Here is a 144,179-nt window from a genome sequence, read left to right on the forward strand (position 1 = left end):
AATAGTCAATATTAATTCCTCATTACACTCCAGACAGGACGCTGAGCCGTGGAAATGAAAGCAAGCAAGTTGGGCGTTTTTGGGGCTTGGGAAGGTGGAAATTTCAGAAAAATTGCCATTTGGAAACCTCAGAGTCGAATAATATAACTGGTAGGACACAAAAATATCGACGTAATTGTTAATTACACACATTAGCACCAAATCTTTTCAATCATTATTAATGTTTTTATTATTATTATTATCATTATTATTATTATTATTATTATTATTATTATTATTATTATTATTATTATTATTATTATTATTATTATTACTATTATCATCATTATAATTATCATTGTACTGTGGAAAAAGACAAATAAAAAAATTGTAGTGACAGAAATCACTGCTGCTTTTGTTGATAAAAAATGAAAGTCAATCTTCAGTATTTACATGAACAAAAGTGCTGCTGTATAGTCCATTATAACACATATGTGTCATTATCCTTCTTATAACGGCGACCAACTGTCATCATCTCACACTATAGACAATGCGTATTCCACCATTTGGATAATAAAGGCCATCTGATTACAAATGTGACCTCCATCTGGTATTATGGACCAGATGCCAACCAGTGTTGAATTAATCATAATTTATACAACTACATTCATTTTCCTTGAACATACCTACAGTTTATCTATCTTAAATTTAGCTATCAAATTCAATTTTCAACAGCTGCTTCAGCCCACCAGATAAATGATAAGTTTGATGGCGCTTGCTAAAATTATAGAGCATGTCAACGCCTAAGGAAAAAAAGACGGTACAAAATACAAAAAGAGAGATGATTTAGAGATCCGTGTCTGCATCATTCTAAGAGCACAAATGCCTGAGAAAAAGAGAAAATGGAATGTTGACCTATGCAGTGATATATCCCTTTGCCAGCCCTGAGCTACCCAATATCTCACACTGACAATGGCATAGATTCCTCACCAAAATCAAAACACTCAGATGATGTCTAATACAAGTACATAGCCACTCAGAGAGATAATCTACAAGGAATTAAATATAGTCTCTCACAGAAAAACACATTCACTCATATCTATTTCTCTCACAGGAACTGGAAAATCCAAGTCACCTCATTCCTGGATAAGGACAGAGAGAAATAGAAAAGAAAACAAATAAGAGGCATACAAGATTGAGGCAGTGGTTCATAGATCTCATCTGATGACTATAAGTTTATAAAATTAACAAATTAATTTATCACATACGACATCTAATCATAAAAGTTAAAAGTGGAGTTCAAATCATAATGTAATCCTTTCGAGCTATCTATGACCAAATACTCTTTTTGAAATATGGACCAAATTTTATCTCAATCAGTCTTAAATACATTCCCTGTAATGCATACTGTTACACAATCACAAAACATACCACTTTACATTCCAAAACAGTCACAGCAAAGTAACATTAAAATAATATGCACATTTATATGGCAAAGTTCCAAAGTTTACTCCTTACTCATTTCGTTTCATTATGATCAAACAAAACAATTTTATAATCTCCATAATTTTGAGTGAAATGTTATCATAAAAATGAAATATGAATACAATGTTATAATGAGATTAATTTTAGTATTAATTCATTTCTACCAATATCATATAAATTTCAAACTTGTTTTGAAAGAATATTCCATAATTTATACATTGTAAGCTCATCTTTGTGTTTACTGTCAAGAACAGACAGTCTTTGATGAGATAAGCCCATACTTTCAAACAGGCCATGCAATTGGATTCAATAGTCTGATGTCACGGGCCCGGCAACGGCGGCCATCTTGGTTCTAAACAAAGAAAATCATTACTTTTTATTCTTCATGCTGGCTAGAACTTTTCATTCCCTTTTCATATGCCTTGTGATCAGAATGTGTAAAAGTCAATACATGATCAAATTGATGAGGTTTTTTACCTCTGGATACGCGTTTAAGCTCGCCGGGGAAATATTTCATACGGCGTCAGCCATTGTTCCGATAGTTTATAGCCAGTGTTACTAAGTTACCATACGTCATTAGGAAGGAAGTGACAGTATGACTGTTGAAGACTATTGCTTGATTATTTGGTTGTAATCGATTCATATATATCATGTATCACATAATGTATTAACTCATTATCTATATGAAACACATCATATTTGTGAAACAATCAATCCCTTCCTTTGACCTCTTCAAATCATATCAATAACAACACTCTTGGCGGCTTTGTAGTCTTGTGGTACGACACTTGTCTTCTGACTTGATTTGAGCCCCACTGTGGGTGGTGCAAAGTCCAGTCCTTTTCTCACAATCTTTTATTGGACTCGGGTAAAATTAATATGTACCTGGCCAGTGAGAAAATTGTCTATGCTACCCCCCTCCCCCCCACCAAAAAATAAAATTGTAATAAAGTCTTAATCATATCTTGTCCCACATGTTCAATGATACTGTTAGCTGATGTCCCTTGTGAAATACATTTATAGTGGATATTGCATTTTACATGTAACAGCTCAAGTTAAAATAAACCCCCAAAAAAAACAACATTTATCCACCATCTCATAAACATCACAGGTCACTTTACTGATATGGCACCAGTATGTTTAGATATACACATCATATGAGGACAACCTTCGTAGGGTGAATTATAATTGAGAGTTGTAAATCACATGTATGAATGACTATGATATTAAATTACACAAGACAATTTCCAAACGACCTATTTTAGGATTCATTTTGGTATGGGAATGGGGAAGGGGATGAAGTAGTCCTTCTGAGCCATTAGGCTCATGGAGCCAGAGTTAATCCAAGTATATATAATAAACTATTAGATGGACAATAGCATTTGCCTGCTAACCTTTGGATAAGAAAATACTTTCCACCAGATCTAAGAGACCCAGCTACCCAATCTCTGCTGGGTAGACAGGTGGGTCTGAAAACAATCTCGACTGCATTCAGGATTGATAAAGGTCAATTTACATGTGAACTAAGTGATCCATCAACTGAGTTAGTGGGACGCTTGATGGGGATGAAGAGTAAACTCAGTGTTCCAAAGCCAAGTGCACTATACTATTTAAAAGTGGACTTACATTTTTTCACCTAACCTGACATCAATTCTCGCCATTTTCACCAAGAGAACAGTAACACCAGTGTCATTCAAGCTAAAATTGAAGGCCAGGTTATACCCCTGATATTGTTGTCTTAGAGGACATGTGATCAACTGTCTCCAAAAACATTTTTAAGCAAAACTTTTCAAATTTGAGTTTAAATAAATGTTACTTCTTAAAATTAAAAACAAAAATAATCAAAATTTCAAAATTCCCATAATTTTGACTCATATTTCTTCCCTTAGTTCATTCTGACATAAAACCTGAACAATACCCTGGGTCACAAATGACTAGGTGTGCAGTTTAAACCAGAATTTATGATATGAAATGTATCAATGACATCCTCTAGATCAATTTCTCTGAGCACACCATGCACTTCATTTAGATAATAGAGTACATGTATAAATATCACAAGATGGGATTGATAGCAAATCCTACAACAAACTTGCCACAGAAAAAGCTTTGGACTATCTCCGGTGAGTGAGTTCTTGATAGCACTGTTCACAAACACGGGATGGTTTCTTTGCTGTGGGAACCTGAGTTGTCTTGCTGGAGCAGTCGTTACAAAATATCAGGCCACAATTACGACAGTGATGCTGGAAAGGACGGACAAAAATACCATGAAATTTATCTTTTATTTGTGGTCTGGTGTTTCCAGTGCCTGCAATACTTTGAGGTTTAATGGGCTCCACAAAAAGGAAAAGGACACAAAATATCATTGTTCAATAATTTAGCTGCTCGCATAAGACCTAAAATATTTTGGCGGATATAAACCACAGTTAACTATAAAAAGAATATGGTCAAAGAAAGGCTTTTGGTATTCACAAATGTAAATCATGAATCCCTCATCAAGATTACATTAAGGTGATGATATGTAATATATTGCTTATTTTCTTTCCAATAAAATGATCGTACACTTCTGTGAAAGATCAATCAATGAAGCAGTGTTAAGTTAAATAGAAAAATAAAATTATAATCAGTGACCTTGTGATCTCTTAATTTTTATATAAACAAATTGACACAGGGCGTTGATGCGCAAATAGAAAAAAAAGAATAAATAAAACACAACTAACAGTGCTGGTAATTTCTGATATAGTATCAATATTGAATTTTTAAAAGTCTTAATTATCACCCAATAGATCTATCATATGAACTTACCTTTCTGACAGTAACACTAAAGGCCTTGGCACATGCTGTACATTCGTTTACTGCATCATCATCAGCCCATTTTCGTCCAGTTAACTTTGTTGAGGTGATCTAAAGAAAAAAATAACAGTGTATTGTATTATGCCTTCAGAAATATGAAAAAAGTGAGCGCTTGGTTTTGAGGAATCACTTATTGAAAAACAAATGCAAATAAAAAGGACAGTGACTCAAAGTTAAATTGAAGTCCTATTGGATGATAGCTAAAATAATTAAAGATTTTCATAAAAACAATGTTGAAAGTTTATCAAAAAGTAAAGAGCAAACTGTTTACAATTTTTCATTAAGTAGTCTATCATACTGATATTTAAAATACAATGACAACGTGGAACAAAAACTGTCCACATATTGCTTTTCCCTTTTTATCAACAAAGAGGATGAAAGATTAATTTTTCATCATGTGAAATTAATTGTTCATCCACCTTGTTGATTACAAGATAACCTGAAGCATCACCATCACTTGTGTTTGTTGAATAAACTGAAGCTTTTATCTTCATCTTTATTTTTATATTTTTGAGTTTCAAGAAGCGACAATTGCTTTAAGCCATGCTGAAATGACTACCCACCTGAAGTGTTTGGTTTTCTCGACCCAATTCCTGCAGTGCTCCTTGCATGTCATCCAACCTGCGATGTAATTCAGCTACCTTCTCTCTCAGCTTCTCACATTCCTTCTCACTTGTCACGCATCTAAAAAAAGAAAATGTCATTTCGAAAATTTACTCTGTGTGTGTTTTGAGACTGCTCAGAGTGGCTTACGATTCCTTCTGCGGCTCTCTGGATCCCAGCACCACCATGTTATTGATGAGAAATTAGTTAATGAAAACTTTTGCCATTGTTCTCAACAACTCTGCTGTAAGCATCGATACTTGCTCATATGGCAAAGAATTCCTAACTCTGATGATGTCTGGGGCGAAAAAGACTTGTGCAAGAAAATTCCAAGGTGTAGATTTTATAGCTTGCAAGGTCTTGACATTTTCAACTGCCAACAATTGAAGTTAAAAAATTTTTTTGTCAAGGCTGGAAAAAAATAACCAAAATCTTTTCTTTCTCTTTTTGAAATCACCAGAGTAAAGTGAAAATGCCAAAGTCCAATTCTCAAAATTCTCACTTTTTCAATGCAAATGTGCAGTGGACCAAACTTATGAAAAAAATAAAAATATATAAAAACCACTGCGTGACATTTTCCCCTCTGAGCGGTATTTCAGTGCTAGGTCAACCTGACCCCATTAGTGGGGTCAGCCCATGGGTGGAACAGGTAGCGGTCAGTAGGAATCTGTGATGCCACTGATGGTAATTAATTGTTGCAATATTTCATGGTATTGCTCAGTTGCTAACACAAATATGAAAATTGTTCCCTCACCACAAGCAAAGCAAAGGTTTCTTTCATCATATGCCATGGTTGATAATAATGTATCCTCTTAAGGCTGCTCATAAGAGAGGTGTCAATTTAGTGGTTTTTGAGCTATCAATGAAATTAATTTGTTGTAATTTGCATATCAATAATATAATTCCCAGCGGCAGAAAATGATTGAAACAAGCATCATTATAAAGTAAAAAGGATGATCTTGACACATGCCAAGTTTTGTTGTCCGGGCAGTAAAACCTTAAAAGATATGAATTTTTTAGTGTAAATTTCTTATTTGGCATGACTTGGTGAGATCCTTATTTTCTCTCCCATAGTACTACCATGCAATGAATTATGTCCAAATATCAGTTTAGGAATAAAATATAAACCATTAGACGAAAATAATACTAATATTATTTTTAAGCATTTAACTGATTTGAATATTATGAGTTTTGTTCACATTTGAAAGCCAACTTTTTATGGCTTGATAACTTTTTTCTATACTTAAATCCCTTACGATTCAAGTCAAAATTATATTTTTTTATGACTGTTAGGCATTATAGTTTGAAGATGTATACGGTACTGCTTTTGTGTGGTTGTCTCAGGAAATGCCGACTTTATAGTGTCATATAGGTGTCAATGTTTAGGGTATTCTTGCAGTTGAATAAGTAATATAATGTAAGTTCAAGTTCTCCTTTTGTGCACAAGTGAATGTGTTAACTTTTTATAGACTGAAGCGTCCAGATATATATGGCAGTGATTTCCCAAAAATTAAATGATCTGCTGTGGTATGCCTGTGGTGTTATACTGATTTGACTCTGGTTGTTAATCAATTGTTTTATCTCTAAATTTGACTGACTGGAGTTCAATGGTATATCAGATGACTTTATAAGACAATGACTAAATGTGTTTTCTTGGAGGAAAGGAGATGATTCTATATAACCTGTATGGACAGTGTGTTCGTTTTGAATGTAGTTGGTCAATAAGGAGAAAAAGGTTACTACTTGGAATAAACTATATGCCCTCATAATTTTGAATCCTCTTTTGTCCACATACTATGTCCGTCTGTTTGAGCAAATCGTTTAATTTAACCGTACCAGTACTTATTGTTAGTTGTAATTGATGATTGATACTGCAATATTTGTAGCATGTCCAGTAACCTTGTTGGGTGATTGATTTTTTTCATGTAAAGAAGTCATACTTTATAGGCAGATTGATAGTAAATTGAGATATTGACATCATACACAATATTAGTTTTTAGTCTTTACTGGTCAATAACATGTGTTATTTTACCACATAAAGACATAAATCATATCAGTTTACTGTTATGATCAACACAACTGTTTGAGAGGAACGGAATTGGTAAAAAACAATATACATAACTTACAAAACCATGAATAAATCAAGAAAATCAACTGCCAATACGATAATATTGCACAGGAACATAGATGCATATATGTACTTTTGATATTTATTAAAATTCTTGAGATACTGCCGCTGAGTTTTGAATAACAAATTTTTTATTTAAGTGCACCATAATTTACAAGCACTTAAAATTAGATCAACAATTTGTGATATCTAAAGAAAACTATTAACCTCAAGAATGTCAAATTTTCACTGATGTTTAGAAAGACAACTGATTTTTCAAATCAACATAATAAAGTGAAAGAGTCTGTTATTGTTTTCCCGCTATACAGACATATTATGAGACCATATATATCCATAATTGCCCCCATTGGACATGGCACTGCCTGATACCAGTTGAACTCCAATGACCTCATGCAGGTAGCGAGCAGGGAGGGTTATTGGTCCCTTGGGAGTTCCAACTGAAATAGCGCTGATTCCACGCAGTGAAACATTAAAAAAAATAGTAACAAAAGTCTGTCATGATTAAAATAACATTTACCTTTCTACAAGAATCCTTCTCTCATCGTTGTTGTTCTCAAGCTTTGCCTCTAGTTCTTTTTTTAAAAAAAAAGGTAATAAATATATCATCAATGCACAACACTAAATTCCAAGTAATTTAAGTGGTATTGAATTTGAGACTGAGATATGAGCCTCTGTTGAAATAACTGATCACTGTAAACACTAATCTTAAATTCATCATGAAACAAAATGCAAAGTGACACATGCTATCAATACACTACAAGCAGTATTGAAAAAAAAAAACTTTTGTGAAGACACAAAAGACTTTAATAATAATAAATCCCGAGAGTTGATAGTTTCTTTTACTTCCTCGTTCTAATGTAGAAAACCTCTAAAAATGGAGAATCCATCTCGACGTTAAAAAAAAAAAAAGTATGGGCCTGAAATTTAATAAAGGCTGAGTTCCGGGTATTTGATGAGTTTGTATAAATCATTGAGGATCTCTGCATTTGTAGCTGCCAGAGGGAGTCGATTCTAGAGTCATGTAGAAGTAAAAAAAGAAATGCAGGCATCATCTCATCTGTGGCATTATTATTTTTACAGGCCTTTAGGTGGAATATGATGTCTCATATCCAAGCTTTAGGGTGTCAATCAGTTGTTTATTGATTTGTTGAATATGGTGAGGTATATTTCTTTCTTTTTGTTTATACAGAATTAACCCAGGATTAAATGAGAAAAAGATGTTAAAGTAAAGAGTGATTATAATACATAGCCAAAATTTACCCAGCTTCTCGCCCTTTAGATGATCTGTCAATTTGGTTAACTCTTCATTCCTGGCATCTGCTGCTGTCAAGTCAGTCCTCACCACTGTTAGGTTCTCACTTAACAATGACGATTGCATTTCAAAACGAGTCTCTGCTTCATCCTTCTCACGTTGTACTTTTTCCAACAAGGCTTGCTCCTGGCTCTAGACAAGACACAGAACAGGAAGGATATATTATAAGCCATGACAACTAGCATTAAAGAAAAGGATTGTTAAGGCGACTTGATTGCCCGAACAGTTGAGATATGCTGGCCTTTCATTCTATTACTGTAAAACGACTCAAATTTGGATCAAGATAAATGAAGTTATTTTATTTTCGTTTTCTTTTTTTAAGAGCATGTCAGTAAAGAACAGAAGGTAGATTAAACACACAAGACAGTCAGATAGATCTGGAATTAATCTGAGCTAGCAGAAAATCATATCGCACAAGGCGGAGAACAAAAAATCACATTAAAACAAAGAATGGAAAATCTCATTAAAAGAGACAAAGAACAGAAGCTTCACATTAAAAGAGACAAAGAACAGAAAACCACATCAAAAGAGACAGAGAACAAATGCTTCACATCAAAAGAGACATAGAACAGAAGACCACATCAAAAGAGACAAAGAACCACATCAATAGAGACAGAGAACAGAAATATTACAATAAAAGAGACAACGCCGTAAGATATAGAGATTCTACTTGAAACCACCTATCAAGACACAATTGTGAATGTACTTTTAACAAAAAAAAAATCATGTACCAGTTTGTCTTGAAGGGTTGAATTGTCTTGTCGTAATAACTGTTGCATCTGCTCTGCCTCCTGGGTACCCTTTTCCAACTTGTCCTTTACGGTTTTTAGCTCTCCCTGGACAGCCTCAAGCTCGTTCTGAATTTCTCTCTTCTTTGTCAATAAAAGGTCTCGGGATTCCGTCAGAGATGAAACTTGCTAAGAAGAGATAATAACACAAATCGTGAAAAATTTTAAGTAAATTATATGCGTGGACACTGATGTTAGATAATCATTAATCCATATAAATAAATATGTACATTTATAAAGCAAATGTCCTTGGCTTCACCCTGCTCTAAGTACTTCAAAATGCTTGATTGTTCTTCACGAAGCAATAACAATAATTTTAAAAAAAAAGTCATCAAAATATTTTCATATCACAAATTACAAGTGACCACCCGTCAGAGACCCTTTAACAGTTATCACTCTTACAATATACACCCCACTGCTTAAAACCAGGTGCTAATTCATATGATTATTGTAAACAAACAAGATGCAAATGGAATAGCTCCGATATTGGGTTGAATAAAATTCAGAAAAAGTGTAGAGTGGGCACATGTTTGTCTTGTTCCATACAGAGGAGAGTGCATAGCATTGATTTGCTCACTAACGAAAGTGTGTTAGACTCAATTTGATCCCTTAAGTAGTTGAGAGAAGAGAATCCCCACGACGGCTACCAAGTTTAAAAATCATATTTTTGTGTGGCTGGATGGCTCAGTGGCTAGTGCGACCACTTGATGGTCTCTCTCTCTCTCTCTCAGCCATGTGGAGGGTGCTGTGTCAGTTGGATCCCAGATTGGCATTGACACTGGTGTATATTTATTCTGTTTTCATTTGTCATTTCTCCATACCCTATATTTCTTATCAATAACAATGCCACCAACCTCCTTTTTCTCCTCTTGTTCCTTCTCCAGTGCTGCTGATAGTTTCTTTACATCTGCTTCCAAGACAGCAGTGTTATTTGACAACTCCTCACAATTCCTTTGTAGTCTTGACACATCAGACTCCAGCACTGTCTGTTGGAAAGAAAAAAAATAATCTAAAATTAACATCCTCAGAATAACATCATATTGTATACATTGTTCTCACTCTTGTGTCACTTCTCAATGAATTTTGATCAACAGCTGGTTTACCTATTGCTAAGAGGCCTTAGTGGAAGATCATTTAATTGACTTTACCAATCAGATAATTTGTCCTGTGCTGACTTTTATTTGGGTCAGTCTCTGGGCATCTTTCTGATTCTCTATAACAAAGGGTGCTGAGTTCACTGTTAAGCACAAGTCTGGAGTAAATGATTAAAAACATTATAAAACGCCATTAGAGCTAATTCATTATCGCACTGAACTTTCACCTTTTGCTGAACCAACTCCTCCTTTGCCTTGACTGCATCGTGTTTCTCCTGGTCCAAAGACAGCATCTGAGCATTCATAGCATTACGAATCTACAATTGAGAAAAAATTTGCAAGAGAATGATTTTTGGTATATGCGTAATGACACAGGTTAAACTTAATGTCAACTATGTTGTGTATGATTTTGAGTATATGTTAAGTTTTGTATTAAATTGATATGTTGTTATAATTGTGCACATAGAGTTATACAATAATGGGAATGGACGCTTATAAATTAGTTTAATTATCATTGATATTTTTACTATTGTTATTATCATCATCATCATCGTTATAATCATCATCATCATTATTATTATTATTATTATTATTATTATTATTATTATTATTATTATTATTATTATTATTATTATTATTATTATTATTATTATTATTTTTTCTTCTTCTTCTTCTTGTTATTGTTATTATTATTATCATTATCATTATTAATTTTCAAAATTGTTTCTTTTCTTTTCTTTAAAAAAAAACAAAACAACTTTTATCATCATCTTTATCAATACCATCAAGAGTAGTCGTAGTAGTAGTAGAAAGAGTAGTAGTAGTAGTAGTAGTAGTAGTAGTAGTAGTAGTAGTAGTAGTAGTAGTAGTAGTAGTAGTAGTAGTAGTAGTAGTAGTAGTAGTAGTAGTAGTAGTGGTAGTATTAGAAGTAGTAGTAATATCCACATATACAGCCTCTCAATTCCATTCAATGGGCATTGCATGCAATTCTCACCTCACTGAGTTGCTCAAAAGAGTTGGACAGTTCCACCTCCTTATCCTTCATGTTCTGTATTTCCTCCATTTGAGTCTTCAATTCTTCATCCCTCTGCTCTAGCTTCAGACTCAACTCCTCCATTTTCACATCTGCCGTTCCCAGCTTTTCCTCTGTATTCTAAATAAATACAAAATAGTACCAAATCCTTTCAATTTATTCCAAAACTTATCCTCTCCTAACTGAAAACCTTACTGTATTTCTCAAGAGATATGCTTCTGCAATGCAACTCAGGCTTCAATGAAACCTCGTCTTATTACAAATGTTAAGCTCTTTGTCAGGGCAGAAAGAAAAAGTACCCTTTTGTATTGCATTTTAATCACAGAAAAATGGTAAAGGTTTTTTAAAAAAATGTTTCAAGCTAGATTTAAAAATATTTTATTTTTGTTAGAAAATCTTGACTCAAAATGAATATATTTTTAGAACTTGGAATGAAGCGTATTTTTATGATGCGTTATCTTGTTTCATAATTGTTTAGGTAAATTAAACTGCTATAATTTGCTAAGACGTTTAGACCTGACAAAATTAAGTTGTGACAATTCAAACAAGTTCTTCTTAAAATTAACTTTTTCCCAAAACCAGTGGCCTCTGTCTACGTATGGATCTGGTGAGATTGTCCGCATCGATTTTTCTCACTCATGAAATAAAATACACACACCTGAGTAGAAGCCTCAGAATCCAAGGGTAGAATATTCAAATATTCAAAAAGCATTATTCATGAATATATTGATTCTAGTTGGATACTCTCCAAAAAAGTTCTAAATAATGTAAACAGTTTTCAAGTATTTTCTTTTCTTTCTTCCTTTCCTTCTCTTTCATAAAGTCAGATTGTGCATTAAGCCTACTTTAATCAAAGTTTTCATATTTTTCTATTTCGGAGCTATTAAAATAAACAACATCAAACTAGTATAGAGTCTGAGAAAAAACAAAACAAACAAAACAACTTTCTGTTAAAACAAAAAGAAATTGGGCATGATTTCTATGGAATTCAGTGTGATTGAATATGGAATAAGACATGACTGTGCTTCTTCTTTACCTTAAGCCTTTCTGAGACGACAGCCAGTTCCTTGTCCTTACCCTGTACTAGGCCAGACATTTCTTTCTCTTTACTGTCCTTGTCATTTCTCTGCCAAAGGTAAAATTATTTTTTTGTGTGCATAACGTCGCCAAAAAAAAACAAAGATGTCGATAGACCAGTCTTTGTATTGATAATGGTAAGAGATGAGGGGTGTAAGGGAAGTTCCACAAAAAAAGCCGACAGTCTGCAGTCTAATCTGAGACTACCGAGAAGTCCCATCAAGACACAAGCACAAGACTTCTGCCAAAAAATAATGCATTCAAATGCTTCTAGAATACATAATATGAACAACTGTTACATAACAATATGTTTGTTGCTTTAGGTCTCTTCCAACACAATTGAGGTTATATGAGAACCGCTGAAACAAAAAAACAAGCAATCTAACAAAAATAGTACAAATGTAAATCAAAATCATAACCTAAAGATATCATAAGCTAAATTATAAATAACCAAGAACAAACAGGCAGAAGATTTACAGGAAAAAAAATATCCCCTGTCAAAAATACAATCACAAACCAAAGAAGCAGGATATGCTAGTAAAGAGAAGAAGAAACGACATCACTATCGGATCGTACACCCATGCGAACATCATAGGTATATGATTCAAGGTGATGCTCCCATCCAACCACCCGGTTACATAACAATAATCATGCTTTATTAGAAATAAAAAATTACCCCCACCCCCCCATAAAAAAAGGCAAACCCTTTGCTGTTTTCCATTCCTGCAGAAAGATTTACAGTGGATTACCTATTCCAATGCATTACAAAGCATATTCTGTTTGAATAATAATAAAAAAAAGAAAGTTACGAAACCATACAGCTTTATCGAAGTGAAATCTGAAGGAGTAAAAGATACCAAGTTGCTGCACGCAGCAACCACCAAAACACAAACATAGCATTCATACAAGTCAGTCTCTCCTCTGTAATATGCAATGATCATGCACAACATAAAACCACGAGGGATTGAAACTCTATGCCAATTGAATTTATTTCAGCATGAACAGCAGATGATTTAGGAAAATGGCAGGAGCGAATAATAAAACGCAGTACTTGTCACCAACACAATGGTGATGGCTGTGAAGGAAAAGAAGCTTATGGGGAAAACCAAGCATATTATGGGAAAACCAATTCTCATTACAGGAAACAAGTAGGAAGTCATGTGAAGGTGCAAGCTAACAATGTTGCATTCACCTTGAACATTGAAGCTGTGACAGTTATGGTGGGATTGGATTGGTGAAATAGGACAAACATGAAGGGTGTTAGACAGGCACCTAGAAAGATGATCCTAGCCCACAAATGGAGGTCGACCTCACTCCAAGCCAGCTTTCTTTGACCTTTATATAAATTACCTCCCACCCAAATTCCCTGTTTGAACACCATAGCAATTGCAGCAAGCCTCTCTGAATGGCCTTTTGTGTTTTTAATCATCTAATTGAGGTCAGGTGTAAACTTTGGAGGTCCACAAAGTTATCTTTTATCTTATTGTGTTAAATATATGTTGTCCACCTGGAAAATGAAAGTGCATGGAGCAGTGTCAATTAAGAATGCTATGAAATAAATGCGCATCTGTTAAGTAAAAAATCTCTTCATAGTTCTAAGCTTATGGATGATAGCATGATGTTTAAAAACAAATCTTACCGTTGCATCTAATTGACCTTTCACCTCAGCCAGTTCTTTCTCTAGTTTGTCTTTGTCACTCAACAAAGATGCCTTAGATGTCTCTAGCTCTGTCACCTGGGGAGGTAACATAGACATTTTACAAAAGATGGTTAGCTGGGAAAGCAACCAATCTATCACAAACACAAGTTTGTGACTAATCGCCTAAAAACAGTATTATGTCGATTTAAACCACATGCCTAAAATGGATCTAACACCTAAAATGACAAGAAATGCCTGGCATCACATGTGTAATATCCTGCAGTGCAATCTTTTGGCTTGGATGCCCTAAAGTTTATATAATTTATATTATATTAATTTATATAATTGTGCGGCTATGTAGTCTAGTGGTATGACACTCGCTTTCGGATCAGAAGGTCCTGGGTTCGAACCTCATGCTCGGCGCATAGTTGAGTCCTTGGAAAAGGCTCTTTACTCACATTCTCTCACCGTACTCAGGTGTAAAACGAGTACCTAGCCGTTAACAGCGTTGTCTTTGTCCGAAAAATTGTAATATCGCCTAACAGGCGTCATGTCCTGTCCTACATGTTAAATGTTACTGTTGACCAGGGACCCATTGTAAAGCGCTTTGAGCACATTAGTGGATATTGCGCTATATAAAGCTCAATTTTTTTTTTTTAATTTACCCTACTTGATTGAGGTGTGAATGAGTACCAAGGTAGAAGCAAACAATTGCAAGAGTGTTAATACAAAAATGGGGTATTTCTCATGTCTTATACTGTAAAACATGGATGTTTAGTTGCGTATAGCCTAAGGGAATAAATGTTGCATTGTGAACCTCATTAACAAATTTGAACTGAAGAAATCAAGTATATAAATGTATTTTAAAAAGTTTTAACGAGCATTTTTTCATACAACTTTCTTTTTTATTGTTCTCATTTTATATAAATACGCTTCTAGTTTAGGATAGTGATAATTTTCTATTTATAAACTATGTTTACTTCACATTCATCATAATGCTGATGTGTTTTACAATGTTTTGTGGTGTTCTGAGAAGTAAAACAGTTCGTCGATGTTGTTTTAGGGGGTCCCTATAACTCAGGAGAACAATCGTTTCACACATAAAGGGAATGGGATTGCAGTTGGGTGAAATCCAGACTTTTTTTTACCTTTGTCCACCCAGCAGTGGTAGCCAGGTGTTAGTTAGATCTCGTGGAAAGTACTTTGTAATAGACTAGGGTAGCAAGTAGTTGCAATTGTTCGTTTAGGACCATAGGATTAACTCCAGTTCCATGTTGCCTCAATGGCTTTAAAGGACTACATTGTTAGTTTCAAGCCATAGAATAAACTCTCACTCCATGAGGCAATCTAAACTCCCAATTTATTCAAGTCACATGACAACTTAATGATGTGGAATAAATTCAACAACAATTTTTGCTATAACAACAAATTACCTTGATCTTTAACTCTGTCAGGGTCTTCTCCAGATCCTCTCCAGATTTCTATTTTCAAAATATAATCCAAAATTGAAAAGAGAATTGAACAAAAACACATATCTACTTACAAGAAAGTCAAATTGACAAGGCAAAAAGTAATGGACCAAATTATATACGAAATGAGTAATTATTTTAAATACACATGTATTGCCTACAATTCTTTTACCTCTCTCTCTCTCTCTCTCTCTCTCTCTTTCTCTCTCTCTCTCTCTCTCTCTCTCTCTCTCTCTCTCTCTTTCTCTCTCTCTCTCTCACACACACACACACACACACACACACATCCACCCCCCCACCCACAAAATTTACCAGGTGAAAAAAACCCCAAAAAACAAACGCACATTTGTTTTTACTATGACAAGAGACAAAGGGAATAGGGGCTTATGGGACTAAGGATCACGAAAGAAGAGATTTATTTACCTTCTCTGAGGCAATATTTGAGTCAAGGGTCTCAATCTTTTGTTGTAAACTTTTTTCTTTCATTTCATAATCTTCAGTAAGCTTAGTCTTCTCTGAAGCAAATTTGGCCTTTAATAAAAACAAAACAAAACTTATTTATATTGGAAGCATATAAGACATTGCATAATTTTTGTATACAGATTTCCTGTTTTAAAAGTCAAACAAAAAATAAGATTTCATTAAAACCTGTCTTTATGTAAAGACATTTTCAGGACTAGCTCTTTTCTTGTCATGAGAAATGAACAATCTAAAAAAAGACAAATATAAATCTTAAAATCACTTCAGTATGTTAATAAAGGAAAAAGAATATTGCAAAAGAAAAGTATGGAGACATTATTATTTACCTTGTCCTCCTCTATTCTCTTGTATAAATTGTCAACTTCGTCAGCCTTTTGGTCGAGCTTACTTGACAGATCTGCTACTTGTGTATTCAGAGTTAATTTCTCTTGATTTAAACCATTTCTTTCATCTGTCACAGATGACAACTGAGGAAATACGAAACCATATTGATTATTTCTCACATCTTCACATCAAGAAGATAAATCGCTATTAATAATAATATAATCTGTTTAAATAACCTTTATTATAATTGCTTCATATTCAAACATTCTCGTTTACTATTCATTTTCTTTTTCTTTTAAATTTCATTTATTCATTTTTTTTTTTTACAGAATGGTTGCCTATAATATGTTAATATTTTCCAGAAGTTTAAAAAACAAAACAACTTTTGATCTTAGCAATTCGCCGGCATCTATCAAAGGCATTGAGAACCTTTATAAAGCATATAAATTCCATTTATCACTCCTCTAATAAGATTTTTTTCCTCTAAAACAGAAATATAAATGGCCAGAACATAAGTAGGAACTAAAAAAGACCATCATAAACTCATGGGAGTTTTGTTGATCATGTAACTAACAAGTGTGATCCTCCATCCAGATAAGGTGCAATGCAAATGTGTAGTGTTATGAGAAGTTTTGTGTTGTGGTGACTTAGACTTTGATTGATTTTTAAATCTCAAAATCCAGGCAGTCTTGGCAGGTTTGAAACTAGTATTCATTTTGCCACTCATTTGGAGCTAATAAAATACATGATCTACTTGACTACATTTTTCTAAGCACAAAATCGCAGTTGATAAGTAATTCATTTCATTCATAATAACAAGACAAGAAGAATATGTATTTTCCTTCATCAATACAAGAGTTCTTGTAACATCTTACCCAAAGTTAGAAAAAAACACAAAGGTTCTATAATTGAAATGACCGAATTGAAATATAAGAGCATCCATCTCATAACCTCACTTGTTTTTCAAGTTCTTGTTTAGCTGCATCTGCTGCACTTTTCTCTTTCTCTTTCTCTGTCTTGAGGTTTGTGAGTTGGTTTGTGAAATCTTCTTTAGCCTGAAGATTACGAATAAAGAGGAATTTAAACATATGATCTAATTCATAATTCAAAAATAGCATGAAGCTGTGTCAAAACGAGTCACATTTTAAATTTATAATTAATTAGAACTGCTCTACCCATCTATGGAAATTAACAGAGGGCTCTGTAAAATCGTATTAAATTAGTTACATTTACCATCTTTACGGTAGTAAAATGTTCCAGTGCTCAGTTTGGTTTCTACTTTATTTGACACTAGTTGCTGAAAAAAATTGTCCCGATTAAGTGTCTTTCACTATTCAAACTTTTCTTTTCATAGACTTTTAACTATTTTTTTTTTTAGTTGATTCAGATTAATTCATCAAGTATTCCCACCTTTGTCATCTCTGCCACTTTTTTCTTTGCCTCTTCCCGACTCTTATCTAAATCTTTTCTTGCTGCTTTGAGTTCTTTGTTTCTAGTTGCCAAATTGGTCTCTGTGTCTTGTAGCGACGATATCTGGCAATGTGATAAAGAGAAAAATGATGCACTTCTCGTTCTTGCGTACTTAGAAAAATAAAGAAAATCCGAACAAACAAACAAATTTTTTTTAAAAACCCAAAAAACTACTTGATGTGAACATTTTTGGTTTCACAGTATTACTACATCTCTATTCAAAATTTTGATTCAGGACATTTTACATTACACAGTTGGAAAGAAAGATATGTAAGTATAAATTAGGAAACAATACACAAAATATAAAAAAATACTTGAGTATTTATATAGTGCAATATCTCCTAAACAAACTCAAAGTGCTTTACAAGGAGGAAAAATAGAATAAAGTAAAAGATTTTCTTCTTTGAAAAAAAAAATAATAATAATTAAAATAAATTGCATGACATGTAAATGATTCTAGTCCACAGTTTTAAACAATAAGGATGAAAGTTGAACCAGTTATAAAATCTTATGTTTACTCGCTTTTTGGAAGAGCAGGGGGGGGGGGGGGGGAGTACATTTGGGATGTTTTGAGTGTTATATTTTCAGAGTCGTGGTGGTAGAGCACTAGCTTCCAATTGTAAGCAAACTTGAGTTTTATATACTGTAATAACGAAGTTTCGTTTGCTCATCCAGTAGTAAATGGGTGGTGACTCAGAACAATGTGTGAGCTTTGGAAATAACAAATTAAGTTGTTCCACTTGAGAAATTATTTTGGCAAGTTTAAAAACAAAATGACTCTAAACTTTAGAAGGGGGAGTTTCTTCAGGTCTGGTAAAAATTAAGGCAATATGCAAAGGTACTGGTAAGAGTTCCACACTTAGTGTTGAAAAAAGGATACAGTCCAACTAATAGGGAAATCTTCAACATCTGTGTCACACAAGAAACTAAATTTCTTTTTACTTTAACTTTACCTTAGTGTCCAGCTGTACTTTCAAGTCTGCTTTCTCCTTCTCTGTTTTTTCAAACTTGCCCATCAATTCCTGCTTTTCAGTGGCATGTTTTTTCTTTTTCTAGTGAAAAAAATAATAATTAAATACTTCACTAGAAAAATACATACTAGATCACCAATGTGCCAAATGTGTCATTTTATTTAATGACATATTACAGAAACTAATATAACGCTGAAGTGTTGTGATAATTTGTCCCACTTGTTTTGACCTATTAACATACGTCCCAGAGTTTAATCCCCTGCCTCAGGATTTGGGCGGTGGCCTGACTTAACGTGTGACATTGAGTGCAAATGTACAAAAAATCTTCTCTGGGTAAAATGCAGTTTCAATTTTCAAAATATCTTGATTAGGGACAAAGTTGTAGGTATTTCAGTAAACAAAGTTAAAGATAAATACCTTGGATTTCAAACCATTTTTGCTCATATCTCGAAAAAAGTCTGTCCGACATCTTAAATCAGACTGCCAAATATTTTTTATTCATATATTTCACACCATTTTAAAGATGAATGTAAAATCCTAATATCCCTCTAGAGTTAAATAATGTTGTCTTTGTCCAACATTGTGCTGGCACCCTAAAAATGCTGCATCTTGTGTATGAAATATAAATTGTCCACTAGCAAGAAGAAATAAAAGAAATCTCTTGAGCATGGCAATAAAGCATTGGATAGGGACTTTACTAATGCAATATTTATCCGTCTATGATGAAAGCACAGAGCAAAGCCAATTTTGGTATATGTCCTGTTGGGAGAAGAATATAACTCACATTTTCAAATGCCTGTTCTGTATTTTGTAATTTTGTTTTAGTTTGTTCCAGTGATGATTTTGTCGATGCCAAACTGTCCTCGATCTCTTTCTTTTCCTTCTTTAGACTTTCAAAGCTTGTTGACTGGACAAATTAAAAAAACAAAACAAAAACAATTTATAATAATGAACTTTCAAATGTGGAAAACTAAACTTTCTGACTTTATTGTGAAAAATAATTCCACCAGTCTAGTCAAATAAATATAGATATAATATAAAAATTCAAGTTGTATGTTCTAGTCCTTTAAACCAGAGTTTATTATGAATTCTGTGGCAATAAACAATGTAATTGTTTCCACTCTGCTGATCTAGTGTAAACTACTTTTCCGCCTGAGTTAGATTCAGCTGTCCGATCACTGTTAAGTGAACTTTAAACATGATTTAGCCATAAGCATGCTATGAGTGTAAAACAGAATTTTTATATACATTTACTCATTTATAAGCATGCTCACCCTAAAGGATACCTCTAATAAGGACTTTCATTTTTCTCACTATTTTTCTTTTATGCTAAAAGAAAAGAGGAAATAAACCAGTAAACACAGTTTAAAAAAAAAAATTGAAATTCTCTAGGGATGTGTAATTCACACTTTCTTTATCACTTCCATTGTATGACACGTAGCAATTCTATTAGTTTACACCTCAATTGTGAAATGGACAAAGTAGGTCCATCATAAAATCTACAGAAATATCAACCGTCAGGTTTGAAACTGGATTCTGTAGCATTAAACAATGAGGAGCAATTGCTTGTTACCATGCAAGTCGAGTGTAGTATACTTTCCATCTAACTTAGACCCAATCATTAAATCCCTGCTAAATGAAAAAGGCATCAGGAAAGAAAAAAAATGCCAATTTAAACCAATTCTGATTGTACCTGAGAAGACAGATCGAATAATTGAACTACCAATGGGAAACTTTTCAGTTGAGAATAATCAAATTATTATTTGTTTTTTTTTCTAAAATAAAAAAGGCATGGTGATGAATTAATTACCTTTTCTTTGAGTTCTCGTTCAAGGCTATTTCCTTTCTGTGTTGCTTGGGCAAATTTGTCAGTCTGTTCCTGAAGCTTGGACTCCAATTGGGCTATCTTTTCACGTTTGGATGACACCTCATTTGTGGCCTGGGAATATGGATCACAACAATACTCACATGTAGATAATAAATATTTAAGGAAATAAAACAGAAGTAGAAAGTAGAAGCAAGACAACCATTAAAATCACAAGTCGGTATTCAGGCCTATAGAACCAGTTTATTCCAGTGTCTGTAGCATTAAACGGGCAGTCGCTATTGCTTGCTACACTTTGGATCGGACACTAGTCTATTGCAAAGTACTTTCCATCAGATTTAACAAACCCGGTTACCCAATCAAACTTAAATGCACCCAGGATTGATCCTGGCTCCTTTACATGTGAATGAGTTGTCTGTTTAATATTACGTTTCTTCCACTTTTTAAACTCCTAATTGAAAAATTCACATCAAAAAATGACTTTAATTCCAAATATCAATCTTGAATGGATGTTTCTATCAAATCATGGATGAGGATTTATCAATAATCATAATAATCATTTGTATAACACTTTCCACACAAAAGCCTTTGAAGCGTTTATTAAATAGAAAGATAATAGTTTCATTTTTGTATTAATAAAGATGAATTTGACATTATTTCTATTTTATGTCAAAGTCATCATTTCTCTACACAGCTGATAAAGAGGAGACCTGAACGTTAATATCACTTGCCTTAGGTGAGTAAACTGGAGCTTATAGTCAATTTAATCAAGAGTCTATATTAACTACATTGATGTTGTTTCCTCGGGATAATACATATAAATATGTGAAGAACAAAACATACTGAATCAAAGTCATCATAACTGTGCTATCAAAAGCTCTCACCTGATCAAGCTGTTCTTTGACAGATGTCAGTTGACCGTTGACCTTTTCTAGAGCACTGTTTGCCGTCTTGATGTGATTTTCAAGATCAACCCTTTGACTTGTTTTAGCTGCCTCAGATGCTAGAAGCAACTCAGTCTGGTGGGACAGACACATTTGATTTTTATCGTTAATATACGATTATATAGAGACATTTCTTATTTTGCTCTTTTAAAATTGTTATATATATACTATTAAAACTATAGCATCAGGCAGGCAGCCTATTATGTACTTCATTTTATGCCATTTCATCTATAATTGATTATTAATAAAAATTTATTTCATCCCTTTCCTATTACCCATATATCACAAACCTTAGTAGCAAGTTCTGTTTCTGCTGCTTGTAACTTCTGTTGAGTTGCATTCAATTTCTCTCCCTTTTCTTCCAAGCTAACTCCCAATTTGTTAGCTTTCATATCAGCTTCTTGGAGCTGAACCTTGACCTCTTGAATTTGCTTATGCAAATTTTCCTCTTTTTCCGTGTGCTCTGTCGTTAGTTTTTCCATAGAACTTTTAAGGGATGTCACACTATCTTGTAAGGAGGCCTAAGAATACAATATTTAAAAAAGTAGATAAATAATTTACATTAAAATAATTATCCCCCTCCTAAACCAGAATTTATAGAATCAAAATTTCATTTAATACAGTACACATTAGCTGCTTTTTAGGCGTAAGTAGTAGTATCATTTGAAGATTTGAATAGTTAAAAAGAGAAATCGCATGAAGAAAACAACTACAAAAATATTTAGCTAAAAGCTAGCAACTGTCCTCCCAAATCCCCCCTCATTCACCTGATTGATCTCACTGACACTTTTCTACTTTGTAAGACTTGAAATGGTATTGAAAGGAAAATGTTTTCATACCCTCAAAGAATTTAAAAATATTCGCAGAATATGTTGAATGTCACAAAAGAGGATGTCTAACTCTGCTTCCAAGGACTCACAAGACATTGGAACTCGTATTTATATGCACAAGGGATTACTTGGAGGGTGACATCAAAGAATAAAAATATTTGAGCTAAACTGCTTCAATTTCATGAACTCAGTCCTGAAACTTATTGAAAGCAATGATAATTTGGATAAACGTGATATTTGCATTAAAAGTTTTACCTAGCTTGCAACTCTATAGGGTTACATCAATGGCACTAGTGTAAATGATGTCTAAGGATAAAACAATATTGATGTTGTTTCCTTGGGAAAGGATAATATAAATATGTGAAGAACATACAGATTCATAAGCACGCTACATCAAAAGTTTGCACAATAAATCTATATATCACCGGGATGTTTAATTTTTAAAATGAATAATTGAAGACCATAAATTTCTATTTGAGTCAAGATAGTTGTGGTACCAGAGTTGTGACTATGCAATAAATTGCTCTGTTCTTTTCCTATATTGACTGCATTCTTACATGTACGATGTAGTTTATGCCAGAAAGTAGTGTTTAATAGAAAAACATAATCCATGTGCCTTTTCTATTTCGTGTATCTATTGTTTGTAGTGACAAAGCTCCCAGATGCAAAAAGACAACTTACATTTTCATCTTTCATTTGACTTATCAACTCTTCCACTCCCTCCCCTGCTTCAATCTGTAAAATAAAAACAAATAAGCTTTGAAGACATATGGGGCTACAAGTTTAATAGACACAATATCATGATTTAATGATCAAATATGTGACCCTTCGCCCCAAAACGGAATTAGTCAGGATGGTTAAGATGTTGAAAATTGAATTCATAGCCAGAAATATCAGTCTTGTGTTGAGTTTGTATATTTTATTGAGGAGAATGGATACCATATTTTAGGGTGCTAATGCCAACAGTTTATATTTTTGACCAGTTTAACATTAGATTCGGCTTTTAAGCATCTGGTTCGTTCCGACATAATACCATTTTGAGACGGTGAGTCACATATAAGATCATCGATTTACTTCTCCCACTAAATAACCAAGCAATAAAAGCTTATTCCACGTTACTCCATGTTCCAATTCTCGTCGTCTTTCAATCAATTTTGTTTGTTAAAAAAATAAAAATTCCAAATTAAATCTGCTTTATCTTTTGTATATTGCATAAGAGAAAAAAAACAACTACCGTCACAATAATAATACCTCCCACCACCACCATTAAGAACAATAAAAATATAATATAATAATAATAATAATAATAATAATAATAATAATAATAATAATAATAATAATAATAATAATAATAATAGTAATAATAAAAACAGGAAAAACTGAGACAAAAAATCTGTTCTGCTGTGCATAACTTTCATTACATATTTGTATTGTAATTGCCGCATAAATAACCCTCACTACAACTGTATGGTTAGAGCAGTGTTTGAGAGAATTGCAGCTCCATGGACAAAATCGTAAAAGCAGTTTCTCTCACTATTGACTGTTGAATTCTATGTTGGCAGATTCTTGGAGAAAACTGTGTGAGATCTGAACATGCCAATGCTTCTGGCTATTCCAATTTGAAAACACAGATCCCCCCCCCCCCCCCCCCCCCCCCCCCCTCAGCTAACAGCTGTACATGAAGGAATCTGAAGAACAAATTCATCTTAACATGGTACATCAAATCTCGTTTGACTGCTTGTGAAGTGTCACCGTCAATCATTTAAAATAAATTTTATCCAGCTATGATTCAGTTATAGAATAACCGCCCTTGGCTAGATGAAATAAATATTTTGCACCATTGACATACATCGAACAAGTTGTCAACAGCCAAACTGAAGTCAAATCAAAATTTATTGTATTTTGCTTTAATGACGCCTTACCTTGGACACTAATTCCTCTCTCTCTGATTCTAGCCTTTGTTTTTCTTCTGTCAAAGAGGCCATTTTGTTTTCCAGTTCCTTCACTTTTTCCTCTCTTTGTTATGATAAAAAAAAAAAAGAGAAAAAAACAACTGTCTAAAAATTTATTAAAATTCAAATAAAAATTACAAATAAGAGTGAAGAGTAGGGTATATTTTTTATATTTCAATGAATGAAGGTCTCAAAAGATTATCTAAAACTGTCATTTAGGATTTAAAGTCAATTTGTTGTAGAACATAGTGGTACAGCTTCATTATTACTACATGGAGGTAAGATAAAGCTTGTTTGCCTCAACAACTTTTGATTCACGCCCTTCAAAACACCATCATTTCTATTATTTTGTTGTTGATAACGGTGATGATGATGATGATGATGATGATGATGATAACAGATGGGCACAAATTGATTCTGAGCAGTATCGACAATACAATTGACTAAACAAATTCATTATTTATTGATAATAAACTACTTACAAGCTTAAATCCGATGGGTCCTAACACTAGCTAAATTGTGGAATAAGTTGTTGTTTTTTCTTGAAGATTAATAAGATTTTGATTAGTTGGGGGGGGGGGGGGGGGGGGGGGGTTAGTCTTTTTTGAGAGCACTATCGAAACATTATTAAAAGGATCTTTTTATCTTTGAAAAAAATTACGGTATCTAAATTGTGAAAGAAAATTAAGAATGATCAAATCATGGCGCTGAATAGCTACCATTTCAATCACATGCTCATTATATGTGTAATACCATCACTCACATTTGTTTTACTCTTCTTGTCTCTTCCTCAATCTTGTTGTCTTTCTCAATGATCTGAGATCTCAGCTCATCATTTGTGTGTCTCTATATGACGTGATAAAAAAAAAAATAAGCGTAGGGGGGGGGGGGGGGGGGAAGAGGGAGGAAGGAGCAAAACAACATAAGGCCAATAAAAATCTGATAACTTTGAAAGTTGTTCTAAATGACAAGGAAAAAACCCTCACAAATAAATGAAAAAAAACAAAACAAATAATCATCACAGAGTAGTACTCCGGCTGGAATAGTCAAAGTTAATGACTGGAAACATTTATATGGTATTTGTACTCTTTAAAAATCCTGAATCTATTGCATGAATGATGAAGGAAACTATCTTGGTTCTTTTTTTTTTTTCCCTTGTTTGTTTTTTTTTAAATTTTCTTAAAAAGTCCTCGACAGCAAGACTAAATTTGCATGAAATCATACTTAATTCCTCCCATTTTCTATCTGGTCAATTGCAGACAAAACCATTTTTGACACGAGAGACGTAACACCAATACAAATCAGGCTTTAATGAAGCCCAAGTCACATTGCTGTGTATTAATTCTCTCATGGTGAAAACAGTACGATCTGATATCAGGTAAGAATAAAACTGAACCTTGTCTGCGAAGGTTGAACTAAAAATCTAGTTTTGACCAGATTCTACCTTGAATCAAGCTGACTTTTGAACTCACCTCATCCTCGAACATTTTGTTGGTTGTCACTACTTGAGACTGTAAGTCCGACAACTCACTAACTTTGGTGTCTAGGTTGGCTTGAATCTGAAAATACCAGACAAATGTCAGTGTTGTCTTAGTCACCTCATACAGATTGCAAGGGGTGGAGGGGAACCATAGATGGGGTTGGAGGGGGGGGGGGGTGTCATTGATTGCCAATAAAATGCAATAGCTGAAAATAGAAGTATTTGTAAATTCAGACTTTTATTGGTTTTCATGACAGGTCTGTCACTCTAATTATCACAGAAATCAACAACACCCCAGAGCTCATATTGCATGAGATGTTGGCGCTATGTAAGTGTGCAGTATTATTATTATTATTATTATTATTAATGGCAACTCTATAATTTATTTCTAATACAATACTGAGTCTGGACTATGATCAGAAATGACACACTGTTTGTCACTTGGGGCAGAGAGAGAGAGAGGGAGGAGGAGGTATGATAGCTTAACCGTTTAATGGTTGGACTGAATTCCTTTTTGATCACATTTTGCTACAGTAACAATAATAATAACAACAGTAAAAAAAAAAAAAAAGACAAAAATTAATAAAATGAACCTTATTTGTTTAGAATTGACATCGAAGTGATATAAGAACATGATATAAGACAAGTCACCTTTTCAACCTGATACTTGAGGTCCCCAATCATCCTCTCCTTCTCTACCAGGCTTGACTGAGACTCTGACTGTGATGAATTCATGACCTGCGTTAGGCTATCCATTTCTGACATTTTTGCCTCCAGGGTGGATTTCAACTGAAAGAAGAGCAAAATGATAGACAAACTGGTGTTATAACAACCATGATAAAATTCAACAGCATTGTATATATGTATAAATATCTGAAAAAGTGTGTATGAAATAGTGCCAGAAAAAGCAAGGAAGAAAAATACAAGAAAAAAAAAGCATCCTAAAAAACTAGTCTTCCTTGACTGGGAATCGAACCTCAGACCTCCTGATTACTGGAAACTATTGGAAAACCTCTGTGGTGTAATGTTGACATATCTGATCGGTAATCAGGAAGTCAACGGTTCGATCCCCAGTTGAGAAAGACTAATTTTTTGAGATGGATTTCTTTCTTGTATTTTTCTTTCTTGCTTTGTCTGGCACCGTTTCATACACACTTTTTCAGACCTTCATCTCACACCATTACCTGCTCCCTAATTTGTCACTTATTTATATATATATATAAATATATATATATTCTTTCTTTAAAAAATATAGCCGTATGGAGAACATTGTGCTATTTCAGTCAATAACTCTACTGAAAGATTTGAAAATTAGAAATGTATTTTTTACAGATAGATAAACAGATAAACAGATAACTTGATTTCGTTTTATAATTTAAAGTCAGTTTGAAAGTTCGTTGAGTCAAACAGTTATCATAAAATATGTACCGACGACACTAACACTCTAAAAAACAACCAATTTCGGCACTGTAAAAAGTTGTCAGTTTTACGCAAATCGTCGCAATCGAAATAATGTATTCACTTAATTACTTTAAGGATTTCAGATCTACACTAAGTTTTCAACAGTTTTCATCTATTTATGACATCAAGTATTATTATTGCCCTTTGAAGCTTTCAATGTGATGGTTTCGGGTGGATAATACCCAGTTTTAACTTATGGCCACATCCTCAACTCTATCTGTCCAGTATAATAAACATCAAGTCGTACAGAAATTCCTGAACGAGAGCTGTCCGATTGGCTTCTTTCAGCAAATCGTGGCATTCATAATGATATTATTTACTTGATCACATTAAGGTATTCGGATTTACACAAATTTTAAATAAGTTTCACCGATTAACAACATCAACTAATATTACTGTCGTTTTTATGCCATCTACCTGATAAGTATTGCCCTGGGAAATATTTAGTTAAACGTTATCGGCAAACTGTTAATTGTATCTGTCTAGCTTCTAGCCCGAACAAACCAAAAGTAGACACACACGGACAACTGTATGTTGCTGTGTCAAGGGTCAGTGTCACCCACTCGCCACAGCCGAGTGTGTAGGCCATTGCTTTGCACAGCCTACATGCAGCTACACATCAAATTTACCAGCATGGATCACTGTAATCCCGGCATTGTGTTAGATGCAACTGCATTAATTAATTATGTGTCTGTGTGTTGGGGTGGGGTGGGGGTGGAGGGGTTCTATAAGAGAGTGCCTTTGTATTTACTTTCGCAGCGTATTATGTTAAGAATTCAAAAAGAAGTAAAGTAAAAGGGCCACACAGAAAAATCAACAGAGGATGTACCAAGTTACACAGACAATATATATATATATATATATATATATATATATATTATATATATATATTATATATATATATATATATATATATATATATATATATATATATATATTGTGTGTATCATCTCATTCACAAACTGTTCAACTTCAAGAATACCCAGTTTTCCAGTTTTAGACCAAGACCACTCAATGCCCCATCATGTGTATACATATTGGGTAAAACTGACCAATGAAAATGCTTTATTTCAACATGTGACGAAACCGTCACATTGTCCATTGGACAGTTATATAGTCAGCAGTCTATAAAAACTTCTGAATAATTAGGTTTCCCAGAGTAGAAAATATTTCTACTGGGTCCATCTACATTGATATAAAGGTATATTATAAAATTATAAAAACAAAAACCACAAAATAATAGTGCTCAAATTTTAAATTAAAGGAGTGGTAAATAAAACATTTAAAGTGCAGCTTTTTTAGCTTCTATCGTATCAATTCTTGTTATCACACTCTTCAGAAAGTAGAAAGAGGTTGTTGTTTTCTTGTTGGCAGTTGTTTTTTTGCAATTTAATTTTAGCACAAAAAAAAATGTTTGTCACTGATTCTGCATGAAGGTGTGAATGTGAGAGTGTGCTTGAATGTGTTTCTGTGTTTGTGAGAGTATTGTTATGCTGTTTTGATTCAGTGATATACCTCTGTCATTGTTATTAAAAACATTTATAAAGAATAAACCTAAGTCATTATTATACAAATATTGATAAAATAGTAATAGTATTAATAACTAAAACTCACAGTAGAGAGTTCAGCCTTCACTTCCTTTGTTTCTTCCCTTGCCTTTGTTGTCTCTGTTTGAGCCTGACCAAGAGCAGCGTCCTTTTCATCGAGTTGACTCTGTAAGGAAGCCAACTCGGATGTTTTCTCTTCTAAATTGGTGTTGGCTGTTTCTAGTTTACCCAGGACCTGAGGAGAAAAAAGATATCTATTTATGCTTTTGATTTATCATCTCAAGAATTTTTGAGATACAATAATGTATAACTTCTATTGTGTAAAACTCAACAACGACATCTACTTTATGAAATTTAAGTTGATACATACATTTTTATTAAATAATATAAATAAACAAATAAATTAATAAATAATTACAAAAATAAATAAATATCAGTTGCTGCTGTTGCTTTGGTCAAGAGGTACAGTCTTGAACTCCCAACATGACTTAATTCAGGTCCAAGAGTCCCACCTAGTGATTAGATACCACAACAGTATGCCCAGTGGTTTCCCTGTGTAATCGTGTTTTTGTGTGATAAAGTGTCCTCGTGCAACAGGCTTCAAGTGCTACCTTTCCTTTTTCATCATGAAACAGAGGAAATTGTAAAGTGCACTTTCCATGATGAAAATGGTAATACAAGACAATAGGTGAGAGACAAATTAAACCCTGCCCATAAGAGTTCAACAGTCACTTCCTAATAGGAACTTTACTTTTCCTACATTATCTATATCCTCAATATGCCACCCATGGTCACTTTTGTCATCTTGTCATATTGAGAGACCACTAATAAGAGGTTGGGTTATAAAATCAAGAGAGAAAACGCCATCATCTGTCCTCACCTTTTTCTTTTCTTCCTGTTCCTCTAACAATTTTTCCCGAGTGGTATCAAGACATGATTGAACATTCGTCCTTTCCTCCTCCTCTTTATTTAAATCCTCTTGCACCCTTCTCTTGTCCTCTTCCTCCTTCCTCAATTCCTCCTTCAGTCTATTCTTCTCCTCCTCTTCCTTCCGTAAATCCTGCTGTAGTTTGAATACCAGCTCCTGACCTTCTCCTGCACTTGACTGTATCTGGGAGAGCTCTGTCTTTAACTGTAATGGAGGGGGAGGGGGGGGGGGGGGGGTAAAAATATAAAATCATACATTTTAAGAGATATATGCCAAATTTTGGCAAACTATTTGTTTTTATGAGAATTTCAATTCTGATGACATTTATGGAATAATTTGACAATTATTATATTATATCATACAATTCATAGCTCCAGACAGTATTGTACGAGTATGTTATTATTATGTGTGCTTCAAAATACATCTATTCCCATAGCAGAAACATTAGGAGAGTTTGTGAAAGAAGTCCCCACATAATCCTTTTAAGACAACCTCTCTGACACCGTCTGTCACTGCCAGTACTCAATGGTACCTTAGTAAAGTGGTGGTTCTTTTACTATCTTTCTCAATTTCTGTGGTGAGAAATAGACTGCATCAATATTTTGACACCCTTTTGAATAAAATGCTTTTCACAATTTACTAATTTCATAATGGTTCAACATGTTCTTGTTTGGTCGCTGATGAACGATTTGAATTTGGTATGTTGTTGTTCTACTTCGAAGATTTTATCTTTATTTTTGTTTAACATTTTCATTGACTTTATCAAAATTTGGTGAAATAAGCTATGACTTAGTTTATTTAATGGCTAGGAAATTTATTGCTACTGTCACATTTGACATAGATGTGTTTAACTATTGTTCGGGTAAAAACAAATATCTTATGAAATCCATATAAAGAATATGAATCATTCCCTTAGTAAACTACATTACAAAAATCTGTATTAATTATGGCTTAATGGGTCTAAAAGTTCTTTGAAATCCTGCTATCAAAATTGTAACAATCTCTTCTCACCTTATCTTTCTCTTCATCAGCAGCAATTTTATCTTTCTCAAGATCGTCAAATTCAGACTTTATTTTCGTTATTTCATTTTCCTTCTCTTCCAAAATTTCAGCCTTTTGTTTCTCCAGATTATCCACCTTTGTTTTCCACTCTTTACCACTATTTTCCATTTCTTTCAAAGCGGCCTCTTTTTCCTGTTTCACGGCCTCGAGTTGACCTTGGAGAGTTTCCATCCCACTGTCTTTCTGTTTCAAAATGGAGGATTTCTCCCTCTCTAGAGCCTGGATTTGACTTTTTAATTCTTCCATGCCAGATTCTCTCTCGGTAACAGAACTTTGAAGCCTGAAAAGAAAAACAAAACAATACAGAAAAACGAATATTGGGTATTCCAAGACGCAGTAAAACCAAATCCCAAATTGTAAACGTCAAGAGTGGGTAAAAAATAAAATTGAAACTTGTGACGTATAAGATAGACATTGATTTTTTAAAAAAATCTCCTGCTTACAACAACAACAACAACAATAATAATAATATAATAATAATAATAATAATAATAATAATAATAATAATAATAATAATAATAATAATAATAATAATAAGAAATAATAATAATAATAATAATAATAATAATAATAATAATAATAATAATAATAATATAATAATGAATAAATAATAACAATAATAATAATAACAATACTACTACATAATATAATATAATAATAATAATAATAATAATAATAATAATAATAATAATAATAATAATAATAATAATAATAATAATAATAATAATAATAATAATAATAATAATAATAATAATAATAATAATAATAATAATTAATAATATATATATTAATAATAATAATAATAACAACAACAACAACAATTATATGACTTGAAGCAATTATTTACATAACGCATTTATCACACAGTATTGATGTTATTGAAAACTGAATCATCAATTTGATCTTTTAATCTCATGAAAGCAAAATCTTGGTTCTAATTCTTTTACCTTAAAATCTCTTCTGATTTGGGTGCCTCTTGTAACAATGCTTGCAGCTCCTTCAACTCTTTCTCCTTTCTGTTATGGACAAATGAAAAATAATTCACATATTTTTTATTATCTTTTAAATGTCAGTAATGAATAAGTCTTTAAATAAGTCAAATTAGACAATTGTTTATTTATCTGTTTATAATAGTTTCACATAACTCGTAACACTTTTCGGTTATTTCAGCCCCTGTAAAACAAGGGAGATGATTGATACTAATTGATTTAGATCTAGCTATCAAGCACCAAAGAAAATTATAAGACATTGGGGACTAGATACAAGAATGAAAAGTAAATCCAGAAGCAATAATATCTCTTTGTATCTGTAACCACAAAGTCCCACACTGATGCTCTACACGATTTCTGCTGAAGGGGAAGCATTATAATTAAAACCTAACAATAACATAACTAAAATGTTGTATAGATTTACAAGGAAGAAAAGATAAGTCCCCTCTCATAAAAAAGATCAGACAGCAGTAAGGCTGTGGACCAATGAAAACTTGGTCAAAAAGTGTGTTCAACGTTACCCCACACCCTAAGGGGAATTCCACCTAACACTCAAAATAGAAAATTGAGTTGAATGAAAAACAATGCAAATTACTTCTTCTTCCTTTTCATTCAAAACAATTAACCTAGATACTTAAGTATTATAAGTTAATCCAAATTACAGGTGAAAAAACCCCAGCAAACCCCCCCCCCCCCCCCACACACACACAAACATATATACAAGTAAACATATAATGAAATATTTTTAATATCTTATAAAATAAAATATTAGCAGGTAATGCTGTTCCAAATACTTGTAAACATTATTTCCTCACACATTATAATTGTCCTGCAATGCCCTGTACTCTTGTTCAAGGTCGTCTTTCTCCTTCTCTCTATCCTGTGTCATTTTGTCCATTAAAGTTTGCACGGACACCAGCTCTTGCTTAAGAACATACACATCATCAGCTGCTGGTCTGGAATGACATCAACATTATAAACTTGTATTAGCCAAACTCAATTAAATCATATTATTGCAGACCTTACCTTTTTCACATAAAGTAGTCATTCAGAACCATTAAGCCTTTGGAGCCGGAGTTTATCCTGGTTTCTATGGCGTGAAACATGCAATAGGAAATGCTTGCTACCCTTTGGACAGGATACTAGCCTATCGCAAAGTACTTTCCACCAGATCTAGCAGAGCAAGCTACCCAATCAAAAAATCACTACTGAATGGAAAGTGGGGGGGGGGGGAAGGGGGGCAAAAAAAATCTTAAATGCACCCCAGATTGATCTCGGTCCCTCTGCATGTGAGCAAGTATTCTACAAACTGAGCTAATGGGACCGCCCAATTTTTCACATAAATGGCAGTAATAAAAATACAACTAGACTTCATGAGAGAATTTGATGTAACAATGGGGGACTTTCATGAAATACATATTATAACAATATTAGATAAACTAGAATAGTAATAAAACAAAAATAAGATCACTCTAGATACAGTTGGGAGCATGTGATGGTTTCAAAACAATACCAAATCATTGACTATCAAGATACAGTTGGGAGTATGTGATACAATACCAATTCATTGATTACCAGTTGCATCGAATAAAGTCTTAATCTTTTCAATGAAATAATCATACTGTTATAGGTGATCTCTACAAAAACAAAAAAAAACAAAAAACAAAAGTCGTTCCTTTTTATGCTATTACAAATAATTGCATTAATTTACTATGAATACTATGTGCAGTTGGACAAATCGTAAGTAATAAAACACAAAATCCTCTTGAAAACGATGTTGAATTAAAGAATGCAATCATAAACAGCGACACATTAAGTAAACACAAGCCGTGGAACATAAAGTAGTGAACAATAATAAAAAAGTATGTTTCAAGGAACATTCTTATATGTATATATACATAAATAACTCTAAAATAAGACCTGATGAAAAGTTCACTGAATTTAAGTTTTAAAATAGTCATCTCTCAGTATTCATAATATGTTGGTGTCTTTTGTATATTATATCCAATCTTTAACAAAGAAGAATAATGACAAAATGCAATTCACCACTTCAGTCTGATATAGTGCCAGAGTCAACTTCATGTCAACTGTTAATTCCGAAGAAAATAATGATTAAAATTATAAGGTTTGATTTTTTGCACTCTTTGGAATCACATTCGTCACTCTCAGTTAGACAAAAAAAAAAGACAATTATTTTTAATTAGTGAGACTTTAGTTCAGTTTTCTGCAAATGTTACATCGGTATAGGACCAGATCAAGGTGATCATTACATATATCAATGTTTCTTTTATGTCGCTGACGTCAATCTATAGTCTATAACACAGTACAAAATAATGAATATCTCTTGGGGCTAAAGTTGTGGATTGATAATGTATGAAGCAGGGGGGTAAAATTATAGAGGCAAAAAATAGGGAATGGATCAGTGTGCATATATTTACAGGTCTGATAGCTTAACGCAATTATGGGCTTGATTGTTGTAATGGACATTATTTTGCATTGGTTTGAGAGTATTTCCATAACAATTTGGGTGTGTCAAACCTGCAAATGAGTGCACGCTGGAATAGATAGATTGATAAAATAATGAATGTATGATTTGATAATGTTAATGATAAATTGAATGATTGAACTTTTAATCATAATGGACAGATATAATAATAATAATAATAATAATAATAATAATAATAATAATAATAATAATAATAATAATAATAATAATAATAATAAAAATATTGTACACTTATATAGCGCCAACATCTCATGCAATATGAGGTCAAGGCGCATATATGAGATAAAATATATTAGAAAGAAATGGCATGATGGTTTTTCAAGTGTCCATTGGTCTTACATGACAGTCATAAAAATATAGTCACACGTTTTGTTGCTTTGGGAGGTAATGAAAATGTAAATGTTTGAATGGTTTGACTTTAGGATGAGGTTTGAGGGTTGGTGGTCGTTGATATAACATGGCAAAGGAGAGTGATTCTTCATGTCAAATGATATGAAGTGTACTTCTTGATGGTTTGGAGAAGGAAATATTCCTTCATTAACCCTCTCTGTATCACCCATAGGAAAATCGTCACATTTGTTACGATGCAGCCAACATTTTTGTCATTCTAATTTCTTTTGTAAATCAAATATTTGAACAAAAATGTTTGCTATAGTTAAAGTATATCAATACTGTGTTGAAGAGCTTGTTTAGCAAAAAGAATATGTATAGCAAGTTTTGTGTTTGAGTGAAATAAATCTATTTTTGTATAGGTTGGGTGTGAAGTTTTGGGGAAAATCCGGAAAATGGCTGGTAAGGAGAGAGTAAAAGACAAACAAGTGCATTACCAGTTCATTTGAAATTAGAAAAGTGGAAAAAGGAAGAAGATCTTTAAATTTGTTTCTTGCTTCCTAATGGTGCATAAGAGAGAATTGAATCCTGTATCCGATTGGATATGACAATAGCCTATCTCAGATAATTGCCCCTTGTGTTCATAGACAAATTACGCATGAGTCAAGTAAGAAGGTTGTTGTTTTTTTGTTTGTTTTTTTTCCAACAGAGACCTCCATCTGGATTAGAATACTAATGCGTTATAGTGACTTACAATGGGCAGCATTTATAGAGCCTCATCCTGTCACAGAGCAAGTGATTTTAGGGCATGGCACATAGATTGCTAAATTCTTGTCATGAGGATTGCAGAACTCTTGATCAGCATTCTGCCTTGAAGTGGGACATTTAATAAACATGGCACCACATTGGTATTGATGAGTACCTATCTGTAGTTAAAAGTTGGATACTGTAAGAGGGCATCTGATAGGAAACTTGTTTGATAGAAGGTTTGATCCATATATCATATTGGCTGAATATATAAAGCATTGTTGAGCATTGTGATATAGGAACGAAATGCTCTTTATGAATTTGCATATCTATTTATTCATTATCAAATCTGGGGTCTGATTCATGGAGCGGGACTATGGCAGGCTCAGACTATAGCAAAGTCTGAGACTTTGTAGTCTAAGACTTTGGGAAGTCAGAGACTACGGAAAGTTAGCTATTCATGGAGTCAGACTTCGTCCCTGACTATCAAGTCTCTGACTACGCTTGCGAAGTCTCAGACTACAGAGGTCAATCTATTTTTAACTGGGGATTCCTCGGAAACGTACCACAACACGTCATAGAAATGTGTTACTTTTCCAGCTGCGCATGCGTCATACGAAGTGGCACAGAAATCATATCTATTTCTTCTTCGTGTTTGTTTTGATCGTTTTGTTTTTTTTGTTTGTTTTGTTGTTGTTTTTTCCCCACAAATAAAAATAGTGTGAGACAAGTTTAAGGTTGTAAAATTGTTTGAGAATGTGTGTGTGTAATGTTTTTAGTAAATATAAATAACGATGGCTTGGCACTTAAATGATTCTTATCCACGGTGTAGCATTGTTCTTAGTAGAGAGCGGTGGGCGCTGCCTGAAGCATGGGGTCCCGAAAATACTAACGAAAGAGTGATGATGGAGAGGAATCGGTGGAAACAATACAGACAATGGGCGTTTCGGGTACAAACCCTTCGTCGGCATAACAATAAACAAATAAATGTTGAAAACAAATAAGATGAAATGCAGTATAAATTGCATCTTCTGTACTCAACGATGGTTGGAGTGTGAACAAATCGTTAGCCCGGTGTGATAGAAATGATAAGGCCAGTGAGAGACGTGAAATTTCTAGAAAATAATGGACGATAAAAGACATAAAAGAAATGTAATAGTAGTCGTAGTAGTAGTAGTAGTAGTAGTAGTAGTATGTAGTAGTAGTAGTAGTAGTAGTAGTAGTAGTAGTTAATGGTAGTAGTTGTAATAGTAGTATTAGTAGTAGTAGTAGTATAGTAGTAGTAGTAGTAGTAGTAGTAGTAGTAGTAGTAGTAGTAGTAGTAGAAGTAGTAGTAGTAGTAGTAGTAGTTGTTGTTGTTGTAGAAGTTGTAGTAGTAGTAGTAGTAGTAGTAGTAGTAGTAGTAGTAGTAGTAGTAGTAGTAGGAGGAGGAGGAGGAGGAGGAGAAGGAGGAAGTTACTATGAAACTGTGTGTTGGGGTGGGGGGGGGGGGGGGGGGAGGAGGAGTCCCTGCAGAGTGTTTTGAATGGGCAAGATGAGGAGTGTATGTGCGATTGTCGAATCTTCGAGAAAAGTAAAGAAAAGAAAATAAACAAAACCAATAAATAAATAAATAAATAAATAAAAATAAATATAAAATCAAAAACTGTCGGGTATTCTTGTTCTAATCGCTGTACAATTACTTCCCCCAGCGTAGAGGACATATTATGATCTTGAAATTTAGTCCCAGACTACGATATTTACGCCTGCTAAATCGCGGGTGTAAATTTCACCCGTTTAGTCCCTCGTTTAGTCTAAGACTTTGCGTAGTCAGGCTTCATGAATATCTTACAACGCCTTTTAGTCTGAGACAACGGATTTAGTCTAGGACTATCGTCGTAGTCCCGCTCCATGAATCAGACCCCAGGTGTTTAAATCAAGGGTTTTCTGTATCGTATCCTGGCAATATATTTCAGTCTTAATAATATATAAATAATGTCTTCGAAACTATTGTGCCTATTTTTCCATTTAATTCATAATTTCCAGTTCCTGGTAAGTCTTGATACTAATATCAAAGTCAAGTACTCAAAATTAATTTCATGACTAAAGAAAAAATAAGGGTTGGTGATGGGAGGAAGGGTTTGAATAAGTAATGAGGATTGTCACAGAGTCTTCCTTACTTTTTGTCTTTGGTCTCATTTTCTTCTTCACTGTAAAGAAGACATACATGCAATGACATATGCAACCGAGACAAAAAAAAACAAAAAAACAACAACAAAAAATTATAATAATAAATAAAAGAAAAAAGAAAAAGAAAAAAAAGAACAAATAAAAAGATAAATCCTATTCTTAAACGAAAATCAAGAAGTCCAGAATCACTACGAGAACTACAATGTAGTATGCTATATCTATGGTTGGGAGAAGAGTTAGGAAGACACCAATAATTTGATTGGCCCATGGTCATAGACTTTGAATAAGAAAAAGAGTTCAACGAATGGCTTGATAGATTCCAACTGGAGCCATATGATACTACTTACTACTATATACTTTGAAACATAAAAAACCCCTAAATGAACCGAACAGACTTATATCAAGTTGACGACTCACCTATGTGCCAGTTGAGTCTCCAGATTTTTGGCATACGAATTTCTGTCATCTAATTGTTCCTGATGTGGAATAAATGCAACAAGAATATTATTTAATTTAATAATTTAAAAACCAATCTTTTTTAATGGTACACCATGTTCAATAATGTTTAGGAAAATGATTTCAGGACGTTTTGCTATTTTATCGAGAACTAATACTACAGTCGGAGTGAGTACATGTTATTGCAATCAGTTAATGACTGTTTATGTGGAGAGGCTGGGGGAGGAGGAGTAATAAGCAGCCCAATGTGATGTGCAACTATTAGCCAATCCCGTATGACACTTACAAAATAAATGTGTTTGTGGTGCTTATTGTTGTGATTTTCTATTTTAATTTCTGTCTCGTCCATTTTTTCCTTATGGTTGCAAATATGAAAAAAAAAAATCATTTATTTATTCCCCAGAGGGAAATTCCCATTATCTACCAATCTATAAAACAGAGTTCTTACATTTGGATTTTTAAAAAAAAGGAATAATGAATAAACAAACCTTCAGAGATTTGATGTGGTCTTCATACACTTTCTTCTGCCCTTCTTTCTCATCGACTTTGGCCTTCATAGTGACTAGATCTTGTGCCTTGGAGATTTGAGAGAATAATTAGAAATGAGATTAACCGCTTCATAAGTACTGAGTACATGACAGTTAATAGATGAATTTAAATAAGTGTTAGAAATATATAGTGCTTACAACGCTCAGGTCACAAACCCTTAAAAGAATAGAGGTGAATTCAAAAACAAATATATGATCATAGACTCAACAGCAATTGCAAGCATGACACTCTTCGGTTGTTACACCTCGGAAAGATTCTAAAAACAATCTACTTTTATATTAATCTGGATCCATGAAAGGAGCTTTATCAGGCAAAATTATGGTATCCTCTCTCACAGTATGATAAAACTACAGAACGGCCACACCTAAATTTTCCTTGCATACTTTTTTGCATACCAGTACAAATATTTATTTACATTAAAATTACTTTATAACAAATGGTATGTGGTAACAACCTAGAAACCAATTCACCCGTGAGTAAAACAACAATATTTTTTTGATTTTCTCTTTAAAACGTGGCGAAAATATAAATCAGCAAATATATCTTGGTGAGAAGTTGCCAGGCTTTGATACCAGTAAGAGGAGACACTGGGTAGCTGCGAATCGGCTTCGGTCGAGGAGCTGCCTAACGGCCGGTGCGTTACATCAGTGGGGTCTAACTTCCTGTCCTTTATGTCCACGCTATGGACAAGAACCCGAAACGGCAGAGCATCTAGTCGAAAGGTGTGTTGTGACGATGCTACCAGGCGGGTTCGCGACGGTGCACGAATGCGGACCGGACTTTGCTGATTGGGTCGATCGTCATAACATAATAGTGTGAACCATAAGAAGCAGCAGCAGCAAATATATAAATATCACAAGTTTGGCTAATTTTGACACAGGTAAATTTTGAATATACTGATATTATTTGTATGATTGGCAGGTTTGCATAAATAAAACTGACTACCTCACTTTCTACAAAATAGTAGATAAGAGATTAGGGTAGGGAGGTAGTAAAGAGTTCCCCAAGAATGTGAAAATTGTCAGAGAATTCAAGTTAATTACAATACCGTGTCTTGTCTTTAAAATCAGATTCTGTTTTTCTCTTCTTTTTGTCGTTATCTGAATGTTTGTTTTAAATTTGACTTGGCTTTTAAACTTACCATCTGTGCAGCTTTGGCTTCTATTTTGTCCCTCTGTTCTGTCAGGGTTTGATTCTGCATGGTGAGATTTGTCAGCTCTTGATTTGTATGAAACACCTCAGAGCTCACTGAAACGAGTGAAGGAAGTTAAAGATGAAATGTATTTCATAATGATTGAAACATATTCAGGACGTCATTTACATTGAATGAGGCACATTGAGTACGTTATCATTGGATGATACTCTTTACAAATCATTCATCCATTGCGATCAGACCTTCAACCAGTTGAGAATCGCCTTGATATCAAGGCTTTCTCATAATCCTTGTCCATACCGACCCCAAACCCAATAACTTTTATGAAGCTCTAAGAACTAGAGTGATATATCAAAATACACAAATTACCAGCTAAATTCCCTTCATTTACAAACACTGTGTTTACCAATTATATGGGTAATCTGGTTGGTAATAGCTAGTTTTAACAGTCATGAACCTAAATGTCTTGGTCTAGTTCATTTATACCTGAATCACAAACCTACCTTGCATTGAGATGAATATTCAAAAATATATTATAGAAAAGTGTATCAATATCTCAACAGGCTTTTAAAGTTATCATTCATATATTAACTAAAAATAAAGTTTTGTTAAGGAAATCTTTGACATTTTGAAGCTATAAAAAAATGAAGTGAAAGAAGACAAACCGCCTCAAACACTGATTAAAACGTGAAGAGCATAAAAGCAGATATGGGTAAATGAAATAATTGGAACAACCTGTAATATAATAAGAGAAGGGCTAACATTATAGCGTGTCAGACCATTAAAAATAATTAAATATTTCAGGTTTGATGGCTTCATTATATATTACTTCATAAATTCATTTATTTTATTAAAAGGAAGGACTTATTTTTTTACATGAATAACACTGTTGTGTTTAAGGAAAGTTAGAATCAACATTCCTATTTTCAATATTTTTTTTTTTAGAATCCACAATTCAGGTCTCTATTTTTAGATATCAAAGCAAACTTTTGAATGCTATAATGTTGATAGATTGTTATTTCGAAATTACTTTTGAGAGATATTGCCATTGTAGTTATGAATTGTTTATGGCATTGATGAATCATTAACCCCAAAGAAGTGGTATTTGAAATCATTCTACCCTGATAACATATTCCCCAAGACAGCTGTAACAGTATTTCGCTCCGGCATCACCCATATTATTTATTTCTTGGTTATGACATATAAGTCTTCTTTAGAACTAAATAAGTGATGGGAGATAGAGTATGAAATAAATTCAGTTATGCTATTAAACGATTAAAATAACTGGGTATTTCTTGTAAGAATAATTTCAGTCTATGCTCATGAGGGCGGATGATACCAGTGAACCAACCATCATTAAAATACACACTGGGAGATACAAGAGAGGGAAAATAAGCCGAGGTAAAAAAGGTTTTAATATACACACAAACACACATATGGATATATATTGTGCAAGAAACATTCTTCGAAAAACTTTATTATAATTTCTACATCATTATTTTTCTTGTTGTAATCATCTTTATTACCATTGTTGAAATAAAACTGTTTTTATAAATATAATAACTAAGATTACCGGCCTACAATTTATCCTATTCAATCAATTTTTAAAAACCATGAACAAAACAAAGAATGGGGAAATAAAAGATACAATTGATATTTTTATCCATAACAGATGAAATTTTAATACAATTTGAATCAGAGATTGAGGTGCATTTCGCTAACAAAAATGGTAATTTTAATCTAAAGTTTTGGAATGTTTTTCATATATCTGTGAAATAAATAACAATAAATAACAAATCCATTTTCCTGTCCCATCCTGTTTTGTTTATTCACCTTAATAAGAACATTCTTTCATCTCTCACACATCTTTAGTGCTTCATTCATCAAGCTTAGTTGACAAAAGGGAAACCTGAAACATCTATATTATCTATCTCCGTTGAAGCTTCCATTCCATTTGGCTATTGTTATTCATTTCTTCAAGATTCAGCATTTGAATTGACTTATCTATAACAGAATCTGTTAACAATCATAGAAAGATACTCAATATTGTCTTGTAAAGTCACTCCAACTAAGGACCTCAATTGTTTTGGTGGAAAATATTTCAGAGGGAAGTAAATTGATGGATTTGATGTTAAGTGTAATAATACTGCATGGGTAGACAGAGTTAAAAATAGAATAAGGAGATGAAAGTGTTTTATTTTCCAAATAAGCCAACAGACGCATCCTGAGTATATCAAACTACGCACATTATAAATTAATAGATATTATTTAAAATTGAATTCAATTAGGGTTTATTATTTATTTACCTATCTATTTTTATCTGAAGCACATTTAAAAATGTCTTCTTACATTTGTCACCAAATAGTTTGATTTTGATAAACGCCTTACTTAAATTGACCAGTCCAATGACATAATGAAAATAACTATTTAATTTTAATTCATTTTCTACTTTGTTATGGTTTTGTCAAGAAGGTATTGTGGTTAATCCGATTGAGATTTTAGCCATTAATATAAATGACCAAAATGATTTTTATATTATTGTGAAAATATTCATGATTCTATGTACACAAAGTGTTTGATTCTCAATATATCCAGTCAATTATATGAAAAAACCCCCACCTTTTATCCACACAAAAATGTTTTTTAAAAAAATTATTCCTCTCCCCCCCCCCCTCCCCAAAGAAAAAAAGACAAGAGAGTCGATGAATTTTGACAAAAGATCATGTTTACCCCCAGCCTGAATCTATTGTTATGTCAGGTCAAATCAGATGTTGAAATTAAATTTAAAAGTTAAACTGACCAGAATGACGGATTTTTAATGATTTCTGTTCTTTTCTGTCTTTTCCAAGTTAAACTACAATGACTCTCAGAGGTGCTACCCCATAATGCCAGTAAAACAAGATTACACTAACAACAAAAACAACAAAATTAAAACAATGAGGATTTTGAGATAAGTTTTAACATCACATAATCACTTAATTGTGGAATAAAATCGAAAAATACATGACGTGTAACCCTGTTAGAATTTTTTAAAGACATTGAAAATAAAGACATTGAGTGATCAAAATTTTTTTAAAAATTGTTTGGAGAACAGCAGCTTTACTTGCTCCTCGACTAAAGCATAAATATTTATTTCAGCTTCACTAATTCAGACTTTAAATTTTAATTGTCAGCATCTGGTTCAACCATACATAACACAATCTTGAGGCTGTAAGTCGCATATATTTATTGGAGAAGATAAAGATGTGAACATTTTGCAAGGTGGATGGATGATGGTTCTGGTGTCAGGGGTAGGATTATGATGGTTCTGGTGTCAGGGGTAGGATTGGGAAAGCATAATGCTATTGCATAACCTTAAGCCAGTTTTTGTATTTGTCTATGACTGACCGTGGCACCCTTGTTGGTCGTACCATCTCTGGCTAATTCGCTTGAAACGCCGCCGGTATGAGTCCTTGTACCAAGCACTCTCTGGGTCTGGACAATCACTAGTTTTAGCCTGACACAAATTCGTGGTGGACCCAAATAAATAACAAGTGTTCCAGTTTTATAAGTTTTCCCAAAATAAAATAATATAAAAGATAAGACATGTAAAATATACTTTTGACTTCATTGACGCAATAACTGATATAAAATGACTTTTCCTTTCACAAATTCCAATAATGGGAAAAAATATATCTACAAATTGAACTTTTAGTGTTTAAAGAAGCTGTGAAATTAATAACTTCATGTTATGGATTCTCTCATTATTAACTGTTTTTTTTCAACGTTAGTCAAAAGTACATATTACACTCTGCCTTTACAACTCATAATAATGAAAACCCAACATTTATCACACCAAGACTTACATAGAGTTCTGGCTTCCTCTGACCCTTTCAGCTGCATCTCCAGCAATTCAAGTTCTTTCCTCAACTGAGAAGGTGAATAGTTGATATAAAGATTTACACAAAGTAATGCTGTATAAGGTATTGACAATTGAATTGGATATATACTTGGAATGAACAAAACATGAAGCTTGCGAATGGAAGCTTTGCTATCAATATCAGAAGCATTGACCATAGTTGGACAACTGAAATGTATGAAAATGCAGTTGATAGAGCGAAAGATGCCAAAACATTTTAAAATTGCGTAAAATTTACAAATGACAACAGTGACAATAATCTGTTTAACATACATAAGGTTGACATATATAAAGAAATATGTTTTCATCTGGCAATATTGTGCAGTTAGGTATTTTCAACCTTTATCTTAAAGCGACCCCCCCCCCAAAAGAAAAAAACAAAAAAAAAAACAAACAAAAAAAAACAAACAAAAAAACAAAAAAAAAAACAACAACCCAAACTTTTCTTCTAATAGAATAGAAGCAAGAAATAAGGCTTGAATAATAGGTTGTGTCTTGTCCAAATAGTTTTAACACTGTAATAGATTTAATTTGGAAAAAAGAGAAAAGATGGAATATTCTTTACAGGCAATCACAATTAAAATAAAAAAGGATTTTGGAATGTAAGCCATGAACATTCTCAGATGTCCCATTTTTATCGTATTTCATTTCATATCATCCTCCTCCATCAGTATCAAACTCACAGGAAATGGATAAGATATCAATATTTAAATACATGGTTTAAGTACATGAATACAATTTACTGTTCAGGGAAGTATGCCAGACACTTAAATTATAAATTATCTTGTACAATTATAAAATAATTTTAAGGAAAGGACTTGTAAAAAAAATTATAATGAAGAATAAAGCTCGCTGATTTTAAGCTTTTATTTCATGGAAATAGCTTGCAGCAAGCTATTTTAAGTTAAGATAAAAACATTCCTAGAAATCAGTTGACATTAAAAAAAAAACAACATGATTTGACGAGCACAGATTTTCTAAATTTGCACCACTCAAATCAAAACAATAGCCATTAGAAACAAATTGTATACAGTGTACGGATGTGAGTGCATGGCATGAATTTTCAAGCCATCAACAAACAAGTTAATACATATAGGGGAATAATAATAATAATAATAATAATAATAATAATAATAATAATAACATAATAATAATAATAATAATAATAATAATAATAATAATAATAATAATAATAATAATAATTTAATAAAATAATACAGTCATACCTGCCTTAGTGACCACCTCTATATAACGACCACCCCTAAATAACAACCAGCTCCGTTACACCCTTGAGTTGTTTCTCTATATTTGACCTCTACATAACAGAAACCTCCTTGACGTGACCAAGACCATCTAAAGTCATAATCTTAATGGGCAAATACCTCCTATAGCTACCACTTGAACTGACAACCACTTATTTGGACTTCGCTGCCACTGGTCAAAGTCAATACCTTGCGACAACCTAACACATCATGTCGTTGTGTTTGTTTACTAACCTGCCGTAATTCATTCAATAGGCTATCATCGCCTAGTGTGTTCACACATTCACACATGTTCCTTTGTTGCCAATTGCAATCCATTCTGCTTTGTTTAAACAACATTACAGGTGATGATAATGGAGCTTATACAAAATAGGTGACAGAGACAGGCTGTTCAGGTCTTCGCGTGATTGCACGGTGACTGACTTTTGATGACTTGCGGCGCCAAGCTGTGCAATCGAGCTGTCTAGACAACCAATATAGTCATTCTGCTACGATGCTATTTTTATCAGGTAAAAAACGAATGCGAATTAAATTGAATTTTCAATCAGTCACTGCTGGTAAATTGAAATATCATCATGGATGAAAAATCAACACCTCGTTGTTCAATTTGTCAGAATAGACGAACACTTGCATGCGTGCGACACCGGATTAATTGATTGGAGACGTGACGCGACTGACCTCCCTTCTTATTCAAAAATGATTGCGATGATGACAATGACAATAATGATGATGATGACAGAGAAGACAATAGAAGAACACATTAGCTTGCAGGAAGGTTTTTCATCACTTGTGATACTTAGGAAATTTCTTGACCAAGAGTATTTGACAAAATCATTACAGAACGTTGACAATATCGAAGAGAAGTTATGGACACATACACACACACACACACACAACACAAACCAAATCTATCTTGCTTCTCATACCATCTACTAAAATCGAAACAGATAGCAAACGTTTAAAACTAGACAAAGATTCTTTTTCACGAATGCTCTGCGGTAAGGCATTCCAAATAGAGGGTCCGAAATGAGAAAAGGATCTCATTCCAGCATTTTTCCTAATTCGAGGGACAACTAGTTTTGTGGAATCACTGGCCGAATGTAAGGGGCAAAGACAATCTTCTATCACTGCACTGACTATTTAAAAAAGAAATGACATGAACACTGAACGAAACAACTCACAAATCTTTTAATTAAAAAAATCAGAGCAAAAAGAATTTTAAATAAGAAATTTGAAAAAAAAAAAATAACACCAAATAAAAATTTAAAAATCCCAAAGAAACAAAAAAAGAGAAAAAAAAGCAGATAAAGTAATAAACAAAACCAAATAAACCCCAAAAGAAACAAAAAAAAACAAAAACAATTTAAATGGGCCGCTGGCAGATATTTCTTGCCTTGTTTTGTATTAATATTGATGATGATGTTTGTTGACAATGGTGATGATGAAATGTTAATAATAATAATAATAATAATAATAATAATAATAATAATAATAATAATAATAATAATAATAATAATAATAATTAATAATAATAATAATAATAATAATAATAATAATAATAATAATAATAATAATAATAATAATAATATTAATAATAATAATATAAAATAATAATAATAATAATAATAATAATAATAATAATAATAATAATAATAATGATGAAAAGTAGTCCTTAAGAGCCATTAGGCCCATGGAGCTGGAGTAAATCCCGACTTCTATAGAGTGAAATGGACAATAGCAATTGTTTGCTACCCTTTGGATAGGGCACTAGCTTATTGCAAAGTACTTTCCACCAGATCTAACGAACCCAGCTATCCAAACACTGCTGGGTGGACAGGGCGGTCAGAAAAAAATCTCTGTCCCTTTGATTGTGAATCGAGTGCTCTACCAACTGAGCTATCAGAACCCCCAATAATAATAATAATAATAATAATAATAATAATAATAATAATAATAATAATAATAATAATAATAATAATAATAATAATAATAATAATAATAATAATAATAATAATAATGATATTAATACTAATAATTATGGGGAAAATTTGATGAGGTTCTGCCTACATGGGACAGCGCTGTATGTGGCATTATATATGGAAGCTGACTTAAGCAGAAATGAAAAAAAAAATTACCTCTTGGACCTCCAGTCCTGATATTTCCCCATTCCTGTGGAAAAACAAAATAAAAGACTTATCATACTCAATTCGGTCTAATTTAATCTGCAAGATAGGAAAACTCAAATTAGAAGGAATTTTCGAAACACTTCAGCTATTTCCAACCAGAACCTCTAATCAATCTATAAATGGCATCATTGAAAGCCCCTCAAAAGTCAATAGTGGATTTTTTTCTAATTATAATCTATTTCATGGTTTATCCATATAATATTGGAGTTATTAATCTCTAGTAGAGACAGCAAAATCTGACGTGAGGTTAGAGTACAACAAACCTTGTCCGACTGTCTGATCCTCTTAATTCTTACCTAGAAACATTGTTAGTGGCTGTGGGTGATGGTTTCCCATCACTGTGTACTGATTCGTAATGTGAAGTTAGCTCTTCTGGGGAGGCTAAGGAAACTTTACACATGGGACATAGGAATCCCTCCTGTAATAAACAATGATTCAGATAAGTTTAAAAAAAAAAAAATCTAGTTAAGAAAATGAATCAAAGTTGACATAAAGTATAAACCTGTCAGACCAGAACTAATGAACTTTGATATTTCTTTTTTTTTATTTTAGACATGTTTTGATTTCAGCACAGTGGCTGAAAATTAGAAGGGAAACAAAGGATGTGATGAAACCTATAAAAGAATAATATAATCGTTTTATTATGATTGAGTTGCCCTGTTTATATCATTCAGTGAAAATACCACACTTTGGAGTGGTTTTGGACTTGGAAAGACTTGATAGATACTGCAAACAACTGAAAATTACGACTAATCAATACCACAAAAACTAATCAGGTGTCTAACTGGACAACTGGTGTAGTCTTGATAAGTACATCAAAATAATAATATGAAAGCCACAAAGAGACAAGCGTGTGGCGATAAATTATGTGGCAATATAGACTCACTCCAAAAGACCCCTGTAAGCCAGAAGTATCCATAACAGTGAATATAAAGCAGTTTTTAATCCTTGGAGATGGTGAATATATTAGTCATAAGTATTCCATGAGACGTGTGCTAAAATGGATCCCCTCACTAATAAACAACTTACCCCCTGTTCGCCTCCATCATTATCGTTACTGCTCCCTGTAGCATTGTCATCTGCATGAGCTGACAGGAAATGGGATTGGACTGCATCAGCTGATGGGAAGTTGAGCATGCATTGCGGACAAAGAAAGCCCTGCCGGGGGAGTAATATATAGTTAAAGCCAATGATTATCATATGACAAACAAAACAAAACAAAAAAAATAAATAAAACAAAAAAATATGGCAAAGCATACTTTAATAAAATTGGGCTTCTGTTTATGTCAACAATGCAAAATCAAGCTTTTGGTTGTAAATCAATATTTATCTCATTATAATACTAAATATAGATTTCCCTTATATTTTCATGTCAATACAATTTAATAAAAATTCTTTACCTGACAAGAAAACATTGCAATCTTTTATCATATTCATATATGCATCACATTAAAGTGGGAGAATTTCAGGAAGAAGTAAGCCTTTCTAAAATCTTGTTCTGTTAATTCATGTCAAATGAATAAATAATTTTCTACCATATATTATACTGACGGCAGAAGATTAACCAAAGTTAAAATGCAATATAAAATTTAGAGTATCTGGTCTAATTCAAGCAAATTAAGCATTTGACTTCCTGATATAAATAAACACCTTTTCACTACATTCAATTTGTGGAATCTCCTAAATGCAGATGCCAAGTCATTGAACAGTTTTGAGACTTAAATAAATGCTTTTAAGACTATAACTTTCATAAAAGCATTATAATCATGAAATTATCTTTTTATGATAAGGGTCATTTAATCATTTGTAAGCAGTTGTTATTTTGGTTTTATTCATGAATGGTCATTTGTAGCCTTTATATTATATGTTTTGTCTTTGACCATTATGCTACTAGACCACTCTCCCTATCTCATGTAGTTCCATATCTGAAGCAGACGTCGGAGGTCATCTTCCGCCAAGCTGATCTATCTCTTGCCAATTCTATTAAAGCAGCGCCACCTTTCTCAGCTTCATCTGTCCAAGTTCTTATCCCTTTCAAATAAGTTATTCTTTTTCCATTCATCTTTCCAGTCAAGGCGAGTATTTCCAAACCAGGGTGGCGGATAATGTGTCCTAAAAATTCCATTTGGCGTTTGATGATTTTTGTTATCAGTGATCTTTTTCTGTTTGCCATTTCTAAAATTTCTTCATTTCTTTTCCTTTCCATCCATGACACCCTCATCATTCTTCTGTAAAACCACATTTCCACTGCCTCCAGTCTTTTAACCATGGTCTTGTTTATGGTCCAGCTCTCACAACCATATAGCAGCACAGACAGTACATAGCAATCCAGGACTTTGATTTTTGTTTTCATGCTAATATTCCTGTTTTTCATAATTGTATGCAGCTGGTTGAATGCATTCTTCGCCATACCTATTCTTTTCTTTATTTCACAATCTGATTTTCCATTGGATGTTACATTGAAGCCTAAATATTTGAAACATTCAACTTGTTGTATTGTTTGTCCTCTGCTTGTTATTACACAGGCTGGTGGGTTATTATTTTTAGATACCGTCATACATTCTGTTTTAGATATATTCAGTTCCAGTCCCATATTTTCACTACTCCTGACTACAACATCCAGTAATTCTTGTAGTTCATGTTCAGATTCTGCCAGTAGAACCGTATCATCTGCATACCTCAGATTTGTTACATTCTTTCCTCCAATACACACCCCCTTCTTATGTTCGATATCTCTTAATATCATTTCACTATAGAGGTTGAATAAATCTGGAGACAAAACACACCCCTGCCTAACTCCTCTTCTAATAGGTGTAAAACTGCTTAGTTCATTGTCAACACGCATTGCTGCTTCTTGTTCCCAGTACAAATTCCGTAATATTCTTAAATCTTTACCATCAATGTCCAAGGATGATAGAATTTTGAATAGTTTTTCGTGTTGTACTTTATCAAAGGCTTTTGAATAGTCGATGAAACACATATACAGATCTTTATTTACTTCAATACATCTTTCCATCAGCATTGATAATGTGAATATTCCATTTCTGGTACCCTTGTCCTCAACAAAACCAAATTGCATCTCCCCAATTTCAGGTCGTATTTTATTTCTTATTCTTAGTAAAATTATCTTCAAAAGAATTTTTGTGAGGTTCCAATAAGAAACTAAAATTTATATAAATGCCCAACAACAGAGAATTGCGACAATCCCTTTTATATGGAACATGTCTTTCATCATTTCGATTTTTAAAACAATATAATGACATTCTTTGGGTACAAGGAAAGGGGGGGGGGGGGAAGAGGTGCTTAAGGTGGTAGCAGTTAAGGCAAAGGGATATTCTTTACATTTACAAACAATCAAATGTATTCAAATGAATATTATGTTTTTCACAGTTATTAGAAACAAATTGCCGGAGGCTTTAAGTCTTTAAGTTAATTTAACATTACTTGGCGTGTCTAATTATATTGGACTCCAGTAGTAATATGTACCAGAACTCTACATCACTGCCAGAAATCATGCAAAAGCTGTCAACTTAATGGCCAAAAAGACGCACTATGAGGACAGTTGAGAAAAATTTAGTCTACAAAACAATTCTTTGCTGTCACCAAGGAAATGCTGGGACAACAGATAAAGCATCTCTTCCACCAGTAATTGGATGGGCAGATCTTCCAACTCGATTTGGTCAATATTATAAACAAAAACTAATACCATCTGAAAAGAACTCTCACACAAATCCATTCACACAACATTTGACAAGTTCTCTGGTGATCCCCTAACAATGTTTTCAAAGAAGACAAAGTGACTTGCGGGACTGCATTATGTTGTCACCAACTAAAAGTTGTGATCTGGACCCCATAAATACTGAGAAGTTAAAAAAATGCATTGATGTAATTTTAACACCACTTAAATAAATTGTAAACAACTTAATACAACCAGGTGTGTTGTTTTTTTATTAAGTTAATGGGTTTGGTCATATGTTTATTTGTCTCTCTATGTTTAAACAGCCATCTCACATATAACCAAAGCATATTTGACTGTTCTCTATGAAAACATTACAGGATATTATTATGAGTGTTGCATCACAACAAGTAATTGCTATCTTGTAATTATTTAACTTTTATCTTGTGACTTTGCCTCCGGTACTTAGATCCTCATGTGTGATACCAAAAGTAGAAAAAATGAATAAATACATGAAATGAAAATCTTAAACAAATAAATTTATCTTTGGTCATCCTATGGAGATATTTGTGATTAAAAGTCCATATCGTATGAATAACATAAAACCCAGGCATAAGCAGCGGTACAAATCTGAAAACATACCGAGTACAAAATGACTTGCCAAAAGCCAGACAGCATGGTGGGTTATGCCAAACTCAGTACTTCCAGGTTATGAAAAGACCATAACATTATGCCAAACATGGAGTCTCGCTCCCTCCTCTTTTAAAATTCATTTTCTATTTCATGAGCACTTACTGATGGATGATAAATCAGCATTATAATTATAAAGCTGCCTATAATCAGGAAACACCATTCAAATTGATTTGTAATTTTTAAAAGTACCCCTCACCACCCTTCTACGTAAGTTCAATGAAACAAAATATAAAATAAAATATTACTTTTTTGTCATCTTCGACAACTCTTGCAGCAAGCCTTAAACTTAAAATTTGCTAAAGCTTAAATTGCATATACATCACAGTATAAATCAAGCAACTAGATGACAAAGTAAAAAAAAAACAAACAAACAAAAAACAAATAAGAAAACAAGATCTTGAGTAAAATACCTGGGCCTCATCTATTTCCTGTGTCCCATCTGTGGAGCTGAGAGAAGGCCGTGAAAATCTCCCAGAACTAGAGGATGACTGAGGATTGATGGTTGAAGGGAGGGGAGGTGGGATATGGTGATTGGTGACTATTATAATATTGAGGACTTCAGGGTCAAGCATGTTTCAAAGATCATTCAATGGTTTAAAAAAGTGAAACTTTACAATGCAAAGCTTTCTTTACAAAGACAAAATTCAATTTAACTTGCTTGTCTCTTTTACTTCAATTTGAAGTCATCTTTTAGTCACCAGGTAAGGCATTTTGCTAGTTCTTTTAGTTTTTCGAAAGAGATGTTTGTGTGACATTTTGCTAGTTCTTTTAGTTTTTCGAAAGAGATGTTTGTGTGATTAATATTATTGCAAAAAATGCCAATTTATACTATTTATTAAGTAATTGCAGTGATGGCTATTTATCTCATGTTTTCATTATATTTCTTTCTTCTTTGTTTAATTCTTCCCTAAATTAAAAAAAAAAGTTATTCTTTCCACAAGTATTTAATATTTAATATCTAATTTAAATTTGATAATCATTATGAATAATAAGCTGCACATACTATTTTTTTGTGAAGCCCACAGAGCATGTTGATACCATAGATATGCGATGTGCAAATGTGAATATCTATTTTTTCATCTAAATAAGCTCTGACTCTCAACCATTGGATTCAATAAACATTTCTCTTGGGCTTTTGTTATTAACAGACGCATGGGGCATGAGATAGCATTTCATTATTTCGGTCGATTGTTAAGGACTTCAGGTTTATGTTGATCTTTTCGGAGTTGAGCAAGGGTCTATCTCGGTCATTCGTTAGATCAAACTCGGTCTAGTCTATTTCTATGTTTTCTTTAAACTTTAACTTTAACCACTAGAACTCTATTAGCCCTAGCCCTAGAGAGAAATTCAATGGTCACAGATTGATCATATCGCGGTCTCCATATTATTAAATTATTAATATTATTAAATCAATCGAAAGGAAAACTAAACCACTTAGAAGTTAGAAGAGATATGCGGAACAAAGTGACAGAATGTACGGTACGAGGGCTGAGGTGAGGAGGCGGGGGTGTGAGGTCCGAGGTGAGTGATGTCAGTGAAAACAACAGTTGAAACTTCAATGACATTTCAGGAGGTGGTGTTCATATTAAAAACAAACCTTCTCTTCCTTTTTCTTCCTAAGTCTATTGAACATATTCCAAAATCGAGTGCGGTGTCAGTTACCAATCTACTTTAAAATTTCTTCAAAACAATGTTGACTCGGAACGTCAACAAAGTGAAAAACTTTGTAGCAGTCAGGTCCAGCCCACCGGAAGTTTGGAATCAGGACTCGTCTCGATCTCCAACACCAAAGAGTCTTTCTCTTTCGCGATCTCCGATCAATGTCAATGATGAAAGGAGTCATGTTAGCTAACAGGATTTCGTCTATCTTGCGGGTATTTATTTATTTTGGTATTAATGCCGGGCGCAATAATAAACGAAAAATTCAATTTTACCTCCCATGTTGGCTTTGCTGAATCTTAAGTTTTTCCCAACTTATTGAATTGTAATATAAAAATAAAATGACTTTCATTTTCATTGCCAAACACTACAAATCACATTCACTGCAAAAATGCACACCAGATTTGATACATATCTTTTGTTATTTGGCTTTTCAAATTCAAAGTGACCTTTCATTATATTTTTCCTCCACCCCAGGCTAATGCTACGGCGAAGGGACAGTCGTTAGCTGCCCTATATTCGTCTTCGAGGAACTATTCCAGTAGTGGTGGTAAGTTTATAATTAAAATTATGCCGGCTCTATTTCTCCTACTCTAACACTAAGGAAAATAAACTTGAACCCTATTTCTCCGAATGGTCAGCTAGCCTCCAGTAGCATGGTCAGCTATCCTCCAGTAGCTAATGGGTTACGGCGTGATGTCGATGCAAAAGTAAATGCTCAGACTCAGAGAGTGGGCAGGGAATTCTCACGAATCATCGTATTTTTGGCCCATTGTCATTGTTGACACAGACAGATTTTATCAAAAAGTTGTGCTATCGCGAATACTCCATGGCGCGTTCACTTTTGCACTTCACGCTGCACTATCAAAGAGAGAACAGAAGTAAACCTAAATTAAAAAAGCCAAAATCTCAAGACAGGAACAGAGGTTGAAAGACAAACTCATGATAGAAGTCTAAATAGTCTAAAAGAAAGTTGGGAATAAAAGACAGAGTGCCCAAGCACTGGCAAAAGGAAACCCAAAACAAAATGCATACACATTCATCATTCACACAGACACTAGCAAACAACCAAAAAAAAATCTTGAGAACGGAAACCATTCGGAGAAGTAGAGATCAGGTTTATTTTCCCGAGCAGTCTGAGAAATAGTCACCTCGTTATAATTATGAATTGTTGAATAACATTATTCAACCGTACGGTCCGATAATGCTGGACATTACCGGCCGTATCATACTATTTTTAGAAAACAGAAAAAGAGAGAGGATAGGAGTGGGATACACAAAAGGTTGTACACAAAATTACAATGAAGACGGGACATGCTATGAGAAGGGACATTCATTTTTCTTGTCTTGAAGGTGTCAATAAGCTGGGGAAGGAGGAGGGGGGCTTTCATATGGGGCCAAAAATAAACAAAAATTACTGTTTTTGTACATTTGAACGGTGAGTTAACTGAAACGACCTAAAGAGGAGGTACAAAATAAAAGAAGCATTCTTTATTGTTTGTTGTTTATGGCGGAAAACCGACTAGATATGAAATCGTCTACTTTGAGTTTCATAATCTTCATAAGTTTCATCTATCATTTTAAAGCTTGAAATATGAGATTCAGAATTTGTAAAAATTATGAGCAGGAGACAATTATTTAACTTTAAAAAGTAGGTCAATCAACGGTGACCCTGATATACATGGAAATGCATAATGAAAATAAATGTTAACAATCTGAAGTGACAAATGACTCAAAATACATGTAAACAGGTCCATTTTTTCAAAAAGATAACAAATATTTTTTGTACTTTGTATTGAAACTTACTTTATTGTACAGCAAAGGGGACAATTACATGAGACAAATAATGAAAAAATATTTTTAAGAATATTTTCAACTTTCATTTCAACTTTGAAAAAGAAATGGATCCTTGTTTTCAATTGTATTGTCAAAGCGGTGAAAATAACCCAGGAATAGATATCTGGAGGGTCCTCTTTTTACCAACCACACACTCTGCTCTGGATAAATTGTCCCACTATTCCTTAGGGGAACTGTGAAACTCCCTCTTCTCCAGTACCTGGTATAAAAGCAATATATATAAAGACATAGTTGATGAGCAGAGCACTGCTGTAAACATTGATTAACTGATTACCACTGCCGTGTTTGGTTCCCTGAAAATTTAATAGTTTTATTCTCTGTTTTTATCTGGCACTTCTCCATACCCTTTACTTTACTTCTTATCATTATTGACATAAGAGCCTGTTCCACACTTTTTCCGAATTTAAAAATCCAAATATAAAATGTTGTAAATGATTTACAACCGGTCATTCCTTATCTTTTTTCCAGCAGATACAGACTTAATCGTTGTGGGATCAGGACCAGGGGGATATGTGGCTGCCATCAAAGCAGCCCAGCTCGGGCTCAAGGTGAAGTAATTACTCGACATTTTCTCTTTTTTTTTAATGAGGATTTTGAATGTATACACATTTAATGAGATTCTGAATTGACCAGACAATTGAAACCTGTACTGTAAGAAATGGACAGAATATATCTAGAGGAATGCTTCCAATACTACTTTTTTCTTTCACTGAATATTCCAACAAGACAAGAGCCTTTGATAAGGAGTGACAAGGGTGAGATATAATTAGGAGGATTTGAAGCTTGAATAACTAAAACATTGATTCATGGGGATTCTCACGGAATGCTATTATGGCTATGATAGAGAACTCCCCTCTTGAGCAAAGGAATGAGTATCAATTTCAAGTGCAGCCAAGATTTTTTCTGGATCCTTTGTCTATCCACCAGTGATTTGGTAGAGTGATCTCTTAGATTTGATGCAAAGTGCTTAGTGATAGACTAGTATCCTGTCCAAAGGACAGCAAGCAATTGCTACTGTCCATTTAACACTATAGTAATTAGATAAACACTAGTTTCATGGGCCATTTGACTCTGAAAGACTAACATAAAGTTTATTTAGTCAAAGCAATGCTACCAATAATATACACTGGCATTGCTTTGATCATAATGTATCAAGAAATAACCCTTTTTTTTTTTTTTTTGGCCCTTCAGACGGTTTGTGTGGAGAAAAATCCAACCTTAGGAGGGACATGTCTAAATGTCGGGTGTATTCCGTCCAAGTCACTACTCAACAACTCCCACCTTTACCACATGGCCCATGGCAAGGACTTAGTCAACAGAGGCATTGAATGTGAGTATGTGCTACAGGACTGGCTTTGTTTATTATTTAGACTGGATTTGATTTCACTTTAACCTTAACAAGAAAAAAATGAAAGTTTTTATATAGCGCAATGTCCACTCAAAGTCTCAAAACGCTTTACAAGAAGTTCCAGGCCAACAACAACACTTAACATGTAGCATGAGACATGTTAGGTGATATTACATTTTTTTTGGACAGAACACTGTTAACGACCTGTTACACATTTTACACCTGAGTTTGGTGAGAGAATGTGAGTAAAGAGCCTTTTCCAAGGACTCAACTTTGCGTCATTTGAGGCTCATACCCAGGGCCTTCCAATCTGAAAGCGAGTGTCATACCTCAAGACCACATAGCTGCACTTGTAAAAAGAAATCACTGTCAATTTCACATGGCCTTAAATCCTATCTTTCTATTTTCGCCAACAGAGAGTTAACACGGTGCGACTCAGGGTTCATTTTCCATTCTCATCAAGTTACTAGTGAGTTGCAATTAATAAAAATCTGTTACTGCTGTTTAGGTGAAAATGATATGATCTGCAGCTATAAGAAGATAAATGATAATTTGAAATCAAATTCAGTTTCACTGTTACACAGTGATTCTTCTTCTATTCTTTCTTTACAGCCACAGTTTCAATCTATAAAGAATTCTGTGGCCAAGATGTTGATCACTGATTCACAAAACTATGCTGTAGTTGATCAATCTCATTGGCTCTGGCAGATTGTACCAGACTCTTTTATTTGATGGTCGGAAGATGAAAGTCTTTTTATGCAATTGATGAAGTGTGAAATCAGAGTGTGGTGATATTATTGATGTTTTGTTACTTTGGATATGATTTGATGGTATCCTATTGTCTTATGTTACTTACAGGAAGAAGGATAAGTTTTTGTTATATGAATTGGTATTCTTTTTTCAATGGTACCCACTTTAGTGGATGTTCCCATTTTTTGAGACATCGAATATATCTTGCTTATTAAGGGGTTTTTTTCAAGTTTTTTCAATGTCTTCTTTTCATCATGGTTTCAATCTGAGCTGTTGCTTTCCACCGCAGGATTTGAACTGATGTAGGCTTTAACAATAGTGAATTTGAAAAGTCATTTGTTTACTTTGTTTGCTGTTGCATTAATGGGGTTTTTTTTTTCATTTTTTTTATCAATTATTACTCCAAAATATATCTTGTGCTATATCTAATTATAAAATGCATATATATTATTAATTTTTTAGTTGGTTGTACTTATGAGTTGCATTTATTAGGACATATAATCTTAAATTATTTCTTTTATTTTTGTAATTGATCCAGATGATTTTCGAGTTAAGAAACATGTGGGCTAGGCATTGTTTTTATTTAAGAGACTTGTCTGCAAAAAAAACAAACCCAAAACAACTAAACTTAGCTTGGTAACTTTACCATGGGTGCAAGAGTATCATATCAATTGTGTCTTACTATGGTATACCCTTCAATAATTATTAAATGTAGACTGTGTTTCAACATTAGTATTTCATATGATGAGTTAAGTCCGTGGTGAATCTTGCAGGCTTTTTCAGATTATATGTCTGGTCATAAGTAGACTTGCAGGCTTTTTGAGGTCCAGTTGCTTGCACCCATGCTTTACAATGTCCTTTGAGTTTGAGTGTAACATTTCCATAAATCAAGAAGAGTAATGACCCAAGCTCAGTACCTTGTGATACCCGTGTGTTTGACTACTGTGGCTTTCTTTTTCTGATTCATAGTTTTCTTTGACCACTGTCTAGGTTCTATAAGTGGGGAAACATTTGGTTACTGACATTTTCATTTATGCCTTAGAATCATGATTTTGTCAAAAAACTTATTATGATACTCTTTGTCAAAAGTCGAGCAGCATACTGTGTGTAATGATTAAATAGTCACTTTAAAAATGTCTGTACTCTTGAATTTTTTACTAATTTTTTATGTAAAATCAATCCTCGATCTAATGCATATCCAAAAGTGTCTGAAAAGATTCAATCCTCTATAGATTTGTAATTGAAGGGTGTGAAATTTTGTCTTTTTCTTCTTTTTATAAGCTTCTTCAACAACATATCTTTAATATCTGATTTTCCTGTCTCTTCTAATCCAACCATTCAGTTGACGGACTTAGACTGAATCTTCCCAAGATGATGGAACAAAAGAGCAGTTCTGTGAAAGCCCTGACAGGAGGTATTGCTCACCTTTTCAAGAAAAACAATGTGAGTGTTCTATCTTTGTGACACTATACATACATACATACATACATACATACATACATACATACATACATACATACATACATACATACATACATACATACATACATACATACATACATACATACATACATACATACACATATATATATATATATATGTATATCTTCTTCTCTTCTTCTAGGTTCCATGCCTGGTCCAGGCTTCGGATACTGCATGAATTATCTCTCTCTCCATTCCTCCCTGTCTCTTGCTTTTTCAAACAGCTCTTGGATTGTTTGGTTGGTGAAGCCCTTCAGTTGGTCTATGAGTGTTTTTCTTTGTCTCCCCGGGCGCGTTTACCAGGTATTTTTCCACAACTTGCCAGGTATTCATTCTTATCTTTCCTTACTATGTGTCGGAAAAAGGATAGTTGTCGATCCGCTATTAAGGGCATTAGTTTCCTTTGTTGGTATGTTTGTTTTAGCACTTCTTCGTTCGTTTTGTGTGCAGTATACGATATTCTCTCCATCCTTCTCAAGCACCACATTTCAAAAGCTTCAATGTTCTTTTGTGTTTCTGCATTTGTAGTCCAGCTTTCGCATCCGTATAACAAGATTGGCCACACGTAGCACTTCAAGACTCGGAATCTAATCCCGAACGACATCTGTTTGTTTTTCAAAATGTTTCCTAGGTCCATGAAGGCCTGTTTGGCTTGAGTTATTCTTGCTCGTATGTCTCGGTTACATCTTCCATCTGTTGTCACTATTGAACCTAGGTATTTAAAACTTTCTACGTTGGTAAGTTGCTCGCCGTGAATTGTTATATTGCAGGTGTTGTTGTTCATGGAATGCCTAGGTGACAGTATGTGATTTTGCTGTATGGAAGGACGTAATTAATATATATAATTCCATATAGCAAAATCAATTAATTACGTCCTTCCATACAGCAAAATCACATACTGTCACCTAGGCATTCCATGAAGGAAGATAGATAATCCATCAAACAAACGCTTGTAAACAGGAATCAACCATGTTGTCCAAAGTGTTACTTCTATAAAGTGTATTTGAGTTGAGATAAGTATGGCATTCATTAAAATTTGAAAATTGAAAAAGTTGACATGCTTATTCTTTTCTTTTTTTTTTATGAGGAAGATATTGAAAATGGACATTGTGTGATAGTTTAGCTCAAAGGATTATATGTTACCTCCTCATAGATGTGCAGCTTCAACTCTCAGAATTTAATATAGCAGAAAATTATCCTTTTGGGTCGTTATTATAAATCCTGCTTTATGTTATTCTTTGATATTAAAATCAACAGGTGACCAGAGTAGACGGCTATGGCAGAGTGTCTGGCCCCAATGAAGTAACAGTTACAAAGGAAGATGGGAGCTTGGAGAAGTTGACCACCAAGAATATCCTCTTGGCTGTTGGGTCAGAAGTCACTCCTTTCCCTGGCATCGAGGTAAATAAAAGAAGAAATAGGAAATTGAAATTGGAATACTTCATGATCATTTGTGACTAGTTGCTTTCATCTGAGATTAAATCGAGTTGAACTCATCATCACTACCACCACTGCCATCAATATCACATCATCATCACTACCACTTCTGAAACAACAACCACTATCACATCATCATCATAATCATCACTACTACCACTATTACAATCATCACCACCACATCATCACTACTACAACTACCACCACCACTCCATCATCATGACCAATACTATTACAACTACCACCACCACATCATCATCAGTACAAACACTATTACAACAACAACCACCACCACATCATGATCACTACCACGACTACTAATCAGTGATGATAATCTTTCTGCAAAATTCCAGGATTTTGGTATTTTCTCAGAAATTTTCAGCTGTTTTTGCTGTGTAAACATTTTCCTGTTATAAACGCTCATGCCACTAAGTGGAAGATACATGGAAAAATCGTCATTTTATATTAGGTCATATTTTGACACCTGTGCTCAGTTGCATGAATTTTGGTGACACTCCCGTTTTTATGTGAGGCCAGACATACTGGCACGGGATGTCAGAAGTGACACAAGACCAGTGGTGGTCTTTGATGAGTTGATGATCGAAAAGGGAAAGGGGTGGTGCTAGTGTTTTTTGTTTACATTTTTTTTTTAATATGTAGCTATAGCCTGATAGTACAATTGGTGCATTGAAAAAATAATTACAACTTCCTTCTAATTAAAAAAGAAAAATCATATTATCAACTATTCTGGTAGTGTAGTCTCTCTCTCTCTCTCTCTCTCTCTCTCTCTCTCTCTCTCTCTCTCTCTCTCTCTCTCTCTCTCTCTCTCTCTCTCCAATAAAATAAAAGATCAATATTCACGACTGTTTGCAATTTTTTTTTAGCACCAAAAATGAGGCTTTGTGGAATCTCATAATATTGACTTCCTTTCCTAAACTTGTTTTAATACATATTTTTACAGGTTGATGAAAAACAGATTGTGTCTTCCACAGGAGCTCTCTCACTGGATAAAGTCCCAGAGAAGCTCATTCTTATCGGAGCTGGTGTCATTGGTGTTGAGTTGGTGTGTGGTTTTGGTCCTTTTTATTTGAGGGTCCTTGGAGTTTATATTTGATTAAACGAAATTGGGCACTATTCATTTAGACTTTTAGACTTTTTTATGGTTTTACTGACCTGACATTTCTTAGAAAGTTTGTTTTTTTCTTTTGTAAATTCAACTGTCCTTGATGTAATATGATCTGATACAATTTGTAGCAGTCTGTCTGGTTACCAGGCAGGTAGTCGATATTCTTGTCTCATGTTTGCTTCACAATATTTTTAAAAAGAAACCTATTAATGGTGATGAGCCAGTCATGGTAAAAATGTTTTTTCACTTTCAGGAAAACATACATTGTTTCTTTTATAAATGATTTTTGTTCTATTATTTAAAATATGATTTTTTGTTTATTCAAGTTTTATTATTTAAAATATGATTTTTATTTATTCAACTTCTATTATTTAAAATGTTCATACATGGAATATAATTGGACAGACATTATTCCATGATTTAATGTATTTAATTGCAAGCTTTACAATCTTGTCAATTCAGGGATCAGTATGGCAGCGTCTAGGAGCCCAGGTGACTTGTGTGGAATTCCTTGGCCATGTTGGTGGATTGGGCATTGACATGGAAGTAGCCAGAAACTTTCAAAGGTCTCTGACCAAACAAGGCTTGAAATTCAAGCTTAACACAAAGGTGATGGGAGCTACTAAGTCTGGTGACAAAATAACAGTCAGTGTTGAAGGAGCTAAAGATGGCAAGAAGGAGGATGTAAGTCTAGTGATCAACATTTGTCACTCTTCTGTCTTACATTTCTTTGTCCCATATCGGGAGATGGAAAATTTTCTCACACTCAAAGATTTCTCTCAAAGAAAAATAGAATTATATTTATAATGTTAAGAAGGTGAAGAGAAAAACTAGTTTTTGTACTCATGGGGAGCTCTGAACAAACCCAGATGCATTTTCTAGCATTAAATATTCATAACATTTGGAGAGGCATGTGTTTTTAATTTTCAGCTTATGCATACCTTATCATCTTTTCTCTCTAAAACTTGTTGGTTTTTATTACCAGCTGGTAGTTATTTCCAACAAGAACATGTGAGATGTATCTATCTAATGAATTAAATAAACTGTAGATTTCTAGGGTGGGGTCTTTGACCCGCCAATGTTGGTGGAGTGGTCTCTCTTGTCATATCTTTTTTCCCACTATATGTTTTCCTTTTCCAGGCTGCTTCCTGTTATAGTCTTGGGATGAGATTACTTGGTTTTATTCTGGTCCTGACTTCGAGGGAAAATAGTCAAATGTATATATTATTAGTTGTAGGAAATGATACATTTTTTACTTTCTAAATCATCTTTGTTATGTAACTCAATACTGTGGGTTTTTGTGTGTTTGTTTTCGAAAAAATATACTATTGCGAGTGCTACTCTTAGTGGGATTCTGTGCTTCGTCTGAATGGGACCTTTAGGTGATGCCAGATTAAGCTCAGTGACATTTTGCTCTTGGAATCTACTTCTATTCCCTATTTGAACCATGTCTTACCTTTCCTTGGGTGTTTGTTTTTTTTAAATCATAAATTAAAGTTTTTCGACTCTCCCATCTATCCTGGTGCTGAAATGACCTAAACGTGTCCCAAGCACTATAAAGCCCTCAAAAACAAAATCAAAACAAAAAACTAGAGGTGCCTAAATGAGCCCCAGGAAACCTTGTCAGTCCACGGATAGGCTGACAAGCACCAGGAGAAGACAAATACTCCAAATACACTATTTTACCATCAGTGAATATCAGTCAACAGATATCAAAAGTAAAAAGGCTATGGTTGGCTTATATTTAATTTGTTAATTAAAAAAAACATGTTGTTTTTTACTTAAATCAAAAGCTGGAGTAATTAGAGGGAATAAATATATTCAGTTTTTTAAATGACGATGGTATCAAAAGTAACACTTGTAAAAGAGAACAGTAATTTATCGGTATAGTAATGAGTATCTTTAGTAACAGTTTTTATTTCATAAGTCATATTAAAACCTGCAAAGTTTTAATATAGAAAGTGAAATGTTAATGTACTAAAGCTCTTTGAATTTCTCGTCCAGCTGGAATGTGATACACTGTTGGTTTGTATTGGTCGTCGACCGTACACACAAGATATTGGCCTGGACACTGTGGGGCTACAGCTTGACAACAGGGGAAGGGTTCCAGTGAACTCAAGGTTCCAAACCAATGTCCCTAGTATCTATGCCATTGGAGATTGTATACATGGGCCTATGCTTGCACACAAAGCAGAGGATGAAGGTAATATTCAGTCTGTAGTGACAAAAGGCTAGACAACATGCATAGGGTTTGATATTTTACTGCAAATCATTTATCCTGGGGATGTTTTTGAAAGTATATGGCAGAATTTTATCATGTGCTTTTTCAATTCTAAAGCATTGTAAAGGACTGAAGCAATAACTTTTTGATAGAAGACAAATCCAAGTTTTATTTGTTTTCTTTTTTACCACTGTGGTCTATAAAGATGTTCTGCCTTTTTAGCACCTTGGGGTTTGAGCTTATCTCAAAGAAAACATGCATCAGCGATGGATTGGTAAGAGAGGTGCCAAAGACCTCGGGTCTCTGCTTGTCCTGGACTTTTTCTAGTGGAGGTAAGGCTAAAGGCAAGTGATTTTCTCAACCACTTCCAGCAACTATCTATGACAGAATAGAAAAGAATTACTACTACAAACAACTCAGTGGACCAAGCCATCCTCTCAAGCATGTTTGGGAGGAATCTCATATTAGTGGCCACATCGAGGACTTGTAAAGTATGAAATAATCACAGAAGACATGGACTAGTCATGTGTCCAAGCTAATTTGTTTTCTTCTATTTTTCATTTTGTATTTCTTTGATTTTGCGCAATAATTTTGCCATCTCCTTTTTGAAAAACCCAGTAGTTTAAGTGGAGTAGAAGGTAGTTTACTAACTCCCCCTCCCCCCCCCCCCCCCCCCCCCCCCCAAAAAAAAAAAAATTGTTGTTGTGTTGGCTGGCACTGGGGCACTATTAAACTATTTTTAATCAAATGGCGGCAATTTTACTCCTTGATATATTTAATGCCATAAATGTATCATCTGGTGACTTATTTCAATCCTTGATTCATAACTTGTTGATGTTGAAATTTACAAAAACTAGGGGGCTATTTGTATTTCGAAAATCTCTGCAACTGCAAGGGATAAGGCCATCATCAAACAGATTTTTAAAATTACATCAAAATAGTTATTGTTAAAAACAAAAGAACAGAAAATTTTATGGGATGAGATGTGATATCTAATGAGGCTAGATGCTAAACAACATTTTATCATTGGTTGTTCAAGTCCCCCTTGTGGTCAAAGTTACCTGGGTTGCGGTACTTAAGTAGACATATCAAGTGTCTTAATAACCAATAAACAAAAGCTTATCATCTTCCTCTTCAACTAGGCATCATCTGTGTAGAAGGGATTTGTGGAGGTGCTGTACACATTGACTATAACTGTGTTCCCTCCGTTATTTACACACATCCTGAAGTGGCCTGGGTTGGCAAGACAGAGGAGCAACTCAAGGAAGAGGTAGGGTGCATTTTGAATTTAGTTTGGTTAATTGTATGAAGCAATGTTTTATGTTTTGTTGAGGATCCAGAGAGTTGATTTTAAACATTGTTTGTGAACAATTATAGAAAGGATTAACCTGGGAGGGGTTCACGACCTCCCATAGTGGGCAGGGAGGTACTTGCTGTGTCTTCTATACCCTTATACTTGTTTTCCAATTGCTTTCTGTCTTTGTCTAGGAATGGGATTACCTGGTTTTGTCCTGACCCGGGGCAGAGTCCTTGACTGGGAGGGACACAGTCGAATGTTTAATTATAGTTTTGGGAAATGATATTTTTTTCATTGTAAATCATCTCTGTATTATTTTTTTTTTTTGGTTTTTTTTAACATTTGAGTGTATTCCTCTTAGTGGACTCTTGTGCTGGTCTCTGGCTGAGACTTTCAAGTAATCTCAAACTAAGTACACTGATAGTGTGCTCTTGGAGTCTACATCGGTTCCTTATTTGAACCATTCCCCTTTGTCTTACATTTCCCTCAATTCTTATTAATTTTAGAACTAGAATGTTTTTACTGTCCAATTTTCTTCCTTTTTACTGGCGCCGATATGACCTAAATGTGTTGCAAGCACCTTAAAACCCTTAAAAATAAACAAACAAATATAGAAAGGATTTGATATATATTACAATATTTTCATATCTAAATTATCATAAATATGTTTTGTTTGATCTTTTGGCATTTGATTCTCTTCTTGAATTGCAACAGTATCTAAATTTGGACTTGATTCCCTCAGTTATTGGTTGACATCCCAATAGTTTTTGTGGGAATACTTATTCATAACATAGAAGGACTTTTACCCCTCTGTAGATTGTAATATCAGATATTAAATAGACCAAATGATGGGAATCATTCCATATACTTATAAAATTTTATGAGGTAAAGGTAACATCGTTTTACGTATTCAGGGCCCAGAAAGGCTGGAAGAAATTTTAAATGTCAAAAACTACCATGAAGAGATCTATACTCATTTGAATTCCATTCCTGTTCTTTTATTTTTAAAAATTTTCTTTCATGTCATGCATTATGAGGCAATTTTGTAATGTGAGAAAATAAATATTCATCACCTACAAAAAGTTATAGAATTTTACATTGATTCATTCTTATTTGCATCATCAAAAACTTTTCATTCACCTCTTTTATTTATTTGCTATTTCTTTTTAAGCTTTATTTAATTTTTTTCAGTGGATTTTGTAATTGCCTGGTAATTTTTGCGAAATTCTCTCCTTAGAAAGTAGAATACAAGGTTGGCACCTTTCCCCTGGCTGCAAACAGTCGTGCTAAATGTACCAATGACACAGATGGATTCATGAAGGTTCTTTCCGACAAATCGACAGACCGTCTCCTTGGAGCACACATGATCGCATCAGTAAGTGACTGCACCATGATAATCATTACTCTATTAAATGTTGGTCTGGTTTTGTAGTTTGGGGAGCTTCTGTTTGGTCTTCTACTATTTCATTTTTGTTTTATAATCAAGTCTTCTTTATTCGGCTTTATTAGCACTTTTGTGATATCAAAGTGTTGCAAACTCTTTAAAACTTTAAATTCAAATTCAATTAGTTGCCTTATTTTATAGGACGGTTTTCTTCCACTCAGACAATTGTTGTTGAGAGATGAGGAAGCTTAGCCACTGGGCAATGTTCTCTGATAAAGGTTAATTTATTAAGAATAAAATAATTAGAATTGATGAATTCAGGGTTTTTAGGCAGGTATGTCTCTTAGCCATTCTTTCAGAGGTTGTATTTTAATTTAAATTAACATCACTTTTACTATTTTTAGTAAAAGAGCAGATTTGCCTCTCTACTTTTTGTTTTGCTCATATGAAAAATAAAAGATCTATATATTATGGACAGTGTCATTCTCTAACCGTGTAACTAGGAGAAAAAAAAATGAAATTTATGTTTTTTGGTTTATAGTGCTCAGAATGCCTTGACAGTAATCCCCTTCTCATTTGGGATGCCTAAGTATACATAACTTATAATAACAACAAATGATGAATATTGCTTTGCATCAAGAAAGTGTGCAATATGTTTTGTCTCTCCTGTAAAGTTTTGTGTAAACCAGCTAAAGCCAGTTAGAAAATGACACAGTTGATATAATTTACTACTTTCCATGTGAATTTTTGATATGATATGTCCAGATTTTTGTAGGCTTTTACAGCTTTTTATCTGCTCTTGTGCATTCGTGAACTTATTTAATTCACGTCTCTCAAAATGGGCATGCCACATAATGGAAGGAGGTGTCTGAATTAAACTCTACAAAAAGAATTATTCTGTCTCACAATGAGCGTTGAGACGTCACTTGAATGCCTGCAATGAAGGGGAATTGACAACTGTTGCAGGCAAGCGGTTCCATTTGTCGACTACCCGAACTGAGAAGAAGTTCTGCCTAAGGTTTAGAGAACACCTTTCCTTGGAGAGTTTGAATCTATGTCCTCTGGTGGTGCTGGTGGAATCAAGATTGAGAAGGCTCATAGTATAGATTTAGCGTGTATTTGAACACTTCGATAAGGTCTCCTCTTTCTCTCCTATACTGCATGCTCGGTATTCGTATCTTTTTCAGTCTTTCTGTGTATTCTAGATCTTTGAATCCAGGAATAACCCTAGTTGCGCGTCTTAGAACACTTTCTATGAGGTCTTTGTCTTTCTGCAGTCGTGGTGCCCATGCTACATTGCCAAATTCCAAGTGGGGACGTACAAGTGCAGTGAACAATTGTCTCATGTTATCTTTATCAAGATGAGTGAAGACCTCCTAATGAAGCCAATGATCCTGTTTGCTTTATTTACTTGGGTTTCTATTAGTGCTTAGAGAACTTAGTTCCTGATCTACTAACACACCTAAATCTTTTTCCTCTTCACTAGAGTCATGTTTTCTCATTATGTACTGATGGTGCGGGTTTCTATATCCCAAGTGCAAGACATGGCACTTGTCTGCATTAAACCTAAGCTGCCATGTATCAGCCCACTGTACCAAGCTGTTAAGATCACTTTGGAGCTGATTTATGAACTCTTCCTTGTCTAGTCTAGAGAATGCCTTAGTGTCATCTGCATACATTTGGCACAGAGAGTCCACAACGTCTGGAAGATCGTTAATAAAGATTACAAACAAGACTGGACCAAGACAGCTTCCCTGCGGAACACACTCGATACTGGTGCCCGTTCACCCTAACATGCTGTCTTCTCCCAATCAGGAAATCTGAGATCCAAGTTTCTTAATAAGGCGTTGATGTGGAATACTGTCAAATACTTTGGCGAAATCAAGGTACACAGCATCAACAGGGATGCCACTGTTCAAATACCTAGTCCAAGAGTCGAGAGCAGCTAACAAATTAGTGGTACATGAGCGTTTTAGAGAACAGGCGTCATGTCCCGTCCTACATATTAAATGTTGCTGTTGACCAGGGACCCCTTGTAAAGCGCTTTGAGCATGTTTAGTGGATATTGCGCTATATAAAAGCTCAATTTGTTTTGTTTGTTTTGTTTTGTTTTGATATAAAACTGTGTTGATACTCAGAGCAACTTTTGTTCTATTAAGTATTTGACTAAATTGTCCCTAATCAAGGATTCCATTGTTTTCAAATCACAAACGTTAATGATACCGGACGATAGTTACTTGCTTTGCTCTTCTCACCCTTTTTAAAAAGTTGAGTTACATTTGCATACCCCGTGTGGTCTCCGGGGTCCCTCAACTGAGAGGGAAAAGAATTGAGCCACCGTAAGCTCATGCGTGTCGTAGAAGGCGACTAAAAGAGCCATTCTGGTTTGGTGGTAACCAACGAAAAACCACACGACTGGTGAGAGAAAAATGGAGAGACACAGTGGCTCCACAGACCCCCCACACCCCAGCCCTTTTTATGAGAATGGCTTCATTCACCCATTTTGCTATTTTTCTTGTCCTGGCAATCATCCCCAAACTTTTTCTCCCCCCAAATCCCAAGAACGTAGTATATAAAAGATGTTTTGAGGAATGACGGTTTCAGTTTAAAGAGAGCAAGGGAAGGCGATGGCATAGCACAAATCCCACCCCCTTTTACCATATTTGAGCTATGATTTCCATTCCATACCCCATTTCCCCAATGATTCCAAATTTCCCTTCCTTATCAAAATTGAGTTGCCAGGACAGAGAGAGAGAAAGAACGGAGGAAAACAAGCCTTCTTAACTGTCTTCTATCCCCCAGTATCTCTATACCCTGTACCGTTGAAATAGGTTCAACGAGGAGATATTCCTTTCCAAATCCTGCACAGCAGGCACCTTTCTGCTGAGGGTGCGCAGTTCCGAGAGGACCCCGATAAGGAGGAGCTATTGATCCTGGAGGCTGAGGGGGGTTCACTTGCGAGGTGTTTCTACCCCAACACTCCTCTTTGGCTTGACGCTTCTCTAAAGACGGGTGGGTAGCCTACCTTGTAGATGGCCCGAGCTACCCAACGCAGAGATGCCAAACCTATTTTTTGGCACTCCCCTCCATTTAGGCAAAGAGATTGGAAGGACTAGATTTAAAACCATATCTAGTTCCTGTCCCCCATGAAATTTCTTTTTAATCATGGTTTGTCATCTCTGAATCAGCAGTCAGTCTTTGTGCAACGCAAAGATTAGGGTCAATCCGAGAGAAAGGCCTGGAGGCGGGACGTCCCCCAACTCCACCCCTCGAGTCCTTTTTTTTTTTTTTTTTTTCCCAAGGACCATGGAAGGACAAGAGGAGGCCAGACTTGAGGAGTATAGCTTCGGTGAGTGCCTTACCCCCAAGTGTGGGACTGAGCCGTGCTAGTGGGCACAATATAGCCGGGTTGAATAAAAATTATATATATCATGGCCAAAAATATGAAAAACTCTCCCCTTAAAGCCCCACCCCAGACAGGTAAAAAAAGAAAGATAACTGCCCCGATGACTCTTGATGACTTACCAGGAATGGCAACCCCAAAATTCTCGCCGTTCCTGGTAATTCAACCGAATGAGGAAAACATCAAACTGAACACTTTGAGTATCTTCACCATCAGCAAGGCACTCAAAGCAAATGGCGCCGGTACACCAAAGGCAGTGAACAGGAACAACTCTGGCACTTTAATGATACAAGTGCAGGGTCGACAAGAGAGTGAGAACCTCTTGAAATGTACCAGATTCTCTGACATCCCAGTCACCGTTGAGGCTCACAGGAGCCTCAATAGGTCAAAAGGTGTCATAAGAAGCAGAGATCTGGTAGGCTGTTCGGAGCAGGAGATGGTTGAGGAACTGGAGGGTGTTGTCGAAGCTCGGCGGGTTAGCATCCGCCGCGGCGACAGCACAATCCAGACCAACACCTGGATCCTGACTTTTGACAGCCCGAGACCCCCGTCGAGAATAAGAATTGAATACCTCGACTTGGAGGTTCGGCCTTACGTCCCGAACCCCATGAGATGTTTTAACTGCCACCGGTACGGCCATACTAAAACAAACTGCCGCCGTAAAGCTACATGCCCCCGCTGCGGCAAAGAAGACCACAATGAGGAAAACTGCAAAGTGGACCCTTGTTGTCTGAACTGCCAAGGCAAGCATGCAGCACATTCGAAAGATTGTCCTAAGTGGCAAGAAGAAAAGGCAATCTTGACATACAGAGCCACTTACGGCGGTACGTTTGCTCAGGCAAAAGCAGTGATCTGCCCCCCTCGGCAGGTCGCTGCTTCTGCCAAGAGTTATGCAGAAGTTGCCAGGGCTGCTGGTAATAATCAAAACAGCCATGGCAAAATCGCACAGACTAGAAAAGACAGTCCTCAAAAGAAAAAGCCATCAAGACCTAAAAACAAGGTCGCAAATGTGTCAAAAAATCTTTTTGACACATTGGAGGTTCAAGATGTGGAACCTGCAGCCCCCTCCACATCCACCTCCAAGGCGACCTCCACCCCCCCTCCTTCCCCAAACAAAAAAATTCTCCCCCTCATGGGCGTGGATGTTGGACCCACCCCCCATCTCCATTCCCGTGAGCCCTCTCTATCCCCCCAAAAACAAAACTCCACCCCTTCCCAGAATATGGAGCCACCAACACCAGTCGGGGGATCCACAAATCCCCCTGAGGGGCCTCAAAGCCCCAAAAAATCTAAGAACCCAGAGGGACCTAAAAATCCCAAGGGTTCAAAAAAAACTCAGCCCTAAAAAAACCGAGAGGCCCTCCACAGGGCCTCCTTCTCCTATGGAAGTCTCTCCTCCTAGGAGAATAAAAGTAAAAGGGTTGAAGGCAGGCATACTGCCTAACCTCCCCACAAAAAATTAGGATACCTAGTCAGACAAGATTAATTTCCTGGAACATCAGAGGGATCAGATCAAATAGAACAGAATTGGACCTCCTCCTCCAGAGGAATCCTGATGTAGTCTGTCTGCAGGAAACAAAATTACCAGCAGACGACTACACAGTAAAAGGATATACGGCCAATCATCTGATTCACTCTGATGGCCAGATAGCGTGTGGGGGAGTTTCAATTCTCACGAAGAAGAGCACCCCCCACCGCTTGATACCAATGAAAACAAATCTACAGGCAATAGCAGTGAGAGTGACATTGCACAGACCAATCACCATCTGCTCTGTGTACATCCCACCAGATCATCGCCTCCAGTCTGCCGAGCTAGAGGGAGTTCTAAACCAACTCCCCCCTCCCTATGTGATAATGGGAGATTTCAATGCTCACAGTCCTCTCTGGGGAAACACAGACACAAACCAGAGGGGAAAGGCAGTGGAGGCTTTCATAATGAAAATGGATGTATACTTGGCAAACGGTCTCGAGGCAACACGGGTAAATATTCACAATCTTACCACGTCTGCCATCGATCTCACTTTCTGTGATCCTACATTAGCTCCAGAGCTCTCCTGGACTGTGATCGATGACGATCACGGTTCTGACCATTTTCCGGTCTGCCTCGACATCACCCCGACTTCAAGGGCCCCACAGCCCAAACGTTGGAGTGTTCGGCGAGCAGATTGGGAAACTTTCTCACAGGAGTGTCACAGACTCCTTACGACAGAGGTGGACAGCTATGACAAATTCAAAAATATTTTAACAAATATCTGCAGCTCGACAATACCAACAACCTCTGGTAGACCGAGAAAACACAATCCCTGGTTTACAGAGGAATGTCGAGCGGCCCTACGGGAGAAGAAAAAAGCATACAGGAAAGCGATGAGATTCCCAATCCCTGAGAATTTCACAACATTTAGGAAATTACGAGCAAAGTGTAGGAAGATCTTCCGAGAAAACAAACGGAGATCCTTCCAAAACTTTGTCTCCAAAATAAATAGCCAGACACCCCTAAATAGGGTGTGGAAGATGTTACGGAAACTGAAGGGATCTGATAGTGATTCACTAAATCACTTGACACGTCCCGATGGATCCGTGGCTGAAACAGAACAAGACATTGCCAACACTCTGGCCGAGAGGCTGGCGCACAGCTCCTCGTCTGCACACCACACACCACAATTTCTGCGCCATAAACAAAACGCAGAAAACACACCAATAAACTTTACATCTACAAACACCGAAGACTCAACAAACCATTTACACTTGAGGAGTTGGGTGCCTGCCTCCGTGACACAAATGTCACAGCACCGGGTCCTGACAACATCAGTTATGAAATACTCCGACATCTTCCACAAGATAGTCTGGTTGTCCTTTTGAATATCTATAACAAGATATGGACAACACAGACTTTTCCACCTAGTTGGAATCTGGCCACTGTGATTCCAATCCCAAAACCTGGGAAAGACCATTCGGACGCTTCAAACTACCGACCAATCTCCCTCACCAGCTGCCTATGCAAGCTGATGGAGAAAATGGTCAACAAGCGTCTGATGTTCTACTTGGAACACAACAACTCCCTCTCCGACCTCCAATGTGGCTTTCAAAAGAACAGATCAACTGTTGATCACCTTGTTCGACTAGAGAGCTTCATTCGTGAGGCCTTTGCCAAAGGTGAGCACTTGGTAGCAATCTTCTTTGACCTTGAGAAGGCCTTTGACACAACTTGGAAATTCGGAATCCTCAAAGATCTGCACAATCTTGGTCTGCGAGGAAACCTTCCAATGTTTGTCAGAGCATTTTTAAACAATAGATCCTTTCAGGTCAAAGCAGGATCCACCTTTTCTGATCCATTTGATCAGGAAGAGGGAGTTCCACAGGGTAGCATTCTGTCTCCCATTCTGTTTGAGATTAAAATAAACTCAATAGTGAATGCAATGAGACAGAATGTTGACTGTTCCTTATATGTTGATGACTTTCTTGTATGCTATCGAAGTAAATCGAGTATGGACACCATTGAGAGACAGTTACAACTCCAACTAAACAAACTGTCGGAGTGGGCAAATCTCAATGGTTTCTCCTTCTCCCCATCAAAAACAGTAGCTGTCCACTTCTGCCGAAAACGCACCTGCATTAGACAGCCTGACCTTTATCTCAACAATTCCAGAATTGAGGTAAAGGACGAAGCCCGATTCCTGGGTTTGATCTTTGATAGGAAACTAAATTTCCTCGCCCATATCAAAGATCTCAGACTGCGATGCATGAAAGCAATGAGAATAATGAGAGTTCTGTCGAGCATGGAATGGGGTTCGGACACAAACACTCTTCTAAAGATATACCGAACCCTTATTCGATCAAAACTGGACTACGCATCTTTTGTATACGGCTCTGCAAAACCATCCTACTTAGGCATGCTGGACCCAATTCATCATCAGGGACTGCGCTTGGCACTCGGGGCTTTCCGCACTTCTCCAGTGGCAAGCCTTTATGCTGAGGCAGATGAGCCACCTCTCCATCTCAGGAGGAAAAAACTGGCTCTCCAGTATGTTACTAAGGTCACATCGCTGCACGACAACCCAGCACACAAACATGTACACTACACGGATAGGACACTAGAAGAAAAATTTCGTAAGCACCCAAAAATGACACCACCATTAGGTTGCAGAATAAAAAAAGACATCGCAGACATGAACATCAGTCTAGATAGGATACATCCATACGTCCAGGCAAAGACACCACCATGGTCCATACATAGACCAAACATAAATTTGGACCTAACAAAACTGGAAAAATCACAAACAGACCCACATATTTACAAACAGACACTAAAAGCAATATTACAAACATACAAAAACCATACTCACATATTTACGGATGGTTCAAAGAGCGCAGATGCAGTAGGATGTGCCTATCACTCATCGGAAGGCACAGGATCACTTCGCCTGGATAGAAATGTTTCGATCTTTACAGCGGAATCGAGAGCAATCCTAAATGCTCTCCGTTTGGCTGAGAGATCGAATAAAAATAAATTCTTGATCTTGTCTGACTCGCTGTCCGTACTTAAGGGGATCTCAAATTTTTATTGCACCGATCCAAGACTCATAAGTATCTTGGAAGGTGCAAATAAATTATTTATTAAGAAAAAGAAAGTTTGTTTTCTCTGGGTACCTAGTCATGTGGGTATCCAGGGGAACGAAGAAGCGGATCGACTGGCAAAAGAGGCGGTGAGCCAAGAATTACAAAGGGCAGTAAAATCCCACACGCGGATTTAAAGATCAATATAAAAAAACATGTCCGAAAGGAATGGGAACGATCCTGGAGTCGAGATGTACATAACAAATTAAAACAAATTAAAAGTGACCTCGGCCCCAGACCCAACTCGGGGCTAAAAAGAAGAGACGAGGTAAAAATAACTCGACTCCGGATCGGACATACTGCCCTCACTCACCGTTTCCTTCTGGAGAGGGATGAAAAACCCCTCTGCAGAAGATGTAACTGTGACCTGACAGTTCAACACATTTTAATTGAATGTACAGAATTAGAACAGATAAGGTCACAACATTATGATAACAGAGACTTGAAGTCTCTGTTCCAGTCGGTCGATCCGCTTACAATTTTAAAGTATCTGCAGGAATGTGAACTCCTGCAGAAATTGTAAATAGATATTTTTACTTAACAAACATGTAACTATTATGATTTTATAAAGATTTTATTACAACAGTACACGTTTTGATCAGCTGTGGCCCCTCGGGGCCGATAAAAGATTGATGAAAGACAGAAACGGGCGCTTAAATGACCTAAATAGTGTCGAAAGCGCCGTTAAATACCTAAAAACAAAAAACATTACATTTGCATCCTTCCAGATGCTGGGCAGCTTCCCTTCACTAAGCGACTTGTTGAACAACTCTGCTAAAGGTTCTGCTAGCTGTTCTGCCAGTTCTTTTAGTATACATGGGTGTATCCCATCAGGGCCAGAGGATTTTGAGGAGCCTAAGTTTTTAAGCTTATTCCACACATCTTTACAAGTGAATATTATGTCACTAAGAGAAGAGTCAACTTCAGGTTTTTCACAATCAGGAATATCCCCCACTCTCTCGTTTGTGAATACACTACAGAAAAATGTTTTGAGGCGGTTTGCCTTATCTTTGTCGGCTGACACAAGTTTACCATCACTGTCCTTGAAGTTGGCTAGGCCTTCTTGCACTTTCATCTTACTCTTAGCGTAGGAGAAAAATGCCTTTGGATTATTTTGCTCATCTTGCACTATAGAATTTTCATAGTCTAGAACTGCTTTCCGGCACGCTGCTTTTGCTTGGTTCCTGGCTCTTGTGTAGGCTAGCCAGTCTTTTTGGGGTCTAGTGTTCTAGTATTTCTTGTATGTCTGTTTCTTATTACGTAACTTAGACATAGCCTTCTCACTCCACCTGACAGGTGTCTTGCGTTTGCCTGCAGGCCCTAATCCACTTTTAGGAATACTTTTCTCAGTTGCAGTTTCTAAAGTCTTTTTGATGCAGTTCCATGTATCATTTGCATCCTTGTCCTGAATTTTGGCAAGTAAATTGCTGACATTCACACACTTTCTCAGTTTATCAAAGTCAGCTTTTTTGTAGTTATACCGTCTTTCTTTCTTTACTTCAATTGTTGTGTCACACACAAAGTCAAAAGCTAAAACATGATGATGACTTTTGCCAAGGGGAGCATTATGAGTCAAATTTTTCACCATGCTCTCTTCAGATGATAAAACTAGGTCTATAAGTGTTGGTTTCTGATCCCCCCGAAAACGCGTTGGCGACTTAACATGCTGGTAGAAGAAAGAGTCTCTATAGAACTCTATGAATTCTAATGCTTTGTTGCCTGAGGCTGTCTCATTCACCCAATCAACATCTGATTGATTGAAGGCGCCGGTGATTAATACATATGCCCTATCCTGAGTAAGGTCCAGCATAGTCTGATACAACTTATTGGTGTTCTCTGGGGAACTAGTTGGAGACCTGTACGCACATCCAGCTAGTAATTTTTCACTGTCCCTCACTGTCACTTCGATCCAAACACTCTCATTAGCTAACTTTTGGTAGGTGTCAGGGTGATTTCTTGTACACCTATCTCCTCTTTCACATAAATGATGATACCCCTGTGGCCGTTAACTTAGTTGTCAAAACAGTTAGAAAATGAACAATTACCATCCTTGTCAACTTCAACTTTCTGAGACAAAGAAAATGAGACAACTCTAAACGCTTGTTTAACAAAGTATCTACATTTGTACACATGCATTTTAGCATTGATTTTGGACGCCCTACTCCATCCTGTTCTTGCCCGGGTTGAGGATAACTGCTTTTGGTGTATCCCTGTAGGCATTTACTATTCTCATTTGTCTTATGACCCATCGGGCCTTCTCCCCATTTCTGTCTGATTCAGCTTTTTTCTGTTGTTTTAGCTTGACAAGAGCTCGCGACTCTTCTCTTTCACGTCCAATGCTAATTTGTTTAAACTCAGGTTTTGATCCAAGGTTCTTTGCTGCTTTTAGGATTTGTGATACTTGATCACTGTTAATCAATATGATCTTCATAGGTCTATTATCATCATTCTTTTTCCCCAATCTGACAATCTTCCTGTACTCGACTCCTGCCTCAATCTCTAGACCCTGTATACAAAGCTTCTGAAAATATTTGACATCCACCTCCTTGCGGGCTTCAGGATCATCACATTTGTGAACTGGAACATTGAACACAATTAGATTGTTTTTTCGTGCTTCACATTCAGCCATCTCTTTGACACCGTCAGACGCTAAATTTGCACTGGCTTCGCCAATCTTTGTTTCAACTTCATTTTGCGTGCTTGATAGCTTGCCTATTTTCTACTCCAGTGACTTCACATTATTTTCCAACTTTTTGAGATACACTATTGAAGCTTTGTGTGCGAGTTCAGATTCAATATTTGAAATTCTAGCTTCTACAGCTTCAAGAAATTCACTGCACTTATCCTCAATGGCTTTATCTGTTTTTACTGAGAGCAGTGCTGGTTGCACACAATATTTGCAGAACCATCGAAGGTCTGGCCTTGCAATGGCACAGTACATCTCGGGCGACATGTTCAGACAACCAGTACATGCCCAGCCATCACATTTACCACACTGCAAAAGGCTATCTGATTGCTCTGTAAATTTTTTATCGCACAGGATACATATATGAAAATCAGTCTCATTGTCAGAAGCTTGTCTACCTTTGACAGGTTCCACTTTCAAATCAACTCCATTGCTGTCCTTGGAAGAATTAAAATGATTGTGATTACCACTGCCGCTTCTGCTTCCACTTCTTGTCTTAGGGATAGCACTCATCTTGGACTTGGAGTACGGGCAGTCAGCTGGTCAATCTGATGCACGAGTCCAAATGTACTCACAGTATTCTCAAAATAAATTCCTTTTAAAAACCCACACAGTTCCTAAAATCACTAATGAGTCTTGTATGCTATACACTTTCACAGTTGAATGTTTATGTCAGCCATTTTGAAATTTAAATCTATCTTGTTTACAATCAGTCCAAGTCTCACTAAGATTCTATCCAATGGTACTTCCAAAAGCGCACAATGGAATAGCCCCAGATGTAGATCAACACAATGAGCTTGAATTTCAATACCAAAACACAGCTATCCAGTCTCAGAAATCAATTTATTAGAACTGTTTGTAGGGCATTCAGACACAGCTCCCACCCATGGCGGCCATCTTGGTTTTCATAAATGTGGGACGAGTGGTTATTTTTTTGTTGAATTTTTACTAACATTACTAATTTTAAAATGATTTTTGTCAAAATGCTTAGCTACTAGGAAAAAATTAGTGCCAGATTTGTTAGCAACTTAAGAGTTAATAATGTCTGTTTTCGTCCAACCAGTGTGCTGGTGAATTGATCAACGAGGCAGCCCTAGCCATGGAGTATGGTGCTTCCTGTGAGGACATTGCCAGGGTTTGCCATGCCCATCCAGTAAGTTTTGTGCTCATACTTTTTTTTTTTTTTGGTGGGGGGGAGGTGTTTTGTTTCGTGGCTAATAATAATGTTATTTCTGAGAGAATAGCATTAAGTACAGGCTACTTATGACAAATTGATAGTTGCAATTAAAGAGCTGAAAATCAGTCCTTAGAGTAGAAAAAAAATCACTTAAAAAAATCTCATTGTATTTCATGTAATTGGAGTTTGGTCTAGCTTAATTTGAGATATAATTATCTGTAATTAATTTTAAATTTTTTTTGTTTTTTTAAAAAATTTTCTCTGTTGTTAATTTCAGTTGATCCAGTTCAAATCATGACCCCAAATTGTGGATCACAGTATTTCCAGTCAAACTCAGTAAAAACTCGATTATTGTAGTAAAAACTTGCAGATATTTATTTTAAAATTGTATATTTTCTTTTCTCTTTCTGTAGACTGTGTCTGAGGCATTCAGGGAAGCAAATTTGGCTGCTTATTTCGGAAAACCCGTCAACTTCTAGGACTGATCCTTTACGATATAAATAAGAATGTGTGAGTGATGAGTGGATGTGTGCAAGTCGTGACTTTTCTAATTAATTTATTTAAATTTATGCATCTGTTGATCATGTAATAAACAAAACTAAAATGGCTATAGCAAATATTTTGGATTGGAGAATATAGTTCATGGTGGCTATTGACTCACTGATAATGATATTTCTGAGATGTGACAACATGTTCACGGTTAAAAAATAGGGATGGGTCTCATGTCGATATTTGGAAACTTTTAAAATGTCTATGTTAAAACCAAAATCAATTGACACAAACTTGTTTGGTCAAATGCTACCATTTCGTCATATCAGCAAGGTTTTAGGACAACACTGGATTGTTTACAACATTACTTGTTATATTCATTTTAGATTTGCTCTGTTGACTGACTTTGTGTAATTTAGGAAAGATGTGGAGTGATGCGATGATGTTTTGTTTATTTGTTTTTGTGATATGCCCAGATTTTTTAAACTTTTCATGGCTGAGACTGTAATGAAGTGCCATGGATGGTTTCAATACATAAAAGGAAATGATCTGCTTTCATTAACCCTAAAACTTTTTAATTTCTTCTTTTCTATGATGCTTTTCTAATATACAGAATAGATGATAAGCTTTATCATAAAAAAGGGCTGTCTTTATTTGTAGAGGAATTTCATATTTTGTAATTATTTGTATTTGATTTACTCAACAGCGAATTGTATGACTTTTATTGTGGCTTATTTTCATATGCATAGAGATTAATTGCTTTCTTTCGTTTAAAAGAATTATTTTTGTTTTTATGTGTCAAATGCATGTGGCCTGGTTTCTTACCAAAGTACATGTCCTTCTAAATCAGATTTAGTTGGGGGTTTGTTTATTTTTTTTCTGCCACAACAGTGGCTGTTTTATGAAAAAGTGGTGTGTTACCTCTGGGAATGTTAGTAATGCGTAGATTTATTGTTATATTGTTTGTGTGTGAGAGAAAAGGTTTGTATTCTTTTTTAATGACTTGATACGAGGATGCAGATGTAATTTTCACTTTGACGTTTGGTGATCTTCACATAAAATGCAGTCATAATTATTAATGCCCTTATGTCTGATATCCAGCCTACAATAATATGCTTTTATTTGAAATCAAACATGATCTACTATATTTGAGATTTTCTGTCCTTATGTTTGTTTGTTTGTTTTTTATTTTTTTATTTTTTTAAAATTTAACAAGGTGAATTATAACCTTTCAAAAGTTTTAAAAGAAAATATCTTTTGAAGTTTTTTTTTTCAAATTATAAAACACAATCAAGGGTAATTTTTCATGGGTCTTTAACCATGAAATAACAAAATAATCCATATATGCATCTGCTACAGTACAGTATTCTGAAGTGAGTAATAGGGCTCAATCTTCTTGCTCAATGTCCCCTGAGTCACAATGCAATGCTTTGTCACTCTCCCATTATACCCATTACAACGTTGCCCATGGGTTTCTATTCTGTCTCATCTTTCTCTTTATCAAAGCAGATGGACGCGTATGCATAAAAGGACCTTGTTTGAATCTGCATAGAATTGGGTTGTTTTGTTTTTTTTTACCTCTCAAACACACAGTTGTGTTGGTCTGTGATAGATCTGTTCTGGTGAAATGACATTGTAGTAGGCAAGGGTCTTATCCAAAAGGAAACAAGCAATGGTGACTGTCTAACCAACTGTACAGAAAAGCGAAAACTTTAGCTCCATGGGCAATCTGGCTCTTATTCAATGCCTTTTCCCCCCTCATCATCTAAGATATTAATTTGTCTACAAAAGGTTACCTTGCTCATCAAATTGACAGTAACATCAGTTGTTTGATTTGAGTCAAAAGTGTCACTTGCTAAAGGGTGCTTGTGTTCACAGCTAATTTTTATATAGATATTACTGTATTTTGTCTTGGTGACATCTTCCTTTTTGCTGGTGCTAATCTCATTATAAAAGTATCACAAGCACCATAAAACTTAAACCTGTAGAGATGATGGGTGATTTGCTTACCTTTGATATTAACTGCCGTATTGATTTATTATTTTTAACGAGTTAAGCTTAGTAGTTCATCTTTTAGTTGTAGAAATGAAACTGTGAACCACATGCACAGCTGAATTGAATGTTGTCAGTGTAAGAAGGTATGTTGATTGCAATTATGTGATTAATAAATATTAAACTCTAAGATATAATTGGTCTTTTGTTTGCTGGTCTTTTGTTAGCAATGAGGGTAAATACAGCTTCAATTTAATTTAAATAAATAAGGGTGATTATAATACTGTTTACTTATTTACCTTTAAGAGCTTTGGATTAGCAGCCTGAGGTTAGAGGAATATGATAAAAGCTGCTAACATTTGAGTAGAATGGAAATTCCTCAAATTATTAACTAAACCTTATCTCCCATCTAAATGGATTTTATGTGAAGTATTACAGTTGTCTGCTTTTATTTTTGACTCTAGAAGAGTTTTGAGTCCAAAACATTCTGCGTTGAGTTAAGCATTTTGTTCATTAGTGATGCTGTTATATTCAGTTTTGCTCAATTCTTTTCACACATTTCCACAGCTTCTAGATGGGTGGGGTCTTTTGACCTCCCATGGTGGGCGCTTACTATCTTCTATCCCCTTATATCTATTTTCTGAGTTGCTTTCTGTCTCTGTCTTAGAATGGGATTACTTTTGTCCTTGCCTCTACCGGAGTCCTTGACTGAGAGGAAACCAGTCAAATGTATAGTGTTAGATTTGGGAGGTGATATTTTTTCCTTGCGGGTGGTTGGATGGGAGCATCACCCTTGAATCATATACCTATGATGTTCGCATGGTGTACGATCCGATAGTGATGTCGTTTCTTCTTCTCTTTACTAGCCTATCCTGCTTCTTTGGTTTGTGATTGTATTTTTGACAGGGGATATTTTTTTTTCTGTAAATCTTCTGCCTGTTTGTTCTTGGTTATTTATAATTTAGCTTATGATATCTTTAGGTTATGATTTTGATTTACATTTGTACTATTTTTGTTAGATTGCTTGTTTTTTTGTTTCAGCGGTCTCTCATATAACCTCAATTGTGTTGGAAGAGACCTAAAGCAACAAACAAACAAGATATTTTTTCCTTGTAAATTTCATCTCTCTGTTTTTGTACTGATTGTTATATTTATTTATTTAGAACATATCTTGTAAATTTGAGTGTTTCAGTGTGCTTGCCAGTGCCACACATTCTTGATTCACTTTTCTCAGACTTTAGTCCTTAAGACAAGCCTTTTCTCAGGAAGATTAAGAGAGAATTAAGAAGAAAAAAATCCAGGTGGAAAAACACAAAGAAAAGGACGCATTTTATTTGACATAATAACTCTATGCATAGGACGACATTTTTCAACAAATTTAATCCTTCAATTCACATGACATTATTCTTAGTAGAGTAGTGGGAACAGTCGTGGCCCCAAAGCATCTTTGAATTTAGAAAGGCAAGGTTTAAATGTCTCATGTCATGAAAGATGTCTCAAGTAAAGTCCACATTGCTGTTATGGATTGTTTTTCTTTAAGCATCCTCCTAATTAACTGCTCAATAGATCTCTGTGTACAGGATGATATGTGCAATTCAGGCACGCGCTGTGCCTGTTTATCCTGGACAAGCATTGTCTTGTTTCTCATATTATTATCCACAATCAATCATTAGAGATAAAGACAAAACAGTGACAACCCCATCCCTCCAAGGTCAACAAAACTTACCCACGCTCACAAACATAATATAACACACACAACTAGACCCTCTCACTTCTCTAATAATGGATTCTTGGAAGAAGCAGCGAATTTGAAAACGTTACCCTGTGCCTTTTAAATTTGCTACTGGTGACTGATGTCACACACGGCTGTGGCTTTCTATAATATTATGTCTCATATAGCGGCTATGGAACACTATTTATTTTCTGCTTGTCTCTATTACATATTAGGTTGTGATGAAACAAGTGGTGGAACCGTGACTTGCTTCTCTCTCTCTCTCTTTCTCTCTCTCTCTCTCTCTCTCTCTCTCTCTCTCTCTCTCTCTCTCTTTCTCTCTCTCTCTCTCTCTCTCTCTCTCTCTCTCTCTCTCTCTCTCTCTCTCTCTCTCTCTCTCTCTCTCTCTCTCTCTCTCTCTCTCTCTCTCCATCACACCAGGCCGGTTATCATGATAGAAGCCAATAGATTCTTCCTTGACTATTAGGCTACTATTCCCAATTTTTCATTAAAATTAATTAAACTTATGAATATTTTGTAGACGTACGTCTTACTTTCCTCTGCAATGAACTTGAAAGTCTTGGGTAAGCAGTGCTTACTGTGCTTTTATGGACATCACGTGCCTGGTACAATTCAATAAGATCCTGAGATGGATGGGACAATTACTGCACTTGATCACTTTTTGCAGGAAGACCTTGATATTTTCAGCAATGAGGAAAGAAATGGAGAATGGCATTCTATCCAGCTAAATACCAGGTTTTGAGAATTACAACAACAAATTAATAATAATAAAATCTAATTACATCATTAAACAAAAATAAACACGAAAAATTCTAAGGAGATATAATTGATAGCAACAGTCAGTGGACGTAATAAATAGTAAATATGTATTAATTTAAGAACCCAAATTTCCTCCTTGGATTTCCCAAATTTAAGACAGCAAGATGCCCAAAATCTGTTGGAAAAGATTTGCTAGAAAAACGAAGTTTACTGAACTTAGGTTATTTAATCTTTGATCCACACCATAAAAATCAAATAGAAATACAAATTGAAAAAGCAGAAATGAATGTAAGAAAATGTATAACAAATGACTACTCATTGATGAAACAGAAGCACATGTGAAACAATTAGAATGGTTACCCTTTCATGAAGTACGTTTTAGGACTAAAATAACAACACTGTATAAAGTATTTAATTGCTTTTAAAGGTATCATTTTGAAGTCAAGTAGAATACAAACAAGGCAGCGGGGGGGGGGGGGGGGGGGCATACAATTTTAATATTTCTCCGTCTAATGTTGACAGCTATCTTTCCCCCCCCCCCTCACAGTGTTCTCTTTATGGAACAAGAGGGTGCCCAGTTGGTCAAAGGCTCCAGTTAGCGCAAGTTGATCTTAGATGATTTCTTTGCCTTCCTTTATTAGACTAAATCTGATGTACAAAATTCTGTATAAAGTACAACGAGCAAAGGGCGACCATTTGGCCTGAGAAGACTACACTAAAATCGAAGATCTATGGGTCTCAGCACGAGCTTGAGAAGACCACAGCATTCCTGCATCTATCTGACCTTCAGCCATAAAGAAGCAATGACTATGAAAAATGTTTTTTTCTCTTTTTGAGAAATTTTTTTGTCTAAAATCAAAGCCCTATCTCCACTGAGTAAAAATGTTTTTGAATTTTGAAAATCCATTCATAAATAAACAAGTTATGCAGTATCAAAGGTGTCATTTATTTGGATGACCCGCAAAGAGGAAAAAAAACGCGAAAATGTGGGACGCTTTTCGGCATTTTTTTTCCGACCTTTGGTTGTATCTTGCGTAATAATTGGATTAAAAGATTGAAACTTGAAGAGCAAATAAGGATGGTGTTTTGTAAAATACGGGAAAAGTACTCGTCATATTCATATGAAATTTTACAACCAAAAAGAAGAAATGGTCATGTATTACCTTGTCAGCGACAAAACCTCCACGCCCGGTAGTTTTAGAAATATTTTACTCCAAAGAGTAAAAATCTATTTCTAACGGTCTTCTGGTAATTGCACGAGTTTTGTCGCTTGACATAATCTAAAATGACCTTTTTTCTAACTGTGTGCCAACTTTCAGTCATATTTATCGATAAACAGCGTCGTAATTAATTTTTTAAATAGCATATACGAAACGGCTTCGTCCCATATTTTGACGCGAATTCGGGCACTCGGGGCTGAAAAGACCAAGATTTGTGCATTATCTGACCTTCAGCCATAAAGACATCATGAGGGGAAAGAAGAAAAAAAAGTATGTACAAATACTAAAGTTTTTTATATTGTTCGGCATATAAGAAATAAGGATACCAGTTTGTTTTACTCTAGAATATTTTTATATGCCGACATTAATTTCAGCCCTTCATTTTACTCTTCTCTAACCTCCATTTGCAATGAATACGTTTTTCACATACACTGAGTTGATCTGTATACAAACGTTTAAAAGAAATATAATTATGTCTTAAAAGAAGACTCATGAGTAAGATCGTGTCGTTATTTCATTTAAGTATGTAAGTATTGATGACAGTAATAATTACAGCACTTTAACACGGTAGTTGTAACAAGTTTATCATTCTCCACCTTCAATCTGGTGTTGTAGAGATAGTCCCTCTAAAATGTCAATTCAGCTTGTGTTGTAAATCTTTTTTTCATTTTATACAAAATAAATTCGCATACGCGAATTGCGAATCAAAGCAAATTACCCTGAAAATTTCAACAATGAATGTTCTTTCGTGAAAACAATTGAAAAATAAAATCAATTCATACAATCAATATATAATCCTCATTTACTCTTTTTGAGAGTGTCAGTGATAACTTCCATCATGCAAAGGGTGCAATCGAGGCAGGGTCAAATATACTCTATGGACCATGAGAAAAGTACCTTTTCTATTAATTTAAAAATTTTGTTTTATATTATTATTATTATTATTATTATTATTATTATTATTATTATTATTATTATTATTATTATTATTATTATTATTATTATATTATATTATTATTATTATTATTATTATTATTATTATTATTATTATTATTATTATATTATTATTATTATTATTATTATTATTATTATTATTATTATTATTATTATTATTATTATTATTTTTTTTTTTTTTATTATTATTTTTTATTAAATTATATTATTATTATTATTATTATTATTATTATTATTATTATTATTATTTTATTTTTTAATTATTTATTTTTATATTTTTTTTTATTATTATTATATTATTATTATTATTATTATATTTATTTATTATTTTTTTTTTTATTTTATTTTTTTTTTATATTTGTTTTTTATATTTATTTTATTTTATTTTTTTATTTTTTTTATTTTTTTTAATTTTTTATTTATTTATTTTTTTTTAAAATTATTATTTAATTAACTAATTCATCTATTTATTTGGGGGGGGGGGGGGGGGGGGGGAGTGGGATATGCAACATCGACAGTTGAATCTGTCCTCAAACTGATGAGTTAGTCGGTTTATGTGCTGTTTGGATTTCGATGACATTATGAATGTCAAGCATTTACTTACATTAAACATTTTCTTATCTTGGAGGAATGCTATTGTTTGAAAAATAAGAAAGAAAAAGCAATAAAAAGAACGAATGAAGACCGGTTTTGATTAAATCATGCAAAAGTTTTCCAGAATAAAACATCGAAATATTAAATTCATGAAAAAAAATCGGAAGTTTTCCTGAGGACTGAGACTGCAAGTACTGCAAGATTGTCCGCAACTCTAGAATTAGAATAGGTACAGTAGTAAGTAACAGAAATGTTTTTATATATTATTTAATAGGATTTACAAAACATGGACTTAGACTAGCTATCTAGATACTTGAAGTTTACAAAGAAGGAAATCTACATTTTATCATAACAAACCTTGATAGATTAGTGAATGTTTAAAGTTTCCCACCATTGTTTTGGTTATCCACCGGCCACCGCCATTCATTCATCATTCATCATTTTTTTCTAGCCTCTGTTGATAGGTAGATAGGTGCAAAAAAAAAAAAAAATTAAAAAAAAAGTAAAGCTGTCCTAGTTTGCTTGTATTTTCTAGTAGGGTTAGTTCGAGGTCGGGGGATTTTTTTCTATTAGGGTTAGTTAAAGGTCCTTTGGTGTTTGCACAATTACTATTTATTAGGGCAGGGTTAATCATCTCTCATCATCTTTTCTACTTCTACTATTCTACCACAGCTACCACATCAACATCATTATCAAAACTACAGCAACCGCCACCACCATTACATCATCATCATTCATCACTACCACTTCAACATCATCAACACAACTACAATCACAACCACCACCATCACTACACAACAACTGACACATCGTCATCGTCAACGAAACGGAATGCAAAATAATAATATCTAAGTAATAATTTTTAAAAAAATTAATAATAATAATGTATATAATTAAATAAGAGTAATAATGATGATGTAGTTTATTTTTATTTTACGCACAATCCTCTATACAATAAAGCTCTAACCTCGAAGGCTACTACTGCAAATAACTGAAATGAATGATATCGTCTGGTTGCAGTACTAGTACTACTGCGAATAACGAATACGAACATCATCTGCCCACTGGCTTGTACTCCATAACATGGGAGTCTTACAAGGTAACTGAACTTAACAGATTTTGATGAATATTCTCAATTGCCATTGCATTTATTTTTATTACAGATAATGGCTTTGAAATGGAAATTTCAATTGATATGGTACCTATTTCTATTTTGATATGTGACTTGTTACATTCTGGTGATCATATCCATTTAACATTTTATTTTATCAGTTGCTTTATTTTATTTATTTATATTTTTTTTTCAGGTAGAAAGGAATAACTTCTTGAAACAATAGAAATCTTGTTTATTATGGTCGCAACATGTTCTGTTGTTGGTTGTCACAACCGTTGGTCTTCAAATGATCCTGGTCGAAGTTTTCATTCGTATGTTGATATTTTATTTGACTATACTAAATAATATTTGAAATAACTATTTATTAAATACTGCATTGATAAAGTTTGTCACTCAACAGTAGAATTTCTAAAGCCACTAGATATGCTCAAATCACTTTTTAAATCGTTCACAAGCCAACAGTAAAACTTAACATGGAGTTTGAAACATGACGTCAGTAAGGTGCTTTTTATCATTTTTTTTCTTCAGGTACTTATTTTGCACCTGAATATGGTAAGATTTTATAAATAAAGAGCCTTTTCAAGGACTCAACTTTGCTCTACCCCCATTAGGAAGAACCTTTTGTTCACAAGTCGTGTCTTGCCACTAGACCACAATGATGCAGATACCTTGATTTGCAATCCAAATATGATATTTGATTCCATGTTGAGATTTTGTAGGAGAGTAATTGTGTCAGTGCATGACATAATCAGTCAGAAGGTGAAAATTTTGGATTTACATTTTTTTGCATTTTCTGAAATGCAAGAATGCGCTCCCCAGAGCATTTTAATCTTTATTTGAAGTAAATCGGGTGATGTTTCACGAAGTTATGGTCAGATGTATGGGGAAGGTATCCAGCAACTTTTCTCAAATTTCATACATTTTCAACTTGACTAGCTGTAAAAAATATTTAGAAGAGATATTAAGCTTTGATATTTCCCGAAGATGTACAAAAAGGGTTGATTTAATCATTCAAGACATGAACTCATTTTTGATGAAAATTGACCTTCTAACTAAATTTGGCAATATCTCAGTTCAAACATTTTCACCATCCGACTAAGTATATAATTCACTGCAACAATTTCATTCGTTTTCTCAGCAGAAATAAAAATATGATGTAAATGTTTTGGACACAGTTAAAGGAAGGGGAGGAGTAACACTAAAGAATAACCTTTTTTCTTTCTGGCATTTAGGAAAATTTATTTTTTGGTAGGATAACGATGTTATGTGTCCTTTTATTTTCCTTGAAAAGGGAAAAATATAATTCAGAGATAATGTAATTTGTGACTCGTTTAACCAGAGATAACAATATTCTCATTACTATGGAAGCAAATAACTCATAGCATAAATGAGACAAAATATTTCAGATTGCTTAAAAGAAAATTTTCTTCCTCTAATCCTCCCCGACCAAGCTTCTTTAACCAGAATTTTGTCACATTGGGTAGTGGACTATAAAATTGTGCTAAATTTTATATGCGTTTCTCTCAAATTAAAAGTTTATTAGTATTTATAGTTCAATTGCCGTAATGTTCTTAGTAATTGTTTACAATTTAATTTCATAAGTGAAAGAGACCAGATTTTTGACAAACCAATTTAATTATCAGCTATGGGTCATTCTTTAATGATTTACAAGGGCAGTTATCAAATCAAGAATTTTAGTTAATGTTTGTCACACTTCATAAATAGAAGTCAAAATTATGCCCTCTAAAGTCTTTTTAAAATACATTTTTAAAATTTGAAAACAAAATATAACGTCAATTGGCCATTAAATATTATTTTCTTGTTCAAGACAGCAGGTGTTTCCATGGTAACATATAATTGAATTTTTATTTAAAGAAAACATTGTTCTCATCCTTCCTGAACATCTGTATACAGGAGTTCCAACAAAATTTAGTAGATGATAAAAAAAAACAATTCTCCCTCTCTCAACCTTAAGGTTGGCTTCTTCATTGCTGTGTTTAAAGATTTGAAGTTTATTGCACTTTCATTATTTTTGATGGAGAGAAAAAAAATTCTGAAATTATGTTTATCATTGATTTACAGATTTCCAAAAGATCCCAAAGTCTTGAAAAGATGGCTAAGGAAAATACGTCGAGACAGAGATGGAAAACTCTGGTATCCAAATAAATTTGATCGAATATGCAGTGATCACTTTCATGTGGAGGACTTTTCAGATGTCGTAAGTTGTTTACCAAGGCTTCGACGAGATGCAGTTCCATCCATATTTCCTGAAGTTTATTATCAACCTAGTGAGTTTTGATCCCTTTTAAAGTCTTTTAAGAATGTTTGGCTCTGTGGTCTTGTTGTATGACACTTAGTGGCTGTTGCACAGTACAAAAACTCACATGTTTTTTTTCTTCACATATTTGTGACTTGCCAGCTCGAAACGATATTAAGATAAAGCTTATTTTATGCCTGAAAACTTGATATCAAATTTATAAAATTCTTTACATGCTGAGATATAAACAAGTTTTGAGAAAGTTGACTTTGAAGTTGAGGCGAGGCATCTGCTTCATGCACAGTCAGATCAGCAGGCAAAGGTATCTCAATGGAAACGGCCATAAAAAATTTTACGAGGGTAATAAAATTTTTCTTGAGCTTAGAATTATTAAATAATATCCCTACAAATGTTTGAAACAATCCAAATGTTAATTTTGTAGTTATTTATTAATATATATAAGATGCCATTAAATTAATCAAAACAGCAATATTTTGACTGTATTTTTTAAAAAGTTACCCCCTCTTGGCGGCATCATTAGGAATATAGATAATCCATCAAATAAATGTCTGATGTACACAGAAAATCACAAATCTTGTCCAAAGTGAGTGAATTGGGAGTTAATTATTGTGCCCAAGGAGAAAAAAAATGAGAAAGAACCTGAACCTAAACCCAAATCTTCTGAATCACAGTGCAATGCTTTAACCACCGGGCCACCTTTAATTTTTATTGTTGTTAAGGAATATTTTAGTGTTGTTTACAATTTTAAAAATTCGTTATTGGTTGAATTGTGAGACTATGGAATCTATCATGCTTTTTCTGAGATAGATAGAGTCCCACCCTTTGCTGTGATGTCTTATATGCTATTGATGGAAGACCATCCTTAACCTTAAATTTCTCAGTGTCAGGAGGCGCATAAGACCTGGACATTTTCCTTCCATTTCATCTGGTCTTTGGCTACAGTCCTGGCCCTCTGCCAGAGATACCATCCAATTTCGTTCCTCTCCTTTTTATTTGTGGAAAAAGTGACTCGTAATAATTAAGCCCTGGAAAGGGTAGTCTGTTTGAAGGAAATTAAACTCTTGTTTTGAAAGTGTCACAAACTTGAAATTTATATCACTTATACTCAATTTTTATGTTGAATTGTTGTCTTTTTATGTAATAAAATGATTGTAGTTTCTAAAATCACTAAAATCTGAAATTTGATAATTTTGACCATTTCCACTTTAAACCAATTTTCTCTATTTTTCAAATCCTGACGTGCGGCTTTGGGCGGGCAGGTCTTATTTTTACCAAAAAAAAAAAAAAAGAAAGATTTTGAAATTTTTAACGAACAGTATGACAACTCTTATTTGAATTATTGATATTGATATTTCCAGATAAAAAACGACAGATTATTAAAAAAGGTGCTGGGTGTCATCATGATGGTAATGATCAAGCCATTGATGGTTGTGGAGATGATGATGATGATAATGATATTCCTCCAGAGCATCACTACCAAACAATCTCTGACATGTCAGACGCTAATAGTTCTCAAAATAAAGTCAAAACATTTCATACGATGGAAAGATGTGAGCAAAGTAGGTTTTGATCGTGGTGTTAATTAGTATGCAGTACTGTGTCTTGTATTATAACTAAACTCAAATAATCTTGACTATAGTTAGTGACAACAATTGCAAAATTCTGCACCCTTGCAAATATTAGCCCACTTGACTGGGTTGTGAATGAGTAGCTAGTTATAAGCTCTGGTGGACATTGTAAGAGTACCCTTACTCAAAAAAAAGGGCCTTACATGCAATTTTTATCATATGAAATGGAAACATATGAGGAAACAAAAAAAAACATGGACATCCGAGCAAAATGATATACTTTCATCAAATAGCTAGCTTTGTTTACACACTTTTAGGATAAAACGTGAGGATGATGAAGTGCAATGATGTAGTGGTTATCATGCTTGCTTTTTAAAAATAAATAGTCTTTTTTGTTTTATGGCTTTTCTATCTGCTTTTTTTTTTTTTTACATACCCGATAGTGCTACTCTGTTACTCCTCTGTTACTAGATTACTACTGTAATTTATGGAAAAACTTTCTGGATTGGAATCATTCAGTATCTAATTTTTTTAATTGGTTGATTTAGAGTGCCATAATTATTTAATTAGTTTTCTCTATATTTCTTTACATATTAAAGTAAGACTGCTATGTTGTCATATCCAAAAGGCCATACCACAAATATTTAACAATTTGTATTCAATCTAATTTTTTTTGTCTCTCCCCCTCCCCCCACCTCTCCCCTCCTTTTTCCCTCCTCATCCCCCATCAGTTTTAAGGCTAGTAAAGCCATTTCGTGAGAGGGATGTAATGATTCTGGTTGAGAAATATTTAAAGTTGTGTGAAAAATTTCAACGCTTAAAAAGGCTGGCGAGGTAACGGCATTTAAATTACAAAAAAATTTTTTTTTTATTTATCTCTGAATCAATTTAAAGATTTGAGTATTCTTTGTGTATATTTGAAAAGCAAAGTTTATAAAAATGCATATTACTGTTTACTGTTTTTACCTCACAATCCTGGTGAGCAGAACTTGCTTTCTTTCACTTCTCTCCACTGGTTAACGTTGGGTTCTGTTTTGCCCCTCTAATATTTTCCAAAATTGTCCATGATATATCACTTTGAACATTTTTTCTCCCAATAATTAAAAATGAATAAAAATGCTTTTCTTCTTGGGATTTAAAGACATGTGGCAGGTCTTAAAACTGCTGTTAACTATAATCCAAAGCCCATGATTATACCAAAAGACATCGAAATTAAAATTCTAAACAAATTTTATTCATGTTTCGACACAGCAAACATATTTGATATTGAAAATGTAAACCATAAATTAGACAGGGCTTTAGACGATGAAATGACTTTTTGAGGTCAGTGAAGAAGAATCATGATTCATATTTTCGAAACTAAACGAGAGGAAGGCACACATATTTTTAACATGTCCCTCCAGTGCGTTTCAATCCCTGCAATTTGGAAAATTTCAAAAATTATTCCTGTTCCAAAAAGAAGAAGAAAAATTTGAATCAATGATTGATCACAGACCTGTTGCACTGACTTCAATAGTCATGACATTTTTAGAAAAACCTATATTGTCAATATCATTTATATAGCATTTAATGGATTTTTTAACATTTGAATTTATGTTGTTCCTTTCCACTATTGTTATTTATTATTATTATTATGTCTGTCTGCAGTATCAATGTGGACTTGTTATATCTTGGTATGGACCTCGGCAATCTCCCAGGGATTAAGGAAGAAGTCAGTAAAATTCAACAATTAGTTCACCTTGTGATGAATGAAACAGAGGTAATTGGAATAAATATATTATAATTTTGAGATAAATAATTCTTTAGTCAATCAAACACAATAGTATTTTTACCCAAGTTTGATGTCAGTCTCATGGTTATATTGTGTTTATTTTAGAATATTTAAATGAAATATTGGGATGAGTTGATGATGCAAATATTTTATTACTAGCTGTGGAAAGTATTGTATTATTCAATTGTTTTGCTTATCATCAGATATTTAAAAAAATTGTTTATACTATATCATACACCATTATAAAAGCAGAGTACACTCTGCTTTATTGCATACTTCTTAAAATTCGAATAAATGTGATGATTTTAAAAAAGCAGTGTGAACTGTATCTACTATAGCCTTGTAAGTGAGCTTATAACTGCATGTGGTGGACAGGAGGTCACTTGCTATGTCCTCTTGGAGTGGAATTACTTGGTTTTGTCCTGGCCCTTGCTAGAGTCCTTGGTTGAGAAGGAAACAGTCAGATGTATAGTGTTAGTTTTGGGAAGTAATATGATTTTTCTTGTAAGTCATCTCTCTGTTATATACTGATTGTTATATTTTTGTTTTGAACATATCTTGAACATATCTTGAAACATTTGATTGTGTACCTCTTAGTAGGATCCTGTGCTGGTGTCTGGATGAGACCTTTTAGGTGATCTCAAACTAAATACATTGATGTAAGCTCTTGGAATCTACATCTTATCTTTATTTGAACCAATTCCCCTTTGTCTTACTTTTTCTTGGGTGCTTTAATTGTATTATTATAGAATTTTTTTACTATCCTATTTTCTTCATTTCTACTGGCGCTGATATGACCTAAATGTGTTGTAAGTGCCGTGAAACCCTTTAAAACATAAACAAAACAAAGAAGCTGTTTGGGGTCAGATAGTCTGTGTGGAGCAGTCACCTCACATGCAAATGGACTAATATTAATCCTTGGCTCAGTCAAGATTTTTTCTCTGATCCACTCAGCTGTAATGGGGTGTCCGGATCTGTTAGATCTGGAGGAAAGTACTCTGCAATGGACAAACATTTTAGCAAGCATTTGCTTTTTGTTTAATGCTACAGAAACCAAGATATACTATGACTATATTTTCATCAGAGTTTTATAGTGATTTGAGTTTGTCATTTGGTGCATTGCAGTCATGTTTACTAATTTTAAATATTTTTTTTTCATAGTTTTTAATACTTAGTTTTTTCTTTCTATTAAAGATATAACCATCCTTATTTTTATTGCCACATGCAGGTTTATGATATTGAAATATTCAGTATGGAAAATGAAGTTGTTGCAGAACATGATGGGGTCTTTGAACAGCACGTTATATCAGAAGTAAAGAAAGATGATTCAATTGAGGTATTACCAATCTGTCAGTTACCAAATACAGCTAAACCGCAGTTCATGTAGTGAATGAGGTTGTCTTATCCACCCTGTAATAAGATTAAATTTGTATGGCAGTTTAACAATAAATCTTTATTATCCCATTACATTTTGGACCTTTGACAAACTTGGCTAAATAATGAATAAATTTACTATGAAATTTATGCAGTCCATGTTCTTCTAATGAGTATAAGTATAAGCTGGGCTTGAAGTACAGATTTCAATGAAAGTTTGTGGGGAATCTTGACATTGGAAATAGATTAAACAGAATACCCTGAATCAAACTATTCATGCATATTGAAGTGATCACGAAATCTGTAATGTCATACATTAAACTCAAGACAAAACTGTTTTCACTGTATGACTTACGTGCAGGAACTCGGTAATAATAAACTTAAACTCTTTTAGTAATAGCTTATTAGCAACTTTGGACATATCATGGATGATTCTTGTTCAAATCAGATGTTTGGTGGATTATCTACATTCCTTTATGGAATGCCTTGGTGACGGCATCTCACAATACCACACCGATGCTCAAAGTTTTAAAAAACAAAATTTATTAGCTACTCACCTTTACTGTTTTCTGGTTTTTAGCTGCATTGCTTACAGTTAAATCAAATTATGGCAATACAAATTCCTTGAATTTCAATCAAACTGATTTTCTTTGAACACCACAGTGTGGTGTGAACTGGAGAGGGAAGACAAAATTAGGGATATAATGCATGATTGCCAATTTTCAGTATATTTACTGAATTCAGTATGATAAAAAACCTCAGTATATTTTCCAATCTTGCTGAACGGAAAAAAAGCAAGTACTAAATGTATTTTTACTGGAGTTCAATGCTCAGGTGGTCAGTGGATGTGCTTGCGTAAAAGTTCACTAATTTTTTGCCTCCTTAATTGGCACCCTGATAACGATTTTCTGCCCTTGCTGTAAACAATTTGTTCCCTGAATGGAGCCCCGTGAGACTAATTATAAATAGAGTTTTAAGTTTCTGATTCATTCTGGCTTCAATTAGCTGTCACCAACTGCTGCCTGCAAGGCATATTTTGTGTAAGGTATGCTTTTGTGATTAGTTTAATACAGTCCTTGCCCAAACTAAGGTGGGTTTAAGTGGTTGGACAATCTTGCAAGCTTTCAATGTGATAGCAAAATATAATCTTTTTGTTTCATTCTCAATGCAATTTTTATCCACAGGAGTATGGAAACAAAGACAATGCTAGTCAAGAAAACGAGGTTTACCACGGGACAGTGACTGACCATCTAAGTGAGGACAATGGGAGGTTGGAATGGGAAATCGCTGTCTCCACCACATTAAGCGATTTTACTAAAAAAAATGTGAATGATGCTTGTATGAGAGAGGAAGGGCTTCTTGATTGTACAGCAAAAGGCAAAAAGGCACAGTTAGCTTTAGATTGCCCATCCTCTACACAATGTTCAGAAGGCTTTCTGAATATAGGCACGAAAGAGATAAATATTATGAATGGCAACACTCCATGTATACAAGTAGAAAAGAAGGAAACTAATAATGACATGGAAACAGAATCTTCTTGTGTAGTTAATAATTCAGTAGAACATAACAATCCAATAAGTATTTGCAATGATGATGTTGATGAAACTGAATCGTTTGATTTATCACATGCTGATGCTAGTGGTAATAATGATGAGGATTTGCATTTTGGAAAATTAAAAAATAGGATGGAGCTAGATCAGTTCTTAGCTAGTCATAATGATGGTGACATTCATTTTTGTAAGTTTTGTGATAAGCGATTTAAAAGCATGATATCTTTGAAAAATCATTTACTTAAATTTCTTGAAAAAAGAGTTTTTATATGTAGCCTATGCGGAAAAGAATTCCAAAAAAGATATAGACTGATGCAACATCGAGTAACACATGATGAAAACAAAGAAAAGAAACGTTTTAAGTGTTTAGAATGTGATAAAGAGTTTTTATATAAACATGACCTCTCATGTCATAAGGAAATTGTGCATTTAAATGGGCATAAATCACAACTTTGTTTTGTTTGTGGTGTTACGATTAAAGGAAAACGTGGTTTATTAAAACATGTTATGCAGCATGAAGAGTTTAAAAAGAATGGATTTCAAAGATGTTTAACATGTGGGAAAGATTTCGTTACAAAGAAACTTCTTGATGTCCATATGAAATATCACTTCGGACCTAAACATGTGGAAAGGCACAAAGCATGTCCAATATGTGGTAGAAATATTAAGTCACATAATTTGAATAGACATATTAGAACACACAAGGGAGAGAAACCTTATAAATGTTCAATTTGTGATAAAACATTCGCTGAAAAATATACATTAAAAGAGCATCAATATATTCATTTTGAGCTATATCCACATAGGTGCAAATATTGCAGAAAAGGCTTTGAGACGGCTGCTCTTTTAAGTCTTCACAAACAGGCTTACCCAAATAATTGCTGTAAAAAAAGTTATCGACGACCTCGCGTGGATCCTGCAACCAAACAGAGGGTAAAATCAACCAGGTGTACTTGTTGCAAAAAACATTTTTCATCAAGCATTTCTTTTGCTCTACATTTGTTGAAATCACATACAATAGAGCTCAATCATTGTCTTTTATGTAATGATGGTGTCACTTTCCCTTCATCTGAAGATTTTGAATTACATTTGAAAAATGTTCATTTAACTAAAAAGCCCTTTAATTGTAATATATGTGATGAATCGTTTTACACATCTTATAGATATTACAATCACAAACTCTTACACAAAGACAAAAATGCATTGATTTGCAAGCATTGTAGAAAATCTTTCTCAAGTGAATTGTCTTTGAGAAACCACATTGAGACAACCCATAGTCATCAAGCTAAAACTTATAACTGCCACATTTGTGGAAAGCAGTTTAATCGCAAAGCTAATCACTTATTACATGTAGCTCGTCATTCTGGTTTGAAGCCATATAAATGTCGCGTTTGTGGAGCTATGCTTGGATCAAGAGACAGCCTCAAATTGCATTTTTGGACTCACTCTGAAACGAAAAGATTCCCGTGCGATAAGTGTGATAAGGGTTTTAATGACAAAAGAAATTATTTGTCTCATATTAAGAAATACCATCTATCCTGAAAGAGTTAACAAGTGATTGAGAAAGAGACTGATTGAAGATTGAACAGGATTTACTCTTGATGGCCCAGTATCGGGACACAGCACACTTTTAAAGAATCAATTTGCAGGCAACCAGTATTTTACCAATCTATTGGTACCTGAAATCAGTGTCCATTACTCTTAAACATAAAACCAAAACAACATGTATTTTAGGTTCTGTCAATGGTGGTAGGGGTCCTTGACATCCTCTTGTGATAATAATAATAATTATATTTAAAGCACTTCCTTAGTACTTTATGTCAAGGCCCCAATGCACTCTACATAGATCAATAGTGTAAAGCTAAATGATTTCTCTTCTGTCAAACAATTTTGTCCTAGCGCCTTACTGTCATGTCCTACACACTAAGTGCCTTTGTTGGCTTTGGGCCCTTGTAAAGCATTTTGATCAAATTTTCATGGATTCATGGATTCACTACACATTTAAAAGCCCAGTTTATTTGAGTTCACATGGAATGAAATCAAATACCTGCTTTTGCCTAAGACGTGCTTCAGGCCTTTTTGCTGGAGGTAGCAAGAAGATTGAAATGATGATTTAAAAAGAAGAAAAAAATGGATGGGGGGGGGGGGGGGGGGGACATATGTTGTTCTTATAAATCATTTATATTTCTGTATATTAATGATTTGTTATAATTGACTTCTCTGAACTCTCTATGTGTTCATAAAGTAGTTGTGAATAAATTTCAAGTAAGATTTTTCACTGTTTGAATTATTCTTCTTGTCTTACTTTTTTATATTGTAAAGTGCTTGTGAGTTTGTTTCTTGTTTTTTTTTTTTATTATTTATTTATTTGTTTTTTTTGTGGAGCAATTTGACTATTTGACATTTATCTTTTGACCATCAACTTCCGAAAGAAGTGTTCCAAACGTTGAAAACTCATCTCCAATAAAATATATAAACAAACAACAATTAGACAGTATAAAAATGTATTCCTGAAATGGAATTAATATATTTGCCGTTTTGTGTTTTATGATATCTGAGACCAAATACAAAACAATGCAAGACCAATTCTACTATGACTGAAAATAATTACATATTTAGTTTTATGAACATTGTTATAATTTTACTTAATATAGTTTTTGCCCTTACCTTTAATCTTTGTTTAACATTGTGAATCAAAGATTTGAAGCTGGGTAATGAAGCACTTTCTTCTAACACCCTATATCTTTTTTTCCAACTTGCTTCCTGTCTTTGTCTTCATATGAGATTACTTGGTTTTGTCTTTTCCCTGGAGAGGGTCCTTGGCGGTGAGGGAAACAGTCAAATGTATATTTATTGTTTTGGGAGATGATATTTTTAAATAAATAAATCATCTCTTTGTTATGGATATATTCTCTAAACATTTGAGTGTATTCCTCCTAGTTGGACCCTGAGCTGGTGTTTGGATGAGACTTTTAGGTGATTTTAAACTAAGTACACTGATAGTGTGCTCTTGGAACCTATATCTGTTCTCTATTTGAACCATTCCCCTTTGTTTTACTTTTTATTAAGTTCCTTTACTTGTAAATTCTAGAATATAATTTTTTCACTATCTTATTTTCTTCCTTTTTACTGACGCTGAAATGTCCTAAATGTGTCCCAAGCACAATAAAACCTTTAACAACAAAGAAAGATTGGGAGGGGGGGTATATATTTGATTTAAATTTAAGCACAAATTGACTTTGTTTAATTTGTAAAATAAATCTTGTCCGGTTTCTTTTTGTTGTTGTTGTTGTTGTTGGTGACCTGCCTCGCTGTCCATCCAACAGTGTTTGGGGTTGGGCCTCTGAGTCTAATGGTAATATATTTGATAAGGCAGATAGTATTTTGTCATAGATTGTCAGACGTTTCTTGGCAGAGTTACTGTTACTGTCAGTTTTATGCTGTAGAAACTAGGATTGAGTCAAGCTAAAAGTAACCGGAAGTGAAATGACAGGTTAGAATTAAATTTGGAACTGAGCAATAATTCCTAAGAGTAAGAGGTTTCTCCAGTGCTCTCCAAGAATATATTATTGGCATTTTTATAACGCTTTATGTGACAGTCTCTTAGCACTTCTGTAATACCATCATTAGGCCATAACACGGAACTGAATTACACTCCAGCACGGTTTCATCGAACTCCTCGGGGCAAAAACATTCAAGGAAACGATGCCACCATAACGACTTGATGGGACGAGAGGTTGGGGAGTGTGGCTCAGCAGTATGAACTTGGCAATGCGCCCGAAATATGCCTGTTTGAATATCCATCGCATTATGTGGTCTTCAACAAGACTCCTCTTCCTAACTCATTTTGCAGTGCTGAGATGTAGCTGCCATCTAGATTATTTCAGTCTTCCCTTGTAATAGATCTTCCTAAGACAAATTTGAGGATGAAAAAAATAGGAACTTTATTGTTATTTACTTTATTTTTATGTTTAGGAAGATAATTTTATACATGACATGTTACAAGCTATTGGTGTGTGGAGGCAGGTGGGGGGGGGGGGGGCTGTGCTGTATCTCAACAATCATTTACCGTCATAGACAACCATTTGCAAATCGTAGCACGTGGTATTGAAAATTATAATGAATGGTGAAGTGCTAAGAATAAGTAGAGGGTGTCGGTTATGCGAAACGGCGATGGAGTGTGTGAGTGGTAGACACATCTGCAGTGTAGATTGATAAACACGTGGTAATTGTCAATGTTACAGTAAATCATCAGTGGTTGAAATCGCCGGACACATTAAAAATCCTTTAATTGATCAATTTTTTTTTACGTTGACTGGGTGAAATTAGTTTGAGGAAACCATGTTCGAGGTAAAGATTAGTTTGAGGAAGGAATGGAAACTTGTTCGAGGAAACTGTGCTGGAGTGTATTCCCTTTTTATAATGTAAAAATTGCCCTTTTGGCAATGGGGTTCAATAGTCTGATGTCACGTCTGCCCAGCAACCAGCAGCTTGATTCTAAACAAAGAAAATCAGCACTTTTTATTCTTTATGCTGGCTAGAACTTTTTCATATGTCATGTGATCAGAATGTATAAAAGTCAGATCAGATGATCAGATTTATAATGTTTTTCTCCTCTGGATACACTTTTATGTTGCCGGAGAAGTATTTCATAAGTTTAGAACCAGTTACCAAGTTACTATGCGTCATTACGAGGGAAGTAACGTCACGACTGTGTAACCCTATTCATTTCACTAGCGCTCTTACATTAACCACCACCTTTACAGTCAGTAACTACTTGATTACACCTGGGTCGAATGGGATAGTGTGTATATCTTGCCTTACCCAAAGACACAATGTGAGGGCCAGAGTTTTTGATCATTGTCACCCATTCAGTCATGACCATAATCAACATTATGTCAATTTTTATCTTGTTGCTATAATTATAATATTCAGAGAACATTTACAGATAATGGTGGTGACGATGATGATGATGGTAATGATGATGATGACGATGATGATGGTAATAATAATAATGATGACAATAGTAATAGCAATAATGATGATAATCCATCTATCTATATCCAGCATCGTCCCATTGACGTTGGCTGCCCGCACTCTGGGATGACAAATGTGTGCCCATTCCTTTCGTCTGTTGGCGGTATCTTCCATTCATATTTGTCCATTATAGGATATTTTTTATGTAACTGATGACAATATAAATAACAATAATGATTAATAATAATAATAAAAAGTTAGAATGGTAATAATAATAATAATAATAATAATAATAATAATAATAATAATAATGATAATAATAATAATAATAATAATAATAATAATAATAATAATAATAATAATAATAATAATAATAATAATAATAATAATAATAACAATAACAACAACAATAAAAAAAAAATAAAAAAAAAAATAATAATAATAACAACAACAACAACAATAAACATAATAATAAAAATAATAATAATAATAATAATAATAATAATAATAATAATAATAATAATAATAATAATAATAATAATAATAATAATAATAATAATAATAATAATAATAACAATAACAACAACAATAAAAAAATAATAAAAATAATAATAATAATAATAATAAATAATAATAATAATAATAATAATAATAATAATAATAATAATAATAATAATAATAATAATAATAATAATAACAATAAAAATAATAATAAAAATAATAATAATAATAATAATAATAATAATAATAATAATAATAATAATAATAATAATAATAATAATAATAATAATAATAATAATAATAATAATAATATGCCACTCAAACATTTGATCGCTCAACAAGACTAAGCAACAAGACAGACAAACCACGAGCGAGTGATCCGCTCCCACCGCTCACCTCGAAGATGTTATTCCAGTAGCAGACCACACGCGTTGGCATGTCAGTGCGTGAACGATTTGAATGTGTTTGGATTCTCTCCCTTTGATTTCAATCGAAATACAAGAAAATGGCGACTGTCGATTGATAACATTCTTGTAGTGGACGAAAGCGTTCTTAGTTACGAGATGAAAAAGTTGTGGAAAAAAGTACGAAAAGGATCGCCGGCTCGATCTGGGGATGCTTCACCAAAATCAGGTTCTCTAAGAGGATCTGTTGCATCATTAAATATCGGTTATGAAGTGAAAGAAAAAGATTTAGGAAAACTTCACAAGGCGGCCTGGACTGGAGATTTGAACAAGGTGAAACAGTTGGCTAAGAAAGATCCGAGTCCTCTTGATAAGGAAAACAGGTGAGACTTAAGAAGCCTTGAATAAATGTCATGTTTTTTTTTTTCAGCAATCGATGGCTTATTTTGTTATTCGTTTATGCAAGGTTTGTCAAAGATTTCGAAACATTTCCATGATTTAAATGAATCGTGGATATATCGAGATCAATCATTTTTGGATGACTGAACGGAAAGATATAAGTATCTTCTTCTAAGTGTTTTATCCGAAGGTATCATGCAATTTTTAATTTTACTGTCAGTTTAGTACTACAGATACTGTCTCAATGGCCTCATGGCTATAAATGACTTCTTTATGGAAAGGAATGGAAGAATTAATCCATTTCTGGGACAGTGGATCAGATATATCTCTGATTTGTATATCACTTTTGGCTGTCATTATTCCCAGACACCTGTCTGGGAATAACCAATTTTCGTTATTCCCAGACACATGTAACAAGTTGGCAGAAAGATTTTATGCAAAATGCCAAACTAGGTGTGAAAAATACCAAATATTCTGAAAAAATGCCAGTGGTTACTTGTGTCCCAAAACAGTCAATATCAAGTGATATTTAACACAAGATGGATGGGACATTTATTCCTTGCAATGCTCTGTAAAAAGAAGACGGAATAAAAAAATTAAAAAAATCCTGCATGTAAAATGTTTGTTGAATTCTAATTTCAGAACACCATTACATCTTGCATGTGTTCAAGGTAATGAACATGTCGTACAAGAGCTGTTGGAATGGAAGGCAAAAGCCAATATTGGAGACAACCAGTGCAGGACTCCCCTAATGCGGGTAAGTTTGATTCTCTTAGCCAGTTGGTGGGTGTTTCATCAATTGGATATTGGATTTGGCTCTTTAACACCGTGATATTTTTATTCTCTGTTTTAGTTTTTACGTAGCACTTCTCCATAGCCTTTATTTCTCATCAATAAGTTTGTTTAGTGCCACAATTTCATTGATTCTTTAAATTATAGTTGGAGTGTTCTTTGTATTGTTCTCATTTAGACGTGAACTCATTTGTTTTGAATATATGCCACAACAAATTTGATCAGGTTTCAGACCCCTTCATTTAATCCCAGGATATGAACTCGCTCATGTTCATTTGACGAATGGGCAATTGATAAAATAAATTTGATTGGTTTTCATTCATATTGAATGTGCTCGAGTTAATGATTATTTACTGTTTTTGATTAAATGAACTATTTAGCAAATAATCCTTAAACTTTCTAATAGAGTTTGATTGCAGCTATGATTTTTCAGAGAAAAAAAAATCAATGAAGGTGACGAAATCATTTTCTGTTAAAGACAATGTTAGTGTCTGCTTTTTATATTTTTTTGTCACAATAGCATCTGTGAAGTGTTAAATGGTGTATAACTCTGGCAGGGACTGATCTGACAACAATAGATATATAATATATGATGTGATAATTAATAATATATTTTTTTAATTAACTTTTTTTCATTAACTTGTACTTTATGATAAATTCTTAATATTCCGTCTGAACAATAATCTTTAGGATGTGGTTTTCAATCATTCACTTATTACTTTTCCTTTTTCTCACGGTGATTGATCAACCACAATTAGATAATATCTTTATTGTCAGTTCATATGAGTATGTCCAACCCTGGTCTTTCATTTCTTTTCAATCGTTTGTTTTTATTACATCTGTTCTGTAATCTGTTTTAAATAATTGAAAAGAAAATCACCATGAGTTGATAGTTGAAGAGCATTACAATTGCAAGATGAGCCTCTTATGTTTCATTTGTATAGTCCAGATTTTTGTTGTACAACTTCTATGACTTTTAATGATCGACAAGTGGAGCCAGTATCTCACAATCTTAAATTAAATACGTGCATGCAATTACCTACACTTTTTGGTTATAGATTTCATTTTTATTTCAGTCATCATGGTTTTTTTTTTACCATACCTCTTTTTCTATTTAAAATACAATAGTGAATACAGTTATATAAGTCTGCAGCATTAATATTGCCCTCTTATAATATTTCTCCATTGAGTAGAAAAGGAGATTTAGGAATTTATCAGGTAAATTCTGGCCCCTTATCAGACAAAATAATGAACAAAACAATGATTTGCAATTGGTACCAATACTCCCTTTCTCTTTGTCTCTCTCTCTCTCTCTCTCTCTCTCTCTCTCTCTCTCTCTCTCTCTCTCTCTCTCTCTTGCTTGGTGTTTACAATTAACATGGTTTGAGTGTATTATTTGATTGATTAGACATCATGGTGGTTTTATCCAAAAATCATATTTGTTTTGCTAAATCCCAACGAAAACAGGCGCCATCCTTTGTAGTACGTGGGTTGTGTGTCAACCTTCCGATTTACGAGTATGACAATGATGTAGGGTTACTTTCATTGAATCGATACCAGTTAGTGGTTCCTTTCATTATGTTGAATAAAATCAATTTCTTAAAATTTATATAAACCATTTTCCACTCTTAACATTGGGAAAACATTTTACGATAAATAAATATTAAGATATTAAATATTAATATATATTAAGAGATATTAAATGCAGAAAATATCTCTCCATGCCCAAATAAAAAGCTCTGTGGAGTTCTCTTAGGAAGTCAAAAAATGTATTGTTGATTAAGACAATAGATATTTAGTCCAAATTTTATTCAACACTTGAATCATAAACTTTGAGCTGATCGACTTATCATCACATTCATTGGAAGGCCACCGTTCATCTATCTCTCTCGTCTCTCTTTATTTTTTTCCCCCACACCAGTTAAAAACAAAATCTGGAAAGGGGTTTGGTGGGAGGCAGCTTAATTGGTAGAGCACCAGTCTGACATGCTCGCAGATTTATTGATTTATTTCTGTTTACATTTCGTGGAATTAGTTTTGATTTACACAGACTGTCGACTTGGCATTGGAATCTGTGTAAAAGGCATTAACTTACCATTATTAAAACTTTGGAATAACCCTGTTTTACAATGTGTGTGAAATGCACTGTCAACAGTCTTGCATGTCCCGCCTCCTCTTGTTTTTTTTTTATGAGGGAGTCAATAAGAGCCTCTTTTTTATTTCAATAGAGTATTTATAAAATTTGTTTCATTAATTAATAGAACATTATTTAAATCTAAAAAAATAAAACAACAACAAACAGAACCAACAAAGAAAAAAAAAACAATTACAAAACATCAAGATAATGCAAACGGAAAAAAAACAAAGGTTTAGAAGACAGGAAACTAAAAAAACTATTAAAAAACAACAACAAATGAATGAAAACAAAACAAACACACACACACACACACACACACACACACACACACACACACAAACAAACAAACAAAATCAAATCAAATCAAATCCAAAGAATTTATTGACAGCTCTAAGCAATACCCTCACGTTAGACTGTCAATGACACCTTTTTCGCTATTCAAACATGATTAGCTGCTGAAATGAATTGAGTCGAAGATAAGGTGGGTTTGGTAATAAAAAAAAGAGGAAAAATGACGGGTGATTACTTTCATAGTGACCCATAATTTCTAAACAATATTATAATTGAATTTATATACAAAAATAATATGAGACTTGGTTAAATTTATATATAAATATATAATATATATATATATATATATATATATATATATATATATATATATATATATATATATATATATATATATATATATAATATATATATATATATATATATATATATATATATATATATATATATATATATAATTATATATATATATATATATATATATATAAAATATATATATATATATAATATATATATATATATATATATATATATATATATATATATATATATATATATATATATATATTTTTTTTTTTTTTTTTTTTTTTTTTTTTTTTATTGAGGGCTAAAGAAGGAACGAAATTAGCGTTACTCAGCTCTTTGTAATTGTTTTTAGCCAGCCATTTTAAAGTAGTTCTCACTAAATTGGATCAATCAGACTATAAACGTTTAAGGTTACACATAATTTTTTGTGTTGGTACGTTATATCCAACTGACGGATGCTGTGAGCATTTTAACTAAGCGCTTAGCATCAATAAGTACAAAATTGACGTCACTCAGCTTTGTTATTGTTTTTAGACGACCATTTTGGTGATTACCTCTCACTAAATTATATCAATCAGACTATAGATAGTATGCGCTTGGCTAAGAAGCTCATAACATTGCCATCCGGAAGTCTCACGGACCAAGACACACAACTGTGTGTATCCATGAACGTTTATAGTCGGGTTAATACAGTTCAGTGAGCATTACTCAGAAACGCGGATGGCAAAAAACAATAATAAAGACCTGAGTGACGTCATCTTCGAACTATCAATAAACGTTCAAGGATACACGACTCAGTTTTCTGTGTTGGGACTTGTATCCGGTTGGTGGATGTTGTTAGTATTTTACTTAAATGCATAGCATCAATTGGTGTATTTTCTTTAAATGACAAAAACTAAAATCTCAAATTTCTTGTCACACTACTTAAAAACCTCTCTATGTGACATCTTGTTCAGTCTAACATTGTACCGATTGGAGACGATGGGTCACTTTTTGGAGCAATGATGTTTTCCTAGACAGATGTCGTAACCATGAATTATGCATGTAAACAATCTCACTGCCATGGAAGTAGGTGGAGTGATGGCGTGCAATTTACTCACCGCATCAATCAATGTTTTAGTTGATTCTTGCCCATTGCGTCGTTCTTTATTCCAGGCTCTCTCCCTCTGTGTGTGTGTGTGTTTGTGTGTGTGAGAGAGAAAGAGAGAAGGGGGGGGGGGGGGGGGTGGAGGCGGGGGCGAGAGAGATAGAGATGGAATGTGTTTGTATTAGAGTAGAGACAGATCAGGTGTGTGTGTGTGTGTGTGTGTGTGTGTGTGTATTAGGGACGGAGAGATAGAGTTTTATGTATGTATATAAAGAGAGAGAGAGAGAGAGAGAGAGAGAGAGAGAGAGAGAGAGAGAGAGAGAGAGAGAGAGAGAGAGAGAGAGAGAGAGAGAGAGAGAGAGAGAGAGAGAGGGGGGGGGGAATAAAATATGCATTGCCTCATTATTTTCATTGGGTAAATAAATGTTACTCGGCGGAGTTGTATTTGACAGTGAAACAACCTTGGAAAACGGAACAGAAATTTCGTCGCATTTCCATTCGGCTCCCGCTGTGTCGGGTATTGTAAGAGTGCTTTGCACCAAAAAGACTCCTGACAGACGATCTTTTTACCTTAGATTATCCTTTTTCAGTTTAAGTCTAAAACCAGGTGACTGGAACGAAAAAAACAAACGCATTCCCTCTAAACTAATAATAAGTCTTCTCATACCAATTTAGGTGGGCTTGTTTTATGCCAATCCAAGTCATTGAGTGAGAAGTGAAGGCGCGAATCGTATCGTCATGCATGACTGCATGTCAGTGCCTGATTTCCACTAATTATGACCGATTCTTTTCATGCGGAGTTCGATTTTACTCTAAACTTCCGTCATAACCTTACCTTTTCAAATCAAGAGAGCAGTTACGACGACATGAACTCAAGTCTTCATTGAAGCCCGAGTCCTATTGCTGGTACTGCTCTCTTGGTAAAAACAGCTGCCTGTAGTTAAAACAGATAGGGGAGATTGTATTATCATTTGAAATAAGTTCAGTCTTGCCGTTAAATGGTTGAAAACTATTTCGTTCGTCTACGGGTGGACTAACTAATAGTAATGACATACACGCTGACTCAACTATTACTTAGAATTCCGCTATGTTTAGGCTGTGTGTCCACCAACGAGACTTTCAGTGCGTTATTAATTTTCAAATAATAATTATACTTCTACTGTATAAGAGCACTGTAAAAGAAATAAGTGGGAAGGTAAATAGGTAAGATAATGATGGTAAATAAGTATTCGACATCGATGTTTATCAAGACAATAAACAAAACATATCAATCATTTACATAGCTAGATTATTTAATAGATCTCACAGTGTTCAGTGCGCTTCATATTACCTGCAAAAAATAAATAAGATAATGATCACAACTCGAAGTATTCAACAATACAAAACCAGAACCCAAAAAGCCCACAAAAGCCCATTTTCCAGATTTTCTTCGAAACATCATTCCGATCCACTGAAAAAATAGATTTAAAAACTCTAACTCAAAATATATAAGTACGTGTGATGCATAATTTTGTTTAGCAAAACACATCATATAGTTCTCATAACTGAAACAAACAAAATCTTCAAATTGTGTGATGTACAAAAGAAAAAGAAAAGAAAAAATGATACAACACACAAACAAAAACGTTGGTTGCATCGTAACGAATATGACAGTTTTCCTATATTAAGCAGAGGGTTAAATTGAGTCAACCGCCCCACCCCTCCAAGCTATACCTAGGCGTGCTCGCGCGCACGCACACACACACAACACACATGCGCACTCGTGCACGAAAAGGTGCGTTAGAGAACAAATTGATGAGCTTCTGGCCCGAAACAACTGTTTTGCTCCCCCCCCCCCCCCCAATCCCTTGTTTTTCTTTCAATCTTTTCTTTCTTGGTACTGCTTAATATTCATTTTAATAACTATTTTGGTGTGGTCCATACGTGCCATAAGGTCGCTCTTGCCTTGCGTAAATAAATATTGGCAGTCTTATGACTGTTTTAAAGAGTGTGTGTATGTGTATGTATGTGTGTGTGTGTGTTTATGTGATAGGAACTCGTTCAACTTGGCAAAGAGATCGAAGTTTGGCGTTTGATCTGTCAGTCAGTCCAAGAATACCACAACACACAATTCAATGAACGTGGGTACACATAATCACATTTCTGACATTCCATGCGACGACCCTGGTTGTCTGCCTCGTACTATGATGACTCCGCTTAACGCTTTAACATCAACTATGTGGTTTAGTGGTATGACACTTGCCTCGGGATTGGAAGGTCCAAGGTTCGATTCCCGCTCTGAACGATGCTTAGTGATTCCTTGGAAAATGCTCTTTATTCACATTCTCTCACCGTACTCAGGTGTAAAATGAGTACCTGACCGTTGACAGCGTTGTCTCTGTCCGAACAAAAAATGTGATATCGTCAAACAGGCGTCATGTCTCGTTATACATATTGAGTGTTGCTGTTGGCTTAGGACCCCTTTTGAAGCGTTTTGAGCACATTTATTGGATACTGCGGGATATAAAAGCTCTTTTTTCACTTTGCGACAGATCACAGTCCCTTTAAAATGTTAGCAAAAAAACAAACAAACAAAAAACCCAATAAAAACCCCCAAACGATTACTGTCCGTTTAAACGCCACAAAAAGCTCACTTTGCGGCTGATGCCTGGGTTATTCCAGTCTCCACTTGGAATAGACCCTAAAGACAAATTTACCCTTGGAGATAAATAAAGGGAATTTAATTTTATTTAATTTAATTTTTATGTATTTATTTTTATTTATTTAAAAAAAAAATGTTATTATTTATTTTCATTTAATTTTTTTATTTATTATGTCTTGTCTTTGGTGTTACTATTATTATTATTATTATTATTATTATTATTATTATTATTATTATATTATTATTATTATTATTATTATTATTATTATTATTATTATTATATTATTATTATTATTATATATTACTTACTTACTACTACTACTACTACTACTACTACTACTACTACTACTACTACTACTACTACTAACTACTACTACTAGACTACTACTACTACTACTACTACACTACTCTACTACTACTACTACTACTACTACTAACTACTACTACTACTACTACTACTACTACTACTACTACTACAGCTACTGCTACTACTACTACTACTGTACTACTATATTATTATTATTATTATTATTATTATTATTATTATTATTATTATTATTATTATTATTATTATTATTATTATTATTATTTTATATTATTATTATTATTATTATATTATTATTATTATTATTATTATTATATTATATATTATTATTATATTATTATATATTATTATTATTACTATTATCATTATTAGTATTATTATTATTAAATTATTATTATTTATTATATTTATTATTATATTATTATTTTACTTTATCATTATTAGTATTATTATTTTAATTAATTCATTAATTTATCTATATTTCACGTTATTGAATTGGGATGACGTTTCACAGCAATAATGAAGAGCAAAAGGTTTATGGCAAAAGTGGTTAACTATTGGGTGATGGAAATGGGTGTCGAAAATTAAGAGATTTTAACAAATCTTTTTTGGGGGGGGGGGGCAGTTGTTTTCTGACCTCTTAATCCAACAGTGGCTGGGACTGTAAGATCTGACAGAAAAAGGATAGCAAGCAAATGAAAAATAAAACAGAGCTTTTATATAGAGCAATATCCACTAAATGTGCTCAAAGCGCTTTACAAAGGGTCCCTGACCAACAGCAACATGTAACATTTAGAACGTGACATGACGCCTGTTAGGCGATATGAACATTTTTTAGACAGAGACAACGCTGGTGGCCAGGTACTCGTTTTACACCTGACTACGGTAAGAGAATGTGAGTAAAGAGTCTTTTCCAAGGACTCACCTATGCGCTGATCGAGGCTCGAACCCATGACCTTCTGATCCAAAAGCGAGTGTCGTACCACTAGACCACATAGCCGCACTATTATAACTGACTAACGCCATAGAAACTGAACTTTACTCCAGACCCGTTAACTGTACTTTATAGCTTAAGCATAAAAGGAAAGAAATTAAATCTAATACCATCTGAATGATAAATGACCTTCATTTTTGTCTCTATTTCTTTCTCTTTCTTTTTTTTTTTCCACCAATCAACCAACAGGCTGTGGAGTTCCAACAGGAAGGTTGTGTCCATCTACTTCTGTCATACAGAGTGGACATTGAGACCGTGGACACTCAAGGGAACACATCGCTACACATTGCAGTGCAAGGAGATAGCCTCAACATTATCAACATGCTCATTAAGTCCGGAGCATCGTTGGACAGGAAAAACAAGGTGCGGTATATTCAACGATGATATCTTAATTAACTAATTAATTAATCAATTCATTTATTAATTAATACCCGTATTTATTTGTTTACATATTTACATACTTATGTTTATTATTTGATTGTCTCTACTTTCTAAATTGGAATGTTAATGAAAAATACGAGAGAAAGAAAGAAAGAAAAAAAAAAAGAGAGAGTGTGTCTGTGTTTTTGTGTGTGTGTGTGAGAGAGAGAGAGAGAGAGAGAGGGAGAGAGAGAGAGAGAGAGAGAGAGAGAGAGAGAGAGAGAGAGAGAGAGAGAGAGAGAGAGAGAGAGAGAAGAGGAGAGAGTTTAATGACTTATTGGTCAATAAAGTCCTAGAGTCGGTAAATTTGTGTATTTTTAGGAGGCTTTTCATTTACTTTGAGCTTAAGGCCACAATACGAAATGTTCGACTAGACTTTCGTTAAAAATTTGGGGTATGTAGTGATGGTTCCTCGATTTGGTGTGAAAGGATTCAGATTTTGAAAAGAACCAATGTAATGATGATCTAATTTGAGGTAATCAAATTGAAAAAAAATACAATGATTAATAATGATATAATAATAATATAATAATAATAATAATAATAATAATAATAATAATAATAATATAATAATATATAATAATAATAATAATAATAAATAATATATAATAACATATATATAACTACTACTACTACTATACTACTACTACTACTACTACTACTACTACTACTACTACTACTACATACTACTACTACTACTACTACTACTACTACTACTACTACTACTACTACTACTACTACTACTACTACTACTACTACTACCTACTACTACTACTACTACTACTACTTACTACTACTACTACTACTACTCTATCTACTACTAACTACTAATATAATTAATATATAATAATATATAATGATAATAACTAATAATATAATAATATATATATAATAAATGATAATAATAATAATAATAATATAATAATAATAATAATAATAATAATAATAATAATAATAATAATAATAAATAATAATAATAATAATAATAATAATAATAATAATAATAAATAATAATAATAAATAATAATAATAATAATTATGATGATGATGAAGATGATAATAATAATGTTAATGATTTGTAATTAATATTCATTTTGTGCATAACTTTTATAATAAAAAAAAATCTATAAGCGTTAGAATGGTAAAAAATATAAGTGAAAAATAAAACGTCGCCTATGAAGGGATAACTGTTGACAGTGAATGAAAAACATGTGCCGGAGATCTGAAAGCTTTTGATTTCCATTCCAGAACTCCTCTGATGTATGCTTGTCAGGATGGAGCCATTGCCTTGGTTAAATTGTTACTGGAGTATCATGCGGACACTGTACACAAGGACTCCAAAGGTATGACAAAATCTATAAAAATCTGAATTGTTTTGTTTACAGTCTCAAATAAACAGATATATAAATGCAAATAAATTTTGATTACAAAATATTAAAAAAAATAGAATTGCCAACCTTGATTGGGGTTCCCTTCTTAGACCCCCAGATTGCTGTGTATGCATATCCACAACCACGTCCTCTATGGACCACCTATGATGAGTCACATATATATATTTTACATCTGTACGAACTCCTCAATTCTCAAAATTCATATTTTGATAAAATACATATGCTGCAATCAGGATTGACAGACCATCCTCGTGATAAAGAACAACTTATGCAGTTTTAAATTAAGGAAAATGATAGAAAATTATAATTAGATTGGTAACCATTTTTATCAAAATGATTTTTCAACTCTTAGCAAAAGTTCATTTATAATTATCCATCTTGACGTGGGATTCAACTGTGTCCAAACGATCCTTTATTTTTTTTTTTGTCTCTTTAAATTCCAAAATAGGGTTGAAAATATGATACTTTATTTTTTTCCACACAAACATAAGGTTGGTCAGCAGATGACTGCGCAGTAATCCAAGGTCATCATGCTTGTAGTCAGTTGATATCAGACCATCTGACCAAAATGAATAGAGGCACTCCTGCATCCACTCCTCGTTCCTCTCTACCTCCAAGTGTTGTCAACACGCCAAGAGATAAGGACTCGATTGGTCTCCCTATGCAAGATGGAGGAGGTGAGTATTACTCTCTGTCGTAATTGTATGTTGCCTATGGCCAAATGGTTCATTGCCTCATCTTATGGCATTGTCAAACAACATTGGGCAAAATCAGTGACTGTAAGTGTGATTATGATAACTCAGGCTCCAGCATTGTATTCTTTGGTGATTTACTGTAAATACGTGACATCACTTGCCTTAGGTGTGAATGAGCTCAGGGCTGCCAACTTTGCACCAAAAAATCATATATATATGCTGTTTTTTCCTTTGTAAGATTACTTGCGTATCCTCTCAGATTTTACTTTTTTTTTTCATGAGAATCAATGAGAACAAATGGACATGCCTAGGTTTTTATTTTGATTTTATCGATTTCTCTGTCAAATTCAATTTGGTCATTAATTTTTAAAATATTTTCGGACCGAGAATTCCATATTCGGATGGTGCTAGGAAAAAACGAGTTGAGATGAGCATTAACTCGTGACTGCGGTACCTGGTATGAGTGCTGTTTTCTTTTGTTTGGGATAAGACGATCAATTGGGATCGTTGTCAGTCCATGATGGGCCTTAAAGAGGACTTTGGCTTTTTGTATAGTGCGTCTTTCATGTAATGGTGACCTGTTTAGGCTCATGCGCATCTCACTGATGCTTTCTGTCATCCTGTAGTTGTTACAAACAAACCTACATGTTTTGAATTTTCTCGAGCTGTTCCATCTGCTTTTTACTCCCGGGGTCCCAAACACATGCACTATGATCTAAAATTGGCCGTACAAAGACTTTATAGCAGGTTTCTCTGATGTTCCTTGGACAACTTTGTACTTCTTCTTAAGAATCCAAGTTTTGTATTGGCCTTTTTACAAACTTTATTGATGTGGTGCTGCCAAGACATTTTGCTGTCAAGAGTTAATTCAAGATATTCAGCTATTTACGTTGTCTCCAATTTTTCTCTGTATATAATAATCTGAACTTATTATTTTCTTTTGTTCGTGATATGAATTAGCTGGCATTTCTTTGGGTGGAATTCCATTTTCCTTTCTTTTTCCCATGACTGTTGCCTGTGAAGATCTTCTGTGCAATCTTTTGATGTTTGAATTTCCCTATAAATAGGCTATCATCCGCAAGAAGTCGAATTTTTTATCCTTTTGATATTTTACTCGGCATATATCATTGATGTAAATCAAAAAAAAAGAAGTGGGCCTAAAACTGTTCCTTGAGGTACACCTGACAGGACTGGAATTGTGATATTCAGAACAAGGCAGATAAAAAGAGAGATGAGCAAAGTTTACAGATAGAATTTCTTTTAAATAACTTTTAAATAACGAAATAATACAATTTGAAATTCTTTTGGGGGCAGGGTAATAAAGTAATACTTGCACTCATGAATATGTGATCCATCGTGTCAAAACAGTATTATGTCAGGAGAAACTTTATGCTTAGAATTGAGCATTTTGCTTAATTTATAAGATTTGACTCAGATTAGATGCCTTTGATGAAGAGAGTGATTTTTTTTTTCTCAAACTTCAGAAACTTGTCAAGTCCCTGAGTTTGATTGATCATTTTTACTTTAAACTCAATTTTCTTCATATAGTTCATTCAAGCACACTACCAGATTGATGCTGTGGGTCACATCTGAAATTCTAAACCTATTCCCAATTTTAGGGCTTCCAACGATGTGCCACAATTTTGAAACTTGGTGGAATTCTGAATGCAGGAATGTAAGAAATCTTTAGCTTTTCTATTTAAGTCAGTAATTAATTAAAGAGGAATCCTTTCCCAGGTGATGATTCTGACAATGAGCTCAACAGCCGTGCTTCGGGTGGTCATGGATCTGACTCATGGGCTGACTCACCTGATGTGTCTGTGGCAGATCCTCGGAAAAACAAGGTGAGTACAGACACGTTCATTTACCCAGTTTGTGTTCAGTTTTTAATTTTTAAGAGCAGTTAGAGGCTACTGGAAGCCTTAGATTGTAAAAATGATAGCAGAAGGATGGAAATGGAAAGAGTTTTTGAAACATGACATATTAGAACAACCAGGAGCAATTTATTGTGCCGTCGAAGGGAGTGCTTTGTCCTCGAAATGTTTTTTCTTTTATTTTTTTGTTGTTGTTGTATATTTACATTTAAAAACTTTTCCATGTTTATTTTTTTGTTTTTAGGTCTTAATGATTTGCGTTTTTGGCTCACCATAAAAGAATTTTATATATAGTATTCATAAAAGATTTTTAGAAAAATATAAATGATGTATGGTATCCCATTTTGGTCAGATTTGTGTCAGTAAGATGAACAATGCATATGAAAATAACAAAATAATTTGATCTGATGAAAGATATGATAAAAGTCGAGATTCTAGAATTTGTAAAATTAAGGTTAAGATTATGTTTACTTTTTAATGATTTTGTTTTTCTGATTTTTCCTCTCGTGCATTATAGAAGACAGTAAGTGACAATTTGCAGACTTATTTTATATGTACATTGGGAAGTTATATTCACTCAATAGGCTATTAATTTTGAGGGGATTGCATTGTCACTGATTCTCTCCTTATTTCCATCTAACAAAAAAGCACTCTGTAAGGACATCCTTTTCGTAAATTTTTATATTGATTTGTATTGAACAAACCCTGACAAGACCCTCAGCTTTTTGAGGGCTAGCTATATATGCGGAGATATCAATCTGGGTTTTGTGTGTGTGTGTGTGTGTGTGTGTGTGTGTGTGTGTGTGTTTGTGTGTTTTGGGTGGGGGGGGGGGGGGGGGTCGTTGATTTAAATTTAGTCTTAGATCAAGGGATTGAAACAGTATCAAATGCATTCCCATATTGTGTCACCTTTTATCCACGGTTGGCTCCCTTTGCATACTAGTCCTGCCTTAACTTAAAAAAATTTTTAACTTTCATTTAACTGGATCTTTTACAAGATGGTAATAATAATAATGCCAATAAAAATAGTAGTAGTAGTTACAGAAATGATGCTGATGCTGATAATAATTAAAATAATAATAATGATAATAATAATAATAATAATAATAATAATAATAATAATAATAATAAAAATAAAAAATAAAGAAAAGAAGAAGAAGAAGAAGAAGAAGAAGAGAAGAAGAAGAAGAAGAAGAAGAAGAAGAAGAAGAATAAAGTAATAAATAATAAATAATATAATATAATAATATATAATAATAATAATAATAATAATAATAATAATAATAATAATAATATAATAATAATAATAATAATAATAATAATAATGAAATAATAATAATAATAATAATAATAATAATAATAATAATAATAATAATAATAATAATATAATAATAATAATAATAATAATAATAATAATAATAATAAATAATAATAATAATAATAATAATAATAATAATAATAATAATAATAATAATAAATAATAATAAAATAATAATAATAATAATAATAATAATAATAATAAATAATAATAATAATAATAATAATAATAATAAAATAATAATAATAATAATAATAATAATATAATGATAATAATAATATAATAATAATAATAATAATAATAATAAATAATAATAATAATAATAATAATAATAATAATAATAATAATAATAATAATAACTTATCCTTTTGGAAAGGGCTTTGGACACTTTCATACTCATTAAGTATAGCTTGAAATATGAAAACAATAATTTTTTTTCATGTCTTAGAGGATCTAATAAAAACCAGCTTTCCGCATAGTTTTGTCTTTATGCGCTTTAAAAAAATAAAATGCTGATAGATGACAAATTTTATGAGGACCGAAACATTAAAATGTTTGTGAATCAATACTATTTCTAATTTTCATACAATGAAATGTAAATATTTGTAGACAACTGCTTGCCTTACTAAACATTTGCTGCTATAAAAAACATCCAAAGGATTCTCTGATATGATGTGGGCTCTTGTAACTCTTAGAACAGATATGATATTTAAATTCAACAGACAGAATTTTTTTTTAGTTTCAACCAGCTATTTATTTTTTTCCAAGTTATTCAATGTATTTATTCATCCTAAGTAGAAACTTTCAAAAAAGTGAAAATGATTATCAGAAAATCATAACTGTCTTTTATAAAAAAATATTTCTTTACTTTCTATTTCTATTTTTTAATATGATAAAAAATTGTTTTTCATATTTTTTAACAATTAACATTTTTTTTATTGTAAGCAAAGTTTGAGGGAATTATAATTTGGAAATATGATAAACATAATATACAATTTAGAATATCACTGCAGGTCATGATTATTTCATTTTGTCAGTCTTTGAAGAATGAAGGATGAAGAGAAATTCTGTTATTAGTCTGTTTCACTGTCGCCTGTAAAATGTATATGAGAAGCGCGAAAATATCCAAACAAATTAAAATAAGGAATTTTTACTGAAATATATTTGTCACAAATATACAAGTAGTGTAGTACTGTAACTGGTTCTAATACTAATAATCTTCTACACCCTTGATTCGTACCATAAACATTTCAACCTTTATCTATGCCATGCCTCCCAATCCATCAAAGGATGATGGGACGGATGTAGAGGATGATGATATATTTAACGAGAAGGTTGGTTCGGTCTTTTCTGATGTATTTTACATTTTCCTCTTTATTTCAATTTCAATTTCAACGTATAATAGCCTCATTTTTTTACTTTTTGTCATTTTGAACTTTTCACTCATTTTTTTTCTCACTCATTTAATGATATTCAAGTTTCAGATTAGTTAAAATTGCCGTTTCCTGCTTTAAGGATGAAAATGTAATAACAACTGGAGAGATAGATAGATAAATAGATATGGTATATATATATATACAGACACACACACGCGCGCACACACACACACACACACACACACTCACACACATACACATACAGAGAGAGAGAGAGAGAGAGAGAGAGAGAGAGAGAGAGAGAGAGAGAGAGAGAGAGAGAGAGAGAGAGAGGGGGGGGGGGGGAGGGGGCAAGGGCGGTCGGGAGAGAAAGAAGAACAAATGCAAAGGGTAAGATTTATTTGAATCTAATGATGATTTAATTATCTCTCTTACATATGTAATCATATGAGATCAATATAGAAAAAAAAATATCTTTGCTACAATATACCAACTTCAAATGCTGCCTATCAGTTCCTAAGGACTATTTGCTGGAAATATGAAAGTGAAGAAAAAAGAGATTCTAAGTTATAAGATACAAATCTGAAGAGGTATTCTCTGGTACTGCTCCATGCAAACCTTTTGAGATTGGCTGGAACCGGCTTTTTTATCATCTGAACCTCTCATTGTTTGCACCTTAAAATATTTATATCTTCGTTTTTTTGTTTGTTTATTTTGTTCTTTTGTTCCTTTTGTTTTTGTTTATTCACATATTAATTTTTATACATAAATACAATGATTTATAAAATTATGTCTGAACCAACAACATGTAATTTAGTATGTAATGATTCGAATTTAAAAGTTATCTCATTAAAGTTAATATAGTCGATACGTGTACAATCAGAACTTACTAGGACGTTAAAGAGCTATTCTTAAATGTTAAGCACAGTTGCTTTCTTCTACTATTATTCTTGTCAACCAATACAAAAATGATCAAATCAAGATCATTTCTAGGCTCCATAAAGCTATGAAGTGTCAAAGTCTTTGAAAATGAACTTCATAATTTGTACAAAAATCTGAATACTCATCATAGTTTAGGAGTCAATCCAACTTCAACTAACAACAAAAACATACCCAAACTGTAATAAAATGTTTGAAATCACATAGACGACAGCTGTCTACACTTCTGGTTTATTTGACTTTGTATAGCTTTTCTATCATCTATCCAATTAACTATCGTTTACTAATAAGACTGGAGAATTGGATGATCATGACACATTCATTTGGATGTACCGTGTTCTTTTTAAAAGCCCCTATAATGGATTTTGATCAATAGCCCCCCCCCCCCCCCCCCCCCCCCCAAACAAAAAAAAAAAAACCCACAAAAAAACAAGCTGTTTTTCTCAGGTTCAAAGGACTTTAATGTAGACTTACAACGTGTTTATGTTTCATTAGTTTAATGCGTCAAGCTCCTTTCATGTCAGTGTTAACTTTGATTGAATTTTTCAGCTTCTTTTTGTTGTTATATTTTTTCCTTGTATTTTAATTTCTATTTATTTATTTATTCATTTATTTATTGTTGATTGACATTTTGTTTTTTGTAGGTAGAAATTATAGTATTGTACTATTCTTAAAGATATTCAATCGTAGATATAAAAAAGTTTACTCATTACTCGAATGTAAGTAATTAATTACTGAGCGACATGGCTAACGCACTTTTCACTACTTGAAGATGTAATATTCAATTCTTCACATTTTCACAAGATTTTACAATGTGCACTGTATTATTTCGTTTTTAAAAAAAAAATAATAAAAAAGGCTACAACAGCAACAACAAAACCGAAAAAAAAAAGATTAACAACAACAACAACAACAAAAATCCCCAACAAAAACAAATGCCAAACAAACCCAACCCCCTCCCCCCTCGCCCCCCCCCCCCCCCCCAAAAAAAAACAAAAAAAAAAAAAAAAAAAAAACCCAAAAAAACCCCATACCCAACCAAAAAAAAAAAGAAGACATAAACAAAAACAAAAACAAGAAATATTTTATCCTTATTTACACATTTCCCCACTAACAAACAAACATACACACACCACACACACACACACACACACACACACACACACACACACGCGCGCGCGTGCTCACTTACGCATATAAACACAAAAGATTACAATTCAATCACATACTTAAATTTATTAATTAGAAAACTTTTCCTTTACAGCACATATTTGTATAACCAAGTCTTCTCTATGTTACGCTTTTGATAATACTATTGCATTGAATATTTTAAAACGTTTTTTCTTCTTTAAGTATCTTTCGAACGGAGTTCTGACTTCTGTGTGCATTTTTCTCTCTCCCCGCCCCCCTCCCCTTCTTTTTTTTCTTTTTTTCCCCCCAATATGACTGAAAAACATTTCTGTAACACTTCACAGCTTATCCTTCAATGTTTTAAAAAAATGTAATCTTAATCAATGTCAAAATCCTCTTTTTCATGCAAGTTTAATTTTGCTTTCTTCTTTCTCTGTGTGAATATTGCCTCTTTAATGAGACTAACAACCTCTAACCATTTTCACAAAGAGATTATATGAAAATGAAGCTTTAGTCAAATCTCTGTTACTACTGCTGTATGGGAGAAACCGGCGAGATTAAAGTGAAATCGATTTTCGACTGTTTACTGTTAATCAAACTTACAGACGGGAACCTGTTGTGCGACCTTTTATCTGAAAATAATTTCTGGATTGCACGAGTGGAGCAATGGTGTCTTACTTGGTATTCTTTGATGTCCAGTCATCCAGTCATCCAGTCATCCATCTATCCATCCATCCATCCATCCAGACAGACAGATAGACATGCAAACAGATTGATAGACATACATCACTACATTAGCATAGGCCATTATTGGTCATCATCATCATCATCATCATCATCATCATCATCATCATCATCATCATCATCATCATCATCATCATCTGTCATCAGCCCTACTCAACAAATATCAATCTCTCATCCGCCTCCACAAATTGGCATTCTTTGCTTTCCTCGACCTCTCCCATTTTCTCTCTAGGAATTGCGCTCTTATTTTTTTTTCTGTTTAATTCTTTCTAGTTATAAATGTGTCCCAGAAATCTCTGTCTATTTTATTCTAATGCAATACTAGCAATGCTCTACAACACCATTTTTCTTCTCTACCATCAATAGAATGGAAGTATACACTCCTCGGTAAGCGAAAGAATGAACTTATAATTTTTTTTTTTTCACCCCAGATCAGAATATATAATGATGATATATATATTTATTATTAGTTGTAGTAGTAGTTCCCATAGCCTTTTGAGCCGAAATTTATCCCAGTCCCTGAAGCGGTAAATGGACAGTAACGGTTGCTTGCCATCCGCTAAAGAGGACGCTGGTCTCATGAAAGCATTTGATTGAAGTCAAATTTGTCAATTTTGAGTTTCTACTCGATTTTTGTTTGGGTCAGTATCAGCCCGAGGTAATACGATTGAGAGGCAATAGGCCACACATATTATTGATGATCCTCTGCTTCATTCTGGTAATATGGTAGGACAAACTAGACACTGGAAAGTAAATTTGAACTTTTAAGTAAGAAAATCAAGTTAATTGAATATGCTTTCAATCCAAGAGGATGAATTGAGTTATTGGGTTGTAAAAGGCCTTTTGATCTTATGGTATGACACTTACCCTCTGACCTGTTGGTCACTCGTACGAGTCCGGTAAAATTGAATTGTAAAGTTGAGTTCTTGGAATAGGCTCTTTACTCACATCTTCTCTCCGCACTCAGGCCAGTAACTGCGTTGTTTCTGTCTATAAAAGACAGTTCTAGCGCCTTCCAGGAACTTGCCTTATATAAAAGTTGTTTTTATTTTAATTTTTTAAGACCCCCCCCCCCTTCCCAAGAACAAACCAACAAAAAAAAAAATCACCCCAGCGCAGACGTGAATGAGTATACCCGGCTTTAGGCAGTGACATTTTATATTGAAAGAGTGCCTGTTCAAACACGGGGTGCCTTACAGGCGATTTGAATTGGAGTAAATAAATGAATCATTATGAAGCTCCTCGATCATGTTGAAACTGTCAATTGCTCTATATATGTATGCACATTTATCTGATTTATTTGTTATAGTTGTCGTATGGCACTGATCTTCGTTATAGAGAAATTTGTCGGTTTTAAGGACTTATTATGGGCTTTCCTGCATTATAAAGAGGCTTTTACAAAGTTGTCTGGACGCTGTTTGTTGATAAATCTTACATTGCATCTTTTGTTAAAGATCATTCATTTAAAAATAAGTCATAAGGTTTAACATGAAAGATAAAGATCTGAAATAGTGTGTTTATAAAACAATGCAAGATAAATCAAGAAAGAAAAATACAAGAAAGCATGAAACAATGACAATGGGTGCTAAACGAAACTTGAAAAAGCGATAGAAAGTATGAATTTTGACAAATTTATTGGGTAGCCCGTTTGTCCTTAAAATCGTCCAATTCTGTATCATGAGAATGTTCAGCATTTTATATGTAAATAATATATATCACCAGTATGCCCTTGATTTATTGACTGTCTTTCTATTGTACCCCTCTCATAATGACACACTCTAGTCAAGTAGATCCACGTAATTTAATAGTATTTATTACCGTGTTGAATGTATCATGTATTCTGTGTCTTCATCTTAAATTAAAGCACAAATGAAGCGACACAGGGCTTACCCAGACGTGCCAATCATGTAGATAAAATCCGTACCTAGCCGTATTAAAGCAGTCAGCGAGTTTTGCTGGTTGGGTCCTGCCGTTACTTTTAATCCTACCTTATCCCCATTGCTAATAGACTTTTGTCTTTGTCGTGGAAAACTCATTTTATTTGAAGAAAAGAGGAAGGGGGTAGGTTGGGTAAATACAAAGCTGAGAAGCGCATAGAGCACAATAGTTTGCATGATATAAATCCCCTTTATTTTCTCGAGCACTTGTTTTCGACTTGTCAATGAGCACGAGTTTTAAGTTCAGTCATTAGAGCTACTTAATACTGTGGCATTATACCATGCAGACAACTCGTACACCCTTGCACTCCTTCCCTCCCTTATTATTATTACAATATATCAATGTCAATAACATAATTATATGAATATCAATCACACCACCATCTAATGCATCTTTACTAAGGGTCTACTTTACTTTATCGACTAAAAAAATCGTACTATCATCATTGTTGTTACTGAAATTGTTATTTGATGACATTATTATTGATGATGACTACGACTATGATAATAGTAACGATGGTATTCGTGTTGAATCTTGTTGTTTTTTTATAATCATTATTATTAGTAGAAGTATTATCATAATATTTTTATTCTTAGTACGTATTTAAACCAGGTATTCATCGATCAGTTCGGTCACATTTTAATTCACCTTTTTATGTTATGTTGTGTATCTTGGGACATTGCTTTGTTGGTTTTGTCGTTGAATCTGTTTCTGTCAAGGGCTTGTTATTTGTTTACGCAGTATTGTGTTTATCGTGATCGATATCACTGATTTGAATATTTGGGGATTTAAAAGAGGGCCCGCAGTACATTAGCATTGCACGAAAAAGAACCAATATAATCTTTTGTGTACTTCATGTTGAACTCTTGCTTGATTAAATAAATATGTCAGTTTATTATTATTATTATTATTATTATTATTATTATTATTATATTATTATTATATTATTATTATTATTTATTATTATTATATTATTATTATTATTATATTATTATTATTATTAATTATTGTTCAGTATTTGTATTGTTTTGGGTTATGAGGGTCCGTGGAAATATGGTAATTGTTTTGTTCTCTCTCTCTCTCTCTCTCTCTCTCTCTCTCTCTCTCTCTCTCCCCTCCCCCCCCCCCCCTCTCTCCCTCTCTCCGAGTGTCATAATTTTTGTTTATCCTCTAGTCCAAAGACTACGATTTTCTTTGAAAAGAGATAAGTTGAAAGCATATTTTGATTTTGTTCGTTTATTTGTTTGTTCACGTCCGTCAATGGATTTGGGGTCTGCGGGTTCAAGTTCCGATGAACATTCTGGCTATTGAATTAACTTTAGAGTTTGAAGCTAGCTATAGTCCACATAGTCTACTACTAAGAAGAATTTCAAAACGGAAAGAGGATTTTTACTTTTTCTTTTATCCTGTCTGTTTGTTTTGTAGTGCTGGCAGATGATCTAACAACGGTTCTTGACATACCGTCGGGCTGTTATAACAGTTATCGGTGATTGCTTGTAGATAACATTGAATAATTTATACCCCTTTACAAGCGAGATTCTTTTTCATTATAATCTACAATGCGTCTCGGTTCTCCATTGTAGTAACTCATCTCGATGAAAAGGGTTAAGCCTGCGTTTATAACAAGAGATGATAATAGATAAATAAATAAATAAATAAACTTTATTCGTATAAGGAATTGGATTTACAAACGTGACTTGGTACAAGAATTAATAAATAAACGATGAAATTGGATTTACAAACGTGAATTAGTACAAGAATTAATAAATAAACGATATAAAAGTTATTATGCGTAATGTTACAAAGCAATAAAGTACATGAAATCAAAAATAAAGGTAATAGTAAAAGAAAGGTGATTTGATTCCTAGTCGCTGTTAAAGGGTTAATTGCTTACGGTCTATGTTATGCCTCCGACCTTAAACGGAGGAAAACGATCAGATCAGTCTTATACTATAATCAATTTTTTTAAGGGTCTCGTCTACGTCTGATGTATTGTTATGGCGTGTGCGTTTATGGCTGTGTTACTTGTAGTAAAATATGTGCGGTTTTTCTTGTTATTCGAATTGTGCAACGTGGAAATGAAAACAATTAAAGAGTAGATAGTATTAAGTTTCAGGAAAACAAAACTAGGATGAAAAAAGGATTTCGCCTGTATCATTTCACAAACTATTTCAAAGTTGAGACGAATCAAAGTTAAATTAAGAAAAATACTTTGCAATCGACAAAGCAAAATAAACAAAAGTTGTGTCCACGATCATATCAAATATTTTTCTCATGTAATTCCGCCCTCCCCCCCCCCCCACCCCTCCTTATTTATTCTTTCTCGTTTTTAAGGTTAAATAATTCATATATATTGATAAAAGAGTAAACTGGAAACATGACTTTTTTCATCCAGGCTTTGCTTTCTGAAGCTTTACATGTCTGCTCTTGATTTTCATCTTCCTTGGATTGATCGTTCGTGCCAAAAAATATTGAATGTTTTAGTGGAAGGGAATTTACTTATTACTGAAATTGAAGGACACATATTAAAAAATCGACACATCCGTTTGAAAGCTTGTCACAACCAGGGTTCGAACCTTTGAAGTTCCAATCTAAAGGAGAGTGGCTTATCATTACTTCAACCGCTTGCCCGTATATTTTTTTGTGTTAAAGTGTTACTTGTAATAATGAGAAGGCAAAAAAAAAAAAAAACAAGAAAAAAGAAAAAAAGAGAAAAAAAAGAAAAAGATGAGAATTACAATGCTTGCTTTCATATTATCCTTGTTCTCATTATCTTTATTCCATGAGTAATTTAATCAATCTTTCTCATTCTATGATGATTGTATTCAAGGGAAATGTAAAGTGAATGCATCGACAGGGATAAATCAGATTGCAACACCTTTCACCTGTGTGGTATCAATGAGCCTGATAGTCGTGGACGCCCGATGCCAATAGAGAGCAATTACTGATAAACATTTAATGAATGATGTGATAAACTAGCGCACGAGAGACTTGGGTTTGTTTTTCTCCTTTTCTACCCATTCGTGCCAACTGGCATCATTGTTTGGTGTTCCAATAAAATGGATATTTCATTGCTTTTCTGAGGAGAATTATTAGAAACGAGATAGGTCTGTGAGTTTCGGATGCATGATGAAATGATTAGACATGATTGCTTTTGACTTTAGTCCAGGTGGAACTTGTCATCCCCCCTACTCCCTAAAGATTGTGTTTAAAAGATCAAAATTGAATCATTCAATCTTATGTCAAAGACTCATCTCAGTCAGATTTTTAACTTAAGAGTGTGAGAAAATATCAACAAGTACTTAATGTGCATCGTATTGAATAATATGTAAAAAAATATCACATAGCATTAGCTTCAATCAATATAAGGCACGGTTACCTCGCTGAATGAAGACTATAGAATGATTTGGAAAAGACCAGGCGTGGAGGTCATTGATATCTATCGGCAAACGTTGCTTAATTTCTTTTATTTGCTGTAAGACTCAAAGATGGCTGACAATGGTAGAAACAATGATAATGATTGTGGCAATGGCAACAGGAATAACAACAGCAACAAAAAGAATAACGAAACGAAATTACCGGCGAAAGTAAATAGATTTGGCTGGGTTTGGACCCCACCGCATTATCACAAGACTGAGGATAAATACAGTCTGGTGAAGACCCGTTTTCCTAGTACAAGATTTGGTTGGGATGACAGTCCAGCCGGCAAGTATGTGTTAATAGGGGATCAGACGGGCACCCCGGATTCACGTGGTCCAGAGATTCACCATGCTGTTGACTTTCGACATCAAGATGCATCATCAAAAAGTCAAATACGCGACCCTTCCTCTACGGGCGATATTTCACAGATTGCGAGGGAAAGTAATATGTCAGTAGATTTTAGACCTCAAAATGATTCAGTATTCCAAGGAAAGCGGTCTGAAAGTGGTGAAGATGGGGGTGGGGGTGCTGGAAGTGGATATCGTCCACGGAATAGATTCGGCTACCGAGGTAAAGAAAACTCGAGAGAATTGAAAACAATAAAATATATGGCTGGTCAGATTGCAAGCCGAGTTACCGACAGCTTCTTGATAAGGAGTATTTCGTCTCTTGATGAAGAACATTTTACCAATACAGAGAGTTCAATGAGGTTGAATTTGGAACAATGCACAGTATTTGCTAAGGACATCTCTGGCGCAAGTCCAACTACTGAACATGTCGAAGATGATAATTTACACTGTAGTCATACCGATGATGGAAAGGACCTAAATGTCTTAAGGCAAAGTTTAGAAATGGCACGCCCGCACAATGAACAAGGTTTAGAAAATGAATATCTCCATAATGACACTGATCAAAGCCCGGAAGTCATTTCTCCACGCCAGGAAAATGTCGACAATGAAGATCAGAACAAGGTATTGAATCAAATATGTCCCTCTCCACCTAGTGGTGAATTATCCCTTGTGACGGTGGAAACAGAAACTCATGATCTTGTGACTCGCACGGAAACATTTTTAAGTTCAAACGATGGTGACATTTGTAAAACAGATAACATTAAAAATTATGTTTTAGATAGCTCTCAAAATGATATGGAAAGAGGAAACTGTATGACATTGTCATTGGGGTCTCCTCTTGAAATTTTGGAGATGTCATCGTGTACACAAAGTCAGGGAGTGACGGATTCTGAAAAATCCAAATCCCCTGATGAAATGTCAATAAGCGTGGAACACGTTGGTCGGGAATGCGATCATGGTGGTTTTACCTCTACTGTTGTCGAGGGCGTTGGGAGAGGAGGAATGAAAGGAGAAAGCGAGGTAGGAGGTGAAAAGGGAATTGAGGAGGAATTTGATAAGAGCTCTAAATCTGCGGAAATCAAAATTGATCATGTACAACTGTGTTCTAACGACTTGATTTTGACCAGCCCACCAGCCGGAGAGTTGAATCAAGAAAATGTGTATGTTATTTCACTTGATTGTGAGGGAGATTCGGACGAGGAACATGCAATGACCACTGATCACTCATCAAACCAAAGGGGGTTTCATTCATTACCAAGGATATCAGAGGAAGAAGACAATGTTGACATCGACAGCGATACTTGTGGTAGTGGTAGCGGTGGACTTACGAGATCTTTTACTTTTGATGGAAGTGGTGACGGTAATCTGGGAGATAAAGATGGAGGTGAGCGACTGCTCGTTGGAAGTTCATTGAAATCCCAGGAAGATACGGCAACAATCAACAGTGGCGACGACGAATCATACAGTTCGTCATCATGTGAAGAAAGCATGACGTCATTTGTAGGATCTCCTCGCGGGGTTGCTTTAATCATCAGTTGTGTGAGTTTTTATTTCGTTTTTTAAAAACATTTTTTCGTTTATAACCCCACTTTCTTCCCCCCCCCTTTATTTCTTTTTTTTTTTAGGGGGTAAAATTATGATGGCTAGTGGCTCGATGCGGTTTTGCGGAGTCTTGCAACGAAGCCTAACATCTGGAGGTTTTTGTTGTTGTTGTTGCAGACATGCTGTGTAGAACATACCCTCTCTCTCTTTCTTTGCTCTTTAACTCTCGCTCCTCACAAATGGAGCTCAAAATGATTATGCTACATTTTCAATTATCTTGGAAAGGGCTTTGATCCATGTATATCCCTTCTTTGTCAGATTGTGATTAGTTGTTTAAAAGATTCAATTTGTCAGGATTTCTGTCCTTTTTTTTTTTTTTTTGGTTTAATTTGTCTTTTTGTTTTTTTTTTGTTTGTTTATTTGTTTGTTTTTGTTGACACAAAAAATTTACGTGACGTATTTTACCATAATTAATATCCTTGTTCATTTTCATTGGTTACTTTCATGTCATTTACTTACATTTCGTTCACTTGTTTTGTCGATATCAATTCAAGAAAGTCTAATTGTTGCATTTATCGCCTTATTTACTGGGCATCTTCAGTCCTCGCTCTGTCCCTCAGCCCGTTCTCTCTCTATTTCTCTCTCACTCTCTCTTTGGCTCTCTCTCTCTCTCTCTCTCTCTCTCTCTCTCTCTCTCTCTCTCTCTTATCCACTACTTGCTTTACGTCCCACCCCACCCTATGATGAAAGAAAATATTGTTTAAAAATATGAAATCAAAGGCGTATTTTAAAAAAATTCATTGACGTGTTGAATACTGTTAATGATATGATTTCATGTGTATGCTTTTCTTGCATGCCAAATTCAAGCACTCCCTATTTTGAATGGTCCAATTTTCCTCCTGCCTATTTCTATCCCTTACACGTAGCTTTCTATCATAATCCCTTAATTAGACTTGCATTTTGTTTTCATTTTTGTTTGACTGGGATCACTCGGGGAGAAAATGATCTTTTTGGCTTTTTTTTTTTCTTCTGACCTTTGAGTTGTTTGTTTTTTGCTTGGAGTTTTAATGTCCTCCCCCCCCCCCACCATTTTTGTTTGCCTATTTTCTCAAATTTCATCTTTTTTTAAAAAATTATGTTAGAAAAAAAAAAAATAAATAACAACCAAATAAACAAAAACAAAAAACCCCCCCCCCAAAAAAAACAAAACACAACCACAACCCCCCCCCCCCAAAAAAAAAACAAAAAACAACAACAACAAAAACCAAAAAAAAAACAAACAAAACAAAGCAAATAAAAAAAATAAAAAATCACGGGTCAAATTGACTGTTCAGAAAGAAAAAGAGGTGAGGAAACTATTAGGTAACTTTACTTGTATGTGACAGTTAAAGGAGTTATTTTTATGAATCTTCATTACATTGTATTGTCCATTACTATTACAAGCTAAACTGTTGTGATTACAGGAATATAACTTATCCAATTATTCATGTCTTTACAATATAATAAATAATGGGTTTATTTATCCAGTAGAGCCACCCATTATCTTGTTTTACAATATTTTGAAAGCTTTACTTCGTATAATTATTGGATAGTGAATTTATAACCAAGCAACCAAATAAAAACAAATTTACCTTATTATCTCACGTTTATGTGGATAAATTGGTCACTCTAGGTTTGAATTTTATAACCTTGTAGTTCATTTAAACTACGTTAACCATTCTATTTACATGTAGACAAATTCATTTTAGGAATGAAAACTGCTATTTTAAAAATATTTTACACCGCCTCCTCCCGACAACATTATTCAAATTGACTGGTAGTGATTACATGCATGTCATTGCTCGCTTTGTAGAAATTGATTACCTCAACTTTTAGTCTTTTTACTTTTTTACCCCCTTTCCCGCCTGCTCCCACAGCCCCCCCCCCCCCCCCCCCCCCCCCCCCCCCACCTCCCCGCCCTCACTCGTCCTTCTCTTCATCTTCTCTCTCTCTCTTCTCTCTTCTCTCTCTCTCTCTCTCTCTCTCTCTCTCTTGCTCTCTCTCTCTCTCTCTCTGTATGTGTGTGTGTGTGTGTGTGTGTGTGTTTGTGTGTGTGTGTGTGTGTGTCTTGCTTTTTGATAAAAGAAAGAATTTAATCAATTTAAATCCTATTATCTGTAATGTTCATCAAGAATTAATTGTTTACATTGTTTCCAGCCCGCCCAGAAGATCAGCATGTTGCAGTTTACGAAGAATATCCACATATCAGAAAGTGATACAGATGGAGGTATAGTTTTTTTAGTTTTTCTGTAATCATTGGAATTAAAGGGTCTTGCTGTAATCATTGGAAATAAAGGGTGTTGAGAAATGCCAGGAATATATACAGAGAAAATAAAAATTATCATGAATTGGACTTGAACCGAGACCTAGCTGATGTGGCACCCTTCATCTACAGAGTTTATATTATTGATTTTTATTATATATGAATTATCCTTTCCAGATTATCCTTTGGTATTCATTTCACCAAAATTCAAATGGTTTCTAGTTCATCTTTAAAGAGAAATTGTTTTTGAAGGATAAGCTCCATCGTGAATTGTCATAAGTATAGCAAACCAAAATCTACTTTTTATTTATATTTTTTATAAGTTCATGATTCTGATGTTACCAGAATGTACTTTTACTGCTCTTGCTCCTGCTGCTGCTGCTGCTGCTGATGATGATGATGATGATGATGATGATGATGATGGTGATGAGGAATAGGAGGAGGAGGAGAAAGAAGATTGTGATAATTTTGATGATGATGATGATGATGATGATGATGATGATGATGATGATGATGATGATGATGATGATGATGATGATGATGATGATGATAATGATAGTTGATGGTGATTATGATGGTTACCATTGTTATTATATATTTCTCTTACATATTCGATCCAGAATCAGTAAGTCGTTCATCCCTCAAGAGAAAGACTAGTGTTGCCAGCAATGGCTCAGAGAGTGAAGGAGAGCCTGCCATGAAAAATGGACACGGTGTTCAACATGCCTCCCACGCTGCCGCCTCTGCTGCTGCAGCCCGCCAGACCTCCTGGCAGCAGTCCTCAGGGGATGAGAACTCCTGGAATGATTCACCCACCACGCCCAGGAAGAACTCAGCCACTAGAGTGTCTTTCAAACGAGATGAGGAGTTGTCGGAGATCCATGATATTGTAATTTAGTTTTTACTTTACTCATTGTAGCATTCTTTTTTAGTGACTGGCTGCTTTTATTTTTGTTTTTTTTTTGTTTTATTTATTTTATTTTTTTCTTAAAATGGGAATGTTAGTGAGAGCAGTTTGAGATTCATTTGATACTTTTTTTTTGTACAACAAATTTAAACCAATATCTGAAAGCTTTAAATAACTACTATTACTGATAGGATGTGATATGATATGATATAATATATGATAATAAGTAGAATTTATGTCAAAATTTTAATGATAAATGTATATCACTGGTGTTTTTTCTCTCCACTCTTATTTGCGTGTAATTTCTTCTCTAGGAAGTGGCATTTTAAGAAAACAATTAAATAACTCCTTTCATTACACATTTGAATCTGCTTAAAATCAGTTTCTTTTTCTTTTCTTTTTTTTTTCTTTTTGAATAGTCATATTGACTCACTATTTCTTTCAAACCTATATATATATATATATATATATATAAAATATTTCAAGTTCAATTATGATCAACTTCCACAATATTGTTTCGAGCATTTGCTCTCATCAGCGAATGCTCGGAACAATATTGAATATTGTAGAAGTTGATCATAATTATACTTGAAATATTTTATAAATATCTCCTTTTATCAAAAAGTTGAGCACTATTATTTCATGGTTTTCATTTTTCTAATTTATATATATATATATATATAATATATAATATATATATATATATATATATATATATATATATATATATATATATATTATATATACTAGTAAAAAGCCCGCAAATTTGCGGGGAAAGAACTATTTTCATTCGATATTGCCTGAATCATTTTCTTGATTAGCTTGATTACGATTAGATGCACATGTGCTTGTCGCTGCCATGCTTTATTCGGCATGATTTTAGTTTATCAGTCAGTAGATATCAATAGCAATAAGTCACAAGTCTTGACCATGCTTTACTTGGGAGTGCTTTGCACTACCTTCCATTCTTCACAAATTAAAATGGTCAAATTAGGAAATTTTAAACTTTCACAAATCTATCAAGGTTTGTTCTAGAGTTTTTAAAATGCTTCTATATGATGACAAATTGAATAAATAAACGCCGGTGAAAATACAAATTGAAAGAATACTGGGGATGTAGGAGCTTTCGGAATGTCTCCCCTTTACTTAACTTATTAGAGGTCAAATGAAAATCTGAAGCAAATGCGAAAAATATCAAGTCCCCGAATTGTCTACTTTTGGTTTGTTCGGGTCAGAAGCTAGACAGAACCAATTGACAGTTTGCCGACAACGTTTAACTAAATATTTCCCAGGGCAATAAGTATCACATCGGTGGCATAAAAACGACAGTATATCAGCAGTAATATTAGTTGATGTTGTTAATCGGTGAAACTGGTTTAAGTTTTCTGTAAATCCGAATACCGTCATGTGATCAAGTGAATAATATCACTATGAATGCCACGATTTGCTGAAAAATGCCACTCAGACAGTTCCTAGCAAACACCCCCCCCCCCCCCCCCCCGGCCCTCCTTGCTCAGGAATTTCTGTACTTGATGGACACCCCCCCCCCCCGGCCCTCCTTGCTCAGGAATTTCTGTACTTGATGGACACCCCCCCCCTCCCCCCCCCCACGCAACCACATATCAAAACACACACACACACACACACATGTATAGAAAGTATGCACTTGGCTAAAATGCTGACAACATTGCCATCCGGAAGTATAACGGACCAACACACAAAACTCTGTGTAACCATGAACTTTTATAGTCTTGGTAATACAGTTAAGTGAAAAGTATTCATAAACGTGGATGGCAAAAATAAATAACAAAGACGTGAGTGACGTCAACTTCATTCATCTATACACCACACACACAACACACACACACACACACACGCACGCACACACACAAACATACACGCAATGAGAACACACTACTACATCACCGCTAAATCAACAACACAACGGAAGTAAGGACTCTACTGGACAGATAGATTTGAGGGTGTGGCCATAAGTTAAACCTGGGTATAATCCACCCGAAACCATCACATTGAAAGCATCAAAGGGGCAATAATAATACTTGATGTCATTAATAGATGAAAACTGTTGAAAACTTAGTGTAGGTCTGAAATCCTTAAAGTAATTAAGTGAATACATTATTTCGAATGCAACGCTTTTGCTTAAAAACGCCAAACTGACAACTTTTTAGAGTGTAGAAATTGGTTGATTTTGAGAGTGTTAGTGTCGTCGGTAACATTTTTATGATATCTGTTTGACTTAACAAACTTTCAAACTGACTTTAAATTATAAAAGGAAATCAAGTTATCTGTTTATCTATCTGTAAAAAATACATTTCTAATTTTCAAATCTTCCAGTAGAGTTGTGCGCCGTATAATTTTTTTATTGACTCAAATGGCACAATGTTCTCCACAAGGCTATATTTTTAAAGAGAGGATATATCAATTATGGTACGTCATCACTTAATAATTATTGTCCTATCTTTATTCTTTTTCAGACTGTGACTGAATCAGAGGCAGAATCTGAGACTGGCCATCAAGGATCTACCAACAGATTACAGGTACATTGATTAAAACGAAAAAGAAAAGATAAAAATTAATGAATAGGAAAAATTATGTAACACTTTTCCACAGTTTCACCATTTATATTTTAACATTTATTTTATACTTCCATGTCATACAACACAAACTGCCATTAAAGCGTTGTGATATAATTTGGTAATGATGATATTTTGATAGTGTCAATACAAGGGCTGTCAATATATATATGTACATGGCAATATATTTGAAGGTGATCAAAATAACTTTTTAATTAAAGATTTCATAAATAAATGCCAATAAATGCAGGAAAGTGATGACTTTGGGTAAGCAAGATAAAAATCTGAAAAGTTCCCTATAATACAGAGCCAGATGAAATAGCTCATTATTTTCTGGTCATTTTGGGCTGGTAGCTGCATTAGACTAGTATATCACTTTCTGTCAGAATTAATAGACTATGCTACTCAATCACTTCTGAATGGTCAGAGGGGTCCTAAAAATCCTCAAACTCCATCAGAATTGGAAACTGTTATATTTGCTTGAAAGTCATGTGTTTTTCCAATTGATGATATTGGAATTAAGTAAAAAGGAGCAATAACAAAATTAAAAACCATTACGTATTCATATCTTGTTTTTCTGGTACTGTACCATAGATTACTTTTCAAATCAGTAGCAAGTACCAGCTTAATCCAAATATAACCCAACACACAAGACTGGTTGCTCTGCTTGATTTACTATTTATGTATTTAATTTTTTAAAAATTCAGAGTGGAAAATCAAACTCATCTTCGGATGGTGGATACTTGCCTACCATGTCTACATTTGGAAAAAACATTGGAGCATCAAATGCCATTTCTGCCGACAAGATGAAGGGTATGTGGACCTTTTTGGTAATCAAGATTATCTTTTGTCCGTCTCCTCCCTCCCCCTCCCACACCTTCCCTCTCCTAATTTCCTCTAATTATTGTGTCTGAATTTCAGACACTCTCTATAACCATAACAAGTTTATCATTGCATAACAACATATAAGCAAAATTGATAATTTCAATTTTTCAAGAATCATTTTAAAATCAAATCTTCCATTTCCTTTAGAAATTATAAAGATATTGTAAAATGTGGAATAATTGATCTTAACAGATATACTTTTTTGGAATTTCAATGACTTGCCTATACCTTGGCCTCCCTTCCGCATGTTAAATGAGAGATAAGATAACTGCTGTCTGTTACGCTTTTAAATTCTATTTCTTGTAAGTTAATTTCTTTGTCATGTCAAATCATAACAACCAAATTACATTTTTGTTAAGATTTCCCTACACTGACAAATGCATGAAACAATAAAGGGCATAACCCCTGCTCTAACAACGGACCTGCCACTCACAAGGACAGAAAATCAGTATCCATAGATTTACTAAGTTTTTCACGCCATATTTGTTTGGTTAAATTTGGGATTTTTAAACCCATATATGACAACTGCCATAAAACGGTATTATGTTAGAGTAATTTAGACACTGAAATGGTTTGGACATGTTAAGAGATGAGAGAGGGAGTATTTGGGAAATAAAGTATTAGATATACATTTAGCGGGAAAGAGAAAAAAGGGACACCTGAAGACTAGATGATTGGATAGGGTAAAGGGTGATATGAAAGAACTGGGTCTGGAGGAAGATAATGCAATGAACCAGGATGCATGAAGACGTGGCATTCATTATGTTAACCCTGCCAAATGCAGGATAAGCTGAGAGAAGGAGAAGAAAATGAAGAAGGAGAAGAATTTAGACACTGCAAATCAAATTTAAAGTCAAATATTTGTTATTTGGATTCCATTTATATATCGTTTTAGAAAGAATGAATATAGTTTCATAATGTGTCAAAACCCAAAATTCCATATTTTTTATCATTTTAATTCTAATTTCACTTTTTGGATTCACTTCACGATAACATAATACCAGATTGATATGGTGGGTCACATACATGAATTTATAACAAAATGATTGTGGAGATAAGTTTTGGTTTCCTCACCATTAGATTAATTTCCCAGAACTACAGCATATCTGTTGAAAACATTTTACTTTTCAATTCAGACCTCTCCTGCAGCATTTTAAGAAGCTTTCCTCGTCCATTGAACATTTCTTTAAGAAATGTAGCTAATCCATCGAAATTTGCTTGAAGGGTTTTAGGTAATCCATTAAACATGCATAGAAAGAATATAGATAGTCAATCTAACATTCCTAGAGACAGTAGAGTTAACCTATAGAACATTCCCAGATGGAATATACATGATCCATCTAAGATTCCAATAAGATTCTGAGAAGGAATACGGGGTATAGAATGAATATAGGTAATAAACCAGAATAGAAATTCTGCATTCAGCGGTGGGACAGACTTAAGTCACCCTTGAATTTCAGATTTTTAAATTATTTTTTTTTGGGAGTGAAAATACTGATTTTTTGTTTATAGGTTATGGCCGGTCTGTAATGCCAACAAGCTTTATTTCTAACAAATGGTAAAAAGTGAATGATGACAAATCTAACCTTGACATAATGTTATGTTATCATTATTTCATCTATATGCATGCATTGAATGGTTTTCTGTTTTGATGACATTGGATACCTTCCCTATTTTTACATGTCTTTTGAGAAATGTTGTCTTTGCATAACTGTGGATGCAAGTTATTACATACATCCTTATATTGCAACCTCTCTCCTCCCTTCCTGTCCCTAATATAACCCATGTTTTTATTCATCTGCTGTCCATGCCTTCCATCTGTATTTGATGTATACGCTGAATGCCCATAATTGTCTTGACTTTGTCATCATCTTCATCATCATCATCATGATCAGGAGACAACAACAAAAAGAAACCAGGTAGGAATATTGAAATTTCATTATCAGGGTGTTTATAATTAATCCTTAAGTTCAGTTTATTGAATCAAATGAATAAAAAATGTGACAGTATGATGTTTCAAGTCTGATTTTGAAATGTTTTTTATTTGTAAGACATTATATATTCTTCGTCTTTTAAAAAATTGATCTATTTTTTGGTCATGCTATGGTTTTGATATTTGTTATCCTTATCTTCCATTTGACAATCAAAACTGAGTTCCTTTTATTTGTTAATTTATTTATTTACCTTTTTCATTAATCTATTTTATGAAAACATCTGACCATTTAATCCATGATTATTGGATACGGCAAATCATAACTACATATAGATAATATGCAGATGACATAGAACTGTTGATTGTTGTCATTTGTCATTTTCTTTTTCAGGTGATTAGTTCTCACCACATTTTATGTAAAAGACAGTAGTTAATTTTGCACATACATTTATTTTTATGACAATAAAGATTTGTAATAGATTGTCATAAGGTGTCATATAGCCTTGTCTACTTTTTCATTTTCCATGGGGTAAAAGCATGTTTCCCCTATATCACTATGGACTGTGTGCATGAAATTATTACTCACTTGCATGAAAAATATATTGAATCTTAAAAGTACTTCGCTTTGTTCTTGTTAGTTCCAATCCACACACACACACACACACTCACGAACACACACACACACACACACACACACACACACACACACACACACTCACTCACAAACACAAACACAAAAAGAGTAAAAGTGGCTAGGACAGAAATAAGAACACAGGAATAAAAAAATATATTCATAAACAAATTATTACTATTAAATCGCAAACAGTTTTGCAAGGGATGCACAGTATATTTTAGTCCATAATAGTCTATACTGCCCAGTGTAAGTTGATTTTTAAAAATTATTTGAGAAGACTCGTGTTCCCTGATTCCATTGGTAACAAGGTCTTTCATCTATATTATTATTATTATTATTATTATTATTATTATTATTATTATTATTATTATTATTATTATTATATTATATTATTATTATTATTATTGAACAAAATTTCTTCAACCTCAAAGATAAAATAAGATATTGTTCAAAAAGCAAATGCTATTTATTCAATTCAGCAAACTGTGCCACAACCCGGATACAATAACTTTCCAACTATACATAGTTTGTAGACATTCTTATTGTATGCATGAAATCTCAACTTCATACTATTCTAAAATTTTTTTTTTTTTTTTTTTTTTTTTTTTTTTGATTTTTCAACATCTTATTTATTTATTTATTTATTTAGTTTTGTTGTTGTTGGTCCCATGTTTTTCCAAAAAATAATTTTCAAACATATCCATGGAGTAATAGGACCTCATTTGAATAAACAAAATGCAGAAAATAAGTTTGGTTTGACGAGCATTACGACATGTAATTTTTGTTTTGTATTTTCATAATTTACCTGATAAACCTGATGATGTATATTGCTGTAAATTGCTATTGTTAAGAAGCCCTTGAGAGCCATTAGGCCCATGGAACTAGAATTTACCCCAGTTTCCATAGTGTGAAATGGACAATAGCAATTGAATGCTACCCTTTGTTTAGGATGCTTGTCAATCCAAAACCTACTCCTCACAAGATCTAATAGACCCAGCCTCCCAATCACTGCTGGGTGGACAGAAAGGTAATGGAAATTTTTTTTGACTTCACCCCAAGATCGATATTGTTTTGTTTTTTTTGCCTGTGAAGTGAATTTTCTAACAATTGAGCTATCTGGGTCCTCATTGCTGTCATTAACTCACTTAATCCTGGAGATTTTTGCTGCTTTTCAAAATTGGAAAAAATGTATTAAAAATGAGCATGTACATAGATAGTTTTATTCAACTATAATTAACATTTAAAAACCAAAAATATTAGCTTGATACTATGTCTATATTTGTCTCAGAAAACTGTAATAAATAGGAATGGGGTAAAAGTAACCTGATTAAACTAAGGCTATAGGGTTGAGTGAGTTAAGACTCTTGATAAAATGAGTTCAAATCTATTCTCTTGCTATTTCCATTCCACTTATATGATTGATTATATTTCTAAAAGGCTTTACAATTATATTAGATGCCTTGGAATTCAGTTCACGACACTTTCTCATGATTATTAAATATATACCCACCAGCTCTCATGGAAGATCTTGGTATCAATGATGACATAGATGACATCAGTGAGATGACGGACGAAGACAATTCTGAAGCCCAGCCAGTGGTGGCTGGTAGTGATGGGGGCAAAGGTAAAACTAATGACAGTGACTGGGACGCCTCGGCTATATCAGACATCATGACTACACCACGGCCAGGAATTCTCAAGAAAACCAGTAACGTAAGTCGTGCTCCATTTGACATACTTGACGTCTTTCTCTTAGTACCTGATGGGATATATTATAATGCTGCAATTGTAATTTTCAGTTTATCTGGCTGTGGCCCATCTTCCTTATTTACTTGCCTACTTAGGCCCGTCACTCCACGCATTGAACACATTTAGTGGGTATTGTATGAATACTCATTTATTTATTTTCTGATGATAATAATGATAATGATGATCATGATGATTGATAATGATGATGAGGATGATTAATGTTGGTAGATGAAGATGAAATTTAAAATATTACATCTCAATGTTAACTTTTTTTTTCAGGCTGGATTAGGTGGCTCGCAAGAAGAGCAGCATGTTGAAAAGCTACGGCAAGAGAAACAGAAAGAGGATGCCAAACCCAAAATGCTCATTAAAGCTCCAGTGGTATGCTATTTATTATGTCATCTTTTCTCTGATTTTATTGACAGTAGTATTAGGAAAAAGAAAATGGAAGAGGTATAAATTGTAGCCATTAGTCATATCATAATTCTCCTGCTTATGGTAAGTTAAGGATTGCCATGACTTATTTGTCTTGTTTTTTTTTGTTTTTTTTTTTTAATTTATATAATTTTTTTGTTTGTTTTGTTTTGTTTTGTTTTGCTCTGTTTTTGTTGATTATAAATGTATCTTTTGATAAATCCAATTCAGTGTATTATGAACAGAGCTACCTACTTGAAAATTTAAAAATTCGTAGTTTACATGAGAAAAATAAAGGAACCTCACTATGAATAGCTTAACCAATACATAATTTGCATCATCAAAAAAGGCTTAAAAAGTCCTAAATATAGGTTCTTTGGATTCAAACCATCCTTTTACATCTTTTATTGAATCAGAGACACAAATATAGTTCCGTTGTTGGATCAAAAAATGTGTAATACTACGATTTTTTCATAGTACAAGGCAGGTCTGATAATGGGTCATTTTATCTTGTATGTCCACTAAAGGAACTTGACTTGCTCAAGCCGTCCAATCATGACAAGAATATGATCCTTTTTTAGGCAGAGAAAGGGGTTAGGGGAGAGGGAGGATGAGTAAATAGATGTGTCCAAAATGTAAGGTCATGATTCTCGAAACTTGCATTTCATTCATTGATTTTTAAAGTACCTCTTCTAGGTTGCACCAATTATACGAGAGAGTTAAGGTAAATGTTTAAAAATAAAAAAAGACTTCCTTTATTCATTCTCATTGGGAAATGTGTCTTAAGGGTATATTTCAAGGAGAGACTGAAATATCCTAGATGACAACTGCAATACAGATGCAATTGAGCTAGGGTGACGTGACTAGCTCAAACTCAAAAACACATTTCACAGCGGATGGGAGTTTACCCTGGTAACATATCAGGTTACCTCCACTTCACTGGGTTACCCAAAGCGATCAATGAATTGTTAGGAGAGATTTTTTTTCTTTCTCAGATTGATTCAGATGACGAGAGCAGTGCCTGGGATACAACGGAGGCAGAAAACATTCAGCCTATTACTAAAGATTCCAATGTAGCTGTTGCTTCAGCTCCCAAAACTCAAACTCACCCAGCCTTAAGGGAACAGAAAAGCAGTGTAAGTACTGGACAATCAACACTAATAATAATAATAATAATAATAATAATAATAATAATAATAATAATAATAATAGTAATAATTATAATACTACTCCTACTACTACTACTACTACTACTACTACTACTACTACTACTACTACTACTACTACTACTACTACTACTAACTACTACACTACTACTACTACTACTACTATACTACTACTACTACTACTACTACTACTACACTACTACTACTACTACTACTACTACTACTACTACTACTACTACTAATAATAATAATAATAATAATAATAATAATAATAATGATAGTGATGATGATGACAATGACCTTTATATTCAACCACCCATTTCTTTACAGTTATCTGAATGGGACAGCGATGTAGAAGACATGATCCAGCCCATGGTCCCCCAGACCCCAACACCCCCTGTACCCACCTTGACAGGGACAGTGCCTAAAGAGGTAATTATTCCCGATTCACAACTAACTTTTATTTATGACTCATCACTTCAATCTGGTGTCGTGCAGAAAATTTAGTTTAAAATCAAATTTGATCTAAGTTTGGAATATTTATTTGTTTGAAGTGAATGGAAGATTATCTTATCACTATCCTTGAAGAAGTAATTTAATTTTGATTTAAGTTTCAAGGTAGGCTTAGAGTTGAATTTTAAGCATCAGTTTCGTCATGATATACAGTGGAATCCGCTTAAGATAAACTCTTTGGGGCCAGAATTTAAAACAATCTTTAGCAAGATTTATCTTATCCATTTTCAAGGGGAACAACCTTTCAATTCAAAATGAGTGTTGGGTAAAAAATCTCCCCTGTTCATGAAAATTGAGTGTGTGACTTTTTATCAATAATGATGCATGCTTCGTCTTGTCATTTGGTAGCCTACATGTTTTGTTTCTTGGTTGTTTTTTAATTTTAATTTTTTTTAGGGGGGGGGGGGGGGGGTTGGTGAATGGAGGTGGGGAAAGAAGGCCGCTATGGCAGAGAACAGTTTATTTAAACTGGGCCAAGACCGATTTGTCTTAATCAAAACCATACTTTGAATAGTTGGCTTATATAAGGGGGAAAAAAACGGGACTGGATGAAAGTTTATTTTAAATGAGATTTTATCTTAAGGTAGTTTATCTTATCAGGACTCCACTGTTATACCATTTAGACGAGATTGGTTACATTTCAGATCTGACAATTTACATCAGGGTTTCTTAACTTTTTTGCTCATTTGATATAAATAAAAAAAGGTTCAAAAGGTTTGTTGACAAAGATAAGCTCAAAACAACTGCTGTCTTGTCAAAGACAAGGATACGCTGTAGATATGGATCCTGGGTCAATGAATTGTACTATTTGTGTCTCAAATAGTGTCAGGTACTCTTTGTAAATTTAGTTTTACTAATTGTTCAAGATGAGGGGAAGAAAAAATGCAGAATGAAAGCTTTCAATGTTGACGCTTTTTTCGTTGTTTCGTTTTTCATTTTTAAATCAATGTTTGATGGTATGAGTTTTGACTGCTTTGCATAGTCACGACCTTTCACTTTCCATTATGTCATTAGCTATTATTGCTGTTACCTTCTAATTTAGTACCTATTCATATAGTAGTACATATTCTTTTAAAAACGCTGTTACCCGCTCCATCATGAATAGACCTCTCTCTCTCTCTCTCTCACTCTCTCTCTCTCTCTCTCTATCTCTCTCTCTCTCTTCTCTTCTCTCTCCTCTCTCTCTCTCTCTCTCTCTCTCACCAACTCTCTCTCTCTCTCTCTCTCTCTCTCTCTCTCTCTCTCTCTCTCTCTCTCTCTCTCTCTCTCTCTCCCTCTCTCTCTCTCTCTCACTCTTTCTCTTTCGTTTAACATTTTGTTTTCTAAAAATATCAAATAAGCAATGTTTGATCGACAATATATTTAAATTTTGAATTGCTAAAATTTTGTATTTTCTGGTCTGATTTATTTATTTTTAATGTGTCCAATTTTGGTGTTGGATGTTTAACCATTTTGACAAATTGTGCTTTGAGTATTTTAAATGGATTGGCGTCCAGGATAGGACAGCAAAAACAGTATTAGCCAATTAAATCTCACAGCTGTTGTCTTATTGAGGGAACACTTTGTTGTCTGATCCAGGTGGAGGCAATAGTCCGACAGAAACAGGTGGAATGTCAGGACTTTGAAGAGGACGATGCCATGTCCCCTGTATCAAAGCCTGACACACCCATTGGTGATGTAAACAATGAAGGGGCGGAGCCTGTGGCTAAATTTTATATGGTACATTCTTAGATTCCTTTTTGGGCATGGCATTTGTATTGTATAATTCTGATTTTGAAGACTTTGTTTCCTCTCTTAATCAGTTAACTTTTCTCTCACTTTTTGTATCGTAAATTGGGTTGATGAAAGCCACTAGAAAGACCAACTCAGGTTTTGGAACATAATTATGCTAATCTTACCAAGGTTTCAGGAATTAGTATATATATATTAATTCCTGAGGCCTCTTGTCATTTAAGGGCATGTATGAAAAAGTGTCATTTGTCCAATGTTTTCAAGTCATGATTAGTGCGACTATGTGGTCTTGTGGTATGACACTGGCTTTTGGATGGGAAGGTCCTGGGTTTGAGCTTTGCTCGGCATATAGTTGAGTCCTTGGAAAAGTCCCTTTACTCACATTCTCTCACTGTACTCAGGTGTAAAATGAGTACCTGGCCGTTAACAGTGCTCTCTCTGTCCGAAAAAATATGTAATATTGCCTAACAGGCGTCATGTCCCGTTCTACATGTTAAGTGTTGCTGTTGGTCAGGGACCCCTTGTAAAGTACTTTGAGCATGTTTAGTATATATTGCGCCATATAAAAGGCTCAATTTATTTTTAAAAATTTTTTTTAATGACCTTATTCATCCTTGTGGCCTCGATCACCCCAGTTTACAGTACTAAAACGGTAGTATGTAGTCTCTGTGATGTTTCTTTTTCCATACGTTTTATAGTGACTCTCTTTGGTGTTTGGTGTTATCTTGTAGGTGTTATACTAATAAAGAGGAAATGCATTTTGTAAATATCAGTCCTTTCGTTTTGGGATACACAGAGAGTTCTATAGTGAGGATTATTCACATGTTGACAAGATTTCCTAGGACTGAAGTTTCAAAATTAAAAGTTCATGTTAGGCAATTTGCCAATTAATTAAATTAAATCACCCCCTTTGGCAATGGCACCTTTAGATTCGGCATTCCATGAAGGAATATAGATGATCCATCAAATAGGGTGCCTGATGTCAGCAGGAATCACCTATGTTATCCAACTTTGTCAATACAGAATAAAGATCAAAAACATTGAATTTCCAACTCAGAAAACCAATATAAATAATATTGTATGGAAACGAAATAGAATGAAATAAATTATTTAAACGTGGATGTGGTGATGAAAAAACACCCATCAAAAAAACCCACATAAACCCACTCCCAAAGAAAACAAAACCAAACAAAAAAAAAAAAACCCACCTTATAACAAAAAAACAAAAAAACTAAACAAACAAACAATCAAATAAAAATCAAATTAAAAAACAAAAACAAAAACAAACAAAGCAAAGAAGAAACAAGTTGATGATGATAATAATAGCCCTGCTCAAAGTTATGATGGTGATGACGATGATGATGGTGATATTTAAAACTACTTATTATGGTGACGTAGTGACTATGTTGATGATTAACTTGATTAAATATTTCAACAATTAAAAATAATGATCACATTATATACAAACAAAAAGACAAGAAAAAAACAAATTGAATTAAATTCACTTTATCTTTTTTGGCATTTCAATATTATCTACCAGGTTTCAGGCAGACTCTTTATTACTCTTCAGGAAATAATCATATTATATCAAAGTTAGTATAGCCGACTCAGATTAATTGCCCATCGATTAATCGTAAACTCTGGTTATACTCTACACATTCCCAAAAAAACACGGAATTTTTTTCTATATATTTGCTTAGCTTAATCGCACACCTTCTCTGCTAATTGCTATACAGTCATTCCATATTGATTGGAGAAAAATATCTTGACATTATAAAAGTAACAGTAAAAGATGTGTGCTCACTTCTTAGGGAGAGTTCGTGTGTTCATGTATATGGGTTAACTGTCAACAGATGATAGTACTTCTGACAAACTGATAAATTTGAGATGGTGGACAAAGTACGCCACTTCAATCAAGAAGATTGCTTGACAGATGATTTACGAACATTGGCGAGATTGGAGACAAGGGTTTATAAACAGCTTGCACAGACTAGAAAACAACCAATGCTTCAGGATTACTATTCTTACAAACAATAATGTCACATTTTAGTTGTCGATAAAACATAAAAAGAAAAAAAAAAAAGAAAAACAATTACCACATTCCCCTCCCCCCCCCCCAAAAAAAAAACATAAAAAGAAAAAAAAAGAAAAACAATTACCACGTTCCCCCCCCTCCCC

The 144,179-nt window shown here is 34.1% G+C and overlaps 5 protein-coding genes across 41 annotated transcripts in view; 4 read left to right on the top strand and 1 right to left on the bottom strand.

Annotated features, from left to right (window-relative positions):
• Positions 1-1,874: 1,874 nt before the first annotated feature.
• LOC144974872 (uncharacterized) lies at positions 1,875-53,115 on the bottom strand. Of its 6 annotated transcripts, none has more exons than XM_078918290.1 (41): positions 52,943-53,108; positions 51,756-51,833; positions 48,006-48,134; positions 47,273-47,394; positions 46,926-46,959; positions 43,476-43,539; positions 39,619-39,725; positions 38,417-38,503; positions 37,890-37,948; positions 37,463-37,492; positions 32,536-32,676; positions 31,679-31,747; positions 30,681-31,011; positions 29,622-29,873; positions 28,809-28,976; positions 26,385-26,522; positions 25,726-25,812; positions 25,017-25,099; positions 24,224-24,317; positions 22,983-23,036; positions 21,762-21,992; positions 21,412-21,546; positions 20,513-20,641; positions 19,487-19,609; positions 18,685-18,783; positions 17,672-17,794; positions 17,218-17,316; positions 16,264-16,404; positions 15,881-15,988; positions 15,422-15,469; positions 13,989-14,084; positions 12,309-12,398; positions 11,234-11,392; positions 10,467-10,556; positions 10,000-10,131; positions 9,089-9,274; positions 8,306-8,489; positions 7,563-7,617; positions 4,878-4,998; positions 4,267-4,365; positions 1,875-3,704 (listed from the first exon to the last, which is right to left on the bottom strand). In XM_078918290.1, exons 1-41 carry the CDS (start codon positions 52,976-52,978, stop codon positions 3,576-3,578), a joined length of 4,740 nt encoding a protein of 1,579 aa, XP_078774416.1. In that variant the 5' UTR covers positions 52,979-53,108; the 3' UTR covers positions 1,875-3,575. The 6 variants fall into 6 exon arrangements, with proteins under 6 accessions (XP_078774416.1, XP_078774414.1, XP_078774417.1 ...); XM_078918288.1 differs by lacking the exon at positions 43,476-43,539 and adding an exon at positions 43,018-43,126 and having other exon boundaries at positions 52,943-53,083; XM_078918291.1 differs by lacking the exon at positions 37,463-37,492 and having other exon boundaries at positions 52,943-53,115.
• Positions 53,116-53,133: 18 nt separating this feature from the next.
• Positions 53,134-80,464, top strand: LOC144974874 (dihydrolipoyl dehydrogenase, mitochondrial-like). 2 transcript variants are annotated; one of them, XM_078918294.1, is made up of 13 exons: positions 53,134-53,219; positions 53,482-53,554; positions 55,330-55,409; positions 56,053-56,191; positions 58,302-58,402; positions 59,699-59,842; positions 60,840-60,941; positions 61,467-61,688; positions 63,009-63,207; positions 64,368-64,495; positions 65,760-65,897; positions 77,673-77,762; positions 78,200-80,464. In XM_078918294.1, the coding sequence occupies exons 1-13, from the start codon at positions 53,166-53,168 to the stop codon at positions 78,263-78,265; spliced, it is 1,536 nt and encodes a 511-aa protein (XP_078774420.1). In that variant the 5' UTR covers positions 53,134-53,165; the 3' UTR covers positions 78,266-80,464. The 2 variants fall into 2 exon arrangements, with proteins under 2 accessions (XP_078774420.1, XP_078774422.1); XM_078918296.1 differs by having other exon boundaries at positions 55,333-55,409.
• Positions 80,465-85,724: 5,260 nt separating this feature from the next.
• Positions 85,725-97,468, top strand: LOC144974875 (uncharacterized). 4 transcript variants are annotated; one of them, XM_078918297.1, is made up of 9 exons: positions 85,725-85,763; positions 86,487-86,625; positions 86,834-86,951; positions 88,723-88,928; positions 90,277-90,477; positions 91,218-91,320; positions 92,134-92,245; positions 93,486-93,593; positions 94,816-97,468. In XM_078918297.1, the coding sequence occupies exons 3-9, from the start codon at positions 86,878-86,880 to the stop codon at positions 96,721-96,723; spliced, it is 2,712 nt and encodes a 903-aa protein (XP_078774423.1). In that variant the 5' UTR covers positions 85,725-85,763; positions 86,487-86,625; positions 86,834-86,877; the 3' UTR covers positions 96,724-97,468. The 4 variants fall into 4 exon arrangements, with proteins under 4 accessions (XP_078774423.1, XP_078774425.1, XP_078774424.1 ...); XM_078918299.1 differs by having other exon boundaries at positions 85,731-85,763; positions 90,277-90,468; positions 94,816-97,312; XM_078918298.1 differs by lacking the exon at positions 86,487-86,625 and having other exon boundaries at positions 85,734-85,763.
• A 3,676-nt stretch (positions 97,469-101,144) lies between these two features.
• LOC144975825 (ankyrin repeat domain-containing protein 26-like) lies at positions 101,145-110,419 on the top strand. Its single transcript, XM_078920015.1, has 3 exons — positions 101,145-101,446; positions 102,105-102,219; positions 110,225-110,419. Exons 1-3 carry the CDS (start codon positions 101,223-101,225, stop codon positions 110,417-110,419), a joined length of 534 nt encoding a protein of 177 aa, XP_078776141.1. The 5' UTR covers positions 101,145-101,222.
• A 1,283-nt stretch (positions 110,420-111,702) lies between these two features.
• LOC144974877 (ankyrin repeat domain-containing protein 26-like) overlaps positions 111,703-144,179 on the top strand; it is a 92,258-nt gene continuing 59,781 nt past the window's right edge. For 15 of the 28 annotated variants that reach the window (XM_078918307.1, XM_078918316.1, XM_078918313.1 and 12 more), the window contains exons 1-11: positions 125,270-127,170; positions 129,370-129,439; positions 130,096-130,364; positions 132,878-132,940; positions 133,684-133,789; positions 135,757-135,780; positions 137,942-138,141; positions 138,457-138,558; positions 139,587-139,727; positions 140,088-140,189; positions 141,849-141,989. In XM_078918307.1, coding sequence (XP_078774433.1) covers positions 125,350-127,170; positions 129,370-129,439; positions 130,096-130,364; positions 132,878-132,940; positions 133,684-133,789; positions 135,757-135,780; positions 137,942-138,141; positions 138,457-138,558; positions 139,587-139,727; positions 140,088-140,189; positions 141,849-141,989 — 3,039 coding nt within the window. In that variant the 5' untranslated portion in view covers positions 125,270-125,349. Of the gene's footprint in view, positions 111,799-112,337; positions 112,524-114,278; positions 114,386-117,022; positions 117,068-120,289; positions 120,311-125,269; positions 127,171-129,369; positions 129,440-130,095; positions 130,365-132,877; positions 132,941-133,683; positions 133,790-135,756; positions 135,781-137,941; positions 138,142-138,456; positions 138,559-139,586; positions 139,728-140,087; positions 140,190-141,848; positions 141,990-144,179 lie in introns of those variants that run through there. The other 13 variants (XM_078918304.1, XM_078918317.1, XM_078918305.1 and 10 more) reach the window with 9 other exon arrangements.

The sequence above is a fragment of the Berghia stephanieae genome, chromosome 6 (assembly GCF_034508935.2).
Source record: "Berghia stephanieae isolate SIO BIC M18660-M18661 chromosome 6, UCSD_Bste_1.3, whole genome shotgun sequence".
NCBI classification, from domain to species: domain Eukaryota; kingdom Metazoa; phylum Mollusca; class Gastropoda; order Nudibranchia; family Aeolidiidae; genus Berghia; species Berghia stephanieae.

What these genes read in the sequence shown, in the direction of transcription:
- LOC144974872 (XM_078918288.1), bottom strand. Translation starts at nt 52,978, where the DNA reads ATGTTCAATAGACTTAGGAAGAAAAAGGAAGAGAAG. An exon ending in ATGATGGAGGCGAACAGGGG is followed by an intron (nt 47,395 to 48,005) that starts GTAAGTTGTTTA and finishes TGTTTATTACAG; the next exon opens with GAGGGATTCCTATGTCCCAT. An exon ending in AAACAGAACTTGCTACTAAG is followed by an intron (nt 21,547 to 21,761) that starts GTTTGTGATATA and finishes CTGTCCCACCAG; the next exon opens with ACTGAGTTGCTTCTAGCATC.
- LOC144974874 (XM_078918294.1), top strand. Translation starts at nt 53,166, where the DNA reads ATGTCAATGATGAAAGGAGTCATGTTAGCTAACAGGATTTCGTCTATC. An exon ending in ACACAAAGCAGAGGATGAAG is followed by an intron (nt 63,208 to 64,367) that starts GTAATATTCAGT and finishes CTCTTCAACTAG; the next exon opens with GCATCATCTGTGTAGAAGGG. An exon ending in AGGAGCAACTCAAGGAAGAG is followed by an intron (nt 64,496 to 65,759) that starts GTAGGGTGCATT and finishes TTCTCTCCTTAG; the next exon opens with AAAGTAGAATACAAGGTTGG.
- LOC144974875 (XM_078918297.1), top strand. Translation starts at nt 86,878, where the DNA reads ATGGTCGCAACATGTTCTGTTGTTGGTTGTCACAACCGTTGGTCTTCA. An exon ending in CCTGGTCGAAGTTTTCATTC is followed by an intron (nt 86,952 to 88,722) that starts GTATGTTGATAT and finishes ATTGATTTACAG; the next exon opens with ATTTCCAAAAGATCCCAAAG. An exon ending in GATGGAAAGATGTGAGCAAA is followed by an intron (nt 90,478 to 91,217) that starts GTAGGTTTTGAT and finishes ATCCCCCATCAG; the next exon opens with TTTTAAGGCTAGTAAAGCCA.
- LOC144975825 (XM_078920015.1), top strand. Translation starts at nt 101,223, where the DNA reads ATGAAAAAGTTGTGGAAAAAAGTACGAAAAGGATCGCCGGCTCGATCT. An exon ending in CCTCTTGATAAGGAAAACAG is followed by an intron (nt 101,447 to 102,104) that starts GTGAGACTTAAG and finishes TTCTAATTTCAG; the next exon opens with AACACCATTACATCTTGCAT. An exon ending in GCAGGACTCCCCTAATGCGG is followed by an intron (nt 102,220 to 110,224) that starts GTAAGTTTGATT and finishes ATCAACCAACAG; the next exon opens with GCTGTGGAGTTCCAACAGGA.